The sequence below is a fragment of the Diadema antillarum genome, unplaced genomic scaffold, assembly GCF_040938485.1.
Source record: "Diadema antillarum isolate AM-2024a unplaced genomic scaffold, OU_Dant_1.0 seq00000343_RagTag, whole genome shotgun sequence".
NCBI classification, from domain to species: domain Eukaryota; kingdom Metazoa; phylum Echinodermata; class Echinoidea; order Diadematoida; family Diadematidae; genus Diadema; species Diadema antillarum.
In genome coordinates, this window is record NW_027271355.1 from 392,218 (window position 1) to 502,707 (window position 110,490).

General features: G+C 37.2%; 5 protein-coding genes across 5 annotated transcripts; 3 read left to right on the forward strand and 2 right to left on the reverse strand.

Annotated features, from left to right (window-relative positions):
* The first annotated feature begins 2,205 nt into the window (after window positions 1–2,205).
* Window positions 2,206–64,666, forward strand: LOC139730915 (ergosterol biosynthetic protein 28 homolog). The gene is made up of 5 exons (XM_071641795.1): window positions 2,206–2,266; window positions 7,309–7,453; window positions 62,594–62,684; window positions 63,221–63,339; window positions 63,890–64,666. The coding sequence occupies exons 2-5, from the start codon at window positions 7,318–7,320 to the stop codon at window positions 63,982–63,984; spliced, it is 441 nt and encodes a 146-aa protein (XP_071497896.1). The 5' UTR covers window positions 2,206–2,266; window positions 7,309–7,317; the 3' UTR covers window positions 63,985–64,666.
* LOC139730922 (uncharacterized) lies at window positions 25,536–33,475 on the reverse strand. The gene is made up of 8 exons (XM_071641804.1): window positions 33,299–33,475; window positions 32,714–32,853; window positions 31,365–31,449; window positions 29,920–30,079; window positions 28,992–29,176; window positions 28,445–28,595; window positions 27,276–27,406; window positions 25,536–25,859 (listed from the first exon to the last, which is right to left on the reverse strand). The coding sequence occupies exons 1-8, from the start codon at window positions 33,473–33,475 to the stop codon at window positions 25,536–25,538; spliced, it is 1,353 nt and encodes a 450-aa protein (XP_071497905.1).
* Window positions 45,573–61,499, reverse strand: LOC139730923 (uncharacterized). The gene is made up of 11 exons (XM_071641806.1): window positions 61,402–61,499; window positions 59,335–60,006; window positions 52,284–52,363; window positions 51,693–51,841; window positions 50,924–51,017; window positions 50,089–50,287; window positions 49,047–49,207; window positions 48,242–48,395; window positions 46,990–47,120; window positions 45,702–45,890; window positions 45,573–45,641 (listed from the first exon to the last, which is right to left on the reverse strand). The coding sequence occupies exons 2-11, from the start codon at window positions 59,963–59,965 to the stop codon at window positions 45,573–45,575; spliced, it is 1,857 nt and encodes a 618-aa protein (XP_071497907.1). The 5' UTR covers window positions 59,966–60,006; window positions 61,402–61,499.
* Window positions 64,667–72,258: 7,592 nt separating the features above from the next.
* LOC139730916 (uridine diphosphate glucose pyrophosphatase NUDT14-like) lies at window positions 72,259–83,975 on the forward strand. The gene is made up of 5 exons (XM_071641796.1): window positions 72,259–72,342; window positions 79,586–79,629; window positions 80,208–80,272; window positions 81,114–81,321; window positions 83,530–83,975. Exons 1-5 carry the CDS (start codon window positions 72,259–72,261, stop codon window positions 83,762–83,764), a joined length of 636 nt encoding a protein of 211 aa, XP_071497897.1. The 3' UTR covers window positions 83,765–83,975.
* A 6,012-nt stretch (window positions 83,976–89,987) lies between these two features.
* Window positions 89,988–106,149, forward strand: LOC139730917 (uncharacterized). The gene is made up of 4 exons (XM_071641797.1): window positions 89,988–90,100; window positions 99,288–99,825; window positions 102,098–102,262; window positions 104,601–106,149. Exons 1-4 carry the CDS (start codon window positions 90,094–90,096, stop codon window positions 104,713–104,715), a joined length of 825 nt encoding a protein of 274 aa, XP_071497898.1. The 5' UTR covers window positions 89,988–90,093; the 3' UTR covers window positions 104,716–106,149.
* The last annotated feature ends 4,341 nt before the right edge of the window (window positions 106,150–110,490 follow it).

Below are 110,490 nucleotides of genomic sequence, written 5' to 3' on the forward strand. Positions count from 1 at the left end.
AGGCGCCATGTCGTTACCAAAGTCAATTACGCGGGCGCGAGCATAGCTCACACGCAGTGCCCATTGTTCATTTCGCGCAGCTACGCGCTAATGTTGCTTGCCTTTAGGACGTCCCCAATATTGGTCACGGTGCAGTGGGTATAATAATTGTCATTGCCGTTGTCTACTTTATCGAAGTAGAAGGTATACACGAAAGATATTTTGATATTATTATCTTACCGCGATAAACTAGGGAGGTGACTCCCTGGATAAACTGAAGATTCGTCATGCCTTCCTGCGCAGCATGGCGTTGCATGAAAGAACCTGGCACAATTAGTGTAATTGCACACCGCTTTCCGACAGATCTAAAAGGAAGGAAAAAGTGGGAAATCGGAGTGCGACGAGAAAGCAGATCCAAACACAAAAGGAAGGAAAAAGTTGGAAATGAGAGTGCGACCAGAAATCTGGTCATCGAGTAGCAACTCGTTTCTGTTCCAGGTGAGATTCATTTTACAGGTCAAAGGATCAAAGTTAGGAAAATGTTGAAATTCTACTATCTACAGGTGTGATCTATTGTTGAAATATTATTACATAGTTCCTCCATACCTTGGGGATTACCCAATGTATATTAAAAAAAACAGTATTGGCATGCCACCATCACTCCAAATTGACACGTACGGAAAGGTTTTGGCTATGATGGTCAAAGGTCAAGTGAAATACTAACATGACAGGATTTTCCCTATATTTTTTAAATGACCGCTCAAAGTATTTGAATTGTCATAAAGATAGATTAGTCAAAGTAAAAATGCTCAAATTCCTTAATACTTGCTCAGTCTGCGAGTCTTTAACAATAAAATTCCATCCATTCACACCTAGTTTAGGGAAAGTAAACACTCGACGCATTAAATTTTGTGACAAACACGCCATTTTTTTTTCTACCAGGTATGTGAAACTTTCGTGTAACATTGGAAAGACGTACTCCAGACCTGTTAAGAGAACAATATGGCGGAGGTCTACCAGTCGCCGTTATCTTGTATAGGACATTTTCATTTGTTTTTTTACTTACTACATATCTATTCAATGATCATGGCAGTGTAGTTCTAATTTGGTGCGGATGCCACCGAGGATATCCCTCATAACGTAATCCAGGTACTGTCTTGTGCTTAGTTCAATTTCAGATCTTTCTCTTTAAATTATTTTTAAACAATTTGAGATCATTTTACATACCTTAATACGCACTTATCGATGACGTTGCCATGTTGTACATTGTACATAAGTGTATTCCTTTTGAATTACATACTAATGTGTACTAGTAGGCCTTCATGCCAGTTTCATACATATGGGAGTAAATAGGATGGTAATTGATGGTTATGTACGTGCGAATCATTAACAATTGTGGAATTCGTCTATCGTCTGTGCACAGCTAGAATTGTAAATTTATATATCATTTTGTTATACAACAATCTTGTTACCTGGACAACTTGCTAAATACAATATATTTATAGCATACAGTCTGGTGACAGATAATGACCCCGCCATTGTAACTTCCTTTTTTTTTTACAGCAATTTATCATGATATTCCTATAAAGGAATTATGCCTATTATTCATCAAGTTTATGTACCTTTGTGTTTGTGTCTATATGAATGTGTAAGAATGATTGCCATGACAGTTGGCTTTGTTCAACATGGTTGGAATGAAAGAATGTCCCTCCCCCAACCTACCCCCCCCCCCTTTCTCTCTCTCCCTCTCTAAGAAAAAAAAGTTAAGCATTGCAGACAGTATGTCCCTTGCGCCTTTGGGACGCCTGCGCGTACACGCTAGTTCCCCAAGCGCACGCGCTAAAACCCTAAGCGCACTGTCCGCTGGGTAACGACATGGCGTCCAATTCATGAGTTGGCACTGGATTTCGTCTGCGATATGCGCCCTCATGAGTCCACTCTCAGATACCATTCATCCAAATCTTTTACTAGCGGACGACGCACCCACCCACCTACACCGCCGCCGCGCTGGCCAGCGACCCGGGGGCTGCGGCGCCACGAGTACCATGCATGCTGCTTGCTCAAACCAAAGATCGTATCGAACGATCTTTGCTCAAGCTATTGATACTAGCTCAGTTAGCTACTAGCTCAAGTAGCGCGTGCTTGTCGACTAGCGCTGGCTTCACCAAACCGGCTGGAGGAACAAGCTCAGCTCAGCTAACCTAAGTAACGAGACGTACCCTTTCCTTTTGGATACTATTACCCAAGAGGTAGGACCTACCTATTGTACTTGTCTACACTGTCACAAGTAAGTTGTGTTGAGCTGTATAATATTGACCGCCTCATACAAAACGGAAGAACCCCAAAACGTTCGTTAGTGCAGTGGTAATTACTTTGTCACTGTCAGCTGTCCCACCTACCGAAAATTGTGTTGGCATTTAAAATCCGTCCATACAAACCAAACACTGAAAGACGAAATGTCACGTCGGAAAACGTTATCACGCTTACTGCTAAGTGCTAATAACTGATTGCAGAAAACCTGACAGTTACAGAAGAAGAGTGACACCGTATTCAGGGCTGGTGGAACGGGGGGGGGGGGGGGGGGGGGGGGGGGGCCTTGGCCGTTGGATTTGTACTCCTGATGGATTTTTTTAACTGGAGCTGGAGGTACCAATCGTAACAAAAGCAGAAATGTCTGATCATTTTAATATGATAGGAGAAATTTCTTTACGCCCAGTTCTCCATAAAGCAAAACGTAGAAAGATTTAGAATATTTATGGGATAAAGCAGATACATTTAATCTCCGAAAGGATATGGAAAATTTTTTTCAAGTTTTCCAGGCCAATTATGCACATAAGACAGTGGAGGAGAACTGGAACGCATTTAAGGAAGCTATTCATAGCAGTGTTGATTCAAATGTTCCTTCAAGGTATAAGAGTACTCGATTTAATCTTCCTTGGATAAACGGAACCCTCAAGCGATTAATTAGAAAGAAAAATAGGGCGTTTTATAGTGCCAAAACAGATGGATCCCATCAGAACTGGTGCCGTTATAGGCAGCTTCGTAAGCAAGTCCAAAAAGAACTTCGAAAAGCTGAACAATATTATTTAGGAACAACAGTTTTTGACTCACTCATTTCCAACCCCAAGAAATTTTGGTCTTTTATTAAGCAAAAGAGGCGTGACACAAATGGTATATCGGCTTTATATTCCAAGGGAAAACTAGCCGATACAGCTCGTGAAAAAACTGAAGTGTTCAGTGATCAATATCAATCAGTTTTCACTAAAGAAGATTTGGTTAATATTCCTCATATGGGACAGAGACAAATCCCAACAATATCAGATTTGATTATTTCTACAGAAGGTATTATGAAACTTCTTAAGAACTTAGATGTGAATAAAGCCTCAGGCCCAGACGGCATTTCTCCCAAATTCCTCAAGTCATGTGCTGCGCAAGTAGCACCTATATTGCAAGTCATATTTACGCAAAGTCTTCGGACTGGCACGCTACCCCGAGATTGGAGACAAGCTAACATAAATGTTTTGTACAAGAATAGTAGCAGATCCGACCCAGCCAACTACAGGCCGGTATCCCTCACATCCATCTGCTGCAAAGTCTTAGAACATATCATTTATCGCCACATTATGAGCCATCTGGAGGATAACAATATCCTCAGTAACACACAACATGGATTCAGATCCAGACGGTCGTGTGAGTCCCAACTGATTACAACAATTCATCATATTTTCTCCTCTGTCAAAACCATTAAGCAAGTTGACGCTGTTGTGTTAGACTTTGCAAAAGCGTTTGATACTGTACCACATCAGAGGCTCCTTCATCGCCTCAAGTACCTGGTATCTTGGAATCCAGGGCTCACTACTTTCATGGATTTCACAATTTCTCTCAGAAAGAGAACAAACAGTCGTAGTCCAAGGGTCATCCTCAAGACCCGTTCATGTTTCTTCAGGAGTGCCCCAAGGCACTGTTCTGGGCCCATTGCTTTTCTTATCATATATTAATAATCTCCCTGATCAAGTTTCATCCAACGTCTGCTTATTCGCAGACGATTGTGTAGTTTACCGTCCCATTAAGACACATAAAGATTGCGTCATACTTCAACAAGATCTACGTACCTTAGAGGCTTGGGGAAAAAGATGGCTAATGAAATACAAGCTGGACAAATGCAACGTTATGCGCTTCACAAGGAAGTCTCAATCCATTCATCACACGTACACCTTATCCGGTCACCAGATAGAAACAGTGTCCAGTCACAAATACCTAGGAGTTGTCTTATCAGACAAATTAAAATGGAATAGACATATTGATATAACTACAGCCAGAGCAAGCAGCATGATTGGCTTCCTTCGTCGTAATTTACATAATGCACCGAGAAATGTTAAATTACAAGCATATGAGAGCCTAGTGTGTCCCCACTTGGAGTATTGCTGTACAGTATGGGACCCCTTCACTCAACGTAACATCTCCAAGATTCAAGCAGTACAAAATAGAGCAGCCAGATTCATCTGTAATGATTACAAGTGGCAATCTTCTGTCTCCGGAATGATAAAGGATCTCAAACTTCATCCACTCCCAGAACGACGCAAGCTTTTAAGGCTATCAACATTTCATAAAATAAAGCACGGTAATATTGATTTAAATCTCGAGGATTATATCAGTCCCGCTCAAGCACCGAGAGGTATGACAACCCGAAGTTATCATCCTGATAATTACTCTACTTTATACGGTTCCTCAACTGCTCTCGCCAACTCCTTCTTCCATAGAACAGCGAAGGATTGGAATAATCTGCCGAGTAACATAAAGCAGATTCATAGATTTGACACATTCAAAGAAGCGCTCCAGCGTCACCTCCGTTGTGATTAGCTGCACATCACACCACAGTGCTGAGTGATACTCTATCCAGAGTTTTTCAGCGTATTCATCCAGATCCAGATCCAGAATACAAATGTAATGACTAATGTAAATTACATATCTGAAATTCCACAAAACCAAATAAATTGCACCAAAATCACTGAATACCTGGATGTAATACAGTAGGTTATGTGTGTATTTCCAATTTCTCGAGCAAATTTGAACCAAATCAGTTATCCGAAGTGTTGATATATTGATGTCAACTTTCTTTACCTCCCAACATCCACAACACCAATCTCTTTCCTGATAATAGGACTGCACTGCACTGTAGGCTAGGCCTACTTGTCTGTTCACCCAGCACACATTACACGTACACCATAGTTTAGGTAGGATCATGTACTACTAGTACTTCATAAAGGAGAACGACCGGAAGTCTCGACAGGACCACCTACTACTTCAAATTATGTTATGATGATGTGATGATGTCCACTGATTGATGATGTCATTGCTCAGAATGACTCACTCTTTCATGAGTCTCTATATAATCTTATATAAATTTGCTGTCATGGTGTATGCCACCTGCACTATTTAAAACTGTATTTAGCTGTGTAATATGATGTGATGAATCTTTCAAGTAACCAGGAGCTAAAATTAATGTACAATGATTATGGCAAGCTGAAAGAAGTCGGAGAAAAGCATGTGTCTGTCTGTCTGCGTCTGTGTATGTTCGTGTGAGCAGTCTAGGAACTATATTTCTCAACCAATTCCATTCAATTTGCCATAGTCATATTTGTACATTGATTTTTAGCTCCCGTGGAGTCATGAAGATAGGTTGCATGATAGTAGACTAACTTCAATAAGCCAGTTCAGGGTTAGCTCATGTACAGATGGGTACAAATGACCTTTCTTCTTTCTCATTTGATTAGGCACTCCACTAGTCTTCAAGCAACAGAATGCATTAGCTTGCCCGATGTAACAATTCATGGAATTCATCAGTCATGTTCAAACAAAGGATGTACTCGCATAGACCAGGTGACCCGAATGATCCATCGATTGGCACTTCGGAAAACATCCATTTATTTTGCATTGAATGTAATGACAATCTTCTTCTATTGATATTGCCAAATACTGCTTTTGCTGCCAGGTGGATGTGATGGCAAGCACCACTTTAATACAAGGATTACTTGAATAATCATTACATCACAGATGCTTATCTCAGTGAATTTAAAAACCAACAAGCTCTGCTGGTACAAATGACCTTTTTCTGCTCATGCTCAAAGTGGAACACCGAACTGGCTTATTTTAGATTGTGCAGGCAGCTGCTGTGTACTGTGAGGCTCACAAAGTAAGTTGAGCAACAGCATGAAAGTTGACATTGATATGAACACATTCCAATATCCAGTTTGGTTCATATTTACATGTGTGATTGGAAATCTATAAAATATTTGCTGTGATTTTGTTGGAATTTCTGTCAGCGGAATTTGAGATGTTGACATGGATATGAAAGTACCTTAGTGCTGATTCACTCAGATTTCTGCATAAAGGGCGCATACTGTATACCTTAATTTTTGTAAGTGCAGAGCTACCAAGTCTCACGCATTCTGCGTGAGACTCGAGCATTTAGGGGCCATCTCACAATCTCACGCATGGCACCCATTTTTCTCACGCATCAGGCGAAGTTTGCAACTTGGGCCTATAATAATGAGCATAGCTCAAAAGATTAAAGTGCTAGTTGCAAATGACGGTATATTTCCCTTTTGTCTTGTATATAAGTCACCGGAGTATGCACCTGATCGCACCATTAAGAGCTAAAAATTGAAAAAGCTCCTTACCGTGGGACTCAGGCCACAGGGGGAAAAAAATCCCTCCCACACCCTCGCTCGCGCACACATTCGCATGCTGAGATGCCTAGTCATGAAAATCTCACTCATAAATTTTTTTTGAACTTGGCATCCCTGTAAGTGTAAACCTGTGATGACTTTTGTCTACTCCTAAAGATCAATGTCAATTGTTTGTAAAGTTTGAGGGAGTACATGTTCAACTGCATGTGTTTAGACTTTTGAATAGTCCTTTCTTCCTCTAGACAATTCAAGAGCTAACCTATCTGTCCATTTTGACAAAAGCTGAGCTCATGACTCATGAGATGAGGTTACATCATGGTAAGAGGCATGACAATATATCCAGACATAGATTTATAGACAGATAAAACATTGTTTGCATAACTTACTTACAGGCATTGTGCATTTGAATTTGATCACATAGAACCTGAAATTGATAAATCACAAGATTATCGTTGCTATCTTAAAAGAAAAAAAAAATCCGGAAAGCGGCGTTTATTTTCATACTTTACTGTGTTTTAATACAGAAGAATCAAGCTTACATATTTTTCCAGCCTTGTGTAAGCCATGTTTATCCATGTAATAATTTAATCGAACATGTAGTGATTTAACATAATCTTCTCTCTCACTCTCTCTACTACAGTCTTCAAAGATGGCACATGCATTTACCAAGGTGCTCAGGTTCTGGATTGCCATGGTTGGCTTCATGGCTGTTGGCAATGCAATGCAGTGCTTCATGGAAAGCTCATTCCTTGCTACCAGGATGTACACACAGGCTCAGGATATGGGTAAAAATACAATGCAATCCAGATTTATAGAGCAGTCTGAAGCTTCCTTTCATCTCTTTTTATTTTAGTTTTATTTCATTTACTCATTTTTTTTTTCATTCTGGTGATGCAAGTTTATTACATGTTCAACAAAGATTTAACAATTTGCCCACATATGTCATTTTAACTACATTTTTCTGACTCTTTGTGCACACTTTCCATGAACTAACATCCATTATCTGTGTCTGCAAGAAGAAATGTATTCTGCATTAAAGTCAGATATTGTGTCAAATTTGTTTTTTCCTTGCTCTGTAAGCTCCTACAGACACTGAAATGTTAGCTGATAAATACCATTGAAGAGCTTTTCCCCAGTAAGTACTAGAATGCGGAGCATGCATACACCCAGTACTATTGTTTTGTGAGTGCACAGGGAGCACTGGAAGACGACGAGGCGGTATCCTCACCCTCCTGCGAACACACTAGCAAATGAGGAACCGAGGAGCAGCCAAATATAAAAGTGCATACTCGCATAAAAGTTCAAAAGTTCAAATATGTGCTGTAAAAATGTTATTTCACTACGCAAAAAGTCCGCCATTACTAGGTGAGTAATAGCAACCCCCATGAAAAATCAGACACCATTCTAGTTTACCCTCAAGTGGTGGGGAAGAGAAAAATATCTTTGATACATACTGTACTTAATTGGCTTTTGGCCACAATAGAAATATGCATGTCAATCAAAAGCCAGATTAGAACTCAATATGGATGAAAATAAATATGGTTTCCTGAGATTTGAAAAACAACAACTAAGCAGTTCATAGCATACATGACTGAATGTTAGACAAAAATGGTAACACTTATTGCCAGTTTGAAAAAAAAAAGATACAAAGTAATTTTTTCTCACATTTCTGGCAAAATCCATGAAATTTAAGATAAAGGCATGTATACCTAACATAACAGGATTTACAGCCCAGGTGGAACAGGAAGTGGTCATTTATGCAGGGCAATATACAATGTAGATTTAATTGCCCATTCAATTATGTTGACTGTCTTCAACAGAGAGATTCAAATCCAAGCCGAAAATGCATTCGTTCTCCTTACATTATATAATTCTGCACTCTACAATGTTCAGAAAAGTTGTGTTCTTTATTGGCAATGTGCTTGCTTGTTAGTTTCTTCCTTGTTCTCATGTTTTTTACATGCATTTTTCTGAAACTGCCATGAGCACCAAATGGTGGACCTGTGTCCTTTACTGCACTTTACATATAGCCACTATTACTTTATTATTGTTGTCAGGAAGAGGCTGTATCCTAACTATCAAAACTTTCACATCAATGCCATAAAACTGAAATTTATTGCTTGGAAAAAATACATAAGAGGTGGCCAATGGTCGGCAGTTCACAAAAACATTGAACAGTACATCAAAATGACACAGCATTTCTCATTGCATATTAACTGATGACAATTAAACAGTATGATACTTAAGGTAATTTATATACACTACAAAAAAAGTGTACATCATCAAAATGGTGCACAATAATGTCAAAACGAAAACAGAAACTCCTCTGCTTCAATCTTTTTCTCGAACTCTTTTCATTTCAAAGTATCACCATTTCGATTACAAGGAGTTACTCTTTAGATATGATACAAAGTGTATTGACAAATGAACATAAAATTCTGTGATTAAAACAGCACACTTTGAACTCACAATGCAAGAAACTTCAAGGGAAAATTATCTAGTTTCCTCCTTGAATACTGTAATATAGCATCACAGGTAAAAGAAGCCCTGAATCTGAATCATCACACAAGAAAGCAGTCAAAGAATTACAAGTTGAGGCGATTAAAATTGTACATATATAATGTATTAAAGTGACTTCAAATGGTGAGATAAGAATGTTTCAATAATCTTTGAATAGCAACTGTAAAAACTTACAAAATCAAACTTGTACCTGTATTAATTCTTTGCTTCCAGAAAGACACCTTGAACCTATTGGTACAAACAATGTCTAATGAATATTAATCACAATGTGGAAGTCCTACGTTATGTGCATGTACATATATGTGTATGTATCATATGTGAGGAAATGTAAACGCATACAGCTGTTCAAGTGTTTCTTTTTCAAGGTTGAATAATCTCTGTATAATCCTTTGACTATTAAGGGAAGTGGCTTTCTTCTGTGAACACCTTTGAAATTGTTGAGAAAATCCTTCTGTTTTTAATAATTGGTATGTAATGTCCTCCTTAGGCTTCCCAACTACCACTACACGTGTATTTAACCCCACACATAGATTGACCAAAAGACAGGTGCCGCATATACAGTATACCAAAGTAATTGCCACATCACTCTTCCTTAGCTGTCAGACACATCACAGCAAGTTTCAAATTGTCTTCACTTCTCAGATATTGGTTTTCAAGATTTGTATTGCTCTTTTGCCCTCTTTTGTTTACAGCTGTATGTCTGAAGTACAGTGAGAATTGAAATGGCCTTTTACCCAACAGTGAATTCCATAGATTGAATACCAGCAACCAACAATTCATGCTCAACATCATAGTGCATTCCCTTGCATATTACACATGATACTGTACATGCAAATATGCAACAGATAGCAGTATCAAAATAGTGTACTGGGTACACAATATGCATAGTAACAATGTAAAGGGTCTGATATTACATAAAGTGATAAAGCCCCGAAAGGACAAACAAAAAGGATAAATCTCAGGAAAATTTAACTGCTCATTCCCTTAGTTCCCAGGTTGCGTGTTTTTACCATTTGTTGGGTTATATCCCAAAGTTTCATTATAATGACATAAAAAATGCAGGTTCGAAGGATTTTTTTATAAATTTTAACAGGAGTGCACTGTAATAACAGAAGGTCTGAGGAAGAATGTACAGTGTCATGGTGATATGCATGGAAATCACAATACAGATGAAGCATACCAGCTAAACGGTGACACGACATTTGCTTCTGCGACAATTGCTCAAGTCTTATTTTCTCCAGGGACTTTAATAGGGTTAAGGTTGTGATAGGGTTCTAGGTTTAGTTTGATGCGAGGATTAATTAGGGTCAGGATTATGCTTTTGGATAGAATTTATGTTTGGTTTGGCTTATGCAGATCAGCGGTACATGGGAGCAGTTTCGTCGCAGTAGCAAACGTCATGGAACCCAGCTAAACAGCTTCCTCGCTATGCGCTGCTGCCTTCAGCTTACGTCTACTTCTTCTTTGAATGGAAGCAATTATACTCTGCACTTTATACTTGATATCTTTCCACTCCTTTCCAGAGAGAATTTGAAACTGTTCCATGAATTGCAAACATTCATCTTTTTGGGGGACCTCCTTCCTTTTGATGAAATCTTTGAGACCAATCCACACGGCCTCCGTTTCCTGTGGTGTCCACTTCCGTGAGCGGTTTGATGTGTCTGTGTGAAAAAGAAAAAGAAAAGCAAATCTTTCTTTCAGTATAGCATAATTATACAGCAGCTGAAGAGCTGAACTGCATTGCAATTTGCAACATAATTTACATGCACCTGTAGTTTGAAATTATTCTGCCTTCAAACAAAGAATAAAGTCACTTATCATCACAGTACATAATTACATGTATTGTCAAACTATAAGAACTATGAGGCGGTCTGTTAGCCACAGTGACACAACATTTGCTCCTGCAACAATTGCTCCAGTCTTATTTTCTGAAAGGATTGAGGGCTGGGATTTGGGTTGTAATAGGGTTTTAGATTTACTTGGATGTGAGGATTAGGATTAGGGTTATGTTTGTGGGTAGAATCTTTGTTTGGTCTAGCATGCAGATATTTCATTGTAACAACTGTTGCATGAGCAAATGTCATGGAACCTTTAGCCATATTAGAGGTGGATTAGCTCCGTGAGGAGAGGGACTAGATTCACTGTTTTTTGTTGGGTTTTTTTGAGAGGTAAAGTGCCAATGAGAACAGTAGTGACAGCATTGCACAGATGATAGCTTTAGTTATTTATGCTTTTTCATAAAACTTCTCTGCAGTACAAAGTTTACATGATGCAAGTTCCCTGAAAAAGTTGAGCTCAAGTGCAGTAAGAAAATAGCTTCGTACCACCGAGATGTTTCTTGGGCACCTGTCTGCTGTTGATGGATGATGAGCTTCCGGGTGCCTGGGAAGCTTTTGGAGTGCTCCCCTGTGCACTCTGATTGCTAGAAGAGTTCTGTCTGCTCAAGTGATCTGAATACAAATGGACAATCACGTGAATAAATGGACCGAAAATATGTTCTCTTTTACCACCAGCTCAAAGGTGCAACCTTAGTCAAAAGATGAAATGGAACAAGTACAGTATTAGGAATGACAGAAAGTGTGGAATCTCGAAGGTACAGTATTTGCAGTAATACAAGGTGATACAAAGATGAGTAGCACTGTCTGCGATGGTCCTTCAAAGGTGATTTGCCAAAAATCTAGTGTTACCATCCTCGACTAAAAAAAAGGGGTCATTTTCAATTTTCTTCAGAATTTGAATTTTCAATGTGAAAAAAATAATTCAGATTTCTTTACTTGTAATCATAAAGTGGAAGATCTATTTTAAAAGGGTACTGCATGGCAAGGACATGATACAGCACTCATAGATACACATGGTGAATAGCAATTAAAAAAAAAAGGTTCACACTTTGAAAAGTTCAATTCATTTTCAAATCAAGCTATGAATGAAAGCATATGTAATACATGGTTTGAAAAAAAAAGTGTTCTACCTTGAATCGTGCAGAGTCATTTTTGGGTGGTATGTGTTCATGCTTCGATGAGCTTGAGGCGTTTTAGATTGCAAGTGCAAAAATTGACTTGCGCAAAAGTGCATGTATAAAGTGATGGAACGAATTGAATGTATCAAATAGGAGGCATTACATCTACCTATGCTTTTTTCTCTCTTTTTCAGAAGCAAAGTAACACACACACACACAGAACACTATTAAAAATAGTTGATCTTTGGTTGTTTTTTCTCAGAAGACTGCTTATGTGCTTATGTGATATTTTATTACCATGTGACCTGCTAGCATCTCTAGAGACTTCATCTTCTTTGCTTTGATGGGCACTGTAATCAATCCATGTGATGTCTGTGTAACACAAGGAAAAGATAAAGAAGCAATTGTTACACACCATATTCTCTTCATATCATGGTTCGTCATTAACATGATCAGCCAATTTACAGCACAGTATGATCCTGGCGTCGTTCTCTCTATTACAATTAAAATTTCCAGTTCTGAAACGTTTTATGGACTGTGCTTTTACCATGGTATCTGAAACTTTAAAAAGAGAAAAACCTATTCATGTTAAATTAAGATATACACTTTGATATTCAATAGCATTTTCCCCTCTTTTAATCACAGTGAGACACTTGTTAAGTCAACTCAATGTTGAAAAAAAAAATTTTCAAGGAGATATTCAACTTCTGCTGCATCAGCATGTACAGAGTAAGACCATGCATGTAAATTGGGCTTTTTATTTTTATCATTTTTTATCTATAATTCAGCATGTGCACTGGACACTTACATACTAGTACGTGAAGTTGACTGTGCTCGCAGACACCCACACTATAATATCAGGGCTCAGCATGAACTTTTTTTGTCTGGTGGCCCATTTTGGGCCATGAAAATCTTTAAATCTGAAATTTTAGTGTCTTATAAAAGATCTGTAGTGGTAAAAAAAAGAGAGCAAAAATAGCAATCCAGTTTGAATCTTAGTTGCCCAATTGGGCCATTAAAAGATACATTTGGTGCCCAGACACCATTTTTTCCCCCCAGGACCACCACTAACATTGAGCCCTGTATATGTAGGCAAAAAAATATTGTCGAATGAACTCCAAAGTGGTGGGGGCATTTAAAATACATTGTGCCCTACAGGTGTGAGAAATAATATTCTGAATCAGATCTAGCTTCTTCTTTATTTAAAGAAAAAAAATATTGACATTGCTGATAATGATAGTATGATGATGTACAGGCAACTCCCATTAAAATGAACTCCTCGGAATCAACACTTTTCTTTCATTATATCAACATTTCTTTAAAATGAAACAAATAAAGTACCTATAAGTAGTCAATAATGTTAGGACCTGAACTACATGTATTACTTAGTTGTCAAGAAATGTCACACCGAAGTTCGTTATGACATGAATGCACTGCATATAACAGGTATACTGCATTAATGACATACACTGTATATTCTATGAATATACAAGCATACATCCAATGAATCTAATGAATTAATAGTGTTTATTTTGGGGGTGAATTCATTGATGTCATAGGGTTGAGAAGCTAGATTGAATTTAGTTTGATAGAAAGAAGAAGCTTTGGATTACTGGAATACTGTTTCTCACACCTTTAACCCTAACTAGGGCGGGCTATCAAGGTAGTTGATAGAGCCGGGGGGGGGGGGGGGGGGGGCCCTCCAGATCTCGGCCGTCGATCGCACGATCGCGACGAAAATTGGTACACACATTGCCTATAATGTAATCTAAAATACCTTGAAGTTAATGTTTTAAAAAACTATCAATTATGCCAAATTATGCTAATTTATGCATAATGATGCATGAAATCAGACTTTTTGGAATAAATCAGAAAATAAAGCTCAAAACAGGCACATTTTTTGTGTAAATATTCTTTTTAGTGTCCTTAGCAAATGTAATAAAAAAATTGTGATATCAGAAAAAATTCTTAAGTATTTTATTGTTTTTTAATTTCTTATGTATTTCTTTGTTTTTTCAACTTTATGTTTTTCATTTTTTCGAAGAAATTTGTCCACGACTTTGCTCCGAACAAGAAAATATGTTATTCATTGATTTTAATCAATAAAACACCAAAATAATCATGCTTTTATGAAATTTGCCTGTAAGCACAGTTTGCAATGAAATTGTACATGAATTCACTTTTTTGAGCAATTTTTGGTCTGACATGCATACATGTACATATTTATGCGTAACTTCGGAACCGCGCGCCTGGGCGTCACAAATTTGGTGTCAAAAGATGCGGGAGACTCGAAAGAAAAAAGTCATGAAACACCACGGCGATAGCTTTTTGCGATTGCGATACATCACGCGGAACGTTGAGGGGGGCCTTGGAGGCCCCCCCTGGCCTAGTTAGGGTTAATGTATATTTTACTAATACACACATTACATGATTAGTTCATTAATTCACTATTAGTTTTTCCTGTGTTAAATGCATAAACTTACCATCTAAGTCAATGTTGTCAAGGGGCCCCTCAAGGCATTCTGCCAGCCATCCATGGTCCATTGCTACCAGCAGTTTGCACACCTTGGCAAGATCAAGTGTTGAGTCACTCAAGTGATAGGGATGCATGTGAATGTAGTGGGCGAGATGATCTGCTATCCAACCAACCTCAGTTTTTGCAAGAGCTAATACTTGTGCAACAGTTGAAGCATATATCCTCATGCTTGGGCTCTGTAATAATGGTGTTATGTCTGCCACACCTGCACTCTTGCACACCTTAGCAACAGCATCGTTCCCTTGCACATGTGTTGTCTTCCAGGCTACTGCAAAGAGGTATTCATTTGAAGGAAAGATTCCATAGTTTTCCCTCAGAGACACAATCAGATCCAATGCTTCCTTTGCGAAAGGTGGTATTACTACAGCCACATCCTTTCCTAGCTTGTCATGGATTTTGATCAGGTCTAGTGTATTCATTAGCTGTCTTCCAGCGGAGGATAGGCTCTCTGTCACACTGTCACTGGTTCCACTTGTTTTGAAGTCTGGTCTGTTGACATATTCTTGTACTTTCAGAGCGGAAATTTCCTCTGGTGTTATTTTGTTGAATTGAATCAGTCTCACCAATGCCAGTGTCTGAAGGTTCCTGAAGTCCTGTTCTGTGCCTCCATTTGAAACAGCATCAAGAACAGCAATTCTGAGTTTCTTTGTGACATAGCTGCATAGCTTCTTCAGCTGCTCAGTGGTTGGAAGGTCAACAGGACAAAACAGTCTTTCCTGCAATAGTGATGATGCTCCTGCAGACATATGCATGTCCCATTCAACATTATGCAGTGTCAGGTAGTCACATGCCTCTTTTTCAGCAACTGTGTCCTCCCTGCAAATGGCAAAACATCGTTTGATTGAGACCATCTGAACCAGGTCCTGACCGATTTGGGTAGTTGCAGAAAGCTGTGCGTTTTCCTTTGTACCAGCTCCATCCTCGACATTAAGGCTTCTGACTCTGGTTTTCACAACGTTGATTACAGTGTTGAAGTTACCTGCTGTAAGGAAATCATCCAAGGTATCTCCCCGACCAGATTCCCTCAGTGCTAGGAGCAGGGTTGCCCAACTTCTCATCTTGATGGTCACAAGACCTTCTCTTCCATGACATGTATTGTTTAGGCAGTGGTTACCTAGGGCAACTAGTAGGGGGTCAGTTTGGGCTACAAATGAGATATCATCATTGGGCATATTAGGGAATACTAGAGATTTCAGGCTTGGGCTTGCACCAGAGTGATCTTCAGGATTTTGCAGCATATCACTCTGAAAAAGGAGTTGCTGGATGTTCGTAGATCTTTGACCAACAATGCCTCTAGCATAGCATCTTTGTCTAGAATGCCTCCAAAGTTCTCTTTTTCTGGCATAGCCCAGACATTGTGGACAGGGTGAGAAGTCGCAAAGGTTGCTCTGTTCATCTTTGAGACCTGGCCTTCTCGCTAGGATGATCTCTCCACCACCTGTTTGGAGAACCTTCTTATTGTGATAAAAGTTTCCTCTGTGTCGAAGAAGCTCAAGTTTCACTTTTCTCTCATAACTGTTTACCGGCAAGACACGGATTACTGCCACTTCTAACTCTTCAGAATGACAGAGCAAGTAGTGCCTGCCTATCTTCACTTCAAGCATTTTGCCACAGTAAAAGCAAGCATTATGTTTGTCATACACCCGTTTTTCACCGCTTACTGATGACCTCCTCTTTGATTGTTTGAAGAAAATGTTTCCCTGTCGATCACATGAACTGCCACCTTTAGGGTATTTGTCACCGACATAACTGTAGCCTCTTTTACGAACTCTTGAAACCAATGGCTTTGCCTCATCCTTCTGTATAGTAAAGAAGAGTATCAAAAACATACAAGAACCATGTTTAGCTAAACTAGAGATGTCGCTGTGCTGACTGGTCTTCCTCGCCATATCACATTATTTTCCCATAGGTCTGTTATACATCTTGCCAGTGTAAGACAACAGTTTCATATGATTAGCAACAAAAAAAAAAATTGAAATGACATGCATGAAAGTTTAATGGCACAATCCTAAATGTGTTTAGTACTTATACATTCCTTGAACCAGATTTCATTTGAATGGCTATATTGTTTCAGAGTGCGAGTATAAATTGGGGATTTGAGTATTTCCACATGACCTTTGAGTTTTGGACCCAGGTCTACCCCTAATATCCAGTTGGAAACTGTACCATTATGAGCACCAACTTGTTACATCCATTCAACTGGGCCACCTTCACCATTGTTATAGAAACACTGTATAGTTTTGACAATTAAAAACATATCTACATACAGTTTATGACTTTTGGAACAAATTAAATTCACCAAGTTCTAATCCTTGGCATTGTACTTCAGGTCTCTAAAGTGTGTCACCTGTAAAATTTAAAGGACAAGTTCACTTTCATAGACATGTGGGTTGAGTGAATGCAGCAATATTAGTAGAACACATCAGCGAAAGTTTGGGGAAAATCCGACAATCCTTTCAAAAGTTATGAATTTTTTAAGTTTCTGCTCAGTCATGCTGGATGAAAAGACTACTATAGCTTGTGATGTCACATGTGTACAACGATATAAAGAAAGAATAAAGGAAATTCAACATATTTCCATTTTCTTGCATAACAAAAGAGCACTCGACTTCTCTCTTTCAGAAGGCAGGGGGAATAATATTACCCTTAACATACGTCAGTAACAAGTCGAAGGAATGTGCACTGTGTTCAAAAAGTAAAGTTTTGTGAAATTCTCTTTTTATTTTCCTTATATCGTTGTACGCATGTGACATCATACACTTTAGTAGTCTTCTCATCCAGCAGTGATTGGGCAGATACTTAAAAAAATTCATAACTTTTGAATAGATTGTCCGATTTTCCTCAAACTTTCTCTGATGTGTTCTACTAATATTGCTGCATTCTCTCAATCCTTATGTATATGAAGGTGGACTTGTCCTTTAAACTTCAATTCCTGTGTCCCAAGAATGATTCCTTGAACTTCAACCTCTATCCATAACATTATGTCTTCAATGCACGAATCACACTGCCTCATAAGCTTTAGCATTCCCAATGTCTCCATGTGACCTTGTGATGTATGAGCTTGCATACAGATATCTGCACTCTTCATCTATCATGTCACATCCAGATTCATCATTGAGATTAGCGTAAAAGTGAATATTTTCATGTGAATGATTTTTCACGCTTAGCCTTAGTTAGATGAACTTCTTTTTTTTTCTTTAATTCCGCAGAATCAGAACATTGATAACAGGAACATATAGCATGCCAAAATATCTGTGTACTTTTATTTTTCACGCTAGCTTCTGGTTGTGTGAAAAGCACAGAAATTACCACACTGCAAAAATTTCCACATTTACACTATCATGAATGGTTTCAATGCAAATCCTTTTCAATGATTATGTATAAGGAGTATTTACTGTTACCTCCAAGGATGGATCCCAGTCTTCTGAATCATCAGAATCATCAGACTCTTGGCCTATTTCATTTTCCTCAATATCATCCTGCAACAAAATAAAAGGGTCAATTATTTATAGGATTTCAATGAGTTGAACTTTGTTATTTTTCTGTGTTTTAAGAAAATACAAATTCATCTTGGGGCTGATGATAATATATATGTATATATACAATTGTTGTATATATAGATATATTTTTTGGAGGGGGGGGGAGGGGGAACACAAAGAATTTTGAAAGTTACTTTTGCTGGAAACATTGAAATATTGCAGAAACCATTAGCATGATTACTAAATCTTTATCATTTGATCAATTGTATGTAGCTATGTCACATGAAAAGGGCCTTAAGGTGTAAGAATTTTGAGTGATGGTCGTTCTAGGCCTTATTTGAACATGCAAACAATTTTTAAAAAATGGAACTTGATTGTGGACGTCATGCAGGGAATTGAAACAGGTCTGTGTTTTGCAAGCAATTTTTCCTTTTGTGACTGACTCTGCACTGCAAAAGGGCATCTTTCTCACATTATGGCATAAACATGACAGGATTTGTGAAATTTATGTATCATTCTAGTATAATATATCATTCAAGTTAAACTAGTAGCTGTAACAAATAATCAGTAATTCTTTCAGGAGAATTGTCAATCAGATTTGCAATGTGGATGTGTGAAATCAGAACCACTGCAAATGTATAGCTTTACACACTGCAAATTTTAATGTACAGTCAACCTCGCTAAGTCGACCTCGCACAAGTCGAAACTCCAGAAAAGTCCCAATTTTCTCTTTATTTATTTCTTTTAAATAATCTTTCACAAGTCTAAATTTACATGTCGAATTTTGACTATGTCAAAGATACAGTTCGACCTCGATTATGCGGCCTCCTTTCATACGGAAATCTCTATTATCCGGACATGTTCACGAAGTGAAGGACTTTTTCTTTTAATCCAAAAATTGAGAAAAAACAGTGACTTTAAACTCAATTAAAATTTCTACAAAACTCACACGATTTACCTACAAGATATACTTAATTTTTGTGAAGAAGGGACTACAATTTTGTGCAGGCTAGCAGAGATTACACCACCGTTGCGGGGTACGCTACCTGCCTAGCTGCCAGTGCACTGGGACGGCAGCTATATACATTAACATTGTGTCTTCCATATACGGCCAATTCGCTTATCCGGATGAGCGCCGGTCCCGACATGGCCGGATAATCGAGGTTGAACTGTAATTTCAAGTCCAAATTTGTGTATATGTTATTTCCATCGCACAAGTTGAAGTGTTTTTTTTTCCCCCATATGTCATTCAAACATGGAAGTTACGCATTCTTTCATTAATAAACGAAGGGAAAAAAATACACAACTTTTGCAATAAAATACTCCCAAGGGTCGAATCCAAGTTAACCCTTATTTCTCCTCTATCCTTGATGTCCAGCTGAGCAGAACATTTACATGTAAGCCCTACCAGGGTAGAAGCAAGCTATATGTGGGCGGGACAGCGGGGTTTCAGGGAATAAAAAGTAGAAAAAAAAAACCTCCATCAGGTATAGTACTGATGCGACCGGTAAAGGGCTGATTTGACAGAGCTTGCGAACGATTTGCAAAGGACAAGAGTGGCAAAATCCAACATTCGGAAAAGTTTTCCTCCGAATGTGTTCAGACAATGGAGTAGTAAACCATTCTTGCGCAGTTTGTTGAACATCTCACGACGTATGTGCGAGTGTCGTGTGTACCATTGCTATTATAAGTACAGCCCGTTATGCACATTGACCAAGAACGTGTGATGGAAGTGCGAATGCAAAGTTCTCAATGATCATGGGAGAAATGTTTCCAAGGAGAGATGGTAGCTGTTTTGAGTTGAAGTTTTTCTCTTTCCTACTTCTCCATTCTTTTCCTTTCATTTTTCTATTGCGTGTGTGCCGACAGTTTTTCTGAGGGTCTACCCCCACAAGCATTTGATTTTTTTTTGCAGGATTGCTCACACATCATCTTAAGTTTCAAATATAATTTTGGTGTACCGTATGTTGTGATTTTTTTAATACCAAACATATTTTTTTCTTTGCTGGTTTTTAAAATATCTTGTTACAGTATACTATAAGGCACTCTACAAACAAACTAATCAACTTTGATTAGAAAAACAATACAAACTGGGACTCATGAAAATCTGATCAAAATGATGAGGATAATCTAATCACCTTTTTTGATGTGAAAACCTTGTCAAAAAATGCGAATAGGAATTTAATCAGAACGATTAGATTCAATTAAAAAAATCTTGTTTTGATGTGGACACCTTATCAAAAGTTGTGAATAGAAATTTAATCAAAATGATTGGATTTGATTCAAAAAACCTTATCAGGGCAATTCCGCGGTTAGTAACGTTACATTTGAACAAATTTAGATATTTGTTTTTACTACAAAATTACCATTTATTCATTTCAAGTCAAATTATGTCAAAAACATATTCATCCTTCCCATGTTTATGATACAGAAAAGAATGAATACAATCCAAGAAATATTAGAATTGCTATGGCAACTTAAAGGGCTGGTTAGTAACGTTACGAAAAAAGGACATGACAAAAAAATCAATGTCTTGTAACAAAAAGTGTGCAAAAATTCAAGTTACTTCAAACAAAGTGTTGCATTAATTTCAATTATTGCATCATGACAAATGTTCATGCAAATTTTTTTAGCAGTTCGACCGATAATTTTTTAGCTAGACCCCCAAAAGCATGGTTAGTAACGTTACGGTTAGTAACGTTACATTTGTCCGGAGTAATTCCGCAGGTCATTTCACCCTTTTGTAATCGACAAAATGTCACATGACTTCTGGAGTATTTAAATGTATTCATCTTTTACCCTTTAGCAAAGCTTTGAGGAAAAAATTTCAAAGGAACCCACTGTAATTTGCATTTAAGTGAATTTCAGCATCCCCAGTCCCACATGTACATTTTAGATGATGGTTTTAGATCTTGCAAAATCAATGAATACGAAAAACAAAATCTACTGAATTTGAAAGACCTGAATGATTGATGAACATCCATGGCATTAGTTGATACCTAAATCAAAGAGTAAGATAAAGAGGCACATTTCTTTTATCCATGTCATGTCCACCTAACTGCGGAATTGCCCATCATGTTTTGATGCTTAAATCCTAATCAAATTAAGAATCATATCAAATTTAATAGGACCACTCATATCAAATTTAATAGGACCATTCTAATCAAATACAGTGTACTCCCTTATAACGAACACAGTTATAACAAAATTCCAGTTACAACAAAGTAAAAATTCAGGCCACAACAGTATCCACGCTAGGTATTTTTATTGTTTGTTCGCTTATAACAAAATTTCTATATAAGAAAAGAAAATTGCCGGTCCCAAGGGCTTTGTTATAATGGGAGTCCTCTGTACAATGATTAGGCTCCTTATCACACTCTGCATCATATCAAACACTCAGAGAATTAATGCACACCAAACACCTTTTTTTTTCCATGTTAAGGAAACACATTTATGAGGTTTTCAAAAAGACAAACAGATTCATGGCAACACATTGTGTGACACCAATAAAAGATGAAACTTGCAAAACTTCACATAATAGTGGCAACACATGACAAATTTCAAGAAACTTGTTCAAAGACTGCATGAGGGAATCAGTTAAATACATGATACATATTTTGATATATCATGAAATGCTATAAATCAACATCAAATTGTTCAACAATGACACAAGATAAGGTTTGCACATCGACGTACTACTGTAAAACAATATTTTCGCGGCATGAAATTTTTGCAAATTGGAGCCAACGGCCTTTTATGTGGCATGAAATTTTCGTGAGTTGCCTCTAACATCCAATGCATACAGTGTAAACAAACTTTCACGTGCATTTTAATTTCGCGAATCTTGGCTCTCGCGAAATTTAAATGCACATGACCCTTCCTCATTTTACAGTATATTGGTTACACATGCCAAAATACCAGGCCAAATGCTCACAAATTGAGGTGAGTAGCTTAGTCCACTTGCAACTGTCCTACTACCATGGCTAAAAATTTTGGCTACAATGGCAATTACATGTTATACATTAATCACAACATGTCAAATTTCAAGTCAAATGCAAGAAAAACTTGGGAATTTAGCAAAATCTACATTACATTCGTATCATTTTCATTAAAAACTAGAAGTTTCACTAAAGGTGATGAATACCCCTGCTCCCGCAGACCAGCTTCCCATGGAAAAAAATTGAACCTGGGCTTGATAAAAGGTAATGGGTATGTGTCTGTCTGTACATACATGTGTGTATAGTACCTTGTGAGTACCTGGTGAATTTGACTGCTTCACAATTGTGGAAGTAGTTCACTCCACAAGATTTGAAGAAAATATGCAGGTAGCATGGCAACACGTCAGGTACAAACACAAAGAGTGACATTCAGCAATGAAAAGAGATGAATTATTTGTTTGCTCATTAAATACTATACCAACGGTATATTTGCGATTTGCGATTTGGGGAAATATTGTCAGTGCCAAGTCAAGGAATTTGTACTTCTTTCAAAAACTGAAATGTGTAATTGTCTTTATGCTTTCCTTATATCGTTCTTTGCATTATGACACCATTGACACCATAAACTGTAGTAGTCTTCTCAACCAGTAGTGATAGTGCAGAAACTTTGAAAATTCATAACTTTTGAACGATTGGTACTCAGTCCACATATGAAGGTTAACTCGTCCCTTAAAGGGGATGGCTAGTAACTGATCAGTGGGAATCAGTGGGAATGCTGGAGGATGATTGTTCCAATCCTTGTGGGGTTCATTTAAGAGTACATTATATATCTATTCTTGTGTGAAAATTATTTGCTTCAGAATGGTCTCATATTCAAGTAATGTGCAGTTTAATGTTTCCAGGTAAGCGTCCCTGGTCAGTGACGGGGCATTAATCTGCACATTACTTGAATATGATACCATTCTGAAGCAAATAATTTTCACACAACAGTAGATATGTTAATGTACTCTTAAATGAATCCCACAAGGATTGGAACAATCATCCCTCAGCATTCCCACTGATCGGTTACTAGCCATCCCCTTTAACACTCACAAAAAGTACACATTATATTCATCGCCAGAAACTACGCATTATCTTCATTGCATGTGCCAGACTTTTGCCAAATTGCTTAAAACGGAGAGAGTAGTTCAATGAATCCACAGTTTGTGTGATTTTTATCAAAATTTGCCATGGCAACACATTACACAACATTGGAAAAGAAAGAAAAGAAAAAAGGTGTAGGTCAATTGATAAAAAATGAGAGTAGTTTGAGTCACAAGATTTGTTTAGTTTCTTGTTTTCTTTTTGTTTCTACACCAAAAGTTTTGATTTTCAAACAAATAATAAAGTTTGAAATTTGTTATCTTCCAGACATATTACTCTGCATAGCATTGTCAAATATAATAGTGTGGCAGATAAGCGAAAAAGATGCTCACTTCCAGCGGAGAGAGTTAAATAATGAATGTAAGGATATTTTAGGGCACTGATTAAAAAAATTGGTGGTTCCAAACCACTGGTTTAGCCGCCATCTTGAATTCCAATGTGGTTGCCTTGACGACGTGCTGAAAATCACTACCTTGAATTCTAAATGACAAATGAAGTATGAATTTGGGTGCACCATATGTCCGGTCTTTTCGTAACATGCTTGATTATAAATTGAGTAATGTGATGTCAGACAAAAGGTATGCCTGCCATTTTTAATTCCTTTGTGGCTGCCAGGACATGCGTCCTCACTAACATTTACAGATGTGCAAGGAAGAGCAGTAAAAATAAAGCATAATTCACTGATGTGACAATGTACATACAGTAGCACACATAAACCCAAGATATGGATTTTCAACAATTCAACGTCCATGGCAACCATATAGGATAAGTCAAAGTGGCTGCCATGGAGCTTGTCAGATATTTATATTACACATTATAATTATTACTAGTACTTCGCGTTGCACATACTGAAAGGCAAAGTCTGGATGTATAAAATCTAGTATGAAGAAGAACAAACTGCCCAAACCATCCAAACATACACAACATGGCAACTTGACCAAGAAAAACTATTATTTGGTATATGATCATGTGCATGAATATGCTCTTGGTGGACCCTTCAAAATGCATGTATACATGCATTCATACTAAACTGGATATTTACACAATTTACACACTAAGTAACAGTGCCAGCCTTAAGACCTTCACTGGTTGGCATATTCAGCACTAGTATGTATGGAGATATGGGGTGGTCATATTTAGCCTTCATATGCACACAGCAAGCCTTCCCATAGTACTACATCTGTTTGTGAACTAGTCTGGGGTTTAGACTAATCACGTACACTACACCAACGTGAACCTTGTCTAGATTGTGTATCTGTGAACATTGAGGAAGCTTCGTTTAAAAGTTTGCAATTAAAAGACTGCCCAACCAGAGAATGATATCAATATTCCCCCATAGACACTAGAAAGGTTAGCTAGAAAGGTTCTAGCAATCCAACTTTAGAGGGCTGCCATTTCACTATTGTCCGCTATGGTAGTTGGTTGTGAGGAAAGGAAAACTCTTCCTCTTTCTGTTGGTACCTAAATAATGTTGACAAAATGTCATGCATGACTGAGCATGTGAACTTTATAGAAAATGACAAATGGCACTTTTTCCAAGTTTGAGTGTTGGGCACATGAAGGAACATGCTGTAGATGTCTCACTGAATGGATGGGATCTGTCAATGAAAGTGATAACATTAACAGACCAGCCTGCATGACTGCAGGTTTGTGTTTAGGGTTTCTTCTAACATTCTATGGTCCATAACCTTCAATATGGCCACTGCTGTTAACTTGGTCACTCCCACAAAGGCTAACCCATCATCCATTTTCTCTCTTCATATTCATGACATGGCTTATCACTGCAAGCTCTGTGTTTGATATGAACAGGGAAAATGGACTGTGTGGGTTGGCCTTAAGAGTGACCATGTTATCGGACAGATGCCCATGTTAAAGGTTATGGACCATGAAATGTTAGAAGAAAACCTAAACAACTATGAACACGAACCTGCAGTCATGCAAGCTGGTATGTTAATTTAACCTTTTTCATTGACAGACCCCACCCATTCAGTGAGACATTCATAATTCCTTCATGCGACACTCAAACTTGGAATAAGTGCAATATGTCACTGTTGTCTTGTTCATGTGGTCTGTCATGCATGACATTTTTCAGTATAATTAGGTACTAATGGAAAGAGGAAGAGTTCTTTCCTCACAAGCAATATTGTGCTCTCCATAACCGACAATTATGAAATGGCAGCCCTCCAAAGTTGGTTACCTTTTTTTTTGTTACGCTCTGTACGTGTGGGTGGGGGTACAATGTACATTAGGATTTCAAATTGATTTTTCACTCAGACAGCACTGCTTTCCCTGAATTTAACACTTACAATTTTTGGCAAGGAAGTTCTGAAACAATGTAACACTGGGCACTGATTTTACTCTCCCCTTCCCTTCTCCAAGTCTGTAGAAGAATTTTTGAATGAAGTCCCAAGTGTGCTGGCACTCCCAGGCGTAGTCTATGTCAAGCACATAGACAAGCTTGAAGCAAACATCAATTGCATGCAAGAGCGAGTTGCAATGGATGGTGTTCTTCTCAAGTACTACGAAGCACTGCTCGGGCTCCTCTGGTTTCCCGAGGGCCAGAACAAATGGCTGGTTTTGTTCCAATGTCTCCAGAAATGTTGGAATGTTGGTGCCAATCTGTATAAAAAAAGGACAAAACTTGCGTATCATACTCCTAGAAGTCATAGATTCATAATTGAGTAGATCTGTCTGTTCACTGGTGACCTACCAACAATGCAAGGCATCGGATTGATTCTGTACAGACTACCTGGAGCACCAATAAGTTAAAGGAATACAAAAGAAAATGACATTAAGCGCGGTCAGACTGGCAAAAGATAAAGTTTATCTTCTTCTTTGAGTTTTGCCAGTGTGCCCGCAAACTCCCAGCAAAAATTCCCACCAAACTTCCCAATCCAATTAGGGATATTTCCCCATGCTACCCTTGCCAAACTTTTCAATTTTTTGCCAGTCTGACCATGTATATTGTCTGAATAAATCTAACCACAAACAGACACTGGAATTTTTTATGTCTTCCACACTACTGGATCAGTCAGAAATTAGCACGCAGGATTTCTTCATTCTCTAGGTGGAATTTATAGGCTACGATATTTGCTTGTAGCAAGTATACTGCAAGAAAACTAGCTCATTCGCAACAATATGGTGTTATTCGATATCATGCAATCTTCGGGCACAAATAAGCAAATATCTTGTTTCAAGTACAATAAAGCCAGTCTCACTGATGCACAGATGATGTAATCTAAAAAATGTTTTCTTTTTTTTTGGGGGGGGGGGGGGTGTGGCAGTTGGAGCTCAGGAGGTTTTATAAAATTGATGGAATATCTTCAAAAATATTTGGAAATGCATTGATATAATGAAACCCATTGTAATTACAAACTGATGAATGTAAGCAGCAATTTACATTGATTTACATCAAAATAAACTAGAAAAGCACTCTGAGAGCACAGACCTCCGCCAAGCAGTTACTTTCCACTGATGATCTTGCTCTTCCATAGAGATCAGTGATTTGCACCCACTGCAAAATCGCCTGATTTCTCAATATAGAAGCCTTTGTTGCGTCATAAACCCTCAGATGCGCAGCGCGCCTTGCCCCAGCAGAAACTAGAGCATGCACTGTAGTGCGCAAATGAAAACCTAAAAAATGCGCAGCTTGAACTCCCAACTTTATTGACCCTACGTGGCAAAATATCGAAAATCCTTCATAAAGCCCATACAAATTTCCGGATCACTACCAAAATTTAATCATCTGTTCCTTGTGTCATTCTCAACCTTTCATGCAAGTTTCTTCTAAATCCGTGCACAACTTTTTGAGTTATTTTGTCCACGGACAAACAAACTAACTAACAAACAAACCAACGGTAACGAAAACATAACCTTCTCCCTTGGCGGAGGTAATTAGTTGACACAATAAAAATCATTGAAGACAACAGTTATCCATAGTTGATGCATATCCAACATAAAGGATAGCAATCCCTTGACTACTTGTAGGTGAATATACAATTGACTGGATATCATCATGAAAGTTTGGTCTTATACCTCTTCGCGTCGAATAAAGCTTCTCAATGCTTCATCAACTGTGGCACGATGTAGCCCCCTCTTCCCTCTCTTGTGCCCAGGCGGGAAGAGTAGAGTCAGGGCCTGAAATGCCAAATTGCTCTTCTTCGTGTCTGTTTTAATTAAGAATGATAAGTGACTAGTTACGGGTAAAAAAAAAATGCTTTAAAGCAGTGATGCTTAAAATACCCTATGTTTGCAGTACAAAGGAAATGGCACAGTGACTGACACTCTGAAGACATGTAAGCTTATCATTTCTAGGTACATCCTTCCCAACATATACACACGTTGGCCCAAATTCACAAGGGGGATTTACATTTAGATCATAATTTATTCAAATTTCTTCTGCGTAAATTTTGTGATAGATTGCATACACAGACAGACGTCCCATAACAACTGTGCACTGACACCCGCAAGTCAAAGGTATGCCCATTTCACGGTTATTTAGATATGGTCTAAATCTAAACCATGTGTGTGGTCTGGATTTAAAGCACCTTCATGAATTTGGGCCAATGACTATACTATGCGCAGAGATCCAAAGAGTGTCTTATGTTATTATCCATAGTGACAGATTTTGAACAATTCATACTATTGAATTATAGAGGGACTTGAGGCCAATGTATAAATTTCAAGAAATGAAAATTCTAAACGTGCTGTCAAAACTACCAGGAATTTCAAGAATTCAATCAACTAATCAAAAAAAGCAGTTTGGCAAAGAGATAAAAGGAATCCTCTTCTGCAAGAGACATGTGAAGAAATACCATTTCAGAATTAACTCTTTTCCACGAAACCTGCATTATTTTGGTATGAAATAAAAAGAACATTTTTGGATCTCTGTATGATCAGCTTAAATCTTGCAATTTTGCCTCCGACAGGAGTACATAATAAAGAAAGAGAGAGAGAGAAAAAAAAAATCAAATTTGCAAAGAAATCTCAAGCAGAAGATGAAAAGTCAAATGTTCTGTTAATCTACAATTCTTGGGTCAGATTTTCTAAGAGCAAAATTTACCCCTTTTCCACAGATGTAGGGAACACATGCTGTGTGTGTGTGTGTGTGTGTGTTTGTGGGGGGGGGGAGGGTAACTGAGATATTTCTGATCTATTTATGCTCTCTTACTCTAGCTTGTCTTAGTCAAGCTTGCATAGATTACCTGTATCCATCTCTCCACTGAACTGCAGGTGCTCCTTCCAACGCTTCACTTGTTTCTCAACATACAGCAACACATTCTGGTAGCATGCAGGCCAGTTTACAAATAGGCGATCTGCTGCCTCTGGAAACAGGTTACGAAAATCTTGGTCGATCTGTGGATATGTGTAGGATAAGAAAATCTTTGCAGATTAATACCATCGTACTAACATATACTTATATAACCTTTATCACTGATAATGCCAAGAAGATTCCTTATAAGCATATACTACTAGTGCATTACATGTGCTGATAGTAGATTCAAGGTACAATGTATTTCAGTATTTGCAAAAGATCGACATCATGGACTGAGTGCCATTATCTTCCATGGAATTTCAACTCTATCAAATTTTTCATGTGACTAGAAATCTTAGCTACAGTATAGGTATACACTTAACATTTCAAAACACAAGCAAACAAACATACATGTACATAAAAACCAATCCCATCCATGATTGGCATGATGTAAAAGCCAAATCGAAATTGAAATGGAAATAGCAAAAGCTGATTACCATTCCATCTGTATCCAGCAGTCTTGGGTATAGCTGCAATAGCTCTGACACAGGTTTGTCTTTATCAGCCCTGATTGTTGCAGCTCGAGACTTCACTGTGTCACTCATCCATTTCTTGACTTGCTGCTCTGGCTGATGGTGATCTCTCAGCCACTCTAATTTCCTTGCGCTGTCTTCTGCATCATCTGAACGAGAAAAAGAAAGTAAATTGTTGGCTCTTTGCCAAAATGGCTTTAAAGAACTTCCCCTGTTATGCCCAAAGGGCACTAATAGTGCACAAAGTCTGTAGCGTTAAGGGCCTTTTGGCATAACAGTGAATGTGGTTTAAGGCCCTTTTTGGCATAAGACTGACAAAATATTGACTGTTTCTTGTTTCTGCTACTGCCTATACTTGGTAAAAACAAAATAAAAAATCTTTGTTGAATTACTGTGATAAAATCAGAATCTCAACACCAATCTTATTTGAACCCTGGGGAACCTCTTCAGCATCACTACTGTTCTTCCTGAGCACCCTGCATATCATTACCCCAGCTAATGTCAGGTTCCCATTTACACCCAAGTAGAGTTTGGTACTATAGCTAGGAAAAACAACTTGCCCAAGGACGTGAGCACACAGTACATATCAAACTCAGGATATACCTTATAGAGTCCAGAGTTTCTAAAAATGACTACAATGCTCCATAGCAAGTATTTGTTAGTTTTTGTTAAAACCAGATGAGGTACATGCATATCTTAAAAAAAAAAATAATTGTTGATATTTTCAGACTGCCTTTTCCACTGGATACAAAGTGCTATGAGATGTCATCCCTGGTAACCACAGGAGATTAAACAAATTACCAGGCCGTGACACTAGAAGCTATAGGTCTTCAAAAAGATAGTAATGATGATAATGGGTCTCCAAAGGCCGCAATATGCTTTGATGGATTACCGTCAACAATATTTTCCGGCACACTGGACTGCACTTTTGAAGGACCGGCTTCAGCTGTCAGTTTGGACACTGAGTACTCCCTCCTCCTCACATTCCGCAGACGACTCTCCAAGAAGCCAGAAGCCTCGGTATGACCTCTAGCTGGAGCGAACCATGCTTCCTGTAAAGTTGATATAATACTTAACTTGTCAAAGTTGTCAATCAATTTACTGGACATGTTATTAGAAATATTGTACTACATTTTGTCCACTGTAAAAGGTAAAATAATTGTTTTACTTTTGGAAAACTGCTGATACAGGTTTTAAATTTGGCTGGTGATTTAGGGACCTGTATCCTACCTGTCTCATATTTCCCTGCTGCCAACTACTGTTTGACTGCACAAAAATTTCATACAACTTAATAGCACCACATCCCTTTAAAATGTAAAGTAGGCATCATCTATGTGGGTAACTATCTACATTTTTTATGATTCCTTTGTACAGGTAGTTTTGCAATAGTCTGCACTCTAAGAACAAATGCTCTGTACACACTCATAATTTTCCTTGACCCTATAAAAATATGGCCCTCTATCAGCTATACAAGTGTATACTACAGCCAGCTGACTGCATTTGGCTCTGTGTACAAAATCATAAAAGATAAAAGATATGCCTCGAAATTGTTGTTCTAGACCAATAAGATAAATCACAAATAGATGGGTAACTGATGGAAGATGATGGCCATATCTTACTGATGACAGTTTGATGTATTTCTGTATTTTAGTTACACCCTTCCCCCACATTTTTACCAGTTTAAGTTTGTTGATTAATTAAGAATATCTGGATTTTCATCAGGGAGCTTGCTTCCTGTTGCTTGTAAATACATGCACTACAAGAGGAGAGTGATTTGAAAACAGAAGAAGGGAGAGACCATGATATTTCTAACAAATATAGGTTTATAACACCTCGCCACCCCCTCTAAAAACAAACAAACAAGCAAACAAACAAACCCGAGCACACATTTTCTTTATGAAGGCCTTCACATTCTGTTTATGGCAAGAAACGTGTAGAAAGTACAGTTTCATACATACACAGGCTTCATATTAAAGTCAAAGGCGAGTGAATGTCACACTCAGTTAGCTTCTATTTTCAAAGCTTTCACCAATTAATGGAATATTTGAGCACTGCACAGCTGTAACCTGAATTTCCTAGTTTATTCCTCATTACCAATTTTCAAAAGAAAGTGCATTCATTAGTCAAAAGAACAAAATATCAAATGAATGTACATAACTCTCGATCTACTCACTGTTATACAAAAGCTTGGGTGCCACAAGTGTGGCGACCAGTCTGTTGCCCCCTTGCATTGTGGAAAATGTCCATACCGTCCATGCTTTTTTTTTAAAAACTACATATTTCACCCTCCCTCTCTGAGATGTGATTAAATTCTGAGCATTGAATATGCAGACTTACGTGACCATAACCATCCTCGTTGTCTAGCAGGGGAAACTGTTGAGTTATTGCTCGTGCCAGTGCCAGTTTGACATGTGACTTTACACTGTTGGAATAAGACATTTTGGCACATTATTGAAATTAGCAAGAATGAAAAGAACTAGTTACTGTATACATCACATATTTAGCGAGTCTAATTTTTCGCGAATCAGGACTCCCAGGCAAAATCGCAAGTGGTTGAATTTGCAATCAAGGAGTACAGTGTACTGAAAACAGAAATACTTGTATACATGCGTGCACATAACATTCATGTTGGGAAAAGAGTGATTATTTTTGTGTTTTTATATTCTCGAATAGCATCCCACTAGCAAAATTCATCAAAATAGAAACTCGCAAAATATTTGGCGTATACAGTACCCTGAACACATTTATCAATAAGAATTACATTGACAAATTAGTAAGCATGAAAGTATGATTTGTAAGGCATTAAATCAGCAAGATGACACAAAAGGTGAAAGCACATGTGTGAATCATGTAACAAATAAGAAAGGAGCAGTAATAAAGAAATAATTAGATGCAAAACTACTTATTATATGATATTAATCTACCTTAACTGCTATTTTGACTAAGAAAGAGTATTCCATGTTGATGCGTAGTTCAACGCTGCAAACTGGCACTGGTCCGATGGTCCCTGACTAGTAAAAATCATTGTCAAGACCAGTAACTTTTCAGAAATGGACCGGTAAAAAGTGGAAAAACTGAGTACCTACTGATCCCAAAGACAGGTTGGACCAGTAGAAAAATTGGGTTAGTGTTAACCCTGCATAATTGCTCAAGCAGAAACTCCAACTCTCCCGCTTTCAACGGGAGATTTGCTGAGTGCCCATTTTTGCAAAATCTCCTGTTCTCCCGCTTGAGATTTAATTTCTCCCGCCCTGGCTATGTCTTCCGCTTGAAATGATTTCTTCCTTAGTGTCGTCATATGTGGAAAAATAAGCCTTAGATAGCACGAGAGAGCATTTAGAACTGTAAAGCTTCCAGTGCCTGCTTGATTGCCCTGGACCCTGGCCGCAAGGAACTTCACGCTTTGCGCTCATGATGTGCGCTTCACGCACATCAAGTTGGAGTCTCCCATTTGCAAGGGGTTTCACGAGGGAGAATCTCCACATCAGAAGGTGCTTGGGGTTGGAGTCTCTGCTCAATCTGGGTATTTTTTGCAAAACTGAAAAATCTTTGCAAACTGTCATACTTCATCACCCCATCAGCATTTATAGCATTAAAATAAAATGTCTCAAAGTGCCTTCAATACCAGTATCTATAAAAAACAAAAAACAAAACTAGATTACACAAGGAATGTAGGTAGAGCTCACTGTGTGCCATAGTGGTCTATCAAGTGGGAAACGAGAGTGTTGACAATCATCTTTCTTGACTTGTAGCTCATCAAGCCTTCCTCCATTTCCCTGACCAGGTACTCCCCTTCCCTCCTCCTAGTCAATATTGCCCTTATGTCCTTGAATGAAAAATAATGGAAATGAAATGGATTAAGAATTCATAATTATTTTCTTGATAGTACACAATCGTGCCTCCTCCAAGTTTCCAACTTTTGTTCCTATTTCAATTAGTTGCATTCAGAGGCAAAGCTGTACATTTCCCATGTAAGTTGGATTTACTTGTATGTTTTAACTGTCTTGGATATTAAAGCTCTAGAGACACACAGATAACAAACTGAACATAAATTATATATGTTGAAAACAAATCAATAAATCAATTAAGACAGTACAGTTGAGAAGAACAAAGTTTCTAGCAAATGTAAATTTTGTGATGGGACTCAAGAATTGGAATCAAGAACCACAATAGTAAACACTGAAATACTCAACAATGAAGGAATATTACAAGCATGATAGTTTAATATATATACATGTATCTAGTTGACATACATACACCAATTTACTTACAAACTCGTGCCTTAGTTTCTTTGCTAGTGGCTGCCCTACTGTTGTTGTCAGTGAATTTCCTAGTGCTGCTGTACGCCATGTGGAGATGGGGACGGTTGCTGCTTCTGTCACCTCAAATGGATTCTTCACTTGAGTAGTGGCAACTGTGGCATAACCTTGTGGGGTTTCAATGTTCATCACTTTCTGTAAAAATACAAAGTTGGACACTTTATTCAATTTTGGCTGTATATCTCACTGCCATGAAGTTCAAACAGCTTGGCAATGCATATATAATAAAGTGAGCACACTAGATGCTTCTAGGGTTTTTAGCAGATTCCACTAAGATGAGAGTTTAATAGCCCATACAGGAGGTATAAGCCAATGCCTACGCTATTGATTACCGTATTGAGATTTTACAATTAATTCAGCCAGTGGCCCAGCATATTACATACAAAATTGCTGCATGCAAAATTTGTAATGCTTTAATACAAGTAAGACAGTGCAAATAAATTAACTGATTGGTCACACAAAACCAAACATGTTAACACGATAGAAAGTTGGCTCTGATATCTCCAAGTAGAATGGGAAGTACCACTCAATCATCATCAACTGCTACAGTGAAACCCAGTTATAACGAGGTACATGGGACCGCCAATGTTACCTTGTTATAACCTGTACCTCATTATAACTATACATTAAAAAGAAAGAAAAAAATAAGCACAGAGTCATACAATTTTCTGTACTCTAATCAAAAAAACTTAAGAACAATTTTTGCGTTGGTATTACACAAGTACCCGTATGGATCATTACTATTGAGAGAGAGTATAAAAAGGAATTATTTGTGAATTGATGCAAAAAAAAAGAAGACAAAAAAAAGTAGGGGTTGAAATGCGTTCTATACTTTTCTTCCGAAAATCTCTTCGCATGTACAACGTACTGCGTTCTTGAGAAGTTCTCGGCAGGGTGATATTCATGATGCTCTTTACACCTATCTCCCACCAATCTCTTCCTCAAAATCGGATTAAACCACTCTGAAAGAGTGACATTTTTTCGTTTGTAAAATACAGCATAAAATGATATACAAAAATCATATTGTATATACAGTGTAATGCGTCACTTAAGTTTTAATTGTTTTTTTCTTCCAAACATCGGTGCAAATAGAGTAACATTTACGCAAAGCGAGACTGCGATGATTTCATGAATGATTTCAGCTGTAATCTCATAAATGCGTCGTTTTATGAAGTTTGTGCGCGAAGAGGTTGAAAATGCGTTCTTTATTTTCTCCCGGAAATTTCTCTGCATTTTGTACATCCATTCTCGAAAGATACATGACAGAATTGAATTTGGGAGATTGTGATCCTTTTTATGCATAATAAATACCTCATGTTAATAGACCATTCTATAAGAATGAAAGTCTTCACTGTGAAATGCAGTGTTAAATTTTGATAAACAAAATCAGATCTATTAAAACTGTTAAATGCGTTAATGTTACTTTTTCTGAACACTGGCTCGAGTAGATTAACATGTGTTACGATACTCATCATGACTAATTACCTGGCAGAATTGTGATGATTTCATTTATTATTTCGGATTTTTATGTGCTGTACACACAAGTGTTGACATGTTAGCATGTGTTACGTTACTCATGACGACTAACCTAAAACCCAGGATCCTAGTAGCTTTCTCCTTTATATTGTACGCTAGTCCCCAGTAGCAGCAGGAATTTATAACAAACTTGACGTCTGCGCTTTGATATCACAGCATCTGGGATTGCTGCATTAGGCCCTAGGTCCTATGTATTGAGCTGCCCTCGACACACACAGAACCATGCTATCCACGCTCATATCAATCACTCGACTATAATGATTGGGCCTACTACGTATCACTTGTTCAAAGACAAGTCAACATGTTCATACAATTAGGCAAAATTTACCTTACATGGACTACTCTGGCTTATAAAAAGCAATTCAGTGGAGATCTGAATTACCGTAATTCACATTCACAAAAATAAATAATGGCTAGGAAAATCAAACTTACTCTGTACTTATTTTGGGCAATTTGGCATGATTCCCACGATGAATCACAGCCCACGATGCCTCATTAACGGCAACAAATGCTTGTCTGTGTAGGCATCGCGATGAAAATGCGTTAAGAAAGTAATATGCGCATGCGCGCTGTGCTGACCCTCGAGAGACTAATAGCCAATTGCTTGTCTTGATTTCCATCACGTGCGCATCTTAACCAATGGTAATGAAGAACAGTTTTGATGAGATATTCGCTTCAAATCATACATTCAGTTTGATTTGGTATCAATTGGTACTAGCCACATGATTATAAACCGTGATGATTAGTTTCTATTCCTTATAATATCATAAGGCTATCTAATAAAAAAAGAATGATTACATTGTTTTTAGAGTGTGTACTTGTTTGATGTGTGGTCATATGCTATGATTTTGGTTTGAAGAAAACATAGAGCTTTGAAGAGGTCACGCATCAAGGGTGTAGATTTGCCTCCAAACATGCACCAAACATTCATGAGAATGTCTCAAATTGTACGCAAACAGTTATTGCAGTTATGTCGCGAGATGTTCTCCAAAGTTTTGGGGACTGTTTGGGGTTTCATGAAAATTTTGCAAGCATCGCGCACTTCTTGCAAAACGAGGCTTTAAAGACATTTTCTAAAACAAATCACAAGCAAATCACAACCCAGTGTGCGCTGCAAAAAAGATTCGCAAAAGAAAGAAAAAAATTATTTGAAATTCTTACTGAAGTAAAAATTACATCCGCGAACAATAAAGACGACGCTTCCGAACCCCCGCGGTCATTTGGCGATCTTTTGCAAACTAGAATACGAATGTTGGATTTTGCCAATCGCGTTGTAACCATGTCAAAAACTCACATTACATATGCAACGCATTTCAATTATCGCAGTCCAATAGAGCTTCACGATTCTTTTTTAAAACTCAAACAAAACAAAAGCACTTAATACAACATATTGCTACCGTTTGCTGTCATTTAACAGTCTTTATTAAAAAATATAAAAAGACATTGTATTATGAAAATTTATCAGGAAATTTAAGTCGAAGAAATGTTTTTGCCATACCCAATAGAATCAACTTATAGGTGAGGTTGACTGTACTTACAGTATGCACTCAGGAGGTAAACTGGGGACAGCCAAAAGCAGAAATTCGTTTTCTTTATTGAAAACATGCCATGGCTAGTTACTATTCCCCACTTGTATGCTCTGACACTGTTCAATGTATACACGCCCTGTCGTATCTGACATGAGCCTTTTTCAAAAAGGTTTTTTCTTTTTTTAAATCACAGATCTTGTTTCACTATCCATGCAATATTGTAGATCAGAGTGACACTACACGACAGCATGTCCTACATGTACAATGTATAAGAGTGCTGCTGTACCAAAGATATTTATGTACAGTGGACTCCCATTATAACGAAGTCCTGGGGACCGGCAGTTTTCTTTCGTTATATCAAAATTTTGTTATAATCGAACAGATAAACAGTAGGTCAGAGTGAATAGTGTTGCGGCCTGAATTTTTACTTCGTTGTTACCGGAATTTCGTTATAACAGTGTTCGTTATACGGGAGTGCACTGTATTAACTTTAACAGACAATAGTATTGCTGTTTTATGCATATTGAGTATACTTACTGATCCATCCGAGATTATATCTGCCACATCTGAACCATTTGAGTCTAGACAAAGAGAGAGAGAGAGAAAAAAAAAGAGAAAGGACATGGCATTATGCATGTTATTTAATTTTTAAACACAAGAACCAGGGGCCTGTTTCACTAGCATGGGTAACTGATCCAACCCAAGACCGATCTCAATTCGGGGATTGATACCATCCTGGGAACAACTCATGTGACCCATTTCACAAAATCGATCTTTAACTGGGAACAATATATAATTGAGTTTGACCGATTTACTAATAGTGAATGAGGCTGTGATCAGTAGTGCTGCTGAATGAGTGAACAAGGCACTGACAACCAAGTAGAAGGTATGTTCAGGAAACATTGAAATTACTATTTCGAGCATAATATGCATGTTCCCCCGCCATGACTTTTGTTAGTCACATTAATATCACAGAAACATGCGAGTTATGCCGAGTCGAGGGGAAGGTGCATTCCTATGTCTTTTGTAAAACGTATCAATACTTAAGCACTGATTGACAAATGAGATCACAAGAATATTGGTTTTGAAGGTTTATTTATTTATTCATTTTTTGGTGGGCTGTCAAATGAGCAACCTTTTTTTATTTTGTTATTTACTCTGCTACTTTGACATATAATCATTCAAATCCAAAAAAAAAAAATCTGAAGAAAAATAAAATAAAAATTATTCAAAAATATATGGAATGTTTTTAGATATTCATTTCACTGCCAAATTAATGATTAGAGTATCATGAATCAACACAAATCAACACGCATAATTTGTATGTCATAGAACCTTTTACATTGAAAAGACTAGTGTCTTTTATGCGAGGCTTGAAAGAGGGAGTGTCTAAATTGAGTTGTCCCAAGTTGTATTGTGTACATTTCTGCCATGAATTTGAATTGAATTTGAATAATTTTTTTTTCAGTTGTAAGAGAAGAGAGTAGTAACTGTGTATAGAAGATCTAAATTAAAAATTATATTGGTGTCGATTTTCATACTTTATATCATGACATCCATTACTGTATGTGATTGTAACACACCCAGCTGTGAATAATTTGCCCTTCATGTGTGAATGTGATGCAGTGGTGTTGAAACACTTATGTACATACTTTCAGATAATGTGAAGAGTGTGCATTTACTCTACAACTATTTTTTTTTTATGTGACATTTTGACATTCAACCAACATTGTTTGGTTGAATTGATTAAACAAATCATTAACTAAAACCACATAGAATTGTTGGTTAAAATTCCTCTACCCTCAAGACAGCTGGCATGTTCACCTGTCAGATGATGGTTTATGACACTTTATTACTGCGATTGTATGTATCCTTCTCAACTTGGGTCTGATCTGAATCAATTCCAACTTTGGATTCAATACCTGGTTCTGTATAGTTCCCAAGAGGCTCATTGAAACAGTTACTAATTTTTTGGGATAGATCGATCCCACAGCTGTCCCTGAGATCAGTTGAATTGAACTTAGGAATAATCCCAGAGCTTAGACAATAAACAGGCCCCAGGATGCTTTCATCTTATAGATACTACAGTGTACTCTAAATTGTAGGATGCCTTTGAAAGCATGCACTTCAGATGTTAAAGAGGTGCAAAATTATCATAGCCATGAAAACAAAATACATCAGGTCACAATAACAGGAATGAGGGCTAAATATTGTCAACTAGTAATGGAATACACTGTGTTTTCCAGTTATCTGTAGCTATGGAAGGATTTCCATCAGATTTGAGACTTCATGTGAAATGCACTTTGTATTTTATTGCTAAACATGCATAACATTATCTCTGAGAATACTGAAATATATAGAAAGTTGCTGAATTAGGCTGCATTCACATAGAAGTATTCGGTATTCGGTATTCGCTATGCGCCGTCAAGTCGACCCAGTACACCATCACCCACACCATCAACTCCCTACTTCTTCCTCCTACACAATCATCCCAGCAATAACAATTTCTAAACTGCATCAGAATGTCAGTCTACATGCTTATTTTTGCTAAAGGGCAAATCCAGACCAAAATGCTCATCATTTAATAAACGAAAGATGGTATACGCTGCTCGAAAATCGAACAAGCTCGATTCCCACTATGCTATACTATTCGCAGCTATTCGGTATTTTCGAATAGTGCCCTCTTATGTGAAACGGTGTTAGGAAATCCTATCGTTCGATTCAAGCTATTCGCGTGCCCTCGAAAACGAGCACCGAATATCCGAATAGTATACTTCTATGTGAACGCAGCCTTATGAGCAAGTCCCCTGATTTTGGTATCCTCCCTCCCAAGAATCATTCAGTACTCTATCTCTTTAAAAAAAGAAAAAAAAGTGAACTTTCACTCCCCTTGGTAGTGACATCAAGGATCACTCGATTTGGAGTGAATTTTGAGTGAACAGAAATTTCACTCCAAAAAGAGTATAAAAGGATGAAAATATTTCTGGTCGGATATTCACTCCTTTCTCATTCTCAATTCACTCCTATCGTATTTCACTCTTTTCCAGTCATTTTTCACTCCAAAAAGAGTGAAAAAAGACGGAATATTTCTGGTCGGATATTCAGTCCTTTCTCACTCTTATTTCACTCCTTTTGTATTTCGCTCTTCTTTTTTATTCAGTTGTTTTTTACTCCTTTTTCAGAGTTTTTCCAATCCCAAGCAGAATTTCACTTGACATATTAAAGCACACACCTCTATCACAGCACTCAATGCACTAATTATTCAACCCTGGAAGAAAGTGTGAATACGGTGATGGATCTCGGAAAAATCTAGGTGGTCTGGAGACATTAAAAAAAAAAAATGCATACATTGTTACTGTTCGCATGAATACATGCATTTTGAAGCCAATGATCCACCACTGGTAGCCCAGTGTATTGCCCACTTTGTGTTCCAGTTTTGAAGTCATTCTTAGCCAAGCTGGATCAATAAATGAAACTGTGAATAGATGTTAGTTTGTAATCCAAACAGTTGTAGTTTTAATTATTTTTTTAAAGTAACATTGAGGGGGATATAAAAACATAATGCACTAAATGCTACACTGGTGACATGTAAGGAATTTTTTTAATGAGCTGATTCTCTATATTTCATACAGTGTGTGACGGCCATTGGATCACCTGAAAAAAAAAAAGGACAAATAGATCTCTCAACATAGTATAAACCTCTACTATAGAGTAGTACACCATTACAAACAGTCTTCATGTGTTGAGTTGTCTGGTTTTCCATGAATTATGGGGCCAAAACTAAATTGTACATATTTTCATCATTTAAGAACAATTGTCACCATAATTGCAAATTCCCTCTAGCTGTCATTCCCAAATGTTCTAAATACACACTTCCCTGAAAATATGCCAAATTCATAAAGCTTGTGCAAAAGTGAAAAATTTTACAAATGCCCTTCCTGAACATGTTCAATTTTTGACAAGTGAATATTGTATGTTCAATGATAAGCTACAAAAGACTTGCAAAGTAGTCACTATTATCTATATTATAATTCAAAAAAATAAAAATAAATAGGAATTGTGACTGCTTTGAAAAATTGACAGAAATACACAAATTTACAATACTGCATGGTAAATCAAGTTTGGATCCTCTGTTGTGTAACACAGGGATGCTCTACAAGTATATTGTACATTGTACAAATACCTGAACATACTGGATCAGAGAAGCGTGATTTTTAACCCTAACTAGGCCAGGCTATTTAGGAAAGGCTATTTAGGAAGATGATAGAGCCGGAGGGGTGGGGGCCCTCCCAAGAATCCCCCTCCTCCCTCCAGATCTCTGCCATCGACCATGCGATCATGACGAAAATACACAAACACATTGCCTGTGATGTAATCTAAAGAAAGGAGAAGTTGATTTTCCAATAAAAAATTGTCATGTATGCTAAATTATGCTAAATAAAGCATGAAATCAGACTATTTGCTATTCTGATGATGGAGTAAATAAAGCTCCAAACAGGCACATTTGTCTATTTGTTGATATTCTTTCTAGTGTCCTTGGTAAATGTAAGTGAAAAAAATTTGTGCGATCAAAATATTCTCAAGTGTTTCATTGTTATACATTTTTAAAGTATTTCTTTGTTTTTTGACCTTTTGTTTTTCATTGTTTTTCAATGAAATTTGTCAGAGACATTGTTCCAGCATGAAAATAATTTTGTTATTGATCAATTTCAATCACTAAAACCAAAATATCATCTTGCATTCATGAAATTTTAGTGTAAGCACAATTTGCATTGAAATTGTTCACAAATTCACATTTTTTGGCAAATTTTGGCCCGACATGCATACATGTACATATTAATATGCGCAACTTTGGAACTGTGTGCCCGGGTGTCGCAATATTTGGTGTCAAAAGATGTGGGAGACTCAATAGTAAAAAAGTCATGGAGCATCGCAGCTTTTGGCCTAACCCCCTGGCCTAGTTAGGGTTATTAAAATGGTTAAAAAACAAACAAAAAACACTAAAACATTTTAATTTTATGGTTCATTTCCAAAGAAATTTATGGGAAAAAGTATCCCAATCAATACACTCGACACAAGATGCACCATATTATCTTCTTCACCTGCAAAGGTATCACTGTACAATAGTAAACAATTGTAATCCTTCTGTTTGCCAGATGCAGAGCTGCCAACTTTTGTAGAAGCCTTTCAGTACTTTGATGGCTGAAAATCAGTAATTTGCACCTTTTTTGAGTGAAAATTAGTAATCCTTAACAGTGTTATAGAATTTATCACAGCCAATGATTTCTAAAATCAGTAATTTGCTTGTAACCTTCAGTATTCTTGTCCAATTTCAGTAGAAATTACTGAAAATCAGTACTAGTTGGCAGCTCTGCAGATGTAGCATCAATTAATGTATGCAAACTGGATTCCTTATATAGTGATTTCATGTGACATCAGGTTGTCCACCATAATGGTGGCTTCCATAGCAAAGGAGATCAATATTCATTCATGCCTGCCTCTCTAACACCGGTGTTCTTAATAAACCACAGGCTTGCCTTAGGTTTGCCATAAGTAAACATAGCTACAGCTTTTGTATGCAGGCTTGATTTCCAGTCAGTTTGGGCAATTGACTCCATTATGGTGGGCACTGTGACATCACTGGGAACGCTCTATATTGAAATATGATCGTCAGTTGCAGGTTAACTGAATAATTTGTTACCAGGTCTAAGGGAAGAGTTATCCATAAATTTGACTCGGTACACTAGTGAACTGGTCTATTTGGCTCCATCTGCTCTAACCTCATGTATTTATCAAAGCAGGCTGCAGACGTTTCTTGGAAAAGAAGTTGAACCAGTTGAGCTTTTCCACAAGTTTTTCAAAGTACATCACTTATATGGAGGTGAAAAATGCACATACATGTAGTAACTCTGGGTCCCATAACCCTAGGGATTGATGATTCCTATAAATTTTTACTGTAATTTTCCCTGATTCTTAAGAAGATGGATGCAATAATATGCATGTGCATATTATACTGCATCACTGTTAATCAAACAAAGGTGTGACAAATGTATGTCTTAACTTGATCACATCATGGAGACAGGATCTTCATCCAGGAAGCATGGATGACCATTGGAAGAAACTCCTCTTTGGCTGCTATTTGTAGCATTTTCACAACAACAACAACAATAACAAATTAACATGAGTGTTGTCTGTCAACACTAAACTTTTCTAAATATGAGACCACAAAAAAAGGTTTCATAAAAGCAAGTCAGAATTGCCTGTAGAGAAGGGGGGCTTTAATCATGCAACCTCAAATTTTTTCCTGTCAAATCTTCCTTCTGAATATTTTATGAAAATTACTTTAAAACGAATGGTCATCCAAACTTTTTGACATGTGATACATATTCATTTGATTGACATGGAAACAGTTAATGTAACTTTATATCTCCTGTAAAGTCCAGACCTCCAGCTGCAGTTGTGCAGAGACCAATGTGATAACTTGAAACTTCATAATTTCATGGAAGCAAATTATATTTATTATGCAAAAGCAAAAGCCAGTTTGGTGAAATTGGCTAATATCTTCATTGTACTGCTAACTTCTGTGCACTCCAGATTCTGAGTACAGCTGTAATTCACTTCTCGTATCATACTGTTCAAAAATATAAAGTTTGCCCACTGGGAGAAGATGAAAATGTAAAAACTTTGTGGATGATGCACAATGGGAATAGCTTACTTGAGCTAAAAATCATGAGAAGAATTAATTGCCCTCAAACTGGGATGATCTGGACGGGTACTATTTCCTAAAATGCAAAAGTGATTTGTTCCCAATATTTTTACGTACATGCCACACCTCAACAGGTCATTCAAAAGGGATTGCAAGTTCAGGTGAGATTTCAAAGTGTTTCAATTTTTCGAAAGATAAACTCTCTAGATCTGGTATAAAACATTTGTCTTCCACTATATTTGTACGTAATTATGAAGAAAAAATAGCAGTTTCAGAGAGCGCTTTGTCGCCAAAATCGGAAAAGGGCTCTTGATCTAATTTATGATAATGATATGCAGAGACGTCATAAGTACGCAACATCGACCGAGCTAAATGTCTACAGGGCGTATCAAAAAAAATGTTACACTTTTGAAAAAATTGTCTAAATTACATTTCAAAATATTTGGAAGATTTTTTCATATTTATGGATACCCAATAGTCTCATCTATCAAGTGCAATCAACAAAACCAATTTTTGTTCACGCTTGACTGAACACTGACGCTCTTTGTCCAGAGTATGAAAAATGGCTTGCGTCAAATTGAAAGAAGATGGAAAATTCAGCCAGCAGTCCAAATACACCATGTAAGTGTTCTCTTTCAAACAAATTGCTCTTTTGCTCACAGTTTTCATTATGTTATGATAGTTTAGGAATTTTCTGGTGATTTTCTGTCACGTTTTAAATGATTCCATTCTGTTATGGAAGGTTGATTAACAACATCAAGATCTTTTAAGCACAGTTATCGCAAATCATGCACAAACATATCAAACCCATATGCCAGTCACTCAGTCAAGAAGAAAAGTACAAAATTAATGCATTCTCAGATCATTCAATCAATCAATCAATCAATCAATCTATCAATCAATCAATCAATCAATCATATCAATCAATCAATCCAATCAATCAATCCAATCAATCAATCAAGCAATCAACCAAGCAAGCAAGCAATCGATCATTCATTCAATCAATCAATTAATCAATCAATCAGTCAGTCAGTCACAATTGTATGCATGTTTAAAGTGGCAGATCGACATACCCTGTAGGGAATATCACCTCCTTCCCGTGGCTTAAAGGCTCGGTTTTTTGTTTTGTTTAGGTTTTTGGTATTTTGTTCATCCAAAATGGTCACTGCTCTTTTCCCTTGTTGTTTCCACCACCAGCCCCTTTACTCATGTATTGATGGGTTGATTGATTGATTGATTGATTGATTGACTGATTGATTGATTAATTGGTCAATCAATTGATTGATTAATGGGATGAATGATTTGAATGTTCATTAATTTGGTACCACTACCACATTAATGAATAACTGGCGTATGGTATTGATGTGTCCGAGTATTGTGAAAACTGTGCTTTAAAGATCTTGGAGTAATTACATTCTCTAATTCTCACCAATTAATTTAGAAATGAAATCATTGAAATTACAATAAAGCTGACAAAAAAATCTCAGACTATCATAACATGATCAAAGCTTTAAGCAAAAGAACAATTTGCTTGAATGGGAGCACTTATTTGGACTGCTGGCTGAATTTTCCATCTTCTTTCAATTTGGCGCAAGTCATTTTTCACACTCTGCACAAAAGGCGTCAGTGTTCAGCCAAGCGTGAACAAAAATTTGTTTTGTTGATTACACTTGATAAATGAGACTATGGGGCATCCATAAATATGACAAAATCTTCCAAATATTTTGAAATGTAATTTAGACAAATTTTTCAAAAGTGTAACGTTCTTTTTGATACGCCCTGTATACACTATCCACGCAAATCGCACATAAAAGATGTTACTGGGAAAATTATTTTTTTTGCAAATTAAAGCAATTTTATTGTGATAAAGTTTAGGAAATTAGTCTTCGAAAGGGACCACAACACCAGTTTCATAAAATGCTTTGATGTTAAACTAGGAACAAGGAAGAAAAATTCAAACGTGTTCTGGCTTACTTTTTTACAAATTGGCGGTGTAACCTGACAATGAATGGTGCATTGTTTTTGGGAGGCAGCTCAGAGACTTGTGTAAGAAAAGTATTTTTTTGATAAGTTCATAAATTGGTAAGCCAAACATCAATTAGGAACAGATAAGGCCTAGATCTTCCACTAGAGCTGATTCAATAAGGCTGAAATGCTCTTTTCAGGGCGTTCTAGCTCAAAATCTACTGACCAGAATATTAAGTGGTGGACCAAATTATCATTCATAGTACAGTGGCAAATTGATATGATAGGATTTGTCTCTACTCCAGGCTGGCCATTAGGCCTACATTTACAATTTCAACGTTAGATTAGAAATCCAAATAGATGAGACAGATACCATGGTTCTGTAGGCCTACATACCCTTGCTTTATACTAGATCTGCAGAGTGTATCTTTCAAAATTTTGAAACAGTTTGAAATTTCAAATAAATTTGCAATACCTCTTTAACATCCTCTTACACTTGTGTGCTAGTTAGAAGGACATGAAATGCCCTCTGCTGTGGGGTGAGGACATCATCCGAACACTGGTAAACAACAGATGCAAGAAAAGAGAAAAACGAATGGAGGCAAGGTGGATAATGTACATCAAAGACGTAGAAGGCCTTGAACAGCCTATCAAAGGCCGCCACAACATTCTCTCCAGCTGGCACACACTTCCTGTGCAAGATCAGGAAAAACTGCTCAGGATTTGTGTCAGGGCCGAGGCACAGGAGGAAGGGCTGAGTGAGCTTCTCGGGTTTTCGCTCAGCATACCCAGCAACATCTGTACCAACCTGTCATTAACATAAACAAAAAAAGTATTAGATCCTTACATACTATAAATATATTCAAAATTATGCTGGACACATCGATATTTGTGGTGTGTTCACTGAGTAAGGGCACATTGGCTTTTTAATGTGTTTTTGGCAACTTCATTTTTTCTTACAAAATTTAAAAGAGTGGAAATTCAAATGAAAGTGGGAAAAAAGGCTCATAAGAAATCTGATTATATTTTGTTATCTCCAACAAAATAAGATTCTTGCAATACGATTGGTTAAAGTGCAGTCATGTCACAAAAGATATTTTCTCCCAACATGTCAATCAATCTATTTGTGGATAAATGATGCAACACATATAATGATAATATGGGTGAAATAGACCTCATTGTTTAATTTTTCTTTATTCATGACCTCGGGACAAACCAGTAAATTTCCACTGGCACAGAGTACACTACTGCCACTGGCTCAATAACTCTTGCAGTGATGCTACCGGGAAAATTTGAAATCTCTCCTATTATAAACCACAATTCGAATCCTATAATAAGATAAAAAGATATCTAAACTTTAAGCTTATAACTTTGCAAGCCTCAAGGGTTATAGCTTTATGGACTCTAGATTCATTAACGGTATTACAATAAACTCAAGATTGACAGTCAATTTAATGGTGATACTTGATGTTGTAAGTTACAATTTCTGAAGAATAGGGGAAATTTGTGTAATTCCCCATACATGTAGCTCCACGAACTAATAATGGAAAAAAAGAAACAAAATTTGCAAATGACTGTAAAAGAGTTGACAGCATAGTTCAAGGTTGAAACACATCTGAACTTACGATCTAAAAAAATCACATAGAAACTGTTGTATCATGATGCCCTTCAGTACCCTTTAAATAGGAATGTGAAATATCAAAGGAAGCTCTCCTGTATGATAATTTGGAAAATGGGTAATTTCTGACGTGTGATGTAAGTTCCAATAAAGAGCATGGACTCCTTCATTCATTTTATTTCTTTATGTTTTATTGTTTTAAAAGAATAGAAAAGTGCAATTGAATATTCTTCAGAATATCATTGGCTCTCTAGTTGATAGGCAATCAGAATATTGTTTATTTGCTTACTGGTTCGTGCTGAAACAGGTGGCCCACTGCAGCACTACGAGATTCTGATGACTTCTTGCTGCCTTTCTTGCAGCTGATGGCATTAGATGCTGGAAGTAAATGGCACAGAATCTGGAGTGCACACAAGTCAGCTGTAAAATCAAAGAACGAACACATTGAAGAAAACTGAGTTTAGCTAGCACATTCTTACAGAATTAGGCTTGTACATAGGTGTCAGATATGAATGTGGTACCGGGAAAGATTGTAGGAGAGGAGAATGCAAAAGTGAAAATTTATGAAGTGAAATGGTAAAATACAGTCGACTCCCATTATAATGAAGTCCTTGGGACCAGCACTTTTCTTACGTTCTATCAAAATTTTGTTATGACAGAACAAATAAACAATAAAAATGCATAGAGTGGATAACATTGCGGCCCTAATGTTTACTTCATTGTAACCCAAATTTCGTTATAACCATGTTAGTTATAACGGGAGTGCACTGTATATGTCAGAAGGTGTCATAGAGGCCTATATATTGAGAAGCCTAAATAAAAGCTTTGGGATAATAGTCAATGGAAAAACTATGTATGATAAGAGTGTTAGAGTGTTACTTTAAAGCTCATTTCTGTTTTACTTCCTTTGTTTAAATTTTCATCTATACCTCAGATATTACGAGTGAGATTGGGTTGGTATATTCAAAGATGATTATTCATGCATAACCGAGGAAACTGACACACAATTCCTCTGTTCACTTATAGTTTTTGCACAAGCTAACAGTCTTCCCCGGTACCTTTAATATTGGTGCATTCATTTTGCTTCTGTATTCAGGAGTATAGGAGTAGCTAACATGTCTCACACAACTAGTGCAAGCTAACGAAAAAGTGATATTAAATACAGACACATACTGTAATTTCATCCCTCTGAATTGAACCAGTATGTGTCAGAAGACTGGAAAAAGAAACATGATCATACACACACAAACACACACAAAAGAAAAAAATGCACTAATGGGTGACCAACGATTGTGAAGAAATTGTCACAACAGTAAAGATTGTAAATGACTGACATAAAGCATTCGATGCAAGATTTCCTAAGATAACTTTTCCTATTGGCAAAAATTTCGACTGGCCTTAACAAAGAAAAAAAAATCTGTTCAGCACTTCTCTAATAAACACAAATTAACTGAGACAACAATTCATGAAAATTCATTCAATTTCATAATTTATCAATATATAGGCATTAACATTTAGGGGGCAAAGAAAATGAATCTTACCATTTCCCTGTTCAAATCTCTTAATGATGCTGGATACAGCAGCTGAAGAATTGTTTCTGCCCACTGCCATGATCTTCGGCAGTAAGCCATGCCTCCAAGAAGTAACCAGGTTGTCGCAGCGTTGGCCAAATTCAAGCTGAAAGTCTAGATCAATCTGAAATTAAAGATTAGTTTATAGGTCCTGAGGAAGTGCACAAAAAGTTGAAACTTTCAAACCCTTGTATGATATGCATCACAAAACGTTATTGCCTAATTATAATCAAGTAGACATAACTGAATGATGCTATCAAAAAATGCCTGATACTGTAGAGACTTTCTGTGTGACACATACAAGGTTAACAAAGTTTTAGATCAAGAAAACTGTATTAGGAGCTCATCCATAATATTCTGAATTTAGGTTTCATGAATGGCCTTTGCTAAATGAAATCTACCACTTCAGGAACACAGTTTTAAAATCAAGAAGGCAGTAATATCTATTTGAGAGACCCTGAAAACTATTCAGAATGATTCAATGTGTACACAAAAAATCTCATCATATGGCCTGAAAATAAATTGCCAGGGCCTAAATTCAGGCTCTTGCCTGAAACAAGCATCCCTGCTGTCTGGGATAGGAAGTGCATCTCTTTTCTTCAAAAGATTTGTTTTTCACAATACCCACATACATAGATACCTTCCCTCAAATAATAATAAAACACACACACACACACACACACACACACAAACAAACAAACAAACAAACAACCATCATCTAGAAACATATGTTCCTCATCTCCTTCCCTCTCTGTTTACAAAATTTTGATCTTACCAAACTAGGCATGTCTTGATACCGTGGATACCGGATGAGAACCTCTGCAATGGTCAATCTTCCCTTCCGGATTTCCTCTTTGCGATGTGGGAATGTCTCCTTGAACTTTGACTTGATGAGTGCCACATTATCTGGTGTTGGATGGTGGTATTTCATCCACTCTACCTGCAATTTCACATAAATGATGGAACTTATTTAGTCTGTGGGCTAGATCAGATATGGGTATCACTGTGTTATTTTCATTGTTAAAATATTCCCACATTGCAGATGAAAACTGAAACCGTTGTGTCCATTGTTCAAGTACTCCCACAAGGTAGTTATTATGAGTACACAAACATCAACATTGCAAGAAGGTAAATGGAAAATTGAAGAATGGGGTTAATGAGTCTTTGCCTTTTACTATTAAAGGGCAAATCCAGTCCAAATACAAGTTACTAGTAGTGCGATGAAAAAAGAGTAAAATCTTATGAGTACAACAGTAAAGATATGATTAAAATCGGATGAAAAATAAGGAAGTTATGACATTTTGAAGCTTTGCTAATTTCTGCAGGACAGTTCTTGTACAGTTGAGTTGATATATATGCAAATGAGTGAGTTGATGATGTCATCACCTCACAATTTTCCATTGACTGTGTACAAAAAAACAAAAAAAAATGATGAAAATTTTCATGGTCCTATCATTAAAGTCTAAAACATAATGTTATTCCTGGTTGAATAACTTCAGAAGAGTGATCAGTTAGATATATCAGGATTTGAGACTGGGGCATAATAGCACTTGAATGAAAAATTGGAAATTTCAAAATTTTATATACAAACTATACGGCAAGCTGTGAAGGGATGAAATAATCACTTTACTATTGCATATTCATATTGACTGTTCAAGAACTGTTTCCTAAAAAAATTAGCGAAACTTCAAAATGTCATACCTTACCCTTATTTTTCATCCGATTTCGATCAAATTTACCGTTTTCTCGTGAGATTTTACTCTCTCTTATCAGAGTAACTGGATTTCCTCTTTAAGGTGACTTGATTTTAATGATACCTACTTTCTGTAATATCTCTTGAGATACTGGTTCTAGCATATCATCTCCTTCATCAACTGCTGGTTCAGCACCATCGTGCTCTGTCATGGGCTTGGTGGGAGCTGCTGCTAATCTCTTCCTCTGATGTGTGGCGTCATAGCTCCTCAAGGTCTTCAAACGATACTCGATAAAGCCGTGACCCTTGTCATATAGGTACTCCTGAAATATAAGAATGCATTGGGAGTCATGCTTGCGCAAAAACAATACCACGGGTACTTTTCTTTCTACCTGTACGTTTGAAAATGCCATAAATGTATAATCACACTAATGAGAGCAACTAGAACTATTGCCAATAGTATCAAATCTAACTAAAGTCACCTTGACCTAAGTTGAAGTCACACAAGTGGAATGATCGCCTAAGACGAAGCTGTACACTTTTCCTTTATTTCTATTTTACTCTGAGGAAATTGAATTTTCTCAAGGTCAAAGCTTTTTCTCAAGTCTTAACAAATTTGACATTATCAATATATAATAATGATATCAAAACAATGATTGAAATTAATACATTTGATGCAATTTCCCTGTAAATGCCCCTTCTTTTCTTCTCTTTTTTTTTTTTTTTTGGGGGGGGGGGGGGGGGGGGGAGTGGAGGGGCTCATGCCCATATCCTGAACAACTTTGGGTCCTTGGCCCTTAAATAAGGATGATCTACACCAAGTTTGGTTGAAATCTGCCCTCTAGTAAAGTTGAAAATGTTTATGCAAGATGAATAAGATGCCATGTATGTCACTTGAGCTTTCTGCTAAGGAGGGCTAAAAAAATGGTGTAGATCACAAAAACTGAGTATAAACTTACATATCCTTTTGCCCCTGGTGTGGTGTCTTGCAAAGTGGGGTATTGCATCACGACTGCTTTGGCTAGAGCAGTCTTTTGCTCACTACTTGGGTATCTGAATGTAAAAAGAAAGCAAGAAGAATGTTAATCATATTCTAAGAAGCAAATATATTACATGAAAACTTTGGCCCTCATTTAAATCTTTTAAGGGGATGGGTTATTTTCATGTTTTTTCTTGGCATTTCTATTGCCATTCAGTACCACTGTTTCCAGTACATTTATTGCTACCTATGCCTAATATCAGTTAATACAAATGAAAATTTCATGCAGATGGGTTACATGTGGATGTGCACAGTAAGTAGAAAAATACAAGATCTGATTATCTATTGAACTTCACGGTAAATCAACTTCCATTTTTTATTCATCATTATCATCATTATATCATAAGTATTATGACTATTATCATTTACATGTGGCTCGATGGGGCTACCAAGAAAGTAAGTTAGCATGGAGTCTTGTACATACACTTTGTTTACATGTTTCATACAAAGACATCAGTGTTTATTTTTAAAGCTCCAATCATCACTTCATTCAAAACTTTATCCTTGGCTTTTTTTTTCTTTTTTTTTTTGAGGTGGGAGGGGACATTTTAGTCTGTTATTCTCTATACTTCAGAAGACAAAAAAAAAAAAAAAGGTGAAAAGGCAAATTAGATGGTGCTCTATCTCATGGAAATTAATACAAGACATGAGAATGGGAATCGGTATTCCAGACCAATAATTAAACTTACAGTTTTTTGCCTCCATTTTCAACAAGAAAGGCTACGATAATCTGGATAAGCAGACGCCTCCTTGAAACAGTCAACACTCCTTCCCTCAGCTCACGAAGTACCTCCTCCCCCTTGGAGTGATTTGCAATTATATGTGTGATGTTGAATTCCTAGGCAAATAAGTAAAATTTAAAAGTTTTATGCATCGCACAAATGGAATGAATTAATGTCCCTCCAGTTTACATTATAAACTTGAAGTGCAAAACCATTTAATAAACATATTTGACATAAGCATCAGCTCTAGTTACACATTTCAAGACTGATCATAGCACGCTTTTCCCTTCTGTTGATACGGCAAGTACACATTTTTCTTAAATGCAAGTACTAACCCCTCAAGGCATTCTTATTCAGAGGGAAAGACAGCTCCAAAACTGCTCCATGAAGTATAAAAAAATACCTATAACTTCAAACAAAACAAAACCAACCAAGCTTCAAGTCTCTTAATGTAGCCTCTTACAGAGACTCTAGAATGTAAAATAAATGTCAATCAATTTCAAACTAGTCTCCCTTCATTAATCATCTTGGAAAACAACAGAATACATTGTAGCTTACAGCAGGGTTAGTGAATGTAAGTCCACTTCTCGGAGGCTCCTTTGCTGATATTGGTCCGGTGTTTCCAGCATTCGACACCCCTGCATTCAATGGGAAGTTGTTGGCCGCATGAAAGCACAATGTTCAGAAATGGATTTAGAACTCATCTCCGCAAGACAAGACGCAGTTCTGCTTTGTCTACACAAAGTAATACTAAGTGTGCACCAATACAAAGCTGGTAATTACTTTTAAGCTTCATCAACATATTCAGAATGAATACAAGAAGATCTCTGCCAAATTTCAATGCCTAAGTTCACCTTTACCCTGCTATACCATGCTTTCATAAAAATCAATTTTGAAATAGCCCTGTGTCGTCTGCTAGGTATTTCCATGGGGATCTCCAGGATGTGTGAGCGCGCTGATCTTCAGCTAGAAGTGTGCCGTCACAGTGGACTAACAGTACATCGTACTACTTACCTAGATGCATGTTATATGATTGCCACACATTATGTGTGAGTGCTATAGCACCATGGTATTCTCCCAGCCGTTTGGATGCTCCTATATGGTGTAAAAAGTCCTTTTTACTACATACTATACAGTAAATTTTGGAATCCAGTTGGTAAGTGATGTGAACTGCAGCCATCATTTGTATGCCTGATTCCAAAATGTCTCATCTTTTCTTTCTTTCTTTTTTTGACCGCCAATTGTTAGAACAAAGCAGGACTCTTGTTAGGAATACAGTGAAAAGACTTTTGACAGCCTTTTCTAGCCCTATTCTAGCATCCAAATGTCTGTCAGAATACCATGGTGCTACAGCACTCCCACATCTTGTGTGCAATCATATACAGTGCACTCCCGTTACAACGAACACAGTTATAACAAAATTTCATTATCACAAAGTAAAACTTCTGGTTCCAAAATTATCCCCATTAAAATCTATGGTACAAAATCTGCTTCTAACGAACAAGGTGATAGCGAAATTTTTGTAATAATGAAGTCTTTTCTGAGTGCCACTGACAAAGAAAAACAAAAGAAATGTGCTCCGTTATAACGAAATGCGCATCGCTTTCGAAAATACGTAGCGGAAAAGCATTTATAGCATCTTTGCATGGGCAAACGCTTCACATCACTGTGTGTTCGCTTCATGTGTAACGCACAGTTTCCTAGGGGAACTTGCGCTATTGTAATACTGCACAAGCTGAAATTTTCCTGTACAGATATTTTTGCGAATTGTTACTTGGAGGACATTTTCGCGCATTGTTAATTTCGCGGTTGCGAGGGTCTAACTGAACTTACTTGAACTCTCACGAAAAAACTATAGTTGTCTAAACTAAAAGCACGTGTAAGTACTAGTACTTTCTCAATTTGAAAGTAAAAAAAATATCAAAAACACGATATATTCGCGGAATGAAATTTTCGCGAATTGGAGCCGACAGCCTTTTTCGTGGCATGAAATTTTCGCGAATTGCCACTGGCGTTCAATGCATGTAGTGTAGACAAAAACTTTCGCGTGCATTTTAATTTCGCAAATTTTGGCGCTCGCAAAATTCGCGAAATTAAAATGCATGCGAAAATTCCTCGTTTTACAGTAGCCTACAGGGACTTTTGAAATTCGTGCCGCACATCGACAGGCAAACACCAAGAATGCAGCTGCAAGAGTAGACTGAGCTATAGCTAGCTGAAATGCGCGACATGCGTGCACAGTCGACAAGTTGAAGGCTAGCTAGGTGCAGCGCAGGACGGGATACATACTGTTTAATGCTAGCTACGTCATGGCCGTATGGCTCAGCTCATGATAGCTGTGTGCTAGACCTACATACGTAGCTAGCTACGAGTACTAGTAGTGTACTATACGGCACTATAATTTTGCCGCGATCCTGCAGCACATGGCATGGCTTGATTTTCATTTTCCTGCATTGTTTTTGCGTGTTTTTGTTTTCACGCGTTATTTTCGCGTGTTGTTATTTTAGCGGTTCAAAGGTGATTCGCAAAATTTGCGAAAATAAAACCACCGCGAAAATGTCAGCTCGTACAGCTAGTCCAATAATATGAAGTTAAATAAGGTTCGTTTTATTGTTCCAAAGGTTCTTTATTACAAAACAAAGAGATTCTGATACATTTAAATGTTCGTTAGTTTGGGTATGAAATAGGGTACGTTATTACAAACATTTGGCGTTATTCCAAAGGTTAGTTAATCCGACAATGAAATATGGTTCTTATTACGACGGTTCGTTAGTCCGAAAATGATAGGAATTCCAAACGTTCGTTAATCAAAACCAAACAGACACACACACACACAAAAGTTGTATTAATTTTTGTTAAATTTTTTGTTTTGTTAACAACTTTATGCTCTCTTTTGAATGTAATATTTCAATGAAATTAAAAAGGTACCATCCCATTTCACATAGCTTTCCATTGTATGATGAGTATTCAAACAAACAGAATACAGTATGACATATGCACGGATTCCTTGTTTTTGTCACTATCATGTATTGTTCAGTCGTAACGAAATTTCATTATAACGAAAGAAAACTGCCGGTCTCGAGCATTTCGTTATAACGGGAGTGCACTGTAATACACATCTGGGTATGTGGTAGGCTACTGCTAGTCCACTGTGACATCACAGTTCTAGCTGAAAATCGTTGTGTTCACACATTGTGATGATCGATCCCCATTGAAATACCAAGCAGCTAGACGACATGGACTCTTTTGAAAAAAATTATGGTGTCATTCTACTTTGATTATTCATCTGCATAGGTACATATGCTACCCTCATTGTACCGCTGCATTGTTATCTATCACCAAAAAAATTATCAAAATCAGCAAATATTGATTTGGTTACCAGGCTAAAATTTTATCACCAAAGGTTTCCAAAAATCACCAAATTTCACCATTTTGGGTTATCAAGATCACCATCTGGCAACACAGTGTCAGTGAATGGGCTGTCGCGATGATAGCAATGTAGCTCAACCAGATGCCATGCGAATAGAACTTGTGATTGCAAGAATCTGCAGTGATATACTAGGGTGATATTTAGTGTTCCCCTAATGCATGGCTCGACACTAACTTTTTTGTTTGGTGGCCCGATGGGGCCACCAAAATCCTAAATTTCAAATTTTTGGTGGCCCGAGAGATAAATTTGGTGTCCCGAAAAAAAACAATAAAAAACATTAAAAGTCCTTTTTTTTTTAATGAGTCAAATATTTAAGTTTTATGATAGTAAGAATTAGAAGTTGGACATAATTATCTACTCATAAATAAACTTCAACAAACTTGCAACACTCACTCTCAGGCACTCATTCAGTCCTTTTTATCCATCCTTTAAACAAATTTAACTGCTAATTTCCGTCGCAAAAAGTTACGAATTTATTGACATACTTTTCAAAAAAATTTTGGTGGCCCGAGGCGGGCCACCAAATTTGCCCGTTTTTGAAATTTGGTGGCCCGACTTTCATTTTTGTTGAGCCCTGCCTAATGATAGAGGGTTCGGTGTATCCCCTGGTGATAACAGATTAGGGCACTAGGCCTAACGTGTAGCTACATGTATGTGTAGGACCTACGCGTAGTACATTATGTATTAGAATGTATTAGAATCATCTAACATGTAGTCTGTTAAATAATTTTGATGACGTATAAAACTGGTAAACTGTTATTTCCCTTTAGGCCCTAGGTCTTTAAGTTAGAATTGTCAACCGAGATCGGACATGATCTAAAAAAAAAAAAAACCAACTCTATATTTGTCAGATGTAAATCTATAAGAGCATTTACTGGTAATTGCCCATGCACAGACGAAATCAAGACTAATGCAGTAGCATCATCTAGATTTCTAGACCTACTCGAGGGTTCGTGGCATCGCCGAGTGGCCAGTGGTGTTATTGTGTCTAGACAATGCACGTGGTAACAATTTGAAAAAAAAAAACCCTGAAGTTCGAAGTGTTTGAATTCCCCGTCCAATATTTTCTGAAATGCATAATTTCAACAAGATAGCTCCTGATATTTCATAGAGTGGGATTTTTTTTCAAAATATTGTACATTCATCATATTTATGGAAATCATAACTGGTCTATTTTGTTTAAGCTTTGCCAAGAAAATACATTTCTAAAAAGTTAAAGACTTTATCATATCCAAGAATAGGGCCCCATCCTAGTACGTACAAACACTCAAAGATCTTTGGTAGATCTAACACTGTGAACAGTTACGGCCTAGGATCGTTTATGGAGAGGTAGACTAGCCCATATATACTGAAAGGACTCAACAAGTTAGATCTATGGTTTGCTTACCTTCAAAAATTTGAATCACTTCTCCTCCCACTCCCTTTGAAGTGAGAAATTTTTTCACGTTGTCCATGATCACGTCCCGAGTATGTACGCATGAACGCACATTACAATGCATGGCCAGCCGGCATGCACCAAAGGATCCTTGATCCTATGCATAAATATGCTCATGAACAGGTGACGCGTCGCTCTTCAGTAAGAAACCTGCCCATGCCCAAGCCCGGGGAAATTGCGGCTGGTGATTGGCTTAGAGGGGAAATTCTCAGTTTCTTGGCCCAACCAATAGTGTTTAATTATGTATTCACTCAGAATTTACTCAGCTTATCTTTCACTCGGCTAATCACAAGAATGAACATTTCACACAAATTTCACTCTTTAGAAGGGTGAATTTCACTCAACAACAAGGAGTGAAAGTCACTCTTAAATGAGTGAAATTTAATTCACTCCTTCCAAGGAGTGAATTATTCACTCATTTTTTTTTTTGTTTTTTTGAGAGTTCTACAGTGGACTCCAATTATAACGAAGTCCTATGGACCGGAATTTTTTTCGTTGTATCAAAATTTCGTCACAACTGAACAGATAAACAATAAAAAAACGTAGAGCATATAATGTTGCAGTCTCAATTTTTACTTCGTTGTAACCTGAATTTCGTTAAAACTGCGTTCGTTGTAACGGGAGTGCACTGTGTTTCCATTATTAGAGCCAAATGTTTGAAGATGGGAGCCAAATGTTTGAAGATGGCTGCCCTCACTATAATGAAGACAGTTATAGCAACATTTTGAAAAACGAAAGGGGTTGTGGTCCCAAAATCAACATCTCAAAAGTGTGCAGCTGAAAATCCACTAATGAGTCACATGTGTCTGGCAAAAATTTTTGCTGACAGTAAAGTTATTTTTGGGACTGATGGACCAGAAAGACATTGAATGTATAGGTCATTCTTTGCTAAGTGTATATTTTTGGCCTTGCAAATTATTGAAAGAAAAAGTGTCTGAGAAATGAAGAATCTTTCATAAAGTGGGAAAATCATTTAATAGGGGTGCAATCTTTATGGGATGGTTCTTCATTCAAAATAACTTTCAATTTATTAAGCACTGCAGTAATAAATATATGCAAAATGTGACGTGACAGAGATGACTTGACGAAGATGATATTTTGTAATCTAATATAGCATAAACAAATTTACGGTTAGATATTTAATGCAACTAAACAAAAAAATGAATAGCAGTGCTAAAGGACTTACAATATGATTAACACCATGCATCTTTAATATCAACTTATTGTTATTTTGTAATAAAGAAAAATTCCATCGTCGATCGTCGTCTCTGTCATTTTTCGTGACAGAGACGATGTGACGGAGTTGACGGGTCCAACAATTAATGGCCTCATATCATCTTCCTAATCCATTCACCTGCGGTAAGAACCGTGTGTGCTGGTGCAGGGTATGATCTTCTCTCCCGTTATGCCACCAAAATGATAAATTAATTTCATTTGATATGTAATTTTGAGCATTCGGAGATGAATAAAGGTATGACCTGGCTTTTGTCACAAATTTAAAATTATAACTTTCTTGATTAAAATAGGGGGAAAACCAGATGAGTTCTTCAACTTCAGCATGTAACTATCATGTAGCACTAATATTGATACCTAGGGTACCTGACATTTTTCATTAATGCCGCCCTAAATGTTCGTGACGGAGATGATGTAAAATTGCGGGACACACAATTTTGAATTATTGATTTCATTTTTTTTTCCAGTCATTTGATATTGGTATATCTTATGATAATAATGCGATAGTACGCAATGAAATGAATTAAAGAACCATTTAAAAACGTTTAAAGGGGATGGCTAGTAACTGATCAGTGGAAATGCTGGGAGATGATTGTTCCAATCCTTATGGGATTCATTCAAGAGTTCATTGTATATCTATTGTTGTGTGAAAATGATTTGCTTCAGAACGGTCTTATATTCAAGTAATGTGCAGATTAATGCTCCATCACTGACCAGGGACACTAACCTGGAAGCATTAAACTGCACATTACTTGAATATGAGACCGTTCTGAAGCAAATCATTTTCACACAACAATAGATATACAATGAACTCTTGAATGAATCCCATAAGGATTGGAACAATCATCTCCCAGCATTTCCACTGATTCCCACTGATCAGTTACTAGCCTTCCCCTTTAAACATGCTTCCATCTTGAAATGCGACATTAGAATATCTATTTGTAGTATCATCGGGACATGGGGTTTTGAGTGGTACGGATATTGGAAAGTTAAGATAATAAGTCAGGATAAACAATTCATCCCCTTTTTTGCATGTTATCCTAATTTCATGAATGTAAGTCGTCGTAAACACAACAGAAAGTATTGAAATTACCTTTTATTTTTTTGTACATATTACCTTCAAACTACTTGTAGAGGGACACGAAAATATAACCTACACTTAGTGAAGAATGACTTATATATGTGATCCATAACAATGAAAGACATCATCAAAGGAAATGAGAAAACTAAAGACAAAATGTCCAGCTCTAATGTCCGTCACATTAGAATTGCCCCATACTGTATTATGCTGCTATTTTCGCGTACAGATATTTTTGCGAATAACGAGGTTACAGACATTTTCGCGCGATTATTTTCGCAAATCGACACCGACACTAACATTAATGCCCTATTAACACAGTGCACAGAGACATTTTCGCGTGTTGTTAAATTCGCGATCCAACTGTGATTTGCAAAATTCGCAACAATCAAACCCTCGCAAAAATAACAGCTTATACAGACTTAGCTCTTACCATTGGAGGCTTGGACTTTCTTTGATGCTGTCGTACTGCCTTGTTCTGGTGGTACGAATTGCTCTCGTGCCTTGGCAGCATCTTGCTTCAACTTCGTCTCTTTCAACTGCTCTGGTTCTCTCTCAGTGTCCTGTGCCATCTCAGGGAGTTGCTCAGGTGCCGAACTGTCTTGCTCCGTGTTTGTAAGCTGCTCATGTCCATGGACTGTCTCTTGTCTCATCTCCATGAATCGCTCCACCTCCATATGTTCCTCTGGTGCCTGTTCAGTTTCCTCTGCATTTATGCGCCCACCAGGCACATTCTCAGTGTCTGGTCTTATACCTAAGAATTGCTCCATCTCCACGAGTTCATATGGTTCCTCCTCTTCTATCATCTCTACCTTTAAGAGCTGCTCTGGTGCCTCTCCTGTGTCTCCATCAATCTCCAAGAATTGCTCTAATGCTGAATGAGTGCTTTGTACCATCTCTATGAGTTGCTCTGGTGGCTGCTTGCTGTTTTTCTCCATCTGTATGAGTTGCTTCAGGGCGCTTTGAGCATTTTGCTCTATCATTATCAGTTGCTCTAGAGCCCTGACAGTTTCTTGTTTCCTGTTCACAAGTTGCTCTAGTACCTTCTGAATGTCTCCCCCCATCTTTACAGGATTTGTTTGCCTTTTTGGGTGAATCCTGTGGACTGTGAGGGACATTCAAAATTGACATGAACCAATAGCATACAAATAATGAATGTTTATGGGTGCAATGGACAGGATATTTCACGATGTGAAAGATGAAAAACATTTATTTGTTTTATAAAATGCCTGAAGTAGATCCTTGTCATTTGATGTTTGATTTATTTAGAAAGAGAGAATCTGAGATTGAGAGAGTGCTCACTGAGCGCTTTCCGCTAGCATGCTGCCACATACAAACACTGCAAACATCAGCGTTTTACGTACGTAGTGTGCCGGGCTCTTGGCCACCGTGCAATGGAGCAAATCCTATGGATCAGATTGCATGGTAAATGGAGCCACAATTGCATGGATGATTACATCATAGTGAAACGCCACAAATGATCAATGTCACACAACCAATCAAATGACAAGGATCTAATTACGCGTTATATAAAATCGTATATATTTGCGTCTGTACTTGCAGTGACAGACATATATGCATGTATCACAGTGGGGACCAGTAAATCACTACCTACATGTATATTCCTGTATAAACTGATACACAGCAGTTTCATGACATTTGAAAGAAATTTTCCCTCAGACAAAATGTAGGGGAACATCTAGTGAGTTGAGTAATTCTTCCCACATACTGTATACACCATATATTAAACGACTCTAAATTTTTGTGAATCGGGACTTCCCGACAACTTCGCGAGTGGTTAAATTCGCAATCGGGATGTATAACAGATTGATGAACAGAAAAATGTATGCATGCAGGTCGCATTCATGTCGGCAGCTAGAGTTCACATTTTCATGTGTTAATTTCGCAAATAGCACCAGACTCGCGAAATTCATGAAAATAAAAACCTCACGAAATATACGGCATATACAGAATTACTATCAATCAATTTTGGTCAAAATGATTACAAAGGGCATCGTAACATTCTGTTAATGTTGCTAAGTAATGTCCTCATAAGAAATAGCATCACATAAATCAGCTACAAATTAGAGCATTGACAAATGCTTATTCTCTTTCTGCAACTGTACAGCATGTAATTCCACGGTATGTAATCTATGAAGAGGCATACTTTCAAATTTAGGAGGGTGGGACAATATCTGCCTTGAAGAGAAAAACAGTATTGAGTCAAGGGAAGAAATTGATACCTATCTATGCAATAGTTCCATTTCTTTCTGGATATCATAGCTGCAAACTATCTCACAGGGTAACCCCATTGTGTTCCATGATTTTGAAATTTCATATTGGACCATTTCATTTGTATGTTATCGAGGAACTGGCAAGTATGTGCCATATCAAAAGTCTTTAGTGAGATGTATGAAACCCAAGGTGAAAATTAGCATTGAGAAATGGTGTGCAAACAACATTCAAAGCTCAAAGTGAGAATGAAGAGTTCTGTACTTACCAAAGATTTACCAAACTGCAAGAAGTTCTAATTCTTGAGGAATTACATTCTTTCAGCACTCTTGATCTTCCCAGTGGATTCTCGGGAAAACCTTTTCCTTGGAGAAAACTTGACTGCAACTCTGCCTCCTATAGAAGAGAAAGCAGATGTGTAAATAGAATATCATGTCTGTGCACTTACCAACTCGCATAAACATTTTGGACTTTTGTTTCTCATCTATCAAGCACATATACATGTACATCAATAAAATAATGCAAAATGCTGGACAAATCATAAACTGTCAATTCACTTTGACCGTAAAGATCTGGGGCATTCGTGTATCATGTATGAGGTGCATCCAGACTTTGGGAGTTGGCACCAAAAAGAAAAAGTTACTGAAAATTCCCAACAAATCTTTCCATGTTTTCTACATCATATGATAAAAAAGTATGCCAAGTGTGTGCATGTCCCAGCACATGTTTTCTTAAAATTCCCCTTTTCTTTTCTTTTTTTTAAATTTTCATTTGCAAGAAGCACTTCCGTAGTTGAAAAGTAAAAGGCTCATGAAGTATGCTGACTGCCTGATTGACGTTATGTCTGCGATTATATGTATCGTCTGCTGAGAACCTTAGGAGTGCCATTGCATTCTAAGATTTGAGTGTAAATAAAAGCAAACAATAACATTCCATGAACTAAAAACTTTATTTAATCAAAAGTGGGTAGATTTAAAAGCATTGTTCCAAATATTGGGTAAAATAGTGCCCTGGTCGTGTTGATTTTCAACATTCTATTGAAAATGAAAATAATTTAAAATTTACACCATACTGTGGAGGACATCAAGCTCTACAATGTGATACAATAACTCAATACCACCCAAAATTGTGATAACACTCTCCTGGTTCTCAGCAGACAATAAATTTATGGAGATTAATGGTGGAATTTTTAATTAACTTTGTTTGTTACCTAGATTTTATTAATTTCCATCATTATGAAATATGAGCATTGAGGCCTAGCGAGTCCACATGGAATTATAAGTCTCTGCAAGGTGCAGATACATGTATAACTCAGCATGACGGAAATTGCACAGACACATATATTTATGGATACACTCAGACACACACACACACACACACACACACACACACAGCAAACATTTGTTATGTCAATGGTTATGTAACTCTTCATATTTTTTGTTCTTTTCACCTATCTGCAGTGAATGCTATACTAGGACGTCTCTTTGGGACTTGGACACTTCTTGCAGGGGCTGTGAGAATGATGTGTGCTTATGACATCAGAAACAGAGCGTAAGCAAAGACAGATTCTCGAATTATTTTCACCTTACTTCACTTTAACTTATTGGATTGTAATATTCTAAGCAGGTCTATTTCAACAGTGCCTCTTAAAGGTAATTTGTCCAATTAATGTTATTTGGAATTGCTTCTTTCATATTGCATTCTGTATGTGTTGACCTTTCAAGTACTATGTTAACTGCCATGTATTTGATTTTTCTTATGGATCAAGTGCCAATAACAAATCTTAAAAAATGGAAAGTTTTATGCATTAAAAAAAAAATACTTTTCAGATATGGAGATGGAGCAGCCATGTTCATTTTATGACAATAAATGATATGTATCTTACATGTAGACATGATGCTCAAAGTTGCTAAGCTTAGGAAACACTGCTGTGAATGTTCTTCACAATATTTGTCTTAATGGAGTAACATGAGTTATACATGTACTTCTAGGCAAGGACATTGAGTTTAAGGATTAATTTGTCTCCATAAAGCAGTGACACTGATTAATATGACATTGAATGATCTCAATCTCATTATTTCTTACAGGGTGTACGACTTGACTCTTTTTTCCTTCATTTTGGCCTTCCTCCATTTCGCCACCGAGTTTCTTGTGTTTGAAACTGTTGAACTTAGCTTTGGTGTCATTGCTCCTTTGGTTATCTCAGGTAATCTACCATCACTCATTCTTTCTCATGTGGCAGACACTTCAGTCTTGCAATTGCATACATGTTTGTATCACACTTGATAATCCTATAATCAGTGTATAAACATCAAACTATTTGCTATTGCAGTAATGAATACAGTATGTCTTTGTATGTAGGTCTTTTTAGAAATGCTCTTTATATACGCCTGCGAAAAGTTCTTCATACTCTCATCAGGCAATTATAAAGTGAAGCAGACTTGCTTTGCACACTTGCACAACTGTAATAAAAAAAAAAAAAAAACCAAAAAACTATGATCATACCAGAAACATGCTTAGACCACATGGAGCTTGCAGTGTCATGTGCCTGTGACCGCGGGCCAGATCATTGCTGCTGGCAATTGATGAACATATACTGGTACATGTTTATGTCCTTTTCTTTAAAGTGCACATTTCTGAAATTTCTTGGAGGATTGGTAAAAGAGTGATAGAAGGTAAAATGCATTATTTAATACCTCAACAGGCCTACCTGGGTAACATTTGTCTATGTAACCTTGTTGTTCTGTTTACAATAGGTACCTCAATATTCATGATGTGCCAGGGATACATGTACGTATTTGAAGATGACACAGAGAGCATACAGTCTACGGAATCAAAGAAGAAGAAATAAACTTGTCATGCGGAAGTGCATTCATTCCATTGTCATCCCATGCCTTTGAGATAAAACAGAATGCCATACCTTGTGTTCAGCTGCTGTGAGAGATCAATATCAATGAAGTGTAGGCAAGAAAGCTCTGGAAATTCACTGTTGCTGTAAACCTCCAGTTTATATTGTATCTGTTCCTTGGGAGAAAAGTTGTTTCTATTACTACTCTTTCAATTTATGAGCTCCCACTAAAGAAAGCCAAACTTCATCCCACCTTCTTCCCCCTTCTGGTCAAGACCTCAAAAATTTTGATTTCCTTTGTTTGAACGTACAGTACCAGTATACTTCCACACACTTCATTCCTATATGCTCTGATATGCTTTTGTGGTAGTTGCTTTTGTTTATTAGGTAATTTTAGTATTCTTTTTCCCCTTTTTAGGTCAGATTTAAAGGACAAGTCCACCTTAATAAACATGTGGATTGAGTGAAGGCAACAATATTTGTAGAACACATCAGTGAAAGTTTGGGGGAAATTGGACAATCCCTTCAAAAGTTATACATTTTTAAAGTATCTGCACAGTCTATGACAAGACTACTACAATGTGTGATGTAACATGCGTACAATATAAGGAAAATAAAAAGAGAATTTCACAAAACTTTACTGTTTGAAAAAGGTGCACATTTCTTCGACTTGTTACTGACGTATGTTAAGGGTAGTATTATTCCCCCTGCCTTCTGAAAGAGAGAAGTCAAGAGTTCTTTTGTTATGCAAGAAAAATGGAAATATGTGTAATTTTCTTTATTCTTTCTTTATATCATTGTACACATGTGACATCACAAGCTATATTAGTCTTCTCATCCAGCCGTGACTGAGCAGAAACTTCAAAAATTCTTAACTTTTGAACGGATTGTCGGATTTTCCTCAAACTCTGATGTATTCTTCTAATATTGCTGCATTCACTCAACCCACATGTCTATGAAGGTGAACTTGTCCTTTAAATGTCTGCTCTAAGAATTGATTGTAGACATGTTTCTTTTTCACTCAAGATTGATACTTTGTTGTATATCCTGAGCACAAACAAAATACACTGTAGTAGCTGATATGGAAGCATGTAGGGTAGTTATTCCCATTTCTTGTATCGCTGTATTATCAGATACTGCATGGTTGCCTTATTGTAGGAAAGATTTATGAATGAGTTCCAAAAGTTCCATTTTCCCACTCTGTACAAAACAAAATCCTGTATGACAACGGAAGTACAAGTCTGCTTATATTTGAAGTGCAAATTGTACACTAGTTAGGATGATGTCACTCAGGGCCATGCTTTTTGTTTAATACAGTGTATTGATCTGTAGCAGCATATAAAGTCATGTGATTAACCAGTGATAACCAGTGATGTATTCAATTGTGAAGAGTAGAGGACTTTTGTATTTTTTTTTCAAAGCTGGGTTTCTTAAAATGATGAAGTGCAAAAGCTGAAACTAAATGCATTTTGAATCAAAGAGCCTATAGACTTCCACATGACAGGAAATTTGTAAGTTTACTGTGACTTCTACAATTTGTTGTACACTTGTATGCTCTGTATTAGTGTGTGAAGACTATGATACACATGGTAAAGTGATTAGTAGTCTTGACTTTAAAGGGGATGGCTGGTACCTGATCAGTGGGAATCAGTGGGAATGCTGGGGGATGATTGTTCCAATACTTGTGGATTCATTAAAGAGTACATTATATATCTATTGTGTGAAAATTATTTGCTTCAGATTGGTTTCATGTACAGTTTAATGTTTCCAGGTTGGCATGCCTGTACAGTGATGGAGCTATCCTTAACGATCGCCTTGATACTGTACAGGCATGCTAACTTGGAAACATTGGACTGCACATTACTTGAATATGAGACCAAACTGAAGCACACAACAATATATATAATGTACTCTTAAATGAATCCACAAGGATTGAAACAATCATCCCCCAGCATTCCCACTGATTAGGTACTAGCCATACCCTTTAAAAAGGTGATTGCAGTGATTCCAGTATCACAAGCAAATTGCACATTGATAGGCAGCAATTAATGCGTTGTCATATTTGATTGTAAATTTTCTTTTACAGTACTTAATTATTGTACAAGAACAAGATTACCCAAATTATGAGGAATATTTATGACAGAGTTGGCTTCACAATGGTTTGTTGGTCAAATGCACTTTAGTACTGTGTATGTCTTCCATTTGAGTGACCAAATGCAGCAGCCTCTCTATGTGAAAGATACAGTCACCCATGTCAAATAACACTCCATACAATGAAACGTAGAATGTATCCTTTTGTCAAGCAGTGTCCAAATGCATTTTTATATTTTGCAAGGTGTGGTGAGTTCTGTATCATTCTGAAGTGTGAAAAAAAAAAGGTGTGTACATTGTATTGTATGTCTGTATTTCCAATATTTGATTTTGTGTAGAGACGAAGATGATGGAATATACTTTCTATCATATATTAACAAAATGGAACACCCGTACATTATATATTTTGTACCAGTTTATGCATCAAAGTGTGCGGGAATGTCCGGGGTACATAGGTGTGAATGTTTTTATACGTATTTGGGCATTTGGATGAATATAATACCAAAAAAAAAAAATAAATAAATAACAGATGTTTCTGTCAGTCTGTCCTTGGAACTCTGTACATGACAGTTACACAGCAATTCCTCTCTAACCCTTCAGATTTCTGCAAATTGTGGCCTTATGCATTGTCACAATAATGTACAATACATACTTGTACATGAACATGCAATTCTATAATTCTGTGATTTATTTTACAATTTTTTTTTTTTTTTAATAATTGGTTGTTTGTGTTTGGATGTGTGTGCATATGATAGAATCCCATTTCAACTGCTTCTGGGTTTGTGTCTGTGTGTGTACATAACATATATATGCATAAAGGGTGGGAAAGTTGCAATGAAATTTGCAACTTCTTATTCTGTGTTGTACTATTAAAATGTAAGTGGATGCAAGAACATTCTTAGCTGAAGATCACGTGAGCGATTCAATAAAACAAAGTCAGAGCATAACATTGCATAAAATGGTCTTTTTATTGAACTTGAAATAATGAATATATGTGACCCTGCATCACAAAACCAACAAAAAGTCACCAGACATGGATTTTTGGTTGAGGGCAGATTCTTAAAGAGCAGACTCTAAGCTTTAAAATGATGTATAACTCAATTCAAATGGACTCCCCTATCCCCTAACCTATTTAAATACTAGAAAGAGAGCACACACTCTGGAAAAGTGTGAACTGAGAAAAGAGGCTCTGAAGTACAGGGTCTTTTCAAGCGCTTAATCTTTACCAAGCTGTGCTAGCTGTGCAATGAAAGGAACAAAACACTGGATGTACACCACTGGAGCAACAACAATGAAGGGATTATCAGATTAAGCTGAAATTGAGCATGTTCTATTAACACATTCTGTCCATGATTAATGCCAACTTTCAAAGCAGTAGAGTTATCCTTTCAAAAGTTATGAGACTTGAAAGTGAGGAGTGTGTAAAGGATTGTAAGAAACGAAAAGGGGACTCTAAGAGATACCTGATCATTCTATTCTCCCCCACAAATGAGTTGTAGAAAAACTGCTGGAAACACACTTTCCCATTCATGTTATGATCCCCCAACTAAAGAATAATGTAGAAGAATAGCTCTTTCAGAAAATATGAAAAACTCGAGATTGACTCAGTTGACCCATTCCACCTTTTTTGAGTCCTCACATAAAATCAAGGGGTGCAACTTTTTTTTCGTTTTGTGATGCACGGTCACATATGGCACATTGTGCACAGTACATTCAATGATGTTTGCTGTGAAGTGAAGTGGAATATATTCAAGACACTGAATTACTTATAAATGACAAAATTACTGGAATTGAATTCAATAAGAGCTGAGAGCTGATCTGCATGTGTCTGAAATATATTCACATCTATTATAGGGAAAAAAATTCATTTTGTTACATAATGTATCACACAGCATTATGTAATAGTTACTGTAAAATTCAAATCATAACCTCTGAAATATGTCAAATTGCACATGAAATATTGTGGATCTTTGTTTCATGAATAATGGAAGATAGAATTTCAAATGAGTACAGCAAACATTGGGGAGAGGCTTTCATTTCAACTCTACTAATACAGTACATGCTTCATGAATATTCATGAAATAGTGACTGCAAGTTCTTCTACCCATATATTCACGTTGTTGATAACTTGGTCCTTCCCATACCAGCTAAACCATCATCCATTTTTCTCTCCTAATATTCAAGACAAGGTTTGTCGCTGCAAGCTATGTGTTAAATATGAACAGAGACAAATGGACTGTATGGGTAGGCCTCTGTAGGAGTGACTAAGCTATCGGACAGGTGGCCATGTTAAAGGTTATGAACCATAAAATGTAAGGAGAAACCCTAAACACAAACCCTATTTATAAACCTGCATTCGTACAGGCTGGCCTATTTGGTCACTTTCATGTACAGATCTCATCCATGCAGTGAGACATTGTGCTCTCCAAACTTGACAATCTCTCCAAACTTGACAATACTGAAATAGTAGCCTTCCAAATTTGGATTACCTTTTTTTTTTTTTTTTGATACGCACTGTATATTTCTCACTCTGTTTTCTTTCTTAATCTCTATTTGTTCTTTTCAATTTGCTTGTTGCTCACTAAGACATGACACATACATTCAGGTCATGATTTGTGATATACAGCTGTGTACATGATCCACATTAGATTGTGTATCTGACACTGTATCAAATATCCATATCAGGGTACAAGTAATTCCGTGAAGTTGGGGCACAAAGTGTGACATTTTAGCATAACTCAATACTAATTAATATTTATGCTATAGATACATATATTGTTTATAGGCTTTACATTTGTATTGAGACCATACATTTTCCTGGAAATTTTGTGCCATTCAGACTCAATTTTGATGAAGTTATTAAAACGATATGTAACGGTGTCCTGTAGCATCGTGACGTGTCCATGTAGCATCGTGATAGTTAAAATCTGGTCCTAAAAGACAAATTAATGCAATTAGCTCGACCAAAATTTGATATAATATGCATAATTACCAGATTAGTCAGATAGCTAAATATCTTAACTCTCCTTTCCATAGTTTTACTTTTACAAGAAAATTACACAATGTGTCACTATGCTACGCGGTGTCCACCAAATGTCACAAAAAAGGACACAGCATAGCATCGTGATACATTTTGTAATTTTCTTTTAAAATTAAAACTGTGTACAGGAAATTTGAGATATTTAGCTATCTCATTCATATCTTGTAAATATGCATATTGCATCAAATTTTGGTCAAGCTAATTACCATAATTTGTCTCTTAGGACCAACTTTTAAAATATCATGATGCTACATGGACACGTCACGATGCTAGAGGACACTGTTACATATTGTGTAATAACTTCATCAAAATTGAGTCTGAATGGCACAAAATTTCCAGGAAAATGTGTGGCCTCAATGCAAATGTAAAGCCTACAAACAATAAATGTATAGCATAATTAATATTGAGTTATGCTGAAATGTATTTTCTAAATATCACGATGCTACATGGACACTGCCCCAACTTCATGGAATTACCCATCAAAGAGATAATTACTGTCATTCTTGAAATACTTTGATGAGTTAGTTAGCGTTGCATGGCAAGTTTCCGGTGGTTTATGGCCGATGAACTTCACATAATTATCTAACAACACCCAACATTTAGTGGTTAAATCCTTAAAAAATATTTTTTATATTAGTAATAAAATCTCATACAAATTTACAATGGCCCCTGCACAACATCCATGCACCATTAAAAAGATAATGCTTTTTCAGCCTTTTTCTCAGCTTGTACCGAGTCGCAGTAGTGATTGAGGATTGGGATTGTTCGTGTTGTGTGTGTGTGCGTGCACGCGCATGTGCATATGTGTGAGTGTGTGTGTGTATGTGTGTGAATGAAAGAAGATTGTGGAAAATATGGTTATAAGACATGGATCAAAGAATATAAAGCCTATATCAATATGGCAAGGAAAAAGGGGGAAAGGAAATGAAAGAAAATATTTAAAAACCTGGACAAAAAATTAAACAAAAGGTTTACAATCTGTAGAGTACACTAAAAGATATTAATGGAAAGAAAGGAAGAGAAACTTACATTATTTAGGAAAGCAAGGGAGAGATGGATATGTTTGAACAGAAAAGAGGAAAGTAGACAAAATATAGATTGAAACAGAACAGCACTAGGTAGAATTTCATAGAATGAGAGATGAATCAAAACTGGATGAAAGCAAAGACGAATAGGAAGGAAAGAAAGAATTACACAGGTTGAAAAGGAAATAAAGAAAAAAATTCATTAGAAAGACACACAAGAAAAAGATACATATTGCATAGGATAGAAAGGAAAGACCTTGTAGTTGGAGGGAAAAACAACCCATGAAGGAAACAAAGAACAATTTATAGGTAGAAAGTACATGCAGCTAAATAGAAAATTGAGAAAGTTAGACAAGAGGAAACCACAAAGAAATGATTAATAGGAAGGAAAGGGGAATTTAGGTATAGATTCTACCTGAAAATGAAAGAAGAAAAGATAGAAAAGAAAGAGAAAGATATACTTGTAGGGCCTAAGTTGAAGCACACACTCGCGCACACACTCAACCGCTTTGAAGCTATACAACCACAAACGCAAGACTTGGCCGACTAGGAAAAGAGAAAAATAAATTTTAGCTTTTCAATGCACCATAGAAAAAGCCGCTGTGTGGCTACATTAAGACCAAGAAATGATCTACCCTAGTGCGTGCGCTGAGTGTATGGTACTGTGCTTGTGTACAGAGGAGCATTTCAAGCGATCAAGATCTTCGAAGGATTTTCCAATACTTGTGAATACTAAAAATGTTAAACTTAACTTCTATTCCACTTTGGAGACTTGAATGCATGTATTTTAACTGAATAACAAGGGTGGGTTTGTGCATGTTTGGAGACCATTTGACAAACAGGTGCGTAAGTAAACTAGTGCCTAAACCCTGTCGCGGGAGTGCTGTAACTAGTACGTCTACGTGTTGGGGTCACTGGTGCGGTTAACTAGCACCAGGACTAGAAATATTTTCAGTTATTTTCATTTATAGGCAAACTGAGCTGCGAGTTCATGGTGGCTCACTTGATCATGGGATACGACATTCAACAGCTAGGCACGGCAGGTAGAAAATCTTGACCCCATCTGGCATCTACCAATATGGCAATAATATTATAGGTCTAGTCCCGGGCCCCGTCTTATAAAGCCTTGAAATCAATCAAAAGTCCCCAAATCAATCGCAACTTGCATTGAAGCTCACATAAAACTTGTGATTGATTTCTATCACAAGTCTTTAGGGTTCTATAAGACAGGCCCCCGGTGACCTGGCCCTCCCTATCCCTATTCAGTAAATTTATTAATTTATTCAAAAGTGCATGATTGCCGAATTGCCATCATCAGCATTAATTCAACAACCTAGTCTTCACCTAATTTTATTTTTATGTAGAGCTGACATTCAAGATGTTAGCCCGACCGTCCGTTCGTCCGTGTGTTGGAACCTCTCTAACGATAGGCCTAGACCTATATGGAATTAGAATAAGCCCTAAACGTTAGAATCTTCACACCTCTGTGAATCTAAGTCAGCTCTCCTCTCCGCAGCGCGCTTGGGACTGTCCGGACGCTGTCCGGACTCCCACAGGCCAACGGCCGGCCGGCGTCCGCGCTGGCTGGCATGGCGTCAACCCTGTGTCCCTGAGGCTGTGGAATGTGGCAGGCTGTATGAGCAAAGAAGGAACCACATCATGTTCTTCTTCAGGTTAAGTCTGCCTCCTTCAGTTAGCTGAAGATTCCTGAACGTTGCACTAGCAAGCCAAGGCTCATTTTCCTGCAAAGAAACTTGCTAAATGACAGATTCGTGACTTACCTGTCTGTAAATGCATCCAAAAAGCTGTTGATGCGCGCATGCATAAGCCATAAGATCTAGCATGTAATATGAGAGGTAAAAGTCTACGTACGTAATAATGCAGTCGCTTTACGCGACTGAAGCAGTCGCCCTCTACGTCCACCCACGAGGTGATATGTAGCGTGCAAAGAGATTTTCTCCCAGGCCACGTACAGATGTCCCACCACATGTGTGAGTGTGATCTTTGGTTGTGTATACCGTGTGCTGTGGTGTTTTTATGTCTCACAAACACGGGTCGGGCAGTCGGGTGTGTAGGTTATATTGAACGATCTTGATCTCATCTGCATCGGCAGCAGTAGCAATGGCTGACAAGATAACGGACGTGAATGTGTCGTATTGCGCCAAGTCGAATTATGTAACAGCCTTTCGGATGCACTATAAACAGGTAACAGGGCCGGTAACAGTTAGGGGTAAGGACTAGAACACAATTTAGCAGGTAGGCCCTAGATCGAGCTATGATTTTAATATTATATTTACTGGAAAATGAGCCTTGCTAATGCACTCGTGCGTGTAACCCCGGACTCCGGAATACTCCCGGGCCCGGCCTGGCTTGAGTATTAAAGGACAAGTTCACCTTCATATTCATGTGGACTGAGTGAATGCAACAATATCAGTAGAACACATCAGTGAAAGTTTGGGGAAAATCGGACAATCCGTTCAAAAGTTATGAATTTTTAAAGTATCTGCGCAGTTACTTCTGGATGAGAAGACTACTACAGTGTGTGATGTCATATGCGTACAACGACATAAAGAAAATAAAAAGAGAATTTCACAAAATTGTACTTTTTGAAAAGAGTGTACATTTCCTCAACTTCTCACGGACGTATGTTAAGGGTAATATTATTCCCCTTGCCTTCTGAAAGAGGGAAGTCAAAAGACCTTTTATTAAGCGAGGAAAGTGAAAATATGTTGAATTTTCTTTATATTTTCTTTATATCGTTGTACTCATGTGACATCACAAGCTATAGTAGTCTTCTCATCCAGCCTTCAGTGAGCAGAAACTTCAAAAGTGCATAACTCTAGAACGGATTGTCCGATTTTCCTCAAATTTTCACTGATGTGTTTTACTAATATTGCTGCATTCACTCAATCCACATGTCTCTGAAGGTGAACTTGTCTTTTAACAACGCTAGTTGTACAGCAGCGTTGGGGCTGGTCGAAATAGCACTCATGCAGTGTCGATCCCTGGAATGAATTCTTCATTCGCGATCAGCTCAGGTCAGTAAGAAGACGGGTGTCACGTCACGTGACTCGTGAGCATGCTGGTCAGATGTTTCTCTGTTTAATGAGCTGAGGTTCAAATCAAGGTACTGTCTGTCACTACTGTACTGTATTGACCGACAAGTAACGGTATCGTGTCTAGCGTTAAGGCGAAAAACTTCTCATTTATTTTTCATAGGCTAGAAAAAAATGACATTTGCTGGGTCAGTTGTACACTTCTTAAGAAGCGAACAACTGACCCAGCAAATGCCATTTTTATAAATGAGAAGTTTTTCGCCTTAAATAGACATACTTGTGGGTCAATGTACTGTAGACCAGTAACGTTAGTAGAATCTAGATGGGAAGAAGGGGGGGGGGGGGGGGTAGGGCTGATGAACTGAGTCACTGGACTAGCCTGACCAGAGGCTGTGCAAAGCAGCGTTGTGTACGGCGACGACAGCTCGACAGTTGGGGTTGCACGTGTAGATAAACTGAATGAAACCATTTGTCATTTGCCATTTCTTTGTGGCTGCTGCGAGAGAGCTTCAGAGACCTGAGTACTGTAAAAGAGGAAATTTTTGCTTCAAATGTTGAGATTTTTGCGCATTTTGCGCAACCAGAAACTAGCGTAAAAGCACGCGAATATCTTTATTTGCTACGCGAATATCTTTATTTGCTATTTAAAGGACGTTCTTATGCGTGATGTCTTGATTCCGCGGAATTAAAAACACAAAACTCTTCTTGCCCGACCGAGCGCGAAAAATTAGTTGCGCGAAAATATCCACTTTTACAGCACTGCAATGGTTACATACTTCTATAATTAGTTCTAAGTTAGGTAAATTTTAATACCTCAGGTACAGACTTGACCGAAAGATCAGTCTGTTAGTCAAGAATACGTTTTGCAGAAACTAGAACTCTAGTAAGTAAACGTTAATTGTTATGTGTGGCTTCACAGAATTCCCTCTTGAGAAAGACTATGAAATTAAACAAAAAGAGTTCTAAAACGCAGACGGCAAAACATTCTGTAGCATTTGTAGGCATAGCCCAGTTACACTGCAAAGTAGGCTACTGCTGGTTAGGTACGGTACCTAAGGTATCAAACCTAGGCTGTAAAATAGGCATTCTCATACTTTATGTCCACCAAACTCACCACAATGAAAATGAATCTAACAATTACTCTTTCCTTGCTGTGGTTGTGAAAAAAATATTTCCGCCGCATATAACATTCAAAATTTGGAAGGAAAAGTCTTGATCTTTGCCATTGGGAAATAGCCGCAGTCACTCTTGCAAAACTTGAGATCACAAAGTCTTCGTCATCTTGGACTTTTGGTCATTCGTCCACACCGCAGAAAGCCAAACTTCTTGATGTTTCAACTTTGGAAGTTTGGGTCATGTGTATGTCACTACAGTGTGCATACCGTGCAAGAAAGAGCACTCCGGCTGACACTGACAGCTAACAGTTGTGACGTAAGCACTGGACACAGCACAGATGCATTCCATTGAGGCACTGCCTGAAAACCATTAATTGACATGACAGATGCCACAAACAGGTGGTGGACTGGTCACGTGACAAGACCCCATTTACAGTGAGTGAAAACCCCGGGCTTAGCTGCAGCCGAGCCCGGCCTTCATTTCACTGTAGACGCGCAAAAGGCCAAATGCGGTACCAAAATCGGCTGCACATTTGGCCAAACTCTGGAGGTAGTCTCGGCCCCGGCCATGCCCGGCCTTTTCTCACTGTAAACGCAACCTGGGCCAAATGTGGTACCAAATTTAGTCTGGCTTCCAGACCCTCTGCCCGTACTATATCGCTATTCAGGATATTAACGCCCACAACGTTGAAAACTAGAATAGTTTAAGGTGGTTTTGTCCTGCAGAGGTCTTTGCCTTCGGCAAAGGCGACGACTTTGTCGTCGCAGAGTCCAGTTGGAAAAAGGTCTGGAAACCAGACTATACCACATTGCGACTGGCGCCCTCCCAATAATGATGTTTGTTTACAAGCAGAGCGCCACTACGACAAAATATTGAAAGGTTTGAATTAAAAGCCCGGGTCGAGCCCGGCACTGTAAACGGACAGAATTGCGGGGCTCGGCCGCGGCTTGGCCGCGGCTCGGTAGCAGCTCAGCCCAGCCCCGCACTGTAAACGGGGTCAAACTTAGCAAAGTTTCAGTTGCATTTGTGAACATTCAAATCATCCCTTCATTTCACTTTGAATGGAAAGTTTGCAAGAAAGTTTGTGAGAAGTTTGCGGCCACACAAGCAAAACTTCAAGATCTTATGTTATTGTGACAGTGGCTAATGAGTAGACATGGCGAGTAGATACAAATGTGTAGGTATTTAATAAAGATGATGATCTACAAAGGTTGTAGCTAGCAAGGTTAGCTTTTAAGGTGTAGGGAGGGTGTGGTACACTCTCTACGAACAGAAGTTTCTTGATCTTGGGCGGGGCGGTGGGGGGGGGGGGCGGAAGGATATAAAGTATGAGTATATCTATTAGACAACTTATAAGGCTAGCTATCAAGGTTACATAACTTTCAATCCAGGGTGTGGGGTATGGTACACACCCGACAAACCTTTGATTTAGGGGAGGGGACATTATGAATACAAGAAGAAAGAAAATTATAGTTATACACTAAAACCCCTGGTTACATTTACCTTTCAAGATCAAGGGCATGGGGAATGTGCCCTACAAGGAAAAGTGTCTTGGTCATGGGGGGGGGGGGGGGGGTTGACATAAAAGAGAGACAAGCATAGCACAGTCAAGTTTAGGCTATGCTCACAAATTCATTGAGATAAAGAGAGGTACTGAATATAGCAATGCTATTAAGCTGAATTCATAATAGGAAGATAGTAAGTGCAGCTTGAATTGAAAAACTGGGGAAAATTGGATTTATACATGCTGGTTATCACAGCCAGTATATCATCAAATATGGGGGACATGAAGTATGAGTATAATGAGAGAGATGAGGGTAGCTTTCAAAGCCCGATCAATGTAAGAGACCTAGTTTTGTTGCATTCAGAAAAATGCAAGATGATGACCTTTGCAGTGCATGTGGAGGACGTGCATTCCTGACCATGTACTTTTGTTTGTAGGTTGTGATACACACCTAGAAACAAAAGTTTCTTCTTTTTTTGGGGGGGGGGGGGAGGGGAGACTTAAAGTATGAGTATAATCAGAGAAATGAGGATAGCTATTAAGATTACATGAAGCTCTTGCAATCAACAGATATAACAATTAAGCCATCAAGTTTATAAATTGGCATTACCTTGGTAGATGGTTCAGTGCAGCTTGAACTGAAAAATTTGAAAAATGGGTTTTATGAAATATACGTGCTGATTATCAGAGCAAAGAGAAACAAATATGGAGGGATACATAAAGTATGAGTATAATAAGAGAGATGAGGATAGATCAGAAGCTCTCGCAATAATTACCTCAAAGGGGATTGCTAATTACTGATCAGTGGGAATCATCTGGAATGCTGGGGAATGATTGTTCCAATCCTTGTGGGATTCTTTTAAGAGTATATTATAATATCTATTGTTGTGTGAAAATTATTTGCTTCAGAATGGTCTCATATTCAAGTAATGTGCAGTTCAATGTTTCCAGGTTAGCATGCCTGTACAGTGATGGGGCATTAAACTGCACATTACTTGAATATGAGACCGTTCTGAAGCAAATACTTTTTACATAACAATAGATATATAATGTACTCTTCAATGAATCCCAAGGATTGGAACAATCATCCCCCAGCATTCCCACTGATTCCCACTGATCAGATACTAGCCATCCCCTTTAATGAAGGAAGTTATGTTTTCATCGAAATTGGTTTGTTTGTTAGTTTCTTTGTCTTTGTGCAAAATAACTCAAAAAGTTGTGGATGGATTTCGATGCAACTTGCAGGAAAAATTGATAATGTCACAGAATTTTAGTAGTGATCCAGGAATTTTAATTAAAGGATTTTTGAAGGATTTTTTTATCTTTTTGCAGATAAGGTCAGTGAATTTAGGAGTTCAAGCTGCGTGTACTGGAGGTTTACATACCTGCAGTGCACTAAAGCACATGCTCAGCTTGGGCGAGCTGGAAGCTGATTATGTAAACAGACAGCTTCTAGATTCAATGTGGAAATTGGATGATTTTCAGTATGACAAGATGGGTGGAAATTAGATGCTTGGCAAAGGCCTGTACTCTCAGAGTGCTTGTCTTGTTGATGAATGAAAATAAGATTTAGTTACGCGGATGAACATCACCAGCGGATGAATATGTTTATGATAAGGACCGACCAGTGGCACTGAAAATGGTGAGAAATTGCTACTTGATATAGATATCTACAGGTTGTATGTATTTTTTTTTTTTGGGGGGGGGGGGAGGTGGGGGGACATAAAGTATGAGAATGCCCAAATTAGGTACAGACTAGTTTATTTAGTTGATGCTAATGCCAATCCTGCACTGCCACTGTTCAGCTGCCATAGTGCCTTTGTGTGTCACATCAAATTGTGCAGTACTGTATATGTGTACATGCGTATGTCTAAACTAGAGCATGTTGAATTGGCGTAATAGGCCATATGAGAATGGGTAAATAGGTCAATTTTTCTAATTTTTATTTCCATTTTTGTACAGCTGCACTTTGCAGTGAAGCAAACACTACAGCTCCATACGGTGAAGTACAAAAAAAAAAAAAAGAAAGAATCCAAAAATACTTGCGCTGACAACGGAATGTTAAAAAAAAAAATCATGCTGCTGCTACACACTCGGATTAAGTAAAACAAACAAACATAAATCGCAAAAAAAAAAAAACCCACCAACGAAAGTTGTGAAACTTGAATGAGAACCGGCAAAATACGAGAAAAGATGGCAACTGGGCAAAAGCCATAACGATTGCGTTATCGATATATTGTGCTGTCGTGATCGTGATAGTGAAGAATTTATTTATTTATTTATTTTTTGATTCGCTAGGTCCGGGAACATTTTTAGGGTTGGTCACATTACGCCAATACAACTTATTATTTTTCTTTTTTTGGCCTTACGTTCAGTGTAGGTTCACAACTCTCTAGACTTCATACTGGAGACATGGAAATCTAGACTAGAGCTGTGTACAGGTAGACCAAGCTGAGGCTGAAGTCTTTTGTGAGGACTAAGATTGTGACAGATTAGGTTACTGTATAAGCTGTTAAGAAGAGATCAGGGACATTTTCGTGAGATGTTTTCGTAAATTGACACCTACCGGTATGCTGTTGTAAGTACTATTACCCTAGCGCATGGCATTATTTTGGCGTGTTGATAAATTCGCGTTCCAACAGTATTTTGAGAAAAATAAACCCTCACGAAAATAACAGCTTATACACTAGTAGGTCATGCAGATGATGACATGATTGTGTCACTCTTTTAAATAGCCAAAGTTACGATGACAGAACAATTGATCTTTCATTCAATTTATTGTCAATAGAATGTATGTAATCATTTCTCTTGTCAATGATACAAATTTTCTGATGCTAGATACATGTACATCACAGACATAATGCTAGAAGAGTGTTATTGAATATTTGTAAATGTCTTCATGATTTTTGTTAAAATGTTCGGATCTAGGCATGAAAGAGTTCACTAGATTAGTACACGTTGTAGCTTGTATGGCTAGTAGAGTGCATGTACAGCAGCAGAATTCGGAAAGTATTCATAATTGAAATAAATGTGCTGAATGTTGGTAGGCTGAAAACAATTAGACAAAATTAGTATTCCCATTCAGACATGATTGAATAAAGTTGTCTGTATCCATGTTCTTTGAGCTGATTAAGCTGTCTATGTGATATTCAATTACAGATAAAGTGTGGCCACCCATACGTAGCTGTTACAACTTATACCGGGTACAGAGCACTCCCGTTATAACGAACATGATTATATAATGAAATTCCACTTACAACAAAGTAAAAATTCAGGCCACAACATTATCCACTCTATGTATCTTTATTGTTTATTTGCCAGTTACAACAGAATTTTGATATAACAAAAGAAAACTGCCAGTCCAGTCCCAAGGACTTTGTTGTAATGGGAGTCCACTGTACCAGCTCTGGGCTCCGTCTTGTAAAGACTTCAAATCAATCACAAGTCCCCAAATCAATCGCAACTTGCATTGGAGCTCTCAAAAAACTTGTGATTGATTTCTATCACAAGTCTTTATAAGACAGGCCCCTGCTGTGTGGTTAGATGATCAACCCTATGTCACAATAGCAAAGGAATTACACATGCTTTGTGAGGGCAAAGACTTGATTGCAACTAGCTGACTTCTGCTACCATGATATGCAAAGATCAATGGCTGATGTATTGAACAAGCTCATAAATAATTGCCACTCAGTATAAGGGCCCTGGCCAGATACATGTAGTGCCACTTTTGTGCTTTTCACCAAGATTCATGTTCATTTCACTCCCTTTTCAGGATGGGGTTCAGAAGGCATGGGATTACATCAAAGGCCATGACAGGTAAGTCATGCAATCTAGCCATGCCAATATATATATATATATATATATATATATATATATATATATATATATATATATATGTATATATATATATATTTTTTTTTGGGGGGGGGTGGGGGGAGGGTTGGTGGATCTTATTGGCTGGTGAGTTTTATTTTCCTTTTATCATTTTAAAAAGGTGTAATGGCTATTGATGTAATCTTTTTGGTTGCATAGCTTTGTCAGTATAAATTAATCAACTTTAGCTTTTACTAACATGATTTTCAGTCAAGTTCAATCTTAATGTATCAAATGCTTTTGCTCTCCAGTGGTAAGGCTACTGGTATATATGTTTTACAAGGGAAAGATTTTTTCACAGTGTGTATACATTATGAACATGTACATTGAATTAAAAAAAAAAGTGCCATTGTATGTGAATGGGTATACTTGATACTTGTTATGGCATGTCGGGCTAAACACTGCATATCTATAATCTTTGTAATGTGCCAGTCCCAATAAGCAATCGAACTGCTGATATATGAGATTACATAGAAGTCAAAAAATATCCTTTTCTCTCTCTCCCTCCGTGTCATTTACAGCATTGCCATTCTTCTGTACAACAAGGACAGGGATGTATTCCCTGTAGTGAGACAGTTTCGACCAGGTAATGCTCTATATTTTATAGACTCAAAATCAGTTTAGCTATTCTGTCTATCAATCAAGTCGTAACTCTTCTCAAGCATGTCTCTTGAGTGTGGCGCTTGAGCAAGATTACATTTAAGCATTCAAAGAAGACCAGGACATTTTCTGTAAAGGTAACATTGTTTTCTGAGAGATATACTTCCAGGTTCTCTTATGGAGTGATTTATGATTTGCTCAAATGATTATGGTTGTAAGAGTGTTCCTATAATCGTCAAACATACTGGTAGAAAATTTTAGTGTAAATAATGTTGTACTTTCTTAAACCTGCATAAAATGGCCCCTCAAGGGAAACAAAATTTGACCTTTATTAAACAGATGACCGCCACGACTTGGTGGCTACTTTGATATCATAGATGTAATATCTGTTGTAAATGTCCTTTGTCTGTCTCCCATTATATTTTATGCAAAGAGTTATAAAGCATTTCACTAATTGTATCTTAGAAGCAAATGAGCGGAGTGTATCAGAAACAATCTGTTTGGCACTTACAACAGCCGATATGAAAACTATTGGAACACAGGCAGACAGAATAGGTGCAAGTAGTACACCCACAGGTTGGGCTCAACTTGGAAACAGGAGGAAATTACTACAGTGTAGAAAGTGCTTGTTGGGTCGTAATACATCGGAGCAGCTATAGCAAAGGAAGTCATCCTAGAAAAACAATGGAAAATAGTTTGATTTATGGAAGGAGCTCTTGTTTCACTAATCTGAGGTCAGTTGGTAAAATTTTGAGATAAGTGATGCCTAAAATTCTTTGATCTCTGGGAGAAGCAGAGGTAATAAGTTGTTCTTCTTGAACACACAGCTGTGTATGCTGCAAAGGTGAAGGCCTTCTCAGATGGCCAGAGCATCGACACACAGAAACATGGTGGTGACTTAGGGATGACGCTGGAACTCTGTGCCGGTATCATGGACAAGGAGAAAGATCCGGCCGAGATGGCCCAGGCTGAGGTTCTGGAGGAGACTGGTTACAAGGTGCCCCTTGAATGTCTCAAAAAAGTCACAAGTTTCAGGTTAGTGTCCTATGACTGCCTAATCGAAATGATTATCACAAAGCACCAGAGAATAAAATTCTTCATCTGCCAGCTCATCTGAACGTATGTTGTGCAGGATATGATACAGGTGGACAGTTATCCATCCTTTGTTTCTGCAGATGATAAAGTCAACCTTGCATACCTGGATTTCGCATTGGCCAAACAGCACTAATAACAAGGCAAAACTAAAGTCAAGACTTTTCCTCATGTATGGGGAAGCCCTGTTATATAGTGAGGTCATTGGCACTGCAGATTTTACCTTGTTAAACTGGCACCTTCTAAACATACTAAAAAAGAGACTAGCTAAATGTCGATAATGGAAAATTAGGACCACTGAATTCACCTCGTTTAAAGCAGTACCTCCTCGTGAGCAAGCTTATTTCAATGATGTTTCCCTGCATTTTTTCCTCTGGGATTGTGACGAAAATCAACATGATGTACAAAACTGTAGAAACAAGTTTAAAAAGAAATTATGATTTATGGTAATTCATGCTAATGTACGTCATGTATTGCTTCATGCTAATGTACATAATGTATTGCAACGAAAATCAATTCACACATTTCCTGTGACATAATGCACATAACTCTAGGGTTGATTTTTATTTTTTTTAATGGTCATTAATGCTAATTAATGCTAATTTATGCATGATGTATTCATGAAATCAGACCATTTGATATAAAACACTACAAATCAAGCTCCAAAAAAGGCATATTTTGGGTATAAATGTTCTTTCAATTGTCCTTTGATAGTAAATGTGAGTGAAGGAAATCGTGCCATCAGGAAAAAATTCTTAATAATTTTGTTGTTATTTAATTCCATACGTATTTCTTTGTTGTTTTTTTGTTTCTATTTTCCATTGAAATTTATTGGCTACACTGTTCCGAGCATGAGAATATGTTTTGAATTGATTTTAATCAATAAAAGCAAAAAATAATCACGCTTTAATGAAATTAGCCTGAAATCACAATTTGTATGGAAATTGTAGATTAATTCACATTTTTAGGAATATTTGGTCCGTCATGCACTTTGAAACCACATGCCAGGGTGTTGCAAATGTGATTTCGGAAGATGCAGGAGACTCCAAAGGAAAAAAAGTTATGAAAACATCGCGGTGATAGCATTGAGCGATGGCATTAGGTAGGATTAAGTCTTAAGTTTTAAGCGGTCCCTTTCCATTCCATTTTTACTATTCACATCTTAAATTTACAACTGTGACAAACATGCAAACAGTTGTCATTGCATATACATGTATACACACACCATTTTGAACAACGGTAAAAAAAGTCCGTCATATGAGTTGAGGCAAATTTGATGCTTGTGTGAGGCAAATTTGATGCTTGTGGAAGGCAAAGTCAAATCATTTTTTTTCCAGTTCTGACTGAATCGAGGTAATTGAGTACTCTGCTCATTACAGTTGTGTAGGAAAATACTTCTTTGCCCAATGTCCTAACATGGTTACACACACATGCAAGCCTGTCATAGCTACGTAAATATCATAAACACTCATGACACCCTGACTTTTGACTTTGCACGGAAACCCCCCCCCCCCCAAAAAAAAAAAAAAAAATGATAATAATAAATAAATAAATAAATAAACAAAAATGAAAATAAGCAAACATGGACACAAGTACTTGCATTTGTGTATAAGGCACACCCCCAACTTTCAATATTTTTCAGGGCAAAAAAGGTACACCTTTATATACATAAGAGTTTACGGTAAGTGAAATACAGTTGATTCCTTCAACTGTTTTACGTATAAATACACTGTTGTATTATTAGCTTTGTTTGTCTATCTGTTTTCTACGTTTCCAGGTGTGGGGTTGGCACAGAGGGCACAAGGCAGACATTGTTTTATGCTGAAGTAACTGACCAAATGAAAGTCAGCTCTGGTGGTGGCTTAAGGGAAGAAGGAGAGATGATTGAGGTCATTGAACTCTCTCGCAGTGATGCCATGAAATTCATCATGGATGAAAGTGTGACAAAACCTGTTGGCATGATGTTTGCCTACATGTGGTTCTTCTTCAAGAGAGATGAGAAGTGAATAGAAATATGCAGTGAGAACGATAATGGTCTTTAACAGTGATGATAGTGTTAAGCAGCACAGAGTTTGTTAAATGTGGGGAGTTGGTGTTTTTTTCCCCAGGGTTTTTTCCTACAGCCCCTTGATTTTTTTTTCTCCAATGCAGGACTGGGGTTGGTGTCAAGGGAACCCTGATGACGCTCTTTTATGCTGAAGTAAAAGATGAAATGAAAGTCACCTCTGGTGGTGGACTAGCAGATGAAGGGGAAATGATTGAGGTGTTTGAACTTCCTGGTAAAGATGCATTGAAATGTATGATGGATGAAAACATAACCAAGCCTGGAGCAATGATGTTTGCCTTCACCTGGTTTTATTTCATGAAGGACAAGGAGGAATTTTGATTCAAGCTATATCATAGTCTGAATGCCTGTACAAGCAATACTGGGAACAATGAAGGGAGACATTTTACTCTAAGCTGTGGTATTTTACTGGTAGTACGAAAGTAAGATGGACATTCATTATGTTATAGAGATTGTGTAATGCATTCCTCTGAAAATACATGCGTAAGTGCTGCTTAGTAACTGTTTTTTAGAGGGAAGTGTGCATTCTTATCTGTGTAGATTTTTTTTTTTATTAAAGTTAATTTCAATCTTGTAGATAAGGTGAAGGTGCTAACTCAGTTGGTTCTGTTACATACTATTAGTGCTGAGACGTCTATGAGTAGCCTTTGTTGATTTATCTGAAGTAAATTACTAACATTATAGATAAATGTATTTTCAAGTATTTTTCACATGTAACGTTGACAGACAGTAACTGCTAATGAATTGAAGTTCCAGCTGTAAACCACCAGAAACTTTTCATATGCAATACATACCAAAATAACTGTCATATTTTTCAGAATGAAAAGAAAAACATTTCTTAAATACTGATATTGTGCAATGCTGTGTCAGATACACAATGTGGTTATATACTTTGTATCAGATCACAAATTATGACCTGAAAGCAAGTGTCTTTTCTTGAAATCGTATGCAATGATCGCAGAGCAGATTTGAAGATAACAAATAGAGACTGAAATACAAAAGAGAGTCAGAAAAATAGAGGACTGTCATCCATTGTGGATTGATAGGTGAAAAGGATAATTGTGTAAAAATGAATAATTAAAGCAGAAGTGGCTCTTTATAATGGTTTGTGCATTTTTCAGTAAGTATGGACACTGCATTGGTATATTGATGGATACAGTGCACTCCCGTTATAACGAACACGGTTATAACGAAATTTCGTTATAACGAAGTAAATCTTCTGGTCCCAAAATTACCACCATTTAAGTCTATGGTATAAAATTTGCTTATAACGAACACGGTTATAGCGAAATTTCCGTTATAACGAAGTCTTTTCCGAGCGCCACAGACAAAGAAAAACAAAAGAATTGTGCTCCGTTATAACGAAATGCGAATTGCTTTCGAAAATACTTAGCGGAAGAAGCATTTATTGCGTCTCTGCATGGGTTAACGCTTCACACCACTGTGTGTTCGCTCTTTGTGTCATGCACAGTTTCTGAGGGGAACTTGCATTTATTATTGTGATACAGTTATCCCATCACATTTCACATAGCTTTCCAGTGTATGATGAGTATTCACAAACAGAATATGATATATATGTGGTTTCCTTGTTTTTGTTATATATTGTATTTGTTTGGTTATAACGAAATTTCGTTATAACGAAAGAAAACTGCCGGTCCCAAGCATTTCGTTATAACGGGAGTGCACTGTATATATATATATACAGTAGGTGTGTACAGACACATCGTTTTACAATTCTGTTGCTGTTCCACTACAGGGGAATTTTGTTATACTACGCTGCTAGGGACCAATGAATTGTCCGTCTTTTATTGGGTATCTCCTTATATAAGGACAAAAAGAAAATGTAAAAGAAGAATGGGACCTGCAAAACTACCTCAATAAATGACTTATCTCATTATATACCCTACTTCATTTTGAAGTGAGTGTGCATTGCAAGCACAAACTCTTTGGGCATAAACAACACATTTTTATTATGTCCCAGTTAGTCAAGGGAATGCACTCGTGTGTAATGCAAAAGTGAACATTTATTTCAGTGGAAGGTTTTGGTTTATTTGTTTTTACACAAAGTCAGCTTGTGTGTAGTCAGGCCTTGAATCTTTTTTTGTACAGCCAGCACACATAGGATTCCCTCAACAACAACAAAAAAAAAAAAAAAAAAAAATAGAAAGGAACAGCAATGTTAAAGATTTGTCAAATATTGAGGAATCAAATTCCTGATGTGTTTCTCTTCTTGAGTACTGTTATATTCTGTTGTGATCCCATTTTTTTTTTTTTTTTTTTTAACGTAATTTTTTTCTGGTTTAAATTATGTGTATGCATGAAGCATTTTCAGATTTTGTATACAAATAAAAAGTTTACAGATAGCTACATTCTCTGTTACTTCACAATTGTTAAGACATTTGTAAGTGTCCCTGATATAACCCTCCATGTCAGTATGATACTGTGTTTATACCTTTTGAATATAATCCCAGTACACGCAGTTCTGATGGTCTATAAGTATGTTTTATTATATCGTGATACTAACTTGGCTTCTGCTTTTCTTTTAGGAATGTTGACTTTCTTTTTGTTTACCAATTGCTCAGAGAATATCAAATGCCAGTCACTATGACATTGATAGACTTTAATGTATCTAAAGTGAACATCAGCTATGAATTTTACAAAACAAAGCAGATCCACAAAATTTAGAGTGCAATTTGGCATATTTCAGAAAGTTACGGTTTGAGTGCCATGTTGTCCAATACGTGTATATAGCAACGTAAGAGGGACATTTTTTTTTTCTATGTGATTATTTAAAGACACATGCAAACCAGCTTTTAGCTTTTCTTGAACTCATTGTCTTCAGTTATGCCCAAAGTGATTTAGTGTCTCAATTCTACATGAATATCAGTGAATGTGCAGTGCACAATGTGCCATGTATTCCATTTGTCAAGTACAATAGAAATACAACTTTATGCAATGTCATGTGCTGACTGTAGTTATTTGAGATATTCATCATTTGATCTCCAGCCAACAGTTTTCTTCTTCCCTTCATTGACACTTTGATAATGCGGTACGGTATCAAAAGCTGCAAATATCACTGGAAGTCTCCCACCTTTCATGCATGTACCGGTACATTGTACAAAAAAAAAATACTTTTCATATCTGAGACCCTATCATATGCATACCCGCAAACATATTTGTAATAAACAATTATATAAAAAAAATAAAATATCCTGTCACAGGAATCATAAAATTATAGAATTGCATTTGTGGATTTTTAGATTATTGTGACACTTTAAGATTGGCATGGAATTCACACAGACACGAGTGTATTTTCTCTACTACGGAAATCTATAGGGTCTTTGATTCCAAATGAAATTTAGCAGTTTTGTACCTCATAATTTTGAGAAACTAATTTCTCTCTCTTTTTTTTTAGGGAGGGGGGGAGGTGGGGGAAATCTCTTTGGATGTACAGGCTGCGCTGCTGCACGTTTCACAAAAAGTTCCCAGTATTCTTCGATATTGAATACACCACTGGTTAGCACTCATAATTCATGTGACTATGTATTCTGCTGTATAGGTCAATATCAAACAAAATGCATGGCCCTGTGTAGAATAATGCTAATTTATGTCCAATTTGCACTTTCGGTATTTCTAATTTAATCTCTTGCTTGGTGATAAGCACAATCAGGGTATGCAATCATGGTTTTCTCACTTTGAAAAATTTTAACTTCTCAAAGAATGCACCAACTGACTTCAAAATTCACATTCAGCATGCTTAGACATCAATAATCACATATACAATAGCTAATTTCTCCTCATTTACTGTTAATTATTGAAGATTAATTACTAAAAAGTCCCCCCCAAACCGAGGTAATGCATCAAAAAAAGTGTTTTACAACTTACGTAAAATCAAGATTTGAGGTCCGAATTTTAAGTCTACCCCTATGTGTTTGGTATCAAATTAATGGATTTTTTCCTGGTGTATTGATTGCATGCAATAAAAAACAGTGGTCCTTTCTGCTGGAGAAAGTTACGAGGTCTGAAGTCCCATCATGGTAGGAGTGTAATGCTGGCTTATTTTTGTGACATTGTGACCTTTTAACCCATGCTGTACTGCTATACATGGAGAAACAGCTTATTTTTCTGCTTTTCCTAAAAGTACTGAAGAAACACTACAATATGGTGTGCTGTTTGCCAATAAATGTTCAGCCACTTTTGAGTTTTGAGCCATTTTCAAATGGTCCCCCTCCCACGGTAGGGACTTTCTGTACAAACAGAGTCATAAGTCGCGTTTATAGAGCATTTAAAAGCAAATTTCAACGGAATTAAACATGATGGGAAAAGAATTTAGTTTGAAGGGCTACGATTATAACATAAGGGGTCATTATGTGACAGTGTGAGATCCTCGGCGAGGGGGCGAAGCGACCGAGGGGGGAGGGGGAGAGGGGATACCCCGTATCCCCCCTCCCACGGTAGGGATTAATTGTAAAAACAGAGCACAAAAGTCGCGTTTATAGAGCATTTGAAAGCAAATTTCTAGGGAATTGAACATGACGACAAAAAAACTTAGTTTGAAGGATTACGATTATAACATACTGGGGTACCAGTACATTATGTGACGGTGTGAGATCCTCGGCGAGGGAGCGTTGCGACCGAGCGGATGAGGGTATGGGAGGGGATATCACGGTAGGGACTTTTTATAAAAACAGTATAAAAGTCGTGTTCACAGAACATTTTAATTCAAATTTCTAGGGATTAAATATAGTAAAAAAATCACTGGGAAGGACTATGATCATAACTTATGAAAACTGTTCAGTTTACTATAAGTACGGGCAGAGCGAGCGAGCCACTTTCACTTTGCCATTCGTCTGATCGCATTGTTCGAGCAATAAGAATTATTCTTATATTGCTAAAAAGCATAGAAGAAAGGGAAAATGTAAGGTTTACTCAAGGTATGTTTCAGGGGGCACACTCGAGGACGCGAGGCTACCATCTAAACACTAAATTTACTCATAAGTAAATATTGGTGTATAGATATTAATAGCGTGTGAGGATTTTCGACCCGTTAGGGGCGAAAATTTCGCATTTTCAGTTATGAAATTGACAACTTTTAGACAAGAAAAGTGATTTTATTGTTCATTTTGATCTTTAAGTAATAATTAATTATTTGTTACGGGGGGTACTTTGGGGGTGGGGGGCAAAAACTCGTTTTGCCCCCCCGCGCTTCCGGCGCCCTTGCATATGATACATATGATTTTCAGCAAATGATCATACGAGGTGAGGAGCTCGGGTTCATCATCAGTATAACAAACTTAATGAATACAATATCCACGTATACACTATATACATTTACATATGGCACAAAAATATAAAAGAATAGTGCATGATAGTACAAACATGAGTATACCAAATGAAGAGAACAACAAACAAAACTAAATAATGCATGTATAGTAAAACACCATCCTTGTTAACAACTATAGATAATTTACTCAGTACATAGACAATCTACAACATCCACCGTACATGACAGTCTTACAGTACAAGCTATTAAAACAAGGCAGGCTGTTTCACTATCCTGCTACGAGTGTGCGTTGGTCCAACTCTATTTTACTGGTACACCATTTATGGCGCTTAAAAAATTTTCTTCAGAATTTTGAGAAAATTGCAACATAATCACTTCTTCAACTGTGCAGTGTTTATATACATGTAGTATCATAAAGTTCTGTCATGTGAAAAGGACTTGGAAACCTTCTTGTACATAACTCTTTAGGCAGATACATATACATATAATACTGTATATCTCTTTGAAAATAAGGGCAATCACAATAGTGAAATTCATCACCTTATAAAATGTGAGAAGACAAGTAGAATGTGCACTGCATTAATGTGGTGTGTGTCTGCATTAAATTGACCTTTGTTTACAGGTAGTTTGTGATTTACACCAAAACCTGCGTAAAGTAAAAACATCAGATTTATTTAGGGTGATTTAGTACGGTAGTTTTCAAGCACATGGTTACTTTTGATATTCTATAATTTGTGCAAGTATGATTTGACTATAATGCGACTCCCCATTCCTGACAAGTAAATACCATTCAGTCTTGATTTTACTAGAGAATTAATATTTAAGCCCAATCCAGCATTTTCATTTTTGCCAAGCCAAATACTGGATAGACCAGCTTGATCAAATGTGTCTTCAATGAATTTTTTACCATGAGGGGTCAAGTCTAAAATGTTTATCTTTTGAATGCATGTCGGAGATGAATTTCAACAGAAAATACGATATGGTTTGAAATCGATCCTCATCCAGACCCCATTCAGTCTGGGGTACATATACGCACAGATACTACGTAATATAGAGAAAAAAAGATTCCTGAGGAAAACTTCAGTTTGCTTTATTTCTCCATATCCTCAGACTTCACTACCATACAATAATTATAAGTTTGGCTGCATGGTGGTCACTGACAACTGCATTTTCTTCGCTGGACCAGCACACGGCTCTTATCGTTAGAGGGCGTTAGTAATATTCTTCGAAGCGGTACATGATGTATTGTTGTACATGGGGCATGGGGACTTGTGTACGTTCGGCCATACAGCGGTTTAATTAGCGCGACGAAACCCTACGTCATCATCGCATCTGGGAAGGACGCGTCGAATAACCGGGCATCAAAATGAAGGGTAAGACTGCTGACAATTTGCTGAAATATTTTGTATTTTGGTCTGTTTTCCGTGTGATTTGACCGTAATCATTTTCTTTATATTTCCTAGAAATGGGCGGACCATTGATATCAGTTTCACATCTCTTTAAGAGTTGTAGAATTATGTTTCTGTTCATGTCTTATCGCGGTGTGTATCCTCTTCGCCTTCGTTCTACGCTGTCGCACTCCTTTGCCCTAAGCCCGTTCTATGCCCCCATGCCGTGCACCGTGCATTTATCATGGCAGCGTTCATCACTGGAACAACTCTTCGCGCCACGCGCACACGTACTGCACTGAAGCCTTGAAGGAGCCTACACAAAGCTGGGGAGAGCTTTCACTGTTCACTTTCACTTCAGCCTTTGCCTTGCTTGTGCCCCGCAAATCCAGGCAAGCTAGACAACTTGCGCCATCGCCAGGTCAGCCAAGGATCTGCAATCCAAACTTGTGTTGAAAGCGTAGACTCCAGAGTTATGCTAGTTGGAGCTGGAGTATGACAAGCAAAGCAGACATGGAGACCGTTTGTAGCCAGTCACATTTACTCACAATGAGTCAGCTCAGCTCAGCTCAGAGGACCAGTCATTTGAGTCACTTTATTGTCATACAACAGCTAGAATCGTTAGAAAACTCTATCAAATTTTACAGACGTGTCTAGAGTAACTAGTATTAAATGTTAGAGAGTCTACTCTCGCTCTCGAGCTTCATCTTTAGGCTTTATAAATTTATATGAAGTATTGACCTTTTGCAATATAGCCTGGTCTGGTACTCTAGCACTCAATAGCAGGGAATAATTTTCCAACTCAAATTTGATTAGCAATTTCAGCTGATGAACAATATTTTAAATGCTATCCGGTACACTTCTATGGAAGAAAACTGCTACACAAAAGTTAGTTTGTGTAGCAGTGTTAAAAATGCATAGCAAATTGCGACGCGATACCAGGAAAATTATTCCCTGTCTGTAGTATCACAGTGGACGTGACACATAGATGTCAAGTTGAGTCAACCACAAGATTGCTCATAAGCTGCCCATTCTGCCATTGGCATAAATTGACCATAGCATAGGACATAAATTTAATGCCATCTGACTTTACCCGGCCTGGGGGCTAGTTGTAGAAACCTCAAAACTTATGCTTTTAGTTTTGAACAAGGTCAAATTTTGGCACAGGAGGTCAAACCTTGATGCAGTTTTGTTACTTCTGATATGTATATGGGCTAAATCAACAACAACAAAATAAAGCCGCACCTCACCACAACCACGCCCCCATATACACTGTATGAAGCACACAGGGAACCGTGGTAACAATTTACATACAGTATGTAAGGTTATTCTTATTGATATAATGGGTATTTCTTACTTAAATTTACAATTTTCAAGAAAAACCGGCCTGTTTTCACTTTGGTTTGCTGGGTTGTGGTAGGGTTCCAACCCAGCAAAGTTCCAAGCATACTGCGCACAGTCCTGCACATTTACTTTTGTTCTTTGCGCTTTTAGCTATAGATCCCCTACCTAATTCATTTTAGGGTCTATGCAGGGTGGCGATTTTAAGGCCTACATAATAAGGGCCCCTGCCTGATGTGCAAATACCCCTTTGCTTTACACTAGGCTATAGGCTCTGAGCTTGATATAGACATGAGCATTTGTTTGATTTCTAACATTTTGAACCTCGCTTGTATGGAGTATGAAACAGGTATGACTATGATGGTCTAGTCTGCTTTTTGCTGACAATGTTGGCATCTCAAGCTCTCCTGTAAGATGAGGCAGCTAGTTATATGGCTGAATTGCCTGTGTTTCAGAGTTGTACAGTTCTAATCTGGGTGGTAATCTCGCTGTGATGCATGTGGTGATGTGTAGTGGTAAACTGGTTGTTGTAGACTCTATCCTGTACAGTACATGTATTTCAGTAAATCCAACAAAAGATGAAATATATCTGTGCTTTTAATAGGCAATATTTTCAAGTATTCTTTCAAACCTGCTCTGCATTAAGTTGTAGTGCATTTGTGCTATTGGTTGTTATGTAATGCACACACAAGATGACGTGTGTTTCTATGGTATTAGAAGTTTGTGTTTCTTCGAACTTCTGTACATGACAAATACATGTCATGACTTATGAAACCTGTGTTTTATACAACAATGGAAAGAAATTTATTTTGTTGTGACGAGACGAAATTGGTTTGAAATATAGTTACTACATTGTATGTCAATGTGTGCCTGTCACTCTGTAAGTAACTGGTGAGGCCAAGTAACGACAGAAAGTAGTTTTTCATCCTCCATCCTTTGCATGTCCAATTTTGGCGCCGCTTCAATTTTTTTTTTTTTTTGGTAACCATTTACTTTTTTACAAAATGCTAATGAAAATATTACAAATTTGTCTTCCCTGTCCCTGTTTGCATCTTTTGTGTACCCACTCCTGACGTTTTGGCAATCATGTTCTTGCTGTTTTTAAGAGAATTAATTTTCCCACATCATCTGTCTACAAAAATCCAGATGAGAAACTACAAAAATTTGTACTTTCTTTTTTTACTTGACCTAATATGTAAAAGACTGTACATTCCATCCAAACTTGAAGTACCGGTACTGTAAGAGTAGCCTGAATGTATCCAAATTGTACCATACTATGCTGAACAAGGTTGAGAAGCTTGCCTTGCTACATTTGTACAAGTGTACCTACACATTGTGTACACATTGTAGCACCTGAAGATGTGGTCAAGAGTGTGCCATACAGGTAGCATGTACTGTAAGCATTCTAAATGGCCATTTTTACAATCAGTGGTGTAAAACACGGTTTTGGCACTAATTGGTGTATAACTTTCTTATACACTGACAGATATGCATTATTTTTTCTCATAAACTTACCACCCACAGTGTCTACCTTGGGTACCTTAATGAACTTTCCTCTCTTTTTCTTTCAGATGTGGCATGCACTTACATGCTTGAAATCCAACACTTTTGGTGTATGCACTCTGGCATGGTTTTTTTGTCAGACCTAGCATATTAAATTGTTCATTCCTTTTCATTATTTTTGTTGTTGTGGTGATAGACAGGTATCCAACATTAAGAACTATTATGTTTACCAGGTTCTGCTTTGTCTTCTTTAAAGACTGAAATTGTCCAAACTTTATGTTTCGGAGGTGACATTTTCCGTTAACAATTAACCCCTCTTTTGAGTTAGCTCTTGCTCACAATTATAAAATTCAACTTTGCTAATTTCCATCAAAACAGAATAGTAATCAATCTGACTTAACTTGGATCCAAAGATTATTTGATTCAAATAGCTTATCATTTTTTGGTGAGTGTTTATAAATTTATGCAACTTTTCCGTTAACTTTTCTGTCACCTCCGAGACAACAGATTTATGTATTTGATTTTTTTATTCTTGACATCAGTTATACATTACATTTACAAAAATGTAACATATCCCCTCACATTATCTCTGAAGGAAGGTAGTAGAAATATAGCCTGTTGTTTTCATTTCGGAGCAATTTACAATTTTCCGTTAACACTTGTCACCTCCGAAACAATCGTCACCTCCGAAACAACAAGCGTATTATATTTGATAATTTCTCGAAGACACAGCAATTTTGTTTGATTCTGTCCAATTGACAGGAATCTCTTTTGGATGAAAATAGTAATATGGCAACAGGAAGTGAGAATTTTCTAGAGATTAATAAAAGATCTAGTAAAAACTAAGAATTACTGTTTCGGAGGTGACAAAACACTGTTAACAAGAGTTTTTGCTCATTTCTATTGAAGAGAAACCATATCATGTACACCAATGGTTTCATTTATTTCAGTAACATAAGTCTCCAAGTGGAGAAATCAACTAACACACTCTCACTCTTATTTTTATTACTATACTGTACGTTTTAGGGCAAATTTACATTTTTTCACTTTTTTAACAAAGAGAATGCACAAAATACACCCATCTGTTGTATATATAATATTGTAATCAAGATCAATTCTCCTGCTTTAGTTAAGTAAACATATAGATGCTTTCATCTTAGAAGCTTGATTTCCAATTTAAGCAATTTAGTTGTGAAGATTTACCAATCACAGCTTTCCATGTAGGTTGCTTTTTCTTGTGTTTCGGAGGTGACATTGTTAGTTTACACCGTATTGTTATGTGATAGTGAAAGGCAAGACTTCAGTTCCTTTTCACTATCTATTAACATTTTCAAATACATTTAATATCTACAAAATCATCACAATAGAAGTGACTTTTGTATACCTAGCTCACCAGAATTCCCTTGATACCAAAGTGATACATGTGGCAATTCATGCATGCCCTAGTCCACAATCTTAAAAAAAAAATCATAAAATAATCAAACTCCACAAAAAGGCCACATGCCTATAGCTGGTGCACAACTTGTTCTTGAATTCTTAGTTATTGTTTTTCCATGTACAACGTGGTAATCATAAACAAAATTATGTGATTTTTTTTTTTAATATGACAATAATTATTACATTTTCCAAGTTGAACCAACTGTTTATGACATTGTATTTTTTTTTTAAGATTACTGAAGTTATCTGACAACTAAAGTGAACAGAGGAACAAGTCCCCAGGACTGGAAAGGGAAAGATCCAAAAACAAGATTTGTAGTTCTATCTCAATATAATTTTGATGACGTGTTTACCTTGTTTTGTTGTTTTATCTTAGAATTTGGCTTTAAGTACTGGAATTTCAAGGAAAAGAAAATGGTTTCTTAAAGGACAAGTCCACCTTCATATACATGTACATGTGGATTGAGTGAATGCAACAACATTAGTAGAACACATCATTGAAAGTTTGGGAAATTGGACAATCCATTCAAAAGTTATGGGTTTTTTTAAGTATCTATGCAATCACTGTTGGATGAGACGACTACGACAGTGTATGATGTCACATGCATACAACGATATAAAGAAAATATAAGTGAATTTCACAAAACTTTACTTTTTGAAAAAAGTGCACATTTCTTCAACTTGCTACTGATGTATGTTAGGGCAATATTATTCACCCTGCCTTCCAAAAGAGAGAAGTCAAGTGTTCTTTTGTTATGCAAGAAAAGTGAAAATATGTTGAATTTTCTTGATACTTTCTCTATATCCTTGTACACGTGTGACATCACAAGCTATAGAAGTCTTCTCATTCAGCTTTGACTGAGCAGAAACTTCAAAAATTCATAACTCTGGAACGGATTGTCTTATTTTCCTCAAACTCTCACTGATGTGTTTTACTAATATTGCTGTATTTACTCAACCCTCGTGTCTATTGAGGTGAACTTGTCCTTTTTCGGTCCCTTATAGGGTTATTTGAGACGAGTTTGTGTCCGGGACCTTCTGCGAAGTTGATGGGTAAAATTACTGAACAAAAAAAAAAAATTCCCCATAAGTTCACACAAAAGCATTATGCTGCTCTCTTCAGCTGGGAAACACAAACTGTTGTCTTAACCAAACTGTAAAAACTTGCTAAAGATTAGTATGAATTACAATCTAAAACAAAATATGAGCTGGTATCCACTATCATGAAAGAGAATAACTAAACAAAATAACAAGTAAGAACTGAAAGAAAGAGCTTATATTTGAAAATTAAAGCCATGAGGAAAGACATGAATGTTCACAATATACATAGTGTATTAGTTACATTGTAACACCTGAGAAGTTGGGTTGTCTCTGTGTTGTGTCACCTCCAAAACAATAAAATGATTTTTTTCTTATCTTATACTTTTTACTCTCAAAAGTGACTAATATATATGATTTGCTGGTAATTTTCAAGCAATTCAGAAAGATACATAAAATATATTTTAGAAATGTCAACAGTTTAAATGAATCTGGTATATAGAAAATTTATCCCAGATGAACCAAACACCTTTCACCAGCATTATAACATTTGTATGGTGGCTATCAAGAATGATGAAGAATTCATGAACATCCTTGAATTAATCTATTTATAATACTATGTGCAAACAAAAACATAATACAAGTCAAATAAGAATTTTTGCTTTTGGCATTCATAACCTATGTCCCCACCAAAAAATTACAATGATACCCTCCGCAACGATAACTTTAAAGATAGTGAATCAATCTAAAATACAATTTGAGGGATTGAAACTATAACTCATTGCCCACACCTTACAGAAAACCCCATTCAATTTGCTTCAGAGGTCAAAGAGAAATGAGGATTTTTGTAGACCATGTCAGGAATCCCTTCCCTCCAAGTTCTGTATATTGTGTTTACACATACACTTCCAAGAGCATCCAAGTGCTAAACTTGGAAGAATCAGACTCCTGACATCCTTTATAACAATCCACATTTCTTTGAGACCACTTAACCAAATTGACTGGGGCTTTCTGCAAAATAGAGCTAAGATGTTATAATTTAAGACCCCAAAGTAGATTTTAGCTGATTTAATCATATTGGGTGCTATCAATGCAAAAGTCTAATTGTATTTTTTTTTTTGGGGGGGGGGGGACATACTATATGAATACTTGAACACAATGTTAACATTGAATGTCACCTCCAAAACAAAGTTATTCTTCCCTGGTGTTGTGGAATAAAATGTTCTGAGAGCAAAGAAACATTACTAAAATGATCTTACACCCTCATTTCAATTTAAGGTAGAAAATGGAATGCCAATTTTCTTCAGGTTACAATATCTAGCTTATGTCTGTCATATTCTTACTGTAAATGAATATTTCAACACAATGTTAACATTGAATGTCACCTCCGAAACGAAGTGATTCTTCCCTGGTGTTGTGGAATAAAATGTTCTGAGAGCAAAGAAACATTACTAAAATGATCTCACACCCTCATCTCAATTTAAGGTAGAAAATGGAATGCCATGTTTCTTCAGATTACAATACTTAGCTTACAACCTTCGTCCAAATGGAAGGCAAACTACCGGTGCCCATGCTAATTAATGAAGTGTAAAAAAACACTTGTTCTGTGTGGTTTATCTGCTTGAAACAGGAGTTAATTTCTTGTTCTCGAGTTATAATTATTAAAAACATTGATAAATAGAAGAAGTTTTGTGTTATTGTCACTTATTCTCAAAAAAACTGAGAGTTAATATTAATGTCACCTCCGAAACATTCTATTATGTTAACTGTCACCTCCGAAACATCCATGTGTGAAAAATCCAAGATTTAAAGAAATGATTGGAATTTCATTTAACCTACATAGGAAGGTAGCCCTTCTTAAAGACTTGTTATAGTATAGAGTTTGACCTGGCTTGCCCTCCAATAAATAGTTAAAATCTTAAAAATTGCATGTCAATTGGTATTTTTACCAAAAATTTATAAATCTCATGTATTTTTTTTTTAATTCACTTTATATTCAACCCCCAAATAGTTTTGATTCACAAACTATATATTGTTGTTAACCATATAAACTTTGCATGGTGAAGTTTGACTACAGAGTTTTGTCATTATGGTGCAATTCATGAAAACAAAATTTTGCTTAAATTTACTTCAGGTGCCAGGGTTTTTCTTAAATTACACCAATAACTCTTCAGCTTTAAGGTCTGAAATGTCATTTTTTCAAAAATTTGAATACTTTCCAACAGGAATCAAACAGAATAATGAAAAAATATTTTGTTTGAAATTTTGACCCTCTGAGTACAAAAGTTACACCACTGATCGTAAAAAAGGCCAAGAGATGCAAACAGTGCAACGATTGAATTTTATGTGTAATACAAAGATTAAGCTTTCTTGCAGTGGGCTAAAACATTTCATTATGGTTCCCAGTACGCTCCTAGAATTAAATTGTATTCAATCTAGATTGAAGCGTCAGTTATGAAACGTGCATTTGTACTGTAGGTACCGTTACACATGTAGGTAAAGTTTTGAATGTTACTTTTGAGTATAGACTTACTGTACATTTGTACCAATGTCAGGACTACAGTGTACGCAAGAAAATGCAGTAAGTGAAGGTTTGAAGAAATTGTGATTTTAAAGTTTGATGGAGGGAAAGAATTGCGCGAGGACAAGGTCTGAACATGCTCATTTTTCAGACACAATGAAGTACAGTGTATGAGACAAGAGAAAAAGATTTTTTGATTTATGCAATATTCAAGTTTCCAGTTTCTAAGGAAAACAAAAAACTGTTTTAATTTCTTGACTTTGAAATTTACCGTACTTACAATGTAGTTGCAAAATCAATCTGTGTGGCTTTAACTTTTGCAGAGTTTACTGAACTTTCTTGTTGTAGTTAGGAATGTGGTTGAACAACTTTGAAGTAGTTTGGTGGCAGCAGAGTAAATTGATATAACTCTTGTGAGCTTTAAACAGATTGAGTAATACGAGTTGCCTTTATTTGTCAGTGTGATATAGACTGTAGAGCCCAAAAGAGTGAAACAGAATATCAATTGAGGTTTAGTTACAGTTACTGTCAAACCGATTTAAGTGTGTTTTAAAAAAAGGGGGAGGGGGAATCAAATGTGAATGCAACAGTTTCTGATATAGCATAGTCATTGTGATCGGCTGATTATGGATAATAACTCATGCAATCTTGTGCTACATTTTGTATTAACATGTTACAGTGGTCATTTTGTAGTACTGTAAATGTGGAAATTTTCTCGCATTTTGCGCAACCAGAAGTTAGCGTGAAAATAAAAGCAAACAATTAGTTTTGCTTGCCATATGTTCCAGCAAATAATGGCCTGATTTAGCGGAATTACAATTGTAAAAACACAAGGAATTCATCTTAACCAGTCTTGTGCAAAAGATGACTCCCACGAAAATATCCACTTTTACAGTATGTGACTTTGATTACATGCAAAGTCCTTACTTTTCTCAAAGTATACTGACAAGAGCAATATTACTACATTGTATTTTACACCTGTTGTGTAAGACAATATTCATTCCATTAAACAGTTTCTCTATGTACAAATTAAGGTGTACTGTTTCAGATGTCATACAGCTGTATACAGTACAAGCATGATACATTCTACAGACTTTTTAAGATTCTCAAATGGTAGGATGCTCATGTAAATGCATTGTGTAATTGCTTGACTTTTCATGATGTGTTGATAATTTTCTCTATCCATTTTTTAAATGGTTGTGCTCTTTTCCTCTACTTTTTTCCATTGTCCTCAGTGTAAACAAATAATTTTCTTAACCTACCTAGTAAATTTAAAATCATGTGTATACAACTTATCTCATTTACTGCATTTTCGTCACCTCATCTTATCAGACCAATTTCTAGAAGGCAGACTTTATGTCGGCGACCTCAATCATGACACCACCAAGGAAGACATACAAAGAGAATTCGGTAAATATGGCCGTCTTGTAGATGTGTGGATGGCTCGCAGCCCACCAGGCTTCGCTTTCGTAGAGTATGAGTCTTTGGCAGAAGCGGAGACAGCACTGCGAGAGCTTAATGGTCGCACTCTCCTCGGAAGTCGTATTAAAGTGGAGCCATCTCGAGCCCAGAATGGTCGTGGTGGGCGCGGAGGTGGTGGAAGAGGTGGTGGTAGAGGAGGAGGAGGGAGACGCGATGGCGGACGACCACCCAGCGGTGGAGGGGGAGGAAGATATGGAGCACCACGGTCACCACGGGGCTCTTATCGCGACTATCCTAGCGATTATGGCCGTGGCAGCGGTGGTGGCTACGCATCTGGTGACTATGGTCGCGGTGGTGGCTACAGAGATGACAGCAGGGGTTCGAGATATAACGATTCATACAGTTACGGAGAGACAGCGTATCGCAGCAGATCACCAGTTCGTCGCAGGTATCGCTTAGTGGAAGTGTGCTACTTATGTTAGCGAAAGGGGTCGATTTGATATAGCTAAACATCTGCTTTGAAAAGCAAAAGAAAAAGCAAAACAAAACGAAAGAAAACGCAGAGATGCTCTTTACTGCTCCAGTCTTTTGGTGCTATCTTTGCAGCAGTTGGAAAAATTTTCTTCTCGCAAATTCAACTGGACAAGTATGGTTGTCTTGGGGACTTATCAACTGGAGCCCCCTTACAATCCTCTTATCCCCATGTTGACAACTACGCAATAGCGGCACTTTCAGTGTCCCACATCAAGCTAACTTCGCAATTTTGTCAAGCTTTCCTTTCAATTTGCTGTGTAATGACTCCCACAGCTCTACGCGATTGTAGAGTGTTTTGCACTTGATGATCCATGATAAGGCAATCCCTTCATTTAATTCATTGCCACCTTTGTAGCGGAGCCAGCGAGACAGCAATAGATACGTCTCTTTCGTGCCTCGATTTCATATTTTAGCACAGAGCACTTGGATACGCGTGAAATCGCAATTCTGAGAAAATCGACCCCTGTTTGCTGAGTTTCGATGTCACTGTTGTTATATTGCGTGTAATTAAAACAGTGAAGACTGAAAGAATTGTAACAGCAAATCGTTCGCTCTCCATCTCCCTCAGTCAGATGCTCTTTAGAGGACTGAAGAGATCGTCTTGTATCACGTAGTTAACATACTAGAAGCGAGGGCATCTGTGCTTCTGCATTGTGAACTTTCAACAGAAAGGAATATTTCCCATAGTTTGTGTTCAATTACCAGCTCCCGTATCAGCATAAATGTTTTGTGCATGTTGGCATGAATGAATCAGTCATGTTTTGCTTTTTTTTTAAACTACCGTATCATCCTTACGTGTATTAGAATGCATGTGTAAGTACAATTGTAGGACCAATAGTGCTGTTGAAAAAAGTAATGAGAGCTCCCCATTGCCAAATCTTAATTCCTTCCCCTTGCTATTGTACTGTATGTTAATGAGCATGATCATGTCCCTGCCCTCACACCACTCCCCCCCCCCCCCCAAAAAAAAAAAAAAAAAAAAAAAAAAATATATATATATATATATATATATTATTATGTACATAAGAACTTTTATCTTTTTCCTACAATACCTTGGAAACTGCAGACATGTTATAGGACAAAACTCTAATATTAACATTTGTAGACTATGCATCACATAATGCCAGCTGGGCAAAATTAGGAAAATATCAGTCTGTGAGTCAGAGAGAGAGAGAGAGAGAAAGAGAAAAGAGAGTTTTCCAGAGCAGATATTTATGAACTATTGGCAAATAATGGTCTCTTGAATGTAGGGTATGGCTTTTTAAGTTGAATGGAAGAAGAATTTAAGCAATGTTTATGGGTAGAAAGTCAGAGATCACTATTCTGTGCACTTTTTGCACAAATTTAGAAGTCATGTCCACAGTGTCATGCGGGGAGGAGCAAAGAATAACTCCCACAAAAAAAAAGTGTACAAACTTTGTGGATTACCATGAAGCTGGGCAAGCGGAGGCATACCTTACAACATCGTGACACAAGTAGCTAATATTTTTGTGTGTACTGTCCCTTAAGTGCTCTCATTCATCCTAATACTGGGTAATAGGAATTCATGCTGCTTGTTATTCCCATGCATGCCAATTATTATCATCAAATCTGTTAAGCTTGTACCTTCGTAATGCCTTCAAAGGAGGAGCTTATATGTGTGGTGTTTTCATGTCATAAGTGATGTCCAGTAATCTTCGCAAGTTCGCAACCCTGTCACTGCTAAACATTGCACAGCAGTTGATGTTCTACCACGCACCTATTCGTCGCAAGCTAGTATACTATCGCAATCTTTACCCATCGCGACAGTCACAGTACGCTTTAGTACAGTAACAAGAGCGAGCATTTGGGATCAGAAGACGCGAAGCGGGATAGCGAAGTCTCATATGAGGATTTACAACTTTTTGCGCTGTACAATATGTAAATATCTACGGACTGAGCTGAGTAGACACATCTTATGAAGCCGTATCAACTAACCACTCGAGTAAAATCAGAGCAGTAGCGTAGAGATGAGCTAGCAACAGTTTGATGACCTTAAACAAGTGTCACCCAATAATGTTGGTGCCTACGTTAGTTCCATATTATTTAAGTATTAATATCATTATGATTGCACAAAATACCTTTTGTTTAGTCTATTATAACATTTGATTTCAGGATATTCTTGCAACAAATATGTCGTATAATGCGTGTGCTTTGTCTTACTCTAGGAGCCCTGGTTTTGGTGGACCCCCTACTGGACCAAGAGGTCGTGATTATGGTGGCAGGGATTATGGGGGTGGGCGTGACGTAGGTGGTCGTGATTACGTGCGCCGTGAACAAAGAAGAGACTATGATCGAGAGCCAAGGGACTACCCTGTTGGGCCCCCACCTAGGTAAATGCGGAATGGTTTTCTAAAGTATTCTTTTGTGAAACCTGCTGTCAATCTTTTCAACTAGATACTTTAAACAAAATTTTGAAGATTACTTCTCCAAAACAAGCAAGCGGTTCTCGAGCGTATTGTGTCCAATGTACTGAGCATTGATACAGAACTTCCTTCAGGCAGGGAGAAATTCTTATGTATCTTCAATCATAAATGAGATACAAAAGATAATAGCCTGTATTATGCTAATTCAAAATATCAGGTTATATGTTTGAGTGACATTTTGTGTTACTTGTAGCTTGCTATCAAACTGATATTGGATGAAGATATTGAAATTTCAAATGATTCAGAATTAAAAGAAATGTTAGTGATGTTTACAGTGAAATATATTCGTATGACTTTAGCCACACAGAGGTAATAAACCCCTATTCAAATTCCTCTTTTTGGTTCTGTGATTATGATAGATAAAGATTGAAAAAAATAACCACAGGGATAGCACATTTTCAAGTTTTGATATTTTATGCTATGCTGCTTGCCAAGTGTACACATATTTTGAAGTTAAGTGAACTCGGCTGCTGTGTTCCTGTTCAGAGTGGGTGTGTAATGGTTGTGAATAATTTCTTGCAAATTGGTTGTATCTCAAGCCTCATCCATCCAGTTCAAAATACCCAAAGCTGCAATAGTTATGTAATGCAAGATAATGATTCTGCAAAAGTTATATGCTTCTCTCTCTCTCTCTCTCTCTCTCTCTCTCACTCACTCTCCATACTGCATGAAGTTACTTTCAGCATTATATGACCTTTATGCATATTACTTCAAGGGGAAGAAGCAATTAAGTTTATGGTATAACAAGGCAATCAACCTGAAAACAAAGAAACAACTATGCAGTATTTGAGCAACTTTATCTGTTTTGGTGAAAAGTCATTTATTATCAATGATTGCCATTATTTTCTTCTGTTTTATCATGCTGTTGACCTTTTGACCAAAGTTTTCTGTTTATTGAAGCATAGTTTTGCACGCCTAATATCCCAAATTCGCTGCATTTCAAATTGAATGAAGGCTGTCTTTTGTCATGCTTCCCCTGAAATTGTGTATTTCTTTATTTTTCATTTTCAAAGAGTCATCAAGTAGCATGTGATATATGACACATTGTGTGCCTGTTAGCAATACAACAGCTGTATGAGGGGTAGAAGAAAAAAGTCTTATAAGTGCACCAGATTAAAGCAAGTGTGTCAAAGTGTGCTTTGTCATTACATTCTAATTGACTTGTATAGTGGATATCCAGAGTAAAATCAGATGAACAGAAGAGAAGTTGCATCAAAATTAGATTAAGAGTAAGGCTGATGTGGATTTGTCACACGTTTCATATTGTTTTACTAAGTAATGATTTTGGTCTGTAACCACCTGCAAATCAACTGAGGTGATGGTGTCATCATCAAATTCCCATTGATCATATGAAAAAAAAAAAAGAGGAAAATTTTGTTTTGTGTCAAAAATCCTGCAACTAAAATCCTTTCCCCTTAAAGTAATAATTTTTGTGTAATTGCCAAACAATAATGTGTGTGTGTTTATGTGTGCGAGTGTGTTGATTTGATAGAAAAAAAGAGGAAATTTAGTGAAGATTTGTGTACAGGTCAGTGGAAGACTCAAAGGCAGTGACATTACTTCATCTACAAAACTGTAAAGCAAGAATTTTTTGCCGCATGAAATTTCAGCGAATTTGAACCAGCAGCCTTTTTTTGTGGCATGAAATTTTCGTGAATTTCTACTTGCATTCAATGCATATAGTGTAGACAAGAACTTTCATGTGCATTTTAATTTTGTGAATCTTGGCTCTTGCAAAATTTGCGAAACTAAAAGGCATGCAATCATTTCTGGTTTTACATCACGTTTTGCTGCTAGATATGACTGTTTCATGGAATAGATAAAACATCAAAATCCCATAACTGATTCTGATGAAAGTTCTGCAATTCAGTTTGTTAGGTTTTGCTCTGTTAAGCCAACTTGAACATGGTATGGAAATGCACACTGAATTTCTTTTCATATGGCATATTCTATAATAGGCTTGTGTCTGTCCCTCCCCCCCCCCCCCCCAACCAACCACTGAGACAATAATGACTCAGAGAAATAGAATTATGGAGCGGATCCTTTGGTGTGGAGATACACTTTGTAAGTGCTGTTAAGTGCTATTGGTGTATTTTATTTTTAGGCAGAAAATTAATATGTGTGACTATGTCGCATGGTCGTAGCGTGAATTAATGAGACACATAGTAATGGTCTATTTATACACATCTACCATTTGGTAATTACTCTTTCTGCTCTTGTCCTTTCTCCAATCCTATGATGGCAGCTATAGCAGTGGCCGTATGGAGCGCTCGCAGTATGACCGAGGACCAGACAGAGGATATGACCGAAACTTTGACCACGGCTACGACCGACCCAGACGCAGTCCACCACGACGATAAACATGCTCTTTATTGGGAGCTGAAGAGAAAGCCGTTTTGTGATTTGAATGTGTTTTGTGTCTCAGTCATGCTTTAGGTAGCTGACAATCATATCAGGCACATATGATACTTGGCTCAAAGACAGGCAGACACTGTTTGCCAGATGTATCTGCTTTCTACAAATGACCCCAATGTTTTGCAGATTTATATCTGTCCCATGAGAAATGAAATTTAGTTACTTGCATGTAATCCCTGGATAAGAGTTTATGTGGACCCCTGATACGATTTGCAAAGTATGTGAGGCTGTCAAAGCAAAGCAGTTATTTATATTCTAGTATTCATACCGTATGCGTGTTCATGATCCGTTGGTATGAACTGCATGTAGGAGCTTTATGTTCTCACAGGGTACAGGAACACCTTTTTTTCTGTAGCATTAGGATGGATATCTGTCATCATCAAGGAAGATTGATGATGCTTACTCATTGCTCTTACCTTTACAAATCCTTCACTCTTGTCTTGTCATACTTTAAGCTCAGTAGGCACTATGCTGTTCAAAGATTTGGTTTATAAAGTTATGATTTATAAAGATCTTGCATTTCCAAATTTATGTAGGTGTGTAAAATTGTATTTCATGTCTTGTTAAATGGAGCAGATTTGAAGCAGTTATCATAGTAAAAAAAAAAAAAAAAAAATCAGCAAGATGCCTGTTGGACATATTATAATGTGATCACTAATGATCATGAGCCATCCACATCAGATGTTTTTGAAGATTTGCACAGCAAGGGAAACAATTTGGGATAGAGCCAATTTGTAATTGTCTCCTGCCCAGCCCTAATTCAGGTGCATCGTGGGATGGCTCAATAGCAGAGTTGGATCCGATCTGGACTGCATTTCACTCACAAGACCAGTGTACAAATAGTGTTCATAGTCGAGAAAGAAGCACTGTGCAACCAACCAACCAACCAACCCAGGTTGTGTCTTTCATCCATGGCCAGGGGTATTTTGGGAGGATATAAGTTGCTTATTATTGTGTGATTAGCTCATTGTGTCATCGCAGTGACAACCCATGATTTTAGTGGCCACAAATTGAAAACCTGTAAACTTCGTTTTTCACCAAATTCAAACCGAGGAAAAGAGTAGTAATGTATGAGATACATGCATCAATTGCATTGCAATGTATGTGGACGAAGAGCTATCCGTCGGTGCATCTGTGATGGGGCTCTGCAATGATGCTTTGCATTTTGGAGGTATATATGTACTCTGTTTATTCTTCTGAGATTAACGCTATAGATGTAAACACTCATCAGAGTAATATCAATTTTATATTGTGAGTGTTGTATCCTTGCACTTGAGTTCTCTCTCTCTCTCTCTCTCAAACTCTAATTGATTTTTATGGAAGCATTTATGTGTAACATCACAAATGTTTTCATTTCAGATTGATTTACTTTGGTCCTTTATGATATGCCCCCCCCCCCCAAAAAAAAAAAAGAAAAGAAAAAGAAATGAAGTGGATCTATTTTTCCATAGGTATCCTCACAGGCTGTTTTCCCATTACTAAAACAACAACAACAGCAGCAAGCAAACAGCCTTTTATCAACACTTCGAGTTTAAATCACAACAAATATGCTAGAAAGGAAATCCTTCACCATGAACCATTCCATGATTTGTTGATTTAATATACACTGTACCAGTAATGCATGTGTGTCCATGATTGCTTGTCACTTGTTGTCATAAGTATTCTAACATGGCAAAAGGGATAACAGGACACTGTTTTGTTTTTTTGTTTTTTTTTTAATTTTCAGTTTGTTTGTTTTTTTCTTGTGGGGGGGGGGGGGATTTCTGATTGTGTTTTGTTGTTCCTTCAGAGTAAATTCCCTCTAGCTACCAAAGGTTCTTCAGTCGGAGTACTCGTACACGCACATACACACACGCCTAAAACAAAACAAAACAACATATAACTATTAGTTTTTGTTTGTTTTTTTAGTAGGGGAACAAGTGAACATACCTTTGCTCCTGTGTAGGTTAGAACTGGAGGACCCATGTATTCATGCAAGACTTTTTCTGTGCTTCTGTGTGTGTGTAGGGAGGGGGAATATGGCCACTGGCTGTACATCACCATGAATGAGAAAATGATATAGGCCTACAATGAATACCCTTTGTCCTGATTTAAAGCTCACCCTTTTGATTAACATGAAGTGAGAAATTAATGAGTTAGTTATTAAGTTGACCTCCAAAAATTAAAGGAGGCACCTGTGAATGCTCACAAGTTGATTGACATACATTGAGAAGTGCGCCATTTGATAGCTGTTATTGCTTATTAGGCATTTGGGTGACAATGCTGTAGGGCATACAGTACATTGTCACCAGTAGTTACTAGCATAGTAGCTGTGGAGAGGGGAAAAAAAAGCCCAGTAGACTTGTTACCGTTACTCGAATTCAGAATCTTGACAGTAAGTGCTGTAATGCTTCAAGCTGTTCATTGGTGAAGTGTACATATGTAATTGAAGGCTGCTATATCTTCAACTATGTCGTGGTTCTGGGTGAAGTCCTCATTATCATCATGGAGTATTGCCAAGTACCAGTGATTACTGTGCTTGTGTTGGTAAGTTCATTTATGTTTTTATATGAAGTCAATTAAGTTGTGTGGATTAACTGATCACAATTCATGGTGATTTTTAACCAATGTGAGTATTGTCTGTTAGTCTTTGATAATAAAATTATGAAAAATATGCCAACTTGTCACATGTACCATATTCTTTGAATGATACATGCTGCATGTCATTGAATTTACTGTATGCACCATATATTTTGTGAGGTTTTTGTTGTGAATTTTGTGAGTCGGGTGCTATTTGTGTCCCAACATAAATGTGATGTGCAGGCATACATTTCTGTCTTCATTACTGTACTCCTCAAAGACAAATTTGACCACTCACAAATTTGTCAGGAAATCCCAAATTGCAAAAAATTAGACTCGCTAAATATATGGCGTATACAGAACTGTACTACATACTGCAAGGTGTGTGTGTGTGTGTGTGTGTGTGTGTTTATTTATTTTTTTTGGACTGCTTTAACAAATTTTTATCTTTAATACAGCAATAGAAAGTCTTCTGCTCTCAAATCATAATAAAATAGCAAATACATTTACACTTACCTAGTATTTGCTGTTCAAATGTACATGTACACAATTGTATATGTATATAAATGATCTGCTTTCCTGGTGATATGTACAAAAATACATACAGCTGTATTTTCACATCTCATTTGCCTTACACACAGTATATATATATATATATATACAAGCTAAGGTCATTTACAATTTGCACAAAGGACACTGTGGCATGACATTTGAACAAAGAGATTTTAGTGAGTGCAGGGAATACACGGCAAAGGTCATACCTGTGTGTACATGTGTCATACATGTGTGTGTGTGTGTGTGTGCATGAAAATGGGGGGGGGGGTGGGGGTGGGGGAGGGGTTGTTGAAGTTGAATCCACTGCCATTTTATGTTGACTTCCAAAACTACATCTGAACAACCAGAGAAGTTTATTCATTGTATGAAATCCATGGAATCTTTCAAGTATTCCAACAGAAGTGATACTGGTACTGGTGCTTTGTGATGCTACCAAGTGCTATTTCATGACAAAACTATTGAAAAAGACTCTACTACTCTGGACACTCTGGAATTCGGTGATATTGAAAGAATAATTGCAGATTGAGAATCATGCAGTTCACTCAAAAGTTTATAATATATGATTTTTTAATGTTTAGCGCTGTCATTGATGGAAAAGACAGATACCGTTCATGGTGTGGCAGTGGAAGTTAGTGGTACAGTTTACCTTTGGGAGCAGTGATTTTTTTTTAATTTTTGCATTATTACATTTGATGCATAGGCCTATGTGTAGGTCAGTTGTATTACAAACATCCTATCCGAAATTTTGCAGTAAAACCTAAAATATAGGGAGATATCGCTGTGTTTCTTATTAAACCATAACTGTATACCATTTAGTCTAAAAACAATCTTATTAAAGCTTGTTCACATTTTGTAACAATCCTGATTAAAATTTTGATACTGGTTGTTTCTATACCTAAATCACATTTTAGAACTATTTGGAAGCACTAAATCTGGGTTTTTGTTACATCTCATTTTTCATTTTTCATTTCATTTATTTCCAAATTCTCATTAAAATACATGTGACAAAGAACAAGGCGAAGATAATAACATTACATTCGGTAACAGTATACATGTAAAAAAAAATAAGCACAATGGAGAGGGAAAAAAAAAGATTTAGAAAAAGAAAAAGGAAATTCTAAGAGAGAAAATGGAGGAGCCAGCAGAGGCCATTGGCCTTTCTACGGCTGGACTCCCACTTGAGATTTTATGTACATTATAAGATACGCTTAAAAGGAGGGAAAGAAAGACGATTAAAAAACAAAAAAATAAAAACAAGCACACTACGAGTGAAAAATATGGAGAAAAAAAACAAAAAAAAAAAACACACATTGCAGACATCATATGAACGTTCTGCATAAACTTCAATTATAATTATTCAAGAAATATATCTTATATCTACGTTTAAAAGAGGCAAGGGAAGGACATAACTTCATTTCATCAGGCACAGAATTCCAAACATGTACTTGATATTTAACAGATCTTTGTGATGTAACATATCTGAGAAGAGGTAAATATAGGTTACCAGTTTGTCTAGTGTTATATAAATGAATATCTCTCGTATATTTGAACATATCATCAAAGACAGAGGGTAATAACTTATGAGTATACATATACATAAATGAGGCTGTTTGTAATTTACATATATCAAATACAGTAAGAAGCTGGAGCTTTTTAAACAGAAGTTGAGAAGGTGTTGAAGGGTGAGAATTTGTTATTGCACGTAATGACCTTTTCTGAAGTGTGAACACACGATTTAAAAGAGATTTTGCACATTTAATTGGCCCCAGATCATTGAACAATATGTTAAATGTGGCAATACAGTGGCGGTATAAATATATAATAAAATCCTCAACGATAACAGATGTCTTATCCTATAGATCACACCTGTTGCACAGGATATTTTATGCAAAACAACATCATCTATATGAGGCGCCCAATTAAGATGTTCATCTAACATAATGCCAAGAAATGATGTACCGGTACAAGACACTCGCAATACCTTTTGATTGTTTATAACAACATCAGCTATATCATCTGCTATTCTCTTATTTTTCTGTTTAAATGGTAAATAATGAAAGGCTGACCAAACTGAACAGGGAAACCAGTACCATACCATAATTATCTGCTATTTTCTTATTTTTCTGTTTAAATGGTAAATAATGAAAGACTGACCAAACTGAACAGGGAAACCAGTACCATACCATAATTTAAGTTATCAATCTTTGCTTATCTTAGCCGCTGTAAAACTCCGCACGAGTCCGCAGACTCCGCACGCGGGCTACTTCTTATAACCGCGCTCCAGTCATTCCTGCGGCTCCGATGCGGCCCGCGCGCGTTTTTTTAAAGACGGCACAGATTGGGGCATGGCGCGTGTTAAACCTATGGGAAAAACGTTGGGTTAGGGTTTTTGGTTATGGTTATGGTTAGAGTTAGGGTTAGGGTTGGGGTTAGGGTTAGGGTTAGGGTTAGGGTTTGATGGTTAGGGGGCATACTCGTGAAATAGGCCCCACCACTGCGTGTCCGTACAAATACTACGGCGGCTCGCCTGTTTATACTCGTGAATTCAGCCCCACCGTGTGGCGTTCATCGGCAGATAAGCACGGCGGTGGGGCTTTCTTCCACAG

Excerpts from the sequence above, each read along its gene's own strand:
- LOC139730922 (XM_071641804.1), bottom strand. The coding sequence starts at position 33,475 with ATGAACATTGAAACCCCACAAGGTTATGCCACAGTTGCCACTACTCAA. Across the intron at positions 31,450-32,713 it reads ATAGACCACTATGGCACACA|TGTAAAGTCACATGTCAAAC; the intron begins GTGAGCTCTACC and ends TTATTCCAACAG. Across the intron at positions 28,596-28,991 it reads TGCTGGATACAGATGGAATG|ATCGACCAAGATTTTCGTAA; the intron begins GTAATCAGCTTT and ends ACATATCCACAG.
- LOC139730923 (XM_071641806.1), bottom strand. The coding sequence starts at position 59,965 with ATGGGGGGAGACATTCAGAAGGTACTAGAGCAACTTGTGAACAGGAAA. Across the intron at positions 52,364-59,334 it reads GAAAGTCCAAGCCTCCAATG|GGGTGTCGAATGCTGGAAAC; the intron begins GTAAGAGCTAAG and ends CATTGAATGCAG. Across the intron at positions 51,018-51,692 it reads GAAAATGGAGGCAAAAAACT|ATACCCAAGTAGTGAGCAAA; the intron begins GTAAGTTTAATT and ends TTTTACATTCAG.
- LOC139730916 (XM_071641796.1), top strand. The coding sequence starts at position 72,259 with ATGGCTGACAAGATAACGGACGTGAATGTGTCGTATTGCGCCAAGTCG. Across the intron at positions 79,630-80,207 it reads TACATCAAAGGCCATGACAG|CATTGCCATTCTTCTGTACA; the intron begins GTAAGTCATGCA and ends TGTCATTTACAG. Across the intron at positions 81,322-83,529 it reads AAAAAAGTCACAAGTTTCAG|GACTGGGGTTGGTGTCAAGG; the intron begins GTTAGTGTCCTA and ends TCTCCAATGCAG.
- LOC139730915 (XM_071641795.1), top strand. The coding sequence starts at position 7,318 with ATGGCACATGCATTTACCAAGGTGCTCAGGTTCTGGATTGCCATGGTT. Across the intron at positions 7,454-62,593 it reads CACACAGGCTCAGGATATGG|TGAATGCTATACTAGGACGT; the intron begins GTAAAAATACAA and ends ACCTATCTGCAG. Across the intron at positions 63,340-63,889 it reads TGCTCCTTTGGTTATCTCAG|GTACCTCAATATTCATGATG; the intron begins GTAATCTACCAT and ends TGTTTACAATAG.
- LOC139730917 (XM_071641797.1), top strand. Across the intron at positions 99,826-102,097 it reads AGATCACCAGTTCGTCGCAG|GAGCCCTGGTTTTGGTGGAC; the intron begins GTATCGCTTAGT and ends GTCTTACTCTAG. Across the intron at positions 102,263-104,600 it reads CCTGTTGGGCCCCCACCTAG|CTATAGCAGTGGCCGTATGG; the intron begins GTAAATGCGGAA and ends CTATGATGGCAG.